This window comes from Lepeophtheirus salmonis, chromosome 4 (genome assembly GCF_016086655.4).
Source record: "Lepeophtheirus salmonis chromosome 4, UVic_Lsal_1.4, whole genome shotgun sequence".
NCBI lineage: Eukaryota > Metazoa > Arthropoda > Copepoda > Siphonostomatoida > Caligidae > Lepeophtheirus > Lepeophtheirus salmonis.
Genome location: NC_052134.2, coordinates 23,328,335 through 23,472,513, shown reverse-complemented (window position 1 = coordinate 23,472,513; position 144,179 = coordinate 23,328,335). Strand labels below are relative to the sequence as shown.

At 29.9% G+C, this 144,179-nt stretch overlaps 1 protein-coding gene across 1 annotated transcript; it reads right to left on the bottom strand.

Moving 5' to 3' along the window:
- Nucleotides 1–42,730: 42,730 nt before the first annotated feature.
- On the bottom strand, nucleotides 42,731–131,766 carry LOC121115642 (uncharacterized). The gene is made up of 4 exons (XM_040709735.2): nucleotides 130,416–131,766; nucleotides 63,430–64,184; nucleotides 61,976–62,120; nucleotides 42,731–43,063 (listed from the first exon to the last, which is right to left on the bottom strand). The coding sequence occupies exons 1-4, from the start codon at nucleotides 131,558–131,560 to the stop codon at nucleotides 42,889–42,891; spliced, it is 2,220 nt and encodes a 739-aa protein (XP_040565669.1). The 5' UTR covers nucleotides 131,561–131,766; the 3' UTR covers nucleotides 42,731–42,888.
- Between the last annotated feature and the right edge of the window lie 12,413 nt (nucleotides 131,767–144,179).

The following is a 144,179-nucleotide window of genomic DNA, read 5'->3' as shown; positions in this document are numbered from 1 at the left end:
CTCTGATCAAAACGAAACTGTTATTTTCTCGTTCCAAATTCAATTAACATACTATTCCCAATTTAATTTTATTATTAATTTGGTGTGCATGTTTACAACGTATATTGACAACATCAGCTCTTTTGCATTGTTATGTAGTTTTTGACAAATATAAATATGTGACGTCTTTGGTGTCCTCTGCAATTTCCTACTAGTGAAAAAAAAAATGGAAATAAAAAATCAAACAAGGGGAAAATTTTAAAAATATTTTGAAAGACTCCTTATTCTTTAAAAAAAAAAAAAATTTGAAAGCTTGGTAAATTTTCCATCAGCTGTATTTTTTTTCTATAAGCAACTGCAAATAGTTTTTGAAAAATCGACTTCATACTTTCCCTTTGCTTGAACTATCTGGTGAATCCTTCACTTCTAAGAAATTATATAGAAGGTCTTGGAGACCTGGAAGGATTGCATTACAATCTTAGGGGTACATTGAAATATAAAAAGCTTATGTGGCTTGTGAGGAAAAACAGTTTTAAACTACTTTGTTTAAATGATATCCAATTCAGGAGTCATGTGAAAAAAAAGTTTTGAAAAGAATTAAAGGTTATTGTCGCAATTGTTATTGGTTATGATAAAGTCGGTGATAATTAGCAGAAGCGTTGATTCTTCGGGTCTTTATGAGTTTCACATAATCTTTTTACTTCATCTACGAGCTGGTTCACGTATCAATTAGTGAAAGGAACACTGGAGGTATCAGGATATCTATCAAATAACCTAAATTGTTATTTCTGCAATTCAGATATAAAGACAGTTTCATACCTTCTGAGGGAATACCCGATTTTAAAACCTGTTTACGCTACTCGAGGAGAGGATGGTAAGGGAACACTTCGAGGACTCAGTAAGCAGAAAGGCTTTTTTTACACTAGCTTCCAATGACAAAATATACAATTACGCAGGTATCTTAGAATTCAATTCTACATCTACGCCATGAAGGTATCCACCTTCAAGCTTGACAGGGTCGTGAAAAATATTTAAAAAAACTAAATTGGCATTTTAAACACAATTAACCTAACGTTTGGAATATTTTGATAGATTTTATTGCCGTATTGTATCATTCTATAAAATGTTTCCGGTACAAAAATATTTGCCAAAAACTATGGTTACGAAATAAATAAAAAAAAACGTAATAAATTTTGAAAAATATACAATATTTCATTTTTTTTAAATCCGCTAAATTGATTCTTGCTTTATATATATTTTTAAATTAGAAAACTGCGGAGCACATACATCTAATCTCAATATCTTGTTTAAAAACAAACCAACAATAAAAACGTTATGAACATGTATGCCAACCAAATAAAATTAAAAAAATAAAATAGAATAAGGATTGAATTTGGAATTAAAAAATGGTACTATCTTTATTAAAAAACTTTATTTAGCATTTAAATAACAACGATATATTATAATTTCCTCTTAATTTGAATAAAAAAATACAATGCCAAATTGTCATTTGGAAAAATATCCCCCAATAGTTCGATCACGAGTGACAATATAGATATCAATATTTCTATGTAAATGCTAACATTCGATAAAGTGCTAATGCATTTATTTTCGTGAATATGTATGAACTTTCAAGGAAACAATGAAATATGAAATGCTATTGATTTAAAAGTTAGTCAAAAAGTTTTTTTGGCTAAATTTATCTTGAAATTATAAAAAATAATCAAAAAAATTTCCAACTACAACAACTTTAAAATAATTTAATTTGATGTATTATTTTCAAGGACTTGAAAATATAATATAATGTCATTGTTGAATATCAAACTAAAAAATAGAAAAAAATCAGTTGGTAAGTTTGCTAATTCTTCCTAAAAAAATTTCAATCATCTTCAAAATTGTTCAGAGTTTATAGCGATAATTGAAAGTGGGGAGAAACTAAATATTCTTGTTTTGCTCCTTGGAATATTGAAAATCTAACTGTATTGTCTAGAAATTATATTCTGATAAATAAAGAATTGCGTGCACAATTCCCACAAGCACACCGGAAATTCTGTGTCAGTAGAGTTGCTCGATGATAAACTTATGGTTTATCGAATGGAACAATGGTTCAAATCTATGAGGAGTATGGCAAACCCTTCGTCACAGAGTGTTTGAAGGCGTCCTAGATGGAACGTGGAATATCATCAAACAAGAGTAATTTCTGCCCCCAAAAAAAAAAAACTCACTCGAATTCAACCTATGTCTGTTGAGAATATTGACATATTACAACAAAATATAGCATAAATTTGTATGTTAGTGAAGTGCTTTATTTAAATCACATATGTTTCAACTCGAGGAAGAAATTCATTTCCATTAAGATTATATTATCATCATAATTCGGTAATTGATAAGTATTAGGGGGTGGTCCATTGAAATCTGAACACTTACTAATTCAATAATTTATAAAGGTTGAGAGAATGAAATTTAGTCATATTCCGATATATTAAAGTATAAACAATCAGTTAAAAAAAAAATCAACAGCTCTTAAGCATACGTACGAGTCGAGAAAATGACACCTGCCAATTTCCAATCAATTACTCCTAGAAGCTGTAAAAACCCCGACAGAAGTTTCCAAGCAGTTGGGTGTCTCCAGGACCACTGTCTACGCCGTCAGCAAGTGGAAAAAGTTGGAGAGGAAGAAGGGCTCTGTCAAAAAGGCATAACTGGATCCCAAGAAGTTAAAGAAAACAGGCCAGACCAATCAATGAGGACACTTAGTACCACATTCCACCCTACCTCTGCCATATCCTTGGGCTTTGTGGCTTCTGGTGGCAAGGCAGCCCCTCTGGTATTGTCCCCGATGGAGTACAGGCTCATACTGTGTGGTTTCCTTGCAGTAATTCACCCCACCCACGGGTTACGCAAGTGAATCGCTTGCCCACAACAGGGATCAAAACTTATCACCGCCACTACTCTGAATATCAATTACTCCTTCTAATATTTTATGATACACTCCAGCCCACGGATTGCTCAGGTGAACCACTGGTCCAAAAGGTGGCTCATTACCAATTTTTTTTGGTATTATTGGTGGTGATTTGTGACGGTCATGCGGCTTCTTGAAGTTAAAATGACCGATGTCCACTTTATTTGAAATTTTATAGATTACCTGGTGAATTTTGCAAATTGCAACGGCATTATCAAAATGCCCGATTTTCCTCATTGTCCATAACATATGTATTTACTGTTTGTCACCAAGTTTATGTTTCATTAATATGAGCCTCTTAGCCATATTGTGGAGCTCACTTCATGGAGTTAAATACCTGATGAGCTCTGTTGGTGCCATTTCTGCGTAAAAGTACCAAAGATGACGAGATAGAGCCGATATGGCATTCTTTGACACGGTTGGATTGATTACCATATATATTGCTGAGATTTCTTATACAGATAATAAAAATTCTAAAGAGTATCCACGACTGTGGTACTTGTATTCCACCATAAACTATAGATAAAACTTATTAAATTGACTACGACATGAAACTTCTTATTCTGATAATTGGTATAAATATTTTCAAGTCACAAAGATAAGATCTTGTGTTGTGAAATAAAAAAAATATAAAACATCCTATTGGGCGTGTGCACTGCACCAGGACGCTTGACCCAAAAGTCCTTGTTTCTGAGGGCATGTATATACAACATGCACAGTTCAGATTTTTTTTTGTAATCATAACGTTGATGATGTGCAGAGACTTTTGACAAAGTGAAGTGCTTCGTTTCTCCATTTTTGTACCATAGTCATAATTTAATCAATGAACTTAGATCAAAGAATTTCAACTTTTCTGTGGTAGCTCTCAATTTTAAAAATGTTTAGAAATAGTCTGAAAAGGGATAATTCTTGTGATTAAGATATTTCTATTTACAGACCTTGCAGTATCTGTGGCAAATACTCTCGATGCTACTCATTTTCACATTTCCATAGTTTTAGCATTTCCATGCCTTTCAAGGTTATAATTTTTCCTGAGCATCGGTCAATCCCTGTTTTGTAAGATGAAATCTCGTTCACATTGCTAAAGTCAGCCGCTCTTCATTAACATCATTTTTTGTCAAAGTACCAATACGTTAACAATAATAGTATTATACAAATGATTCGGGAAAAAAAAAAAAAAAATGAATGTTTAGCATAGCTTGTCATAGTAATATAAATATACACTATAATATTCTTATTTCAAAATGATTAATGTGGGCTCGGTAAAGTTTATTCAAATTGAAAAATATTTCATACGGCGTGTTTTTATTATAGTAAGACATTTTTTTCATACCGCCAAGGCAATATGTTTTATCTGATGTACCCCAATACTCAATTAATAAAACAATTCCCCTCCCTTCGCCATGCTTATTTTTTTATGGATGCTTCATTGATGAATTTAACCTTGATGATCTTCTTATTCATGACTTGTTAAACACACACCAATTATTTAACAATACATATATATCATTATTATATCCGCTTATTCTTCCATGTGGCTAAGCTTTTTTTAATAATTATATTCCTCCTTGGAGAGCGGGTGGGGCAGGGGGCTCAAAAAAGAAAAAAAATATATATATATGAAGATTATCTAAAATCATTATATGCCCTAGATTTAATTTGTACTAGCAAGTCCAAAACGTTAGAGATGAAGAAGGGGTTTGTCAAAAAGGCCTAACTGAGCCTGGAGGAGTTAAAGAAAACACCCAAGGCCAATCCCCTTAAGTCTATAATGGCACTAGTAAGAGATCTGGAGGTTTCTCATGAGACTGTCCAGAAAGCTATCAAAAAGTTGTTGGAAAGAGCCTTGGTGGGGCAGAAACACACTTTTGACACCAGTTGTGAAAGAATCCAACAGAGTAATTAATGAGTAATAGAGCTCCGACACAAATCAATTTATAGTTTATAATAATGTTAAAATTATATGGTAAAATAAAAAATTATTTTATGGTGAAGTTTAACATTTGAAGTGTTCAGATTTTAATGGACCACTCGATAGTTTTCGTTTCTTAAAATTTTTATAGTCTATTTTTGGTCACATACCGTTATGTTTCGCCTAGCCTTCGTATCTTCTAATCTTTTATATATCAATTTTATATAGTCCATTCTTGGTCAAATTTCGTCTCGTCTGCGTTTCGTCACATTTCTTCACTTATTATTTCGTCATATTTCTGTGAAGTTTTTATTTCTTCACATTTCGACTAGATACAAACTTATTTGTCAGATTTCGTCTAATCTTCGTTTCATCTCGTCATTTTTTCGTTTAGTCACAGTAATACTCATTTTCTCTTATCAAACTTTTTATCATCTTCGTTTCGTATCGTCTTTTCTGCTATTTTTTAGTCATACGTAACGAAAAACAACTGTTTTGTCTTGTGCTGGTGGAGTCTTTGGCATGGAAAAAAAAAATGTCGAAGAATACTTTTGTATAATATTGTAAGACAAACTTCAAGCTGTACTTTAATAACTAGCCCTCACCTTTTTATCTCTGAAAAAATAACAGTTTTAATAGTCTGAGTAAAGTAACGCGTGCAAGTAGAGTATTTATTACTTTCATTTTTAGTCCCAGTAGAGTATTCCATGTCCTTTTTCCTACGATTCAATAATTTTTTTAATGGAACTCAATATAAAACCTGTTCAAACAATTATGAATAAATTTGGATGAAGAAATCTCATTTCTTTATATAATGAAAGATAATGCATTTCTTTTCTGTATCGTTCAATATCAAGCTTATACTTTATGTATTCATTTTGAATATTCATCATGATTTAGAAGCTAGTATTTGAGCAGTTAACTTCTAAAAATAGTACATAATATTATGTTTCTGCCGTCCTTTTTACATAAACAAACTGAACTTATCATTTAGTCATTTCTTCTTCATGAGCAAGCAACAAGCGAAAAGGCAGCACATCTCAGATAATCTAGATGATGTAGTTAATGTGATGAAGATTACAGACATTGTTGAATGTTCTAAGAGCCTGATTTTTTTAAGCTGGACAAGATGAAAAAAAATGGAAACGACCTGTCCAGGATGTCCAGAAGTGAGGAAGATAATTTAAAGAGAATACAAAGTTCTTGTTAAGCTTTGAGAAGAATATAAAGGAGGATCCTACTAAGTCGATGTATTGGCTAGCCAACGACTTCTCTGTGCCTCCTAAGACCATCAGGAGGGCTTTAAAGCACGCACATTGTGGCATTAATTTATTCCACAAGAAACCACGCTACCTTCGAACAGAGGGCATGAAAGTCAGGAAGCTCGAAAGGTGAAAATTCTCACACGGATCTTGGCAAATGTTTCAATTGTGAAATTTTCTCGGACAAGAAGATTTTCATAGTTGATCAATTCCACAACCGCCGGAGCGACCGTTGGCATTATAAAACAAAAGAAGAGGTCCAAGAAATTTACCACACAAAATATGCATCCCAAACAATGGTCATTGGTGTTGTGGCCTCTGATGGAAAGAAGATGTTCCGTTCTTTTTGAAGGGGTGGCAAAAAATTGGAAAAGAGACCTACTATAAGGTTTTTAGGTACACTTTCTTGCCATGGCTAAAGACCAACTACCAGGAGGGTAACTATGTGTGGACTCAGAGAGGCACCCCCTCTCACACGTATGCCATGTGCCAAAAGTTATATGCAGATAAAATGGCTCAAATCTAGTCCTAATAAATATGTCCTCCTCAATCACCACATTTGAATCAACTGGACTTTTCTTTATGGGGGACTTTGGAGAAGGAAACCAACAGGACCTCACGCCCAAATATGGGCTCACTGAAGTCCTCCAAAGTGGCTACATGGGACAACTTGTCAGAGGAGTTTGTCATCAGCTCTTGTATGGCTTTCAGACGACTTATTAAGGCTGTGATTGAAGGTGGCCATATTGAGTAAAACAATGTTCTACAAAAAGCTTGTCTACATGTTTTGCTTACATTATTTCTTTACTATCATTGAAAAAATATTAATCTTGATGTAATTCTAAATTCATATCTCGAGTCCACGTTTTGCTGCCCAACCCGGTGTAGTGTCCCTAAAAGAACTCGACGTACAACTCAGAAACTCAAACTCTATCAAAATTTAAAATTTTGACTAATTTATGCAACATTAACTTGATTTTTTTTTTTTTTTTGCAATCATTTCAAATGTTTAAATTTTTATAAACTTAAAAACCAAACGAAAAAAAAAAAAAAAATCAGACATAACTACCTACAATGTAAGGAGTGTTCCAGAATGGAATCCCCTTAACTTTAACGTTATTAAGTTAAGGGTATTGGAGACGACTTCATTCAATACTGCAAATGAAGTGTATGAATGGTGCAAAGAAAATTTTGAGCACTTTTTGGCCTCTTTCTTTACCTGTTTTTAGACCTCTTGACTTAACAATTAAGAGTATGGTAGAGGTAGGAGTGTTGCGAGCTTTCATCATAGGGAAGAGGGGGAGGGAAATTAGCTCTATAAATTATTAGCCCAATATTTTATTACTCCCATATATAAGTTTACTATAGATAGGTATATATACTAGCAAAGTATGCTCGCATTGTAGGACTGAATAGAGAGGAATAGAAACAAAGAAGGAAGGTAGAAGAAAAGAGATAGAGAGAGGAATGTAGAAAGATACAGTGGGAGAAGAAAATAAGTAAAAGACAAAGGAAAATATATTTAATAAGAGAAATAAAGAAGGAAAAAGAGGTCGCATTTTGGTCAAAAACAGCCTTTTAATAACCTTGGAGGATTAAAATAATTATACATTTACTTGTTAAATTTCAGACTTATCTGTTCAATCAAGTTGGACTCCATATCGGAGTACATCAAAAACATTTTATAAATATTATTGTTTGGTTTCAGTCTGAAAGTTCTAAGCCTGTCTGAGACCGTATGACTTTTGTGGACTGAACAAATTCAGTCCCTTAAAGAAGTTCGTCCTGGACAGCTCTTAAAGAAATATTCTGTCTGGATTGGTCTTAGAAAAAATAGTATCATTTAAAACTCTGCCATGACCGATTCTATGTACGAGTTGTTGATGACATCAGGTGTGTGTCAAAATGTTCACATCGGCACAATTCATGTCATATGAAATTAAATGTATTACATAAATCAAATTTATAGAACAAATTTACTTTAATTGTATTACGCTACCTTTTATATGAAAATAAATAGAAAAAAAACCAAAATCAGTTGCAAGTTAGTAAATTCAGGGGCAATTATGGAAATATTATTCAATCATTATTGATCATTCACAGTTTAAAGGAAGGGAATTTTATTCAACCAATCAACGATTATAGTACTGATTAAGAGAAAAAACCTGAAAACATTGACTCACAAACACAAAATATACCATATATTTTGTGTTTGTGAGATATCATTGTAAACAAATTTATAAATCAGGAAAGGAGATAAAAAAGTTGTCTATTAGTATAACTTCCCCCCTCTCAATCTATTATAGTGCAATTATATATTTTGTTACCTATAAATATCCTGACAGGAACGTCATTTTTTTAGTAGGCGGTGATTTGTTATATATTTCACCTAGAGGGTGGAGTATCGTTGAATTAACTTTGTGAGGTTTTGATCGATGGATCAAATTGATAAAAAATAAACAAATACAGTATATATTTATAATATAAAAGGATGCCTATAGTATAAAATCTTACCTCACTATCTTAATCTATAAAAAAAATTAAAAAAAGATTCAATATTTGATTATGTATATATACATATATATACGTAGCGTACCAAATACAAAAACGTACTAAATCGTCAGGGTTGTTGTGAATCAAAATGCAGTACAACCCTGTACCTTCCTTGTCCTAATATTTATCAATGGTCCAACAATATTCAACCTGTAAAAAAGTATTAGCACATTTTCTATTTCAAAACATAAATATTTGTGAGTAATTAATTTTCTATGGATCTCTAATTTTGAACCAACCTGTAAGGCTTTGCATTTGGATATACTATATTTTTTTTCTTCTTAAAAATAATCCCACTCGATTGTTAGGATTTATGTTCAGTTTGAGTCTCACCACAGACCCTTATTTTTTATTATTACATCTATATGTAGTAGGGTTCTTAACACAAAATACCTGCTATATAATCTTAAAATAGAACAATAGACTCATGACGTAATATATGGGTCAATTTCGTGGTTAAGTGACGGGTATAAATCATATTCAGTATCTACCTACAATTATATATTTACTACCCTTTTATTTCGATTCGTGCCTCGTGCTATGAATATATGCTTGTATGTTAGATCCTCCTTCATTTATAAGGCCTCAGGGGAAAAAAAAAAAAAAAAAAAAAAACTATCTGAGGAAGTGTTTCATTATATTACATATTATGTATGGTTGACCAAGACCCTTTAAATCGATAGTTCAGAAAGGTATAGAAATGAAATATTTACGTTACATTTGTAATTTGTATAATACAATGGAGATTATTGTAGAAAAAAGTTACTATTTTTGTCAATTTGTCTTCAAGACATAAAATAACAAACTGATAAAAATCTTTTTTGAAAAGATTTTTTGATTGTTTTTCCCAAAAACTTAATGATTTAAACTTCATTTTTGAAATTTGATTCCCAGAAATTAAATTTTTTTGTGAACAGCTGCAAATTTATGAAAATTTCCCCAAAAACTAATTTTTTTGTCAATAGCTTTGGACTTTTGAATTTTTTTTCAAAAAATATAATTTTTGAAATTTTTATAAATTTAAATGGTTTTTAAAAAACTTTATTATATACAATACCTTCTTAACATTTGATCTTGTTTAATTAATCAACGACCCCATTGTCATTCATCGTTTTCAATCATTTGAAATATCTGTATATTTTGTCACGAGGGAAAACATATTGCAACAGAGAATCTTGCCATCTATACACATAAATATTATGCACGAAATAGATCAATAGTTAATTTAGATTATTAACCGGTTAATACCATTTCAAATGTTTTTTTTAAACTTTTAAATGTATACAACCAGATTAATGCAAAGAAAAAGTGGGTAATAAATTATTTTTAAAACGTTAATTGCACAGATGAGATGGTTCGTAATCTCATAACTTACCAAGTACCATGGACCCAATGGTTAAAATAACTTTTTGGATCATATATGAATATATCAAATTTATCATCCCAGGTAAATATAGGTACATAGGTTTATAGTGAAAAACAGAAAATTTGATAACCAAAAATTCATAATAAGTCATTATTTGAAGGTCTTTGGGGGAGAATGTTGTTTTCTTGAGTGCTTAGATCTTCCATTAGAAAAATAGAGCTAAAATTGAAAATGAGAGCAACACTTCTCCTCTCGAAATACTACTTTAGATTATAAATTGATAAATATATATATCTTTGTAAAAAAGGACACCATATTTTCAATTATACTTATAGTACCGTACAAAACAAATTGAATGGAAAAAATAGTTTTATCCAGCTAAAATATTCATTTAATGTTGGGTTTGAATGTTTTTATAAATACTTAAGATAATTATTCATGTTAGGATTCATAAGACTCGAACGGAGAGTTAATGGGGAGGTCAAAGTAGCAGAAAAAGTACTTCTATACACAGGTTATTTGTATTTCTAAAAGTGACCTGGCATAATCATTGTATAATCATAACATACTAATTGTATTTGAATTGTATTCAAATTCATATTTTTAAACTTGATAGAATTATATGAATAATTGAATAATTAACTGGTCAGTCATCAGGGAAACTTTGTAATGTGTATATTTATACTTAAGATTATATTTGATATATTTCTATTATTTTATTATGTTCACAATTATTGTCTTTTATTGTGAAGGTAATTTAAAGTATTGTTATATGTGTTTATTGCTCTCAATTTTCCCAGCATTTGGGAATTAAATGTGGTGTCTTTTTGTATTATTATTAAAAACGTGACATAAACCGTACGCACTTAAGTATTATCTATGAATGAATACTTTGAGTTATTGTTCTTTTTTTAAATACTTTAACGGCCAACATTCATATACATTGAACATCCGTATATCCACCTATGAATATGCAGACTCGAAATCAAGTTTGTTAATACTTATCGGTTCAAAAGTTATTACTTACCCATGTTTTAGACAATGTATCTGTCCTCAGAATTTATGGTGAGTTCCAAGCGGTAGAAGAAGCTTTATGTACTTGGTGTTCATACAAGACCATGCCTTCAGAATAAAGGTATCTTAAAGGGAACCACATGGGATTAATTGTATTTCCGTTAGATTCAACCAGGCCTACACATCACTGAAGCAGGTTGTATGTTGATGGAAACATATCGGTACTCCTCTGCAACATTCCCAATTGTCACTACTCGATCATTCTGCTTGTTGAAGACAGGGTCAAAATAACTCCACATGTTCCTTTGAGATGGTTCAGTATTTTTTTTTTCATTGTTATATTTTTATTTTGCCGATGGGGACTTAAACATATTCTAATATACCCCATGCCACAGGTTGTACAGGTGAAGTACAGGCCCAAAATACTATTTAAAATCTACCACCACCGTGTTTCTAGGCACCAAGGCACCCGTCTAATAATCAATTAGATTCAGTACACCCCGGCGCACGGTTTATGTAGGTGAAATGCTGGGCCGAGACAAGTTAAATTTCTCCATTGCCTCTTCTATAAGCATCAAGGAACCTTCTAATTTCTCATAATACACCCTTGGTCTCAGGTTGTACAAGCGAAGCACTGGGCCTCAATGCAGTTTAAATTACACATCCGCTACATTTCTAAGCGCAAGGAACCCTTCTCAAAGACTAGAATACACGCTTGCCATGGGCTGAGAATATGAACTGCTGGTACCTGAGACAGGTTAAATTCTTCAACTGCCCCTCCTCATAGAACTCTACCAATATACATTCAACCTCAGGTTGTACAGGTGAAGTACTAAAAATGCTATTTTAAGGCCGCCATGGCGTTGAAGTCCAAAAAAGTTGTTACCAGAACCGTTTTTAGAGCTTTAAAACCTGCATGAAAAATCCATTCATTGGTTTGGCCGTGATTGAAGGGCAAATACAGACATTCAAATTTGATATATAGATATTTGATTTTTAAGGACCCCAACATAGGGAACCTTCATAAGAATTACATCATGTGAATATCCTCAATACCTGATCAAACCCCTTTTAAAACTAAAACCTAAGCCTTTTTTGTATTTTTCTATAATTATTTTGTTAATGGGGACTTATACATCTTCCTGGCCATGTCAACAATTCAGAAATTTGGTTTTATAAGGCCGACTTCAAGAAGTTGACGGACACTGAGGATTTACTGCCTACTCCTGGAGAGTCTATGATGTCCTCCCTGACCTTCAACCACATGGAGATATTTTAAATCGTCTTCCTCGAGGCCAAAGACTGCTCCCAGATGTCCTTCTAGGACAATCCCGTGGGTAAGAGCGCTGTCAGTGTGCTTATGAATGACAGAGAGCAACGATGATGATATGATAGACATTTAAAAGTGTAGTCCTTGTTGTACTCAGAATAGAATTGAGGATCGAAAACAAAGTAAATTTTGATTGGTGTGAAATTTTCTTTCCTCTCATAGTGGTTTGGAGCTATTTTTATGTAACGTCCTGACGGGTATACTTTTTCCCTTTAAAACATTCTACAATTGCAAGGTGAGGACTTGCAAATTAGGATCCTCTTCGAGGGTGCCTAGCCTCAATTCTAAATGTACTTTTCGCCATTCGTAAGAGCTCACAAAAGGTTACAATTTTATGTTTGTTTTGTTTTTGTGGTATCAAAAATGTCCAAGAATTAAGCAAAACGACAATTGGTGAGCACACAAGTCAATCTCTGACAAGAAGATATTCACAGTGGATGCTGTTCTGAACAGTAGAAATTATCTCTTCATGGTTGAATTAATAGATTAAGGTCGAGGGAACCTTCAGGACCAAAAATCCAGGTCATGTCATGGTCCTTGTTGTCGTGGTGTTCGACAACAGCAAGATACCTCCCTACTTCTTGAAGGCCAACGATAAAGTCAACACGAACAAGACTTCTCAACCAAATGTCGATGCCTCTAAGGTCGTGATCACGGAAGAGTGAAATAACTTGTCCTTGGAATCCATCAAGGGCAGCTGTGCTATTGTTCGTCCCTGTATTGAAGCCATCATTCAGAAAGGATGGCGACAGATCGAATAAAAAGTGTAGAAAATTTATTAAATACCTACTTTCTGCTTCAAAAGTTTGCCATAAAAACGACACAAAATAAAAATATGTTGAAGTGGCTTTTTCAATTATCGACAATTATCAATTTATTAGTAAACAAATACAAATAATATTTGGAGATATTTTCATGTAACAAATCATTCTAGTTTGTTTTTATGTACCAGACCTCATATATCCATGTAGAAAACCAGTATATCTTTCTACAAATTAATATGCTATAGTAAAGTACTTCAGTTTACCAATTGAATTAGTACAATAAAACTTGAAGCATTTTGGTTAGACGAGATTACTCGGCTATTATTCTAAATTTAGGGCATAGAGAAGCATTTAAAGGGTTGACCTTATCTAGGGATAGACATTTTATTATTTTCAATCTGTAATGACATTGGTACAAACTTACGGAGGAGGACAACAAGACATCTCATCTCTGAACAGAGCAAGTTGAGATGGTTGGAAAGAGCAAAGAAGAATCTAAATTTTCTCTAGGTAAAAAAAAAAAAAAAATGGACAAAGTTTTGCTCTTTTCTATTGAAAATGTTTCACTGTTGATGCTACTGTTAATAAGCAGAACAGTCGTTTCATCGCAACCGAATATCCTGACAATGTCTTAGCATAAGTAAGAAATGTCTTCATAACAAAAAAATCATGGTCTTAGGAATTCTAACCAGCACAAGCGGAGTTTTTCCTCCCTTTTTTGTGGAAATACATACATTGAACTTCTGGATATGAAAGTGCTACCTTGGGCAAGAGAAAAAATCGGAGACAACTTTTTTTTTTCTCACTCAAAACGGAGCTCCGTGTCAAGGCACTGCTAAGACCCAGGCCTTTCTGAGAGACAACTTTCTGTACTTTTGGTACCCCAACGTGTGGCTGCCCTCCTCTCCAGACGCAATTCCCTTGCTAATCTATCTAAGTGCGTCTAAATGGAGAGGGCTTGTGCTATTCCTCACAGGAGTGTCCAGTCTCTAGATGCTTCCATCAAGAAGGAGTGCATCAAGCTCGAGCGTGACTACATAGTCAAGGTCAGCAAAGGATTTAGCCCTATATTGAGACAATTATTAGAGGCGAGGGCTCACATATTAAACAAAAGGTTTGATGGGCACATTTTCTGATGGTTTTGTAAAATAAAGGTCTGACAAATTCTCTCGTTTATATTTTACTCTTGAAAAATTGAAAAAAATGAAAATGAATACCACTAGAAACGATCAACCCTGTGGTATTCTTATAAACATTGGATCCTTGATGGTCGATATTGATTGATTATGACGTCATTAACTCATATCTATGAGGATGTTATTTTTTTAAAGTCAATTTCTATTTTACAGCTTTTGAGTCCCATTTGGGCACGTCCTTAAAGTTTCGGATAGGACAAACATAATTATTAATGCATAAATAATATTCAATAGCAATTCTTTTTTAGATATCTGAACACTTCTAAAAAAAAACAAAAAAACTGAGACAATATTAATAACCTAACTCATAGAATGAATTTAATGAACTAACAACAGCATACGGGCAAATAAATCTAGATATATATATAAGTAAATGCATTCCAGGGGTCAAATCCTGTATATGATATATTATAGTATTCTACATCACTTCATAAATGATTAAATATTTAACTTCCGTCTTTTTAAGTTATCATATAATGTTGGAATCTTCCTGCTTCAAACTAAAAGTACAAGTACCACTATGTAACGTTATTGGATAAAAAGTTTTTGGTGAAGACACTTGGTTTTTTGTACATTTGGTCGAAATCAAAATTTTATAAATTAATCATTTGGTATTAGAAAATATCTACTATAAATAACTAGTCCAAATTTCAAGAAAATGACATGTATCTTGAAGGTACTCCATTAACAACTTTATTTATGCATATTTTGTATGCATTTTCCCCCTTATTACCACTTATGGTCAGAAATAGTAAGAATTTTTATCCATAATCATAAATTTGACATATTTAAAATTAAAATTATTTAAACAAATGTTGTTCATACCGGGAAAAAAATATTTATAGGAACTTTATTTTTTGTGTTAAATAAATAGTTAATCATCATAATAATATCTAAGGTAGCCATAAAATGTTTTTTTTTATTTTTGGAAACAAATATTGAAATATAAAGTGTCAAACGTCATCAACATCCTCCATCGGTTTTTTGTCAAAGTTTGATAATTGGAAATTAACACTTAGTTGCTGCTTTACACAAACGACTTAACAGTATTCTGCTCGAGTACACTAGATAATATATGTTCATCAGCAACATCAACATTTGATAACTAAAGTTATTCACCAGGAATTTTGAAGTGATTTTTCATGAAAAAAATAAATCAAGTAATCACCTTCAAAGAATCAAAACCTAAATAACTCATATGCTAATTTAAAATTAATAGGTGGTGCTATACTACTTGGGATTAAAATTTGGAGAAAAATAACAATCATGGGAATTACTATAAATTCAAAGGGAATACTGAATTGGGTCTCAAATACTATTATTCAATATGACCATCCTTTTATGAAAAAACTGGGCAAAATAAGAAATTGGAAAAAATTATTAGTGTGGTTCATTTATTCAGATATATTCCATATATAAAGGAAGTATAATACAAACTAAACTATATTGATAAAAAGTTTATTTTGGACTCTAGAAGACGGTAAATATATAAATAATAATTAACTTTAACTTTGCTTGAAAATTGTCGAAGGAATATGGAAGTCTCTTAACTTTGACTGGATAGTGAGACTTAGAAATAAAAAGGATATTGGGCATTCTTATTCAAGGGATATGTTACCAAACACACTAAACATACATCTATTTAATATTCAATAATTTAAAACGTTATCAAAAATTCCTTAAGAACAAGATCATATATTTCAACTTATGAATTGTTTGTCACATGAGGAAACTGGACAAAAGAATGTACCGTCAAACCTGCTCTAACAGTTATTTGATTTAAGCTTGTCACAACAATAAGTAACCATTTCCTCTTGCCGGAAATTCATAGGAAAAAAGAACTTTATTAATCGTGTCCCTGCAATCTCAGGGCAATGGTAACACAAATTATTTCATCCCGCCTACATAGATTCATAAATGAGCCTGCTTTTGAAAGTCATTTTTTTGACCTTTTATAGACTATTGAGTACAAAAATAATGAGTGACCGCCTAAATCCTCTCTTGCACATAAATATTTTTTCTTTCCATAAAATATATGTTCTTCGTTATACTCAGAATCTCAGAATGAATGTTATCCAATTAATTGCCAGATGTAAATTGTATCCTTTATTGGAGGTACTCTTTTCAACTATTGAATTGTTCCAAAATATCAAAACTAGTTTAATCCTTCCTTAATGAACTGAGATATTATACACCCCAAAATTAATAAAATACATCTTATTCCTTTGAATCTACATTTAATTGCCAATACTTTTCAGTATACTTCTGAAACATAAAATTTGACCAAATGTAATTTCTTATTTATTGCCTTATTTATTAATTATTCGTATATGTATCATATTATTAAATTGAGGTTTTAAGAATTTCATCGACTGTTTTGCTAAAAAGTAACTCCTTCTGATTTTTTTGGATTCTTCTTTTTCTCATTTTAATATTTTTTCCTATAAAAATAATGAATAATATGTCATTAAAACCCCAAACTCATATTGTTAAGATTATTTTAAAATAGGGTTTTATTTACTCTCAATGTTTTACATTTATACAAGTATTAACGAGTGGAAAAATAGATTGGATAGTGTAAAAATGATACGAGTTTTAAATGACGTGATTATTATAGTTTTTCAAATGTTTATCATGTAATTAAATATATAGTACTTATGCCTTCCTTTTTTTACACAGTTCACTAACTGCATTATAAAAAGGATGTTCACTAGAAGATGCATGTACAGAGCGGTCACTTTTTTCAGTTTTCCTTATCTGACTGCTTAATAAAGGTTTAATTTTTTCATATATTGGAATTCTTGGAGCGATAAAATATATTATAATAGAAGTGAGTTATTAAACTAATAACTCACATACTTTTTGAAAATTTTGTCAACACTAAAGTTAATTAGAATGATTTTTTTTCTAATAATAAAGTCTAGATGACATTAGTATTCTTAAACAAAATATTGTTCCTTTCTATCAGGAAATTATTTTGATTAATTATATGGAGGAGAAGTCAATCACACATAAACTAGTAAAAAAAAATTGTTCTGATTAAATAATAACGAAAAAATTCTGGGATGTTGTTTCTGTAAATATTTCGTAATAGGTTGCTCTTCTGCGACAATCGAGAAATTTATCATTACAAACAGTTATGTTTATAAATTTTAATAAATTTTTGATTGTCAATCGTTTAAATACTGTTTAAAAATGTTCGAATAAGGCAGCATTTGCCAAAAATTAATGGAAATTTGATATAAGTATATAAAAGCTTCTGCAAAAGATATTTCGAAACAAAAATAATATCAAAATATTTTTTCAATAGCCTACCAATGTCCCGTGGATCACAACGAAAAGTTTATCAAAATAAAGATCTTACTGAAGGTCATGCTTTGGCTTTCGTTAGATAAACTTTAGAAGGATCTCAAGAATTAATGTTAAAAATCCAAATCAGTCTGGTGCTCAACTTAACATTACTCAATAAATATTATCTTACATCTATCCTTGAACTTTTAGCTCTCATTTGAACTTTAATTGTTGCTCTTAAAAGTAAATTTACTGCCATATTCACTACAGTGTAGACATAAATTACCTTTCATTCGATTAAACGATTGTAATAAATGTTGTGGAGGTGATATTTATAGTCAAAAGAGGGATCTATAATATGTTTTATATTGAAAAGTAATTTAACAAGAGGTTTGCAAATAGTGAATTCTTTATATTTTTAATTTTAATCGTAGCTATATTGTAACTTGCATTGCTCATTTGTTAGGTAGAAACAATAAAAAAGTATGCATTATCAATTCTGTTATTATTTTACATCTATATATACAAAATAAAATTTTATTTTGTTAACTGCATTTCTAAAGTTGTTGATGATGAAATGGATCTACATGCAACACTTCCTACTTAAATGAAAATCCAAACGTTACCTGGTGTTGAAAAAAAAAAAGTATTAACTTACAATAGGAATCTTTTTAAATATTTATTACTTTTCAATTTATAGACCGACATTGAATCTCTTTTTTCAATGAAAGCTACGACGTAATATATTAAACTTTTTATTCAATGTATCTTTCTTCGGGATCAAAAACAACTTATAATCGGCATCTTAAGTCACTGCATCCGTGTACTTCTTTCATTTGGATCTCAACTGACAATTAACGGCCTGCTTTATTGCGTTGATATTCTTGTGATGTCTAAATACATTTGACTGGATTTGCAGTTAAGACATATAATCAAGTGGGTTTTGGTCTGGACTAAAGGGATGCAATATTTTTTTTTTTCACAAAAAGGTACATTTCATTAAGACACCTCTAGACTGAAGCCTGTTCTCATATTGTATTTACGAGTATGAGTATATTTATACTTAGGCACTCTTTGTCTATGCGATCAGGAAGTATTTAATTTATTTTGGGTCTGATGCCACACTTGCAGTGTCACAGCCGCTTCACTGAGCATCAAGGAAACCTCTGTATATCTTAAGTGCATCTTGGCTCTCATTTGCACAGTTGAAGTACTTGGCCAATATACAGTTTTAATTCTACCAACGCTGTGTTTCTAGGTACCAAGGAACCTTTCTAATATACCCCATGCCCCAGGTTGTACAGATAAAATACAGGCCCAAAATACTGTTTAAAATCTACCACCACCGTGTTTCTAGGCACCAAGGCACCCCTCTAATATTCAATTACATTCAGTACACCCCAGCGCTCGGTTTATGTAGGTGAACTGCTGGACCCGAGACAAGTTAAATTTTTCCATTGCCTCTTCCATAAGCATCAAGAAACCTCCTAATTTATCATAATTGTCTCAGGTTGTACAGGCGAAGCACTGGGCCTCAGGGAAATCCATTCATTGGTTTGGCCGTTATTGAAGGACAAACACAGACATTCACAGTTAATATATAGATATTTTGTTTTTAAGGACTCCAACACGGGGAACATTCATGAAGATTACATCATGTAAATATCCTCAATACCTGATCAAATCCCTTTAAATCTCAAACCTAAAGTACCTACACAAAAATACATATGTCATATTGATGGTCATTTGTTCTTAATGCAAAAGAATAGACACATCTGATTGATCTTTTCACGAATAAGTATTACATCAAGCTTATCCTTCAAAAACTTTTCATTATCAATCTCATAGAGATTTAGATTTGTTATCGGTTGCCAATATGAAGAACAGATTAGATACATCATTTTTTATCATTGTTTAGATTATCTTAGAAAATAGATTTCATATTTGTATTGTTGATGTATAATTACAGAGAACTATTCCATGTCATTTGCAAAATGCCCATATATCATTACTAATGAGCCTTAATTGGTAAGTCTAAATATGGCTATTAATTGATATTAAATATATTTGTGTGTTAATCAACTTAAAAAAAATACCAACCATAATTTTTTTTAGTTAGTTAGGTCATTTTTTCTCATCATGAGAAAATTTCATCACATTAGAGTAAGAAATAATTAACTCTCCCTCATAAAAAACCTGTTAAAAGTTATATGTTTCATCAAAATGTATTTCGTTGAGGAAATAAATCATTTGACTATTTTACGAATTTTATAAAATACAATATCAATTTATCCGTCTTACAACAAGGAAGCAATTTTACTTAGCTGTTATCTCTTTGCAAAAGTGCCTCTACCCAAAATATTCGTGATACCTACAAAGCATGCATAAAATATTACAAAGTAGTAATTTCATAGTAAATGTTTATTTTAGTAAATGTCAAATGAATGGGTATTATTTGTATTTATTACATGATGACCCTTCTTTGTCTTTTAAACCGCAGGATCAAGGCTCAACTATATGGAAGCTCATAAAAGGATTACTTTATGATGTGGCAAAAAAAAAGTAATAATTGCTACATCATTGCCATTAAATATTTTGTTATTTTGAAATAACAAATTGTATTAAACTCATCTCCAACATGCGTCTTTAAGATATAATGGGCATTAGGCTGAAAAACTGTCTTCCAGACAGAATGAATTTCAACAAATTTCTGTAAAAACATTCAAACTTGGTATTTTGACTTGTGAGATTGAAATCTGTGCAGAGATATTCAATCACTTCATGAATTGCTGGGTTAATATAACAATTGTAACAGTATTGAAATGATTATCTCTGAAATAACAGCAGTATCTACTGGTCATTTAAAAGGTTGTTAAATCACCTTAATAACCAAGCGGTAAGCTAAAAGTCTGAACATTTAGAATTTTAAAATTCATTAAGATATCAATTATAAATTAACTTTAGAATTTCAACAAAATTAATATTAGAAATAGATGTGTGCTTGAGATATCTTAATCATTACTGTAGCCGCCGTGCTAGCGCAAATGATGGCTTCTAGGCGGTAGCGGAAGGTCTGGAAGCTATAACAGTTGTATTACTCTGCCATGGTGTCCAGTGCTGATTGACAATAGCTTTGAGTGTGCCTTGGTGCTTAAATGACAGACCCTGATCCCCCTCCCCACGACATTCACCCAATAGGTGTTGTCGAAATGTTGTTACAGGTTTGTCGGTGGACCAAAAGTTTCAAAAAGTAGTTCAAAAGAACTCAAAAAAGAGTCTTAAAACGGAGGGGATGGAGTTTTTTTCATTGCTTATGTCAAAAATGGTCTCTCCACCCCACAAAGATCTTTCCCCTTTTATATCTGTTTTAGCTTGCATGTGCCCTAATGGGCTTGCGGGGACTGGCCAAGGCTATTTCCCCTAACCCCAAAAGTGTCAAAAAGAACTTAAAAGACTAATCCAAAAGAGTCATGCAACGGAGGAGCTGGGGTTCTTTCATTGGTGGTGTCAAAAGTTGCCTCTCCACTCTCAAAACGCTCTTTCCCCACTTTTTCAATGACTCTCTGGACAGTCTGGTGTGAAATCCCGAGATCTCACCATGGGTCCTCATGGACTTGAGGGGATTGGCCTGGGCTGTTTTCTTTAACTCTTCCGGATACAGGTTGGCCTTTTTGAAAGAGCAATTCTTACTCTCCAATATTTAGGTCATCGATGGTGGTTGTGGAGACACTCAACTGCTTGGTGTGCGCAAATGGAAATTCTTCCATCACGTTTAAGTGTCATTTTTCAACTTTTACGTAAGCTAAAGAGCTCAGATCTGTTTTGTTTTATCATTATTTTTTTATTCTTCAATACATCGCTATATAAATTAATTTTTTATACACATTTTCATAAATTATTGAGTTAGTAAGTGTTCATATTTCAATGCACCTTCCAATATGTTGTCTTTTAATACCACATTATCCACCTTATTCAGCAAATGTATTCTACTTTAACTTTCATGCACAGTTGCAATCATTTAAAATAATCTATAACTTTTTTGAAGATATTTTAGAACTCTTTGCAAATGTATACAATGCCACAGAAGTGGTATCGGATTATGAAAATCTTGTCTGGAGATTCCTTTTTGATTTTTGTGAAGCATAGAAGTTTAAAAAGAAAATAGATGGAAAATGTCCCCCACATGATATGCAACAAACTGTCAACATTTCATAGTGCCAGTTGGAACTCATAAAGAATCATTGTTTTTTTCCTTATCGCAAATTGACAGGAACATCTGAGGAATACTCACATCTATGTATATTGTTAATACTTGTATGCAGGTCTGGTTTTCAAATCAACACTATTCAGCAACAGATTATGAATCTCATTTTCAGAATAATTAATTAGGAATTATATTTGAACACTTATAATAAATTATTAACCCATTTCGCTTCAGTCATTCTTGATTTTCTAAGCGAGAAGTTCGGTTTGAAAGACAAAAGAGAAATAAATCAAATTCAAATTCATGTTTCATCGTCTATTCTCAATGACTTATCACATAAGAAAGGGAGAAAGAAAATCCACTGCTGAATCACTCATTTAAATTGAGTGACTGAATTCAATTTTTAACAAGTATTTAATATGATGATCACTTAAATATCTAATTGCAAAGCTTTATATTTTTAAAACTCATAGAGTAGATACGTTATCAAAAAATTTTTACTAAATTATTATTTTACCGGAATAAAAATATATTTCATGCTAAAGTGTATTTTTTTATCCATATAAATTATCAAAGTAATTTATTATTAGGTAATAATAGCTAAAAAAGAAAAAATGAAGTTTTCTTCTTTTTCTCTTTAAACTCCAGGATCTTTTTATGCTACCTCTACACATATATACAAATGGATTTGATTTTGTATTTACCTCCATTGGAGATATTTCATCTTATTTCAAACAGGGCCTAACTACGAAATGATATAACTATTCCTGCCTAAGTACATCTAACATTATTTAAAAGAATCATTTTAATAACTAAACCTTGCATACATAAGTATATACAATATACATACCTCCACATATATCAATACTAATGCATTAACAAAAGATAGTATGTTTTAATGTGTCCTTATTAAAAGTATTCATATCATTTAATCTTAACTCAACAAGAACCAAGGTTAAAGTGTAGATTATACTCGTAGATAGATCGATAAATTATAATATATAATTGAAAGTAATGAATATTTCAGTGGTATAAAAATTAAATAATGAAAATATAAATTACCTTTTACTATATAGAGTTATAAAATAATAAAATGGTATTAATGGTAGATACCAGGGTGTAATTTTTTTTCGAATATATCTTTAATTGCATTTTGGGAGGTTTGGGTTAATTTTATGCAAAAGTTGCGTTAAAAAAAAGAACAACTGATTTTTTACCAGTTGAACACCTTATTTACAAGGTTTCTAGGATAAATATTAACGAAAATTGATCAAAAATTGCAAGAAATTACTCGTTTAGTCCGCACCAGATTTAGGAATTCTGATATAGTAAAGATACTGAATGTCTGCAGTACCACCGTCTGGAGGGTCAATTATAGAGTTAACAATAGTAAAGACATTAGTGATTGTCATACAAATGAAAGATCTATCAAATTAAAGCCTGAAATGGCAAAAAAAACTTTTTTTTACACATTTATTTATAGTATTAATTTTGTTGAAATTCTATTCTTAATAAACAAATTATATCTTGTTGAATTTAAAATTTTAAAGCGTTCAGATTTCAATGTAACACTCGGTACTGTATATTTTGAGTCCTCATTCAGTATATATTTTTTTCCTTTCTATTAGTGCTGTTTGATATACCAATTCTAAAATAATAAAGGAATACTGACTCATTTAAAATGGTACTACACTGAACAAGTATTAAAAAAGGTAATTATACCTACAAAATTTTAAAATGACTAAAAGTGAGACAAAAGCATATAATCTCAACTTCTAATCTTTTGAAATGACTTTTTTACTACCTAATAATTGTAATTAGAACCTTTTGTTTATCTGATCTAAAGAAACTATAAAGAAAGAAACGGCATGTAAATTAACGGACAAAAATACATCACTTTGAAATCTGTATATAATATAACAAAATTATTTTTTCAAAACATCAAATCCCTAACAATAATAAAATTAAAAAGATGAACATAGCCCAGTCAAGAATCTTCATATTTTTGTTTTGTTTTTTGTTTCATTGGTATTTCTCCTTTTTGGACGCCTCTTCCCTATCGAGCATCTTTATTTTGATCGAACAAGTATTTAATCAAATTAGACATATAATTCAAAGATATTTTATGTAGCTGAAGAATATTTAAAAAAAAACTACATATCTAGAGGAAGAAGATACCAAATACCACTGAGATTCATCCCCATATTTTCTTAGCCTCCATAATTTGATAAACTGTCTAAGGTGTACAGTTTTTAAAAGGAATTCTGAATGCAAATATATTCTCTTTTTTCTTCCAAACCACGTGATAACAAATAGAGGTTAATTAATTTTACGAGTTTTCTCTACAAATTTATATATTTTTGTGCTTCTTTTTTTCTGTACATTATTAAGGAGGACACTTGAAAGAACCTCCATGAAAACACTGTAAAATTTATAAAAACCCAATCTATTGCAGCAAAAAAAAAAAAAAGATGTATTTTTGTTATTAATGAGGGTTTACACGAGAGTCACCTTTGTGGCCATATTTGAATGGGACATAAAAAATTTGTAGTTTTTGTCAAAACTGAGACGTCAGGGGGTAATAGTTACTATTATAAGATTTGGCTTAGTTGAATTGGGGTTCAGGTATTTAATCTTTCACGTTTTCTTTATGGCTTTATTATTTTTGGTTGTAGGTTACTGAATTCATAGGTTTTTTGGTTATCAGGATGAGTATAAGACTCACTTAAGGGTGTCAATTGCATTTATTAAATAATAGAAGAGGGCTTAAAGAGGATATATATATGCAAAATGTTCGAGTAAACAAGGGGCAATACTAATTCAGATTCTGGTTAATATGTGAGTTGTATACAGAAGACACTATTAAAAAAATTATTCAAGAGTAATATCTCTCTTAGACTTATGGTAAATAAAAGACAGTTCCTTTGAATATTTGCAATATACACAGAATCATAAATATCAAAAAATACCTACTGATATGTTGTTCAGAGAATTTATATTGTATGTATAGGTATATGTAAAACAGAAGGTACCAGATGTTGTTGGTTGGAAGTAAGCACATTAATAGTTATATGGAATTTACATGAGAAAAAATGGTCAACCAATTTTCAAACAAATACTTATTATCATATTGTACGGTCGTAAATACATATTGCATACTACATGGATTGGCTTTAATCATGCGACAAATTCCTAAGAAAAAATGTATAATCAGGAATAATAAATTTATTAGTGGTGTGTTGACTCAGTTCAAACCCCCTCAAATAGTTTTTATTTATTTTTTTTCATATTGTTTTTCGAATAAACTCAAACATATAAATAAAAAATGCATGTGTCAATTTTATTTGTTTCACTTAATCTCATCTAATGTTTTGAGTTTCTGGTCGTTGCTCATCAGTAATTTCTAAGTGATATGACGATTAATTGGAAATCAGGTGTTTATTTTGAAATCGGCAAAAAAAATGTTTATTTTGCAATTCAAATTTTTTACTTGTGATTAACTATTTATTACTTTTTTAAGTTATGGAAAAAAAATTGGCCCCCCTCTCCCCCCCAAAAAATATATATATACGGTATTTTTTTTGTTTTTAATCTCTTTCTTTATAATATTAAATCATATCTACATATTTTTGCTTTTTATTAAGAAATTTTATCTTTATTGAACATCTTTGGATTTTTGTAATTATTTGATAATAGCTATGGGTTTTTGAAAAAAAAATTCAAAAAAAATTAATTTCTTTTGAACAGCTGTGAATTTTGAAAAAGTTTAAATATTAAATTGTATATTAGAAAAAAAATTTCAAAAAATTTAATATTTGATTTTTTTTTTCAAGAAATTAAATTTTTTTCTAAAAATAGTTACAAAAATGAAGCTTTCCCCCCCTCCCCTCTAAAAAAATAAAATACTGTGGCATACAGTTTATTATTTGGTGTCGTCCGATCACGAGTAATTCCTAACCAATCAAAATTTAATATCTTATTCATATTCAAATAATATTTTTTTAAATTTTTCTCATGGTAGTTATAAGACATTTAATTAGAGTTTTAATGAAAAAATTGTCGTTAATATTGTTCCTTACTCGTCATACAATGCAGATTCTAAGATATATGTAGGATGTTATTGTGATTCTGTCACTTTTCCCTATGACAAGACACTATCTCCATCCCCTTGAAGAGTCAAACATTCGATAAAGTAACAACAGAAAAGTTAAATTTGTGTTTCATAATGATATTACACATTTAAAATTTTGTTTTATATAGTTTTAAAAGTCATATCAGATAGGTGAAGTCTCCCTTTGTTGAATAGACCGAACTTTGGTATTTTAATATACGACGATTTTATTTTATTATTTAGTTATTTTTAAATTATTTTTCATTAATAGGTTTTTGAAGGTTATTTATTTTTATACAAAAAGATGCATAATTTAAATAAAAACATATTATATTAAAAATTTTTATGATGATTTATTGATTAAGTCATTAGTAATTGGTGATTTTGCAAAGGTCTTAAAAATGTGTGCTTCCCCAGAGTTAATCCCATCTCAATCCCCCAATTTCAAAAATTCCAATAATCTAAAATAGTTTTATCACATGTCACTTGAGTAAACAAAATTGACCTCTGTAGCATTGTTATTTGTACAGTATTTTGAATTTTAAAAAATTCCCAATTTCAAATTACGATTTTTTTTTAACTAGAAATTGAAGGAATTTATTGATTTGGATAAATTGCACTAATAAAAACTCCAGGGCCTCAATTGCAATTACTTTTGTTAAATAAAATATTTTGACAAATAACTTTTTGGTAATATTTATTTTTGCAAATGCACGTTCCTCACTACTCAAACACATGATAGTTACTGTCTGTATTTCCAAGAAAACTTTACAATCTTGGCTCTTGAATTAAACCTTTGCTACTTATTGCCAACCATTATAAAAATGAAGTTACGTTGTCGCATTTTGTAGTTGAAAATTGATACAACACTATAATTTATGTATATGTAAGGGATATTACTTTGTACGTAGATTGGTTGCTGGAAGGTAGGTAATTTAATAAGTTATACCTATATTAATAATTATCAAAATACAGAGGTACTTTACTCTTCCGTATGTAAGTAAATCAAAAATAAAACCAAACTCACAGGTCCTCCGATTATAATTATATAATTACCAAGATCATGAGATTTGTTTAATATTTTTGTTCCCCGAGTTCTTTTTTTATACAGGGTGTGTCAGAAAAATTGACAACAAAATGCAAAATGTCAGTTTATCAATATCCAGTACATTATGTAAAAAAAAATAGATATAAGGATCACGGTCCATAATCTTCGACATTTGTAATAGTTTATCTGTCTATCTTGATATTGTGGACATCGTTCCGGTTTTATTTCTTTTTAAAAGAAATAAAGTTCAATGATTGTAACCTTTTGATTTATACAAAAAAGAGCCTTATTATCTTACATTATGAGATATGATCATCTTCCGAGCTCATCCCTTAGTCAAGAAATTGAGTGTAACTCTAATTCTAAGTCTGATACTTGTCAATTCAGAACTTTTTTCCCATAATGAGACCTTTAATTTACTTTCAAAATCCTCTCAAGTTTGCCCAAAACACTAAAAAAGTTGATATACCACTCCTATAATAAGGCCAGATATCATATTTATACAAAATTACAATTTTCTTCTTTTTTTCTTATTCAAAAGGTTGCGATCATTGAATTTCAATTTTCCTTATGGAAACCTTACCTCTATCTACAATATTTAGTTAAAAAATAAATTATGAAGTATGGGCAATATTGTATAAAATACGCGATAATATAGTGTACAATTGTTTATTAATTATAACTAATACATAAATTGTTTTTGAAGGTAATCTTTATTTAAAATACAGTTATGACTTTTACCTACCAAATAATATATTTTCTACACAAAAATTGATTCAATCCCCTTGGAGCTATGTATTTATTTAAGCGAACCTCCTTTTCTTTTCAAACATTGATAAGTCAAATTATAAAGATAATAAGGGCATATCAAAAATATTTTTATTTTTAAACATATACCTCTGTTTTCAACCGAAAAAAGTTGCAGATTTTACAAAAAATTATATATATATATGTTATTTACTTGAAGAATCTGATAGCAAAAAACTATAGCCAAATTTCAAATCAAGGAATCAATTTTTACTCATTTCTATTTATTTAAATTTCATATCGTACTTAAATCGAAGTTTGTTTTAATTGAATAGTCCGTCACTTTGAATGAAAAAAAATTCTTGTACATTTAAAAAGTTTTCATTGGATGCTAAATATTTTTTTCTTAAAATATATGTTATAACTAGTTAATAGAAGATTTATTCGATAAAACTTGATAGTATTGTTAAAAGCCACACTGTTGAGGAATGTCCGCAGAATTATATATATTTATTTACTTGAGGGTTTGTATTTCTTGGAATGTTTTTGAAAATAAATTCAAAGACAATAGATCGGCAAGAAAGAAGACCACAAATCATTAAATTCAATCATCATATCGCTATACCCACAAGTTTCCCAGTCAGAAAGATCATTTTTCCTTATGTGAACATTCAAACAAAATTTCCAACTCATTCTACAAGGCAAGGCTACATTTCGCTCAGATTCCTAACTTTTTCCAATGCCAGACAATCTGACACATTAGTAGCAGTTCTAGCTCTATGCCAAACTTTCATATGGTGTGAGGTTGTATAAGTTATATTTCAAATCATTATTCCCTCCGATAAGCTTATATATATATCCTTGCAGTTTTTGAGCTGATATTATTTTTAAGTAAGAGTCAAAATAACAGATAATTAAAAAATATTCATATTATTATTTTGAAAATATAAATATTTTTTCATTAGTTATTATCCATCCCGATTTCCTATGAGAATGACCACACGCTGATTTATTACAAAACGGGTAAGATGTCGTTTTCGACACATTGAAGATTTTTTATTGATGATACACATCAATTTAAAAAATTAATGAAGGTCATTTGGAATGAAAATGGGATTATAAAAGTATACACAAAGCATATTTATATGTAATATACTAGATGTAGTAACAAGTTCTTGAGGGGGCTTTCACGTTATTTTATAAACATAATATAATTAGGGTTATCCGATTTAGATGGTTCCAAATGATTTTCTGGTTAATTTTCAGTTCTTTGGCAATGTAATAAGTTCTCACATGCCAATCCAACTCGATGATTTTCTTTATTTTATCAAAATTTTCGACATCCATATTACCAGAATGGAATTGTTGGAATATATGCCTTGCTGTTGAATTTGATACTATATTGGGCCAATAAACAGTACAATTTTTCCCCCGCCTGTTCGCCTTGGTCGTAGTGATACTGGAGAATGTATAAAATTTTCTCTTTTTTACTTACATTTGGGAACGCTGTAGCATCCACCTGGCTTCACCAACCCCAGGAAAGGGGAGTGAAGTGATCTCAGAAGTTTCCATTCTTTTAACACAAGAACAGCCGTTCATTGAGTTAATACTGAACAATAATAAGCCATATTTTTGATCATGTTATGATATTTATAATAACCAATCATAAAAAAATGATCGACACCTTTCCAATGAAAGATAAACTTTATTTCTCTATATATTAAATGCAATTGTCTGTGTGTGTGTTTCTCTGGGAATCACGCCCAAATCAACAAGTAAATTTTTTTAAATTTTTTTTATGTAGGTTCTCTAGGCTAAAAAAATGGTTCTTGTAACATTTTTTTTGGTCTTCAAGGCCAAGGTGGCCTTTAGATTGCATTTTTCTTCAAACAATTTTTTTACAAACAAACGACTATTTAATATTACACAAAAAAGAAAGACAGTAAAATTTTATAATGTATCATTGCATTCAATTTTTATAGGAGATTGTAAGATTTAGAGATGAAAAATTAAAGTAGAGGGAATAAAATTAAGAATTTTCGAGAATAATATGAAAGATGAACGAACGATAGTTCAACTTGAATATTTTTTTCTCTAAACCTTAGAATTATTTACAAATTTTGACATTTTTAATCAAAATTGGGTGAATTTAACTATTTTATTTGCTTTTAAGTCGTTCTTCTGTTTTGTTTATTTCCTTTTTTTTTTAATTTAAGGTATACAACATAAAATCAGTCGTTATTATATATATCACACTAGATCTTATCAAGACTAATTATTATATTTTATTACCAAAATTACGTTAAATATAATTAACATTAAAATTATAATTCCGTTATAATAATAAACTCAAATTATATCTTGTTGATGCTAAAATCTAATGTTATTAAGATTAATTAGCGATATTTTCAGTATCAAGTAATAAAATTTGCTGAATATTGCGGTAAAAGTTTATTCCAAGTTCATTAATTACGTTTAAGAAGATTATTCACCAACAGAGGGCTAGATAATACATTTTTTGAGGAAAAAATTCCAAGTTGTACAAATTTGCAACATACACTCTAGTTAAGGGTAAAAAATGACATTCAAAATTGTAAAGTCTCCTAAACTACACCTCAGCCAATTTGGTATTCAAATTTCATAGGAATGACATTCCAGAATCCCCCATTTTTTCAGGTCATAGCTTAATTTTTGTTGCTGTCTTAGAGAAGGTGAGGCAGTTTTCATGAATAAAAAAACAAGGTTATTGCCTTAAACATGATATGTCTGTCTTAATGAAACACATATACACAACAGTTCCAAAAATTAACGATGTTATAATTATAGTATTTTGATGTTCTCATTATAAGAAAAGTCTCATGATAGTATCTTTTGATCTACAAACCCATCTTTTTTTATTCTCAAAGATTCATTTTTTGCGGTTGTATTTTTGAATTAACCTTTTTGCCTATTAATACATTCATATTATATGTATGTAAACATTACACATTATAAGAAAGACAGCTCCTTGGAACATAACCTTGGAAAAATACTAATCCATCATGATTAGTATTTATGTACTCGTTTGAATTAAGTGATGATTAAAAAATAGATACAAAGAAAGAATATTTATAACTAACTATGTACCATATACATACTATCACAAAGTCGTTTAAGTTAAGTATTTGTTGATACAATAAAGAGTTTGCCCCGTTACAAATAGGTCTTTGATATATTTTACTGTTTAAGGAGGTATGTTCATCAAAGTAAATTATTATCGAATTGGATGTTTATTTAGATTATGTCCTACATTATCAGATCTTCTTTTTGGAACTTAACACTAAAAAAAAGGAATATGTTTTTTTTAAATTGCCATTTTAATAAAATAACTAATATACAGGATGTAAAGATAAAATTGACACAATTTTAACAAATTCTTTAAATTGTCACCAAGGTACCATTTTTCAGCTGATTTACTTGCAAATTAGCTTCAATTATACATATAAGTGTTTAAAAAGGGCTCATTTGATGTATATCTACCTCAATCACAAATCAATCATCAATCACAGTCTGAATCAAGTCCTGGAAGAAGGAGCAAGCATTGACCAAGTAGTTCCTTATCATTTTGGGCATTGTCTTCTTGATAGAAGCAATGATTGAGTCCTGTATGGGAGGATATATTCTATTTGTTTTAAATTCTACGAACCCCTAGACAAAATAATCCATCAGATTGAGATCCAGACTATTAGGGGGTAGATTTCCCGATAAAGGCATAACACTGCTTACTCCCCCACTTCAACGCCCTGTTTGAGACATGACAGTTTTTTTGCCTTATCCAAGGCACACATTTGAGACCTCCCAATTTGAAATCTCAATGTCGTGGAAAAAAATGACCTCACGGTGTTGCCGTTCCTCCTTTGTATTTTTTTTATCCGGACCAGTTGTTCCCATGATGCATAAAACTTCACTAGACATTTTATTAGATCAGCTGCAAGCAGTCGTGAGATAAAGAGAAATTATACAAACCCCACCGTATAAATAGCAAGGACTCTTCGGGTAACAAAATTATTCCAATGAAAATCCTCAATTCTACTCCTAATCCAAAATGAAATTACGAAATCCTCAACATCTTTCATAACCACAAGCGAAATATTTAGCATATTTGTTATACAATTTCATTACTAACACTTAGCAAATAAATAATTTTTCCCCCTTACTCGAAATATTTATATAATACGACGTATTATATACTGATCCTTAATGAACACAATTAAAATACATAGTCATTAGATAAATATTAGTTTTTATAAAGCAAAAACCTTTAACACTTATTCTTCTTCAACAGTTAAAAGCCTTACTTTTAGACCATTTTGAGACTAAACTACTATCACAAATCAAATGAAAGTTTGTAAGTATAAATAAAGTTCTAAAGTGGTTCAACTCATGAACAACTCATTCAACTCATGTTTATTTAAAAACAACCCGAAATATGTTAAAGAATTATTGAGATGTTTGAAGTAAAAAAATTAATTTGGAATTTTTTCTTTTTTTGTGTTAAATTACTACGTATATTGTAGTAACCAACTTGCTATCTTATTAGTTACTAATGGTGTTACCTGGCTGGCATGAGCCGGAGTTATGAGACAAATCATTGATTTAATAATATAGAATAGACCTACCAAACAAATTTTCGGTGTTACTCTCTGTATTTCATGAGTACACTCACATCCAGCTGCTCAATACTGAGATGTTATCTCCTTAAGAATAAAAAAAATAATAGTAACAGCTGGATAATTTTTTTATATACGATTTTATGACCCAGTAATTATTTATAATTTGCTCGTTGCAAAACCTGAGCTAAAGTTATATTCATTTTTTTACATTTTATATAAAGTACTCCCTGTTCTTTTCTTTTGTATTACGAGTTGAACTAAATGTCTGCAAGATTTTGTTCATTTTATACAACTTTCTCCTTGTATATTAAACTCCCTATGTTTTACTATATACCGCATTGGTATATGATATACAATGTTTAGCAGAAAAACGTGGACTCTCTAGCCTTTTTGCCTTCATGACATTTCCCAAAAGATGGCGTGGGGTCCTCGTATATGAAGACTATCCCTAGTCGTACTTCACGGTCCTCTTGATGGCTCTAGCAGCCACAGATAAGTAGTTGGCGAGGCGATTCATTTATTTGGCGGGTTTTTCCTTGATCTTCTTCTCTAATCTGTACAGGAACTCCGGATCACTCTTTAAATTGTGACCATCAATTCCTCCTTTCCTAGAGAGGTCTTCTTCAACATTCTTCACCATGGCCACCTTCACAACCAGGCTCCTGGAACACTTCACAATGGGCATAATCCTCGCCAGCTCAACTTCAGTATCTAAGGGATCTGAGATGTAGTACTGCCATTTGTCTTTTTGTTCACTCATGATTACGAGAAGACGTAATATTTGATTTGGTTTGTTGATGCATAAAGGATGAAAAAACTACTATGTCAAAAGATAATCAATCAAACTTCCAAAATAATGAGATAATTAACATTAAATTAACAGTCTACATTTTTCTGTCAAACCCTGTACATCCAGGAACACTAAATACGATGCACCTTGTATACACGCTCGATACTATATTCAAAGGGTCTACGAGACGTCATTAACATGGCTACATTATTATTTCTTGAAACACAATTTTATATTGTATGCTATATATATGACTACATTGTTTGTTTTTTTACATCAAAAATATGAATATGATATGAATCAGGGAGCAGTATTCACAATGCACACTGTATACACCTTTGGTGCTATATACAGAACACCTGCAAGACTTCCATAATATAACTACGTTAATATTTCTTAGATCAAAAATATCTTTTTTCAAACATCCATACATCCAAAAATGAAATTATGCATCAGATAAAAATAGCTTTATTATTTAGTTATTAAAAGAGCTTTTGCTTTGAAATTACCTGTGTTTCCCAATATTCTATTTTGCTGCATGAAATAAGTACTAAAGTTGATTAACTTTTCACATGTATTTTTGATATATAATTATTTTATATTTATTTTTTTACAAGAAATAAATGATATAAAAAATATTTATCATGAAGAAACTTATAAATAAACATAATATTTAATAGATGTTCTATAAATTTCTATTTTGTTATTTACTTTTATGACTTAGTTTAACAATATACGTAAAGACTATAAATTAATGACATTGAATTTATTCCTTGTTTATATTTACCTATGTAACAAGGATACTTAGGAAAATGAAGCCAATTTTTTGATGACGATGAATCGTATTTAAATATGTATATATGCTATTTTTACTCAAAACAAGTTCAAGGGAGGCTGAAAAAGAAGTAAACATTAAGAAATTTGACTTCTTAATAACAAAAATATTATTCTTTTTTGTACGTAAAAAAAATTTGGTGAAAACCAAATCAAAGAACATGCAAATCAATTACCGCTTCTTAAAAACGTAAAAGTTCCAACACTCTTGCATAAAAAATACACTTCCTAAATAGAAGTGAATATTTAAACAAAGGAGTTATAATACAAATACTTACAAGACTAAAATGCATTTAAATGCTTTAGTTAGAAGGAGCCCCGTTTCCTCAATTTATGGGTGAGATAATTCCTTTTCTTGTCTGGGTATTTTTGAAACATCTAATTATTACATTCCAAAAAACACGTCAATATAATAACTACACTTTTTATAACCGTGGATGCACGATAAATTTTTACTTTCTTATTACATTACCAGGTTCGATAAGACCCCACAATAATATATTGATTAGGAGTGAATATTTAACTTTCTGTAATTTCTATAGGGGTATAGCCCAGATATTGATAAATCCTTCAAACATCCAGTGAGTGTTATATTTTTACTCCTCCTTCTATGTTACTTCTAGAAGTGGATTCGGTCTAGGCCCAAGTCCGAAAGCCCAAAAACATTTGAATAGATGAAGAAACAAAATTTGAGTTTGGTTTTGTGTTTGGTTTACTTAAATTGATCTATACTCATTGAAAACAGAAATACTTCCCTGTTTTTCAATAATTAGCACAAAAAAAAAGAAAGAGATCCAAGATTTTTATCCTCAACAAAATATGGTGGATTTCTGATTAGTACGGGGATCCTTAAAAAAACAACAAAGCTAAGCTATATACAAGAGTAGAGTAGACTTCTTGCTTAGGTTAGAATCTACCCATCCAGATGAGAAAAAAAAGAACATATCCATGGGTTGAAACTATAAAGAATCCATTCTTTTCCAGATTCTTTTAAAAGGATTTTAAATATATAATAAAGCTATGTTAATTGCAATTAATTACAAGATCAATATGAAGTTATTACCATAAAATAAAAATATATAGGAAAAAATGCATTTAAACAATTAAATCATTCCAAGTGAGACGAATTCGATATTTAGATGTGCCTTAAATTTGAGAGTTGCTAAGGTCTTAGATCATTCTTCAATCATTAAGACAGGAAAAAGTTGATTTATAAGTTCTTCATGAGTTAAGACCAAAGTAAGATACTGGGAGTTGAAGAAAAATACTTCTAACTTGATCATCCATCGCAAGAGATGTTCGAATTCAGATTTCGGGTTCTACGATGGACGATGCTAAAGAAATTAATCTTAGAAAGACTAACAGGCCTCCTCCGGGAGTAAAATAAATTTGTTCCTTGGGAAAAATAATTTAGGATCGAACCAATCAAAAGATCATTTCAGATGAGTAGGCAATTTTAATATTTCAAATATAATAAATATTTATTTTATTTGAATTTGTACGAAGGCTGGTATTTTTTTAAATATGTATTAGTTATTATTATTTATTACGGGGTATGAAATTGACATTGCCATCGTAAACAATATTAAGATGATATTGTCGGTTTGCTATTACACCCTCTATAAAAAAAATCGATCACTTAGAAGATACAAAATTGAACAAAAGTCCTTGGAGATACATATTTTTTTAATTGGTCATTTTTTAAGTTAAACATTGATTATTTTTGTACCATTTAAACTATGATATTTTTTTCATTAGAAATGATGAATAAGTTATAATAACTAAAAGATGAATGTCGTTTTTATCATATTTCTGCCTAAAAAGGAATTATATGAAGTTCAAACTCAAAAATAGTATCAATAACCACTTTAACATCAGTTTAATTAACCGTACTATTAATTTGGTGATTATTTTAAGAGTCAAAAAGACTTTGACCGATATAGTCCCGAATTAATATAATTCAAGGTAATTCAGAATTAAGATGAGTAAGAGAAAAAATGCGATTCATTTGAATTTGGCGCTCAAAGATATTTTAAATCTTTGGCTTTAATTTATTTGAAAAAAATTCGTGTTCCCCAGTGCTATCATTCAATGTTAGATTATTTAAATATCTCATTTATACACAAATCACCAACTTCAATCAAAAGTTTATTTTGAAAGATTTCATATATCATAATATCTGTAAACATTAATTAAAAAACGATATCTTCACACAGTTACATATATTTAAAAGATATTTTCTCTATGAGTTTTTGTAATTACATATTTTTCTTACCTATGTCATTGGTACAAATGCAACTGTTAATGTGGTTACAATAGGAAATATCAATTGATATGCCGTTGCTTCCATGGTCAATATAGAAATAAATGCATTGAATCTATGTGATTTCTATATTTTGGATTTCTACTAACAGTAAAATTTGCAATAAATCTACGTAGTATAATAATTCTATACCTTTTTCTAAGATTGGCATTTGCTTCAAATTTAAATTTAATTAATATTGAAAACCTGTAGTTAATGACCCAAAAGTGTAACAAGTCCAAAATATATTTTTTTTGAGAAATTGACAGTTATATTTTTCATAATCAAGAAGTGTATTTAAAACTTATCTTACACTGTTTTTTTTAGTATAGAGAATTTTTAATAACATATTCAATATTTGAAAAAAGTGTTACACTTTTGCACTAGGTCCACCATATTATCCCCTCCTACAGTTTATAAGTCCTTTTATGGTGCATACTTGAATCATATAGATTAGCTTTTATAAAGTTTGATAATATTCAGTAGGCTTTTGCTCAAGTTTTGTCACGAGGTATTTTGCCTCAGGACATTTTGCATTGAATCTTTTTCCATTTTGCCTTAATATATAAATAAATGAAGTTTATACATCCTTATTATTTCTTTCTGGTTAAAATTGATGTTCACTTTGAATTTTCTAAATCAAAATAGGTAATGTTTATAATTATAAAATGCATTAAATGTTTGTTTTCTGTGGGGAAATGATGGACTCATATTATGCTTGTTTGTCAATCCATGAGTCTTTTCTAGTATGAATAATCCATCATGTCTATTGATAATGACTAACGGAGAAATGATTAGCAATTATTCTATTCAAATCGTTCCCGTGTTATAACGTAAATTTTATTCATTTTTTTTGTGTTTGGTTTGAATTAATTACATGGTGAAATTCTGTTGGTCTATGAATTGAAATTTTGGGGCATTATTTCATCATTTTCCAACATAAAAAATCATTTAAAGGGTTTTATAGTAATATACATTACATATTTTGATTTATAATTTCCAAAGAACCATCAACTTTTATCAAAACTATCAAAAACAACCTATAAATCTCGTTTATTTATATATTTTGGAAAAATATCTTTGAGGAAACAATATTAGGCACCCAAATTTAGACGAACGCCTTGAATGATTTAGACAAAAGAAAAATAAGTATATTATTTTTGTTTATTTATTTTAATTTAATTTTTTTCCCGTTCTGTTCTTGCTTTTAAAAACAAGGCTAATATTTTGACAAGTTAAAAATATGACCAATGGAGGATTGTTATGATGTTGTCAAGTGAGGCTATGTGTAACCTATGCTACAGATGTACAAAAGTGTTTTGTTTATTTTTTAATTAGTTATTTCGTAGGGGAATTTCAGATCTATTATTTCTTACAAAATCAATTTCCGATCTTCTTTTGATTTGGTGTGCCCTTTAAAATATTTTAAATCTCCCTTTAGGGACAGTTTTTAATTTAATTTAATTTATTGAAAATTTCACTCTTTGTATTTTTCAATTTTTTTTTGGTTCTATTGCTCGGAAGAGACCCTAGACCCTCTCCAGTGATCCAGATTATTCTAGATATATTATATACTTTGCAATGCACTAAAAAAATACATATACCGTAAATATATTCAAAGGCGGTTACGACACATTTATTGTGCATCTACCCGTTTTTGTGCATATATATATAGATATAAATATATTTATATACAATACATATATAAATGATATCGGGAAAAGAATTGCTCTAATAAAAAATATCATTTATATATATATATGTAAACCTACTTTTACACTTAGACGTGTAAACGCACGATAGATGTGATAACTTACCTTAATATAGTTTTAGCATTAAAGTTTTAATATAAACTACTTAGCCCATTCGAGTCACCATTCGGGGCCAGAACCAGACTGAACTGGACGAAAATACAGTCGTTAGTACTAAATAAGGATCGAAACAACATTAGGTACAAGTAATAAAAAACTCGAATCCTTGTTTTTTCTTTTGCTCTGGAAACATTCAGAGCTTGTGAAAATGACTCAAAAGATTTAATTTGTACATGCGTTATTGAGTGAAATCTATTGAAAGAAGATATAGTACCTCTGTTTTCTTTCCATTTAATGCATTTCTCAACAATATAATGATTAGTCAGGAAATATGAATTTTGATGTAAAAAGTTATATTGTTTTTCTATCAGCTACCTAAATTATGTATGTATAAATTCACCCCTGATAAGAGTGCCCATTATATGCACTATAAGTATTTGAAGTCATGCAATGAAGAAGACTTACAGAAAAATAAAGATTTTGACACGTTGTCACGTAATGTGAGGATGCTATCGTTTTCTTTAACTGATTATAAAATGTATGTATTTCATTATAGCAGCATGTATTTGAATTATTGTAGTATTCCCCATAAATTCACATCCTGTATGTCATTAAAATTGAGTAAATCCATTCATGCAGTATGTATATTATTTATACAATATATATAATAAGATACTTAAATATATGTAATATTGATTCAATTCTAATAAAGTTATATATTTTGTAGACTTACATCAATTCAACTATTGATTTATTTTTTAAAGGCTACAATCATATAGATTATGTGCGGAGGAAAATAAACAATGATTTGTGTGATGCTGGTTCATTTTTTTGGGGTCAGTCCATTGTTAGGATCAATTTTTACAACAGTCGGTACTATAATTTCTCTAGAAATGTCGATAGTTTTTTGTAAATATACACTGATTTCTTTAAATGTCTTTCACCCTCCACGTTTTTCTGTCTTTTTTTATCGGTCGGATTTTTTTATCGTACAATGGTCCCAAGAACCAATTAGTCGATCTTACGGTCCTAGCTATCTTTTTATTTTTTTCCTCCATATAATATTGAAAAATATAAAAAGGAAAAAAATATTTAATCATTGTTAAAACTTATAATACCACACACCTTCTACTTTAAACTTCTGGTATTTTTTCACATTAAAAGAGGTTACAATTAAACTTCAAAAACTGAAATTATGTAATTAGTAACTAAGTCATTTAAGCTGTTGTAGATACCTTAAAATACCTGTAAGAAACATTCCTAGGACCTACAAATTTTATTAAGAGTTGACTTCAGTGGTTTTTGTTTTTTAGATCGATCCAACACTAATTAAAAGTATTGCCTATATAAGTTTTCATTGAAATGATATGGGCACTTCTTATTTTGCCATTAATTAAGGAACAAGAGTACCTTGATTGGACTGCAGTCCTCAGTCCTAGATAATAACATTCAGTATTACCAAATAACGGATTTTTATTTGGTTCAATTAACCTTAAAAACCGCAGCTCCTAAGGACTTAACCACTTTTTTTGGATTAATACAAATTATAGTACTCATATCCACAGATACAATTATCATACTGTTGCAATATTGAGAAAAATTATCCCAACATGCTTTTATGATATCACCACACACATATTACAACAATAGTAAGAGTCAAATGATTAATTAAGAGTGATAGAAGAAAACAACTTCAAAGATTGTCGAAATATAAATATAATTTATAAATGATATTTTTATGATTAAAAAATGTACAAAAGCAAATAATAATGATTTTTCTTATTAAAATTCAATGTGCATTACGTGTGTATTCCTTAAACAAATAAAATTTTGGAAACGTCATAAACTGTACATAAAGGTTACAAAAATTGATTGTTTGTTATCCCAACCATCAAAACATCAGAGTGATATAAATAATGGGGCTAGATAGAACACAGCTAACTTTTAGCAAGACCTATGCTCAATTGTATTTAAAATACCATTATTATTTCAAAAATATTTATCACACTCTCGTCAAGCTAGGAGCTGGATGTCTTCATGGTGTAGATTAAGAAATAAATCTTAGAATCACTGCGTGATTATATATGAATTTTATATTTGGAAGTTAGTGTGAAAAATTCCTTTTTGCTCATTGAGTCTCTGAAGCGTTCCTTAACCAGCTCTACAAGATCTGGGCACTCTCACAGAAGGTGTGACGTTGTCTCTCTTTCTGAACTGCAGAAATAACAATTGGGGTTATTTGATAGGTATAGTGATACCTCCAGTGTTTTTCTAACAACTTGATACGCGAACTATTTTTCAGATGGTGTAATGAGATGATTTATGAAAAATTAAACTTATTCCTTTAAACTAAGTAACAAGCCAATATCTTTTAAGCCTAAGGCTATAGGTTTATTGCAACCTTTAATACAGCTTTAACTTTAATTGATCTTAGTAGTTGTTGGTTCTTAGTAGTATTAAAAAAGACATGTTCTATTTAGAATTAAACATATATTTAATCCCCCTAATTTCCATTTATAATAATAATAGTTGGGATAGATTAATAATCAGAATGCATAAACATAATCTTTGAAACATCGATAATTAACTCCAAACTTTGTTACTAACTTAGAAACTACAGAAGTACTCTTTCGAAAAAAATGGATACAGGAAGAATTTATGTAAATACAAATTTAAATTGTATCAAAAATATAACACAGTTTTTGTTTTTGTTTTTGGGAAGGGGGAGGGCTTAATTTTGTTGAAAACATTTTCAAATTAAAATTTTTGGGACAGGCCTTAATTTGATTAAATATTTTTTTAGAGAAAAAAACTTGAAAAATTTATCTTCCCCGTTGTCTCGCGTTAATTTTTTTTTACAAACCTATCACTTTTGTGTCATAACAGCAGAAGTTCTTTGACGTGGGAGGGGGTGGGGGTTTCAAGGCCCTTCATCATACTCCCTACGGACGCCCTTGATATTAGAACGATATTTAATTCTCTGAAGTGAATAGACACCCAAGGAAAGTAACGGAGATTTAATAGTGGACATAAACTCGGTCCCATCCCCTCAATATTCACAGCCCCCTAAAAACTTTTAAAATTGTCAAAACATTATCTACAATGGATTACATTAACTATATAGTTTATAAACTGAATTTGTCTAGTAAAAGTTTAAGTACCTTTTATGTAGGAGTATAGTTTGACATTATTCTTAACAAAAACTTTAGTAAGTATTTACCCCCAATATAAGCATTATAGTTCGACAATTACGTCAAACATCAATGAAAGATCCATAAGATGGATTTTACGTCCACTTCAGAAAAATACTATTGAACAAAATTAATTTTTAAACCGGTTTTATTTAGATAAATAAATGAAAGACTTTAATATTTTAATAAATAAGTATGGCACTCCTTAGAACTCATTTTATCCTCAAGCTTTGCATCTGACCATTTATTATATAAATAACTTATTTAGAGGTACTGTACGTGAAAAGTAACTCAATCAGTAAAATTACAGATCTCCAAAATTTATATTAAAATCTGCACTTTGCATTTCCTAGAGTCTCTACTAATGATTGGAATGAAAATATAACGTATATTTATGTCTAGTTACACCCATAAACACTGCGAATACATATATTTTGTTACATTTTTTTATCCCACTATACAGCAACAACAAAACTACAAAATATATGTTCAAAAATTATAGTTGGTGCCACAAATAATGTTCATTGGTTTGCTTCGATCCTTCCCATATAATTTTTTAATTTAAAGTTGTACAAAATACAGTTCATTTAAAATTTTAAATTGAGTTTCAGTTTGTCAAATTACTATTAGTAAAATTTAAATATTCTTCAAAATATTTAAGACCCGTGAGAAAAGGTTCAGCAAACTTGTAGCAAAAAAAAAATCAAAATCCCACTGTTAATGGGTCGTCCATTAATCTGAGCACTTAATAATTCAATTTAGTAAGAAGAAGGGCTCTGTCAAAAAGGCCCAACTTGACCCGTAGGATTTAAAAAAACCAGGCAAAGCCAATCCATAAAGTTTATGAGGGACATGCAAGAGATCTTGGGTTTCACACCAGACTGAGCTATCAAAAAAAATGAGTGGAAAGAGCCTTGTGAGGATGGAGAGACCACTTGTTACACCAGGAATGAAAGAAAACCATCACCTTCGTGGTAAGAACATTTTGAATGAGTTTCGAATAAGTTTTTTGAGTTCTTTTGAATTTTTTCTTGAGACTATTGGTCCTCCCAACTGCCCTGAAGTTATCCTGTGTATTTTTTTTGGGTGCATATTGAAAAGAAATCATAAAGTGTCCGTCATCTAAACACCTAGGCCCACAAAGCCACAGTCAGCCACCACTGGGACGCTATAACAGAGGACTGCAGCGGGTTCCAGGAAGCCATTATTCCCAGTATGGGCGGCTACATTAATGATTAAGAGAGCCCAGACACACATCTATTCATAGTTTTAATTTTGTTGAAATTCTATTTTTGTATAATAAATTATATCACCTTGAAGTTTAGAATTCAAAGTGTTCCGATTATAATGGACCACTGGGTAGGTGACCAAATATTCATGTATGCAAAAAATGAAAAAAGGCAAAGCGGTGTTCCTGATCAGTAACTATCATCTTTTTTTTATTGGATATTATGAACAAAACAATAAATACAATTTTGGATAAACAAAATACATAAACTGATTATTTTATATACGCATGTACTCGTAGATGAAGATAGGTATAGAGCAAAAGAGAGTTGCTTGTACTCCTTAGATTATTACTGGAAATATATTGACGTTACTCGTTACTTTGGACTTTTCATTGATTGCTAATGCTGAGGATGAGGAGCTAAGTTTATTGTTGTTATCGTTATTGCTGTTATTGTTGTTGATGCTATTTTTGAGTACAGTGGAGCTGGATCCATCAGTGGATCGAACTGTTGGTCTGAAAAGAAGAAAAAAAATAAAGGTATAAATTGATATTCAATATAATAAATTGTAATTAATTAAAATGTAACATGAGACACTTTCAACATGAACTAAAAATTAATTTATGACATCCTTGTGCCATCCCTTTGATTTCTCTTGCAATCTTTTATTCAAAAAGATTGCAAGAAAAATATATTTTTTCTCAGAGTTAGAATTGTTACATAAATAATGTATAATTTCTAACAAAAAGTGTATCCGTTTTTGGAGCTTATCCTGATTGTTTGACAATAACTATTGTACCCTTTTTTGGATATATTAATACTTCTATATGTAGACATGCACTAACTCAAGTGTAATAGCAGTTAGGAGTATCAATTTCTTTATAATGAATCAAATTTGAGAATGATGCATCTAAAAAGTAGAAATTATCTACTTTAAAAAAATCTCAAATTAATATGAAATAATATGTGGGACGTCAACATAAAATCAGGCTATAATGATTATTCTCAAATTTGAGTGTGGATTACATTCTTATTATTCGACAAATATTATTGTCAATTTATATTACTGGATTGTTATGAGTAACCATTAGGAGGTGTTGCATTTGAATAATCCAAAATTTATCGTCACAATGAAAGAATTGGAAATTGATAGATTGTATTTCAATGGTCATATCAAGTTTTAAACTATAGCTAACATTCTTGGGTATCTTAACTCATCTAGACTCAAATATTTTCATTATATATGGGCCAATTGTTAATATAAATTTGAAAAATTTATTGGGGTTTACTCCTTTTCTTGATTTTGTTCAAGATTTTTTTTATCTTGATGCATCATATATATTGAATTAACAAAGACATCTTTATTCAAAAATATTTTAAGAATATTATATTGCTCAATTGAATCACTTTATCAATATGTTTGATATTAATAAATAAATGAATTGAAATGGTCCGATTGAATTTGCAACATTTTCATATTATATGTTTATTTTTTACATAAATGTACAATGCAATTTATAAAATAGACCATATTATCATTGAAGCACATCGAATTTCATAAGTTTTGCCCTATAAAACTTGATAACGGATTTAATTAATATGCCAAAATTTACTATTTATTTTCTTTCAGATATTTATCGGATTCTGATATTTAGAATTTCTAATATCAATTGACCTTATTTTATGTGGGTTTCATATTTTAAAAGTAATTTGAGGAAAGATTCATAAAGAAATAATAATTAATTAATTAAATTATATTCTCGCGTGTAAAATAAAATACAAATCTACATAATTACATACATGACCTATTTTAAATCTTTATATACTGTATCACATGAATTCTATAACTCATATTCTATGCATATATTATGTACAAGGTGGGATTTAATGCATGGAGAATGTACAACATTTTATATTTCACTATTAGTAGAATTATTGTAAATATATTAACTACTCTTTTGCTTCATAGTGTTTTAAATGTTGATTGTTTTAACTTGAACTTGGTGAAGCTGTGAATATATCGTTATGAATTGTTGTAACCACAAAATTAGAGCAAATATATAAATTAACGTATTAACTTGACTTGTGATGAGGATTGCACAAAGATTTGCATTCAAATCAATGTGTTAGTGGTGTAATTTTTGGTTTTTCAAAAATCAAAAATTACAATTTCATATGTATTTTATGGCACAATAGATTATCCAAGGGACCACAGTTACATCATTTTGACTCTAAATGGTACTTGAAACCCCATTATATCATGAAAATATGGCCTGCCAATGACGTACCCCCCTCTAATTTTGACCTTGAAAATTGTCCTTATAGAATATAGAAAGAATGAAATTGTATAATGTCATCAAATTTCTTTGTTAACCCCTTCCACCACATCCAATACAAAAATCACACGAACACTTCTGTAATTGTGTTATATATTTTTACTATAAACAGTATCGAATTATTAAAACATTTTATGGTACCGCAACTGGCATAGAAATATTACTCATATGGCAACACTAATTCATGCATAAAACACACAGAGATGGCTTAGCAAAATTAGCAATTATAAAGTACTAGGAGGAGCATAAACAATTAGCTCTTTAGCTTACATACAAGTCAAGATAATGACACTTGAACTTGATCAACGAATTTACATTCGCACACTCCTAGCAGTTGGGGCCTCCAGGACTACTGTCTACACCGTAAGCAAGTCCAAACATTAGACTCTTTCAAAAAGGCCAAACTGGATCCAGAGGAGTTAAATAAAACAGACCAAACCAATCCCATCAAGTCCGTGAGTGGCTTCTAAGAGATCTTGGGGCATCAGACCAGACTTTATCGAGAACTATCACAAAAGTAGGTGGAAATAGCCTTGTAAAAATGGAGAGGCCACTTTTAACACCAGCAATCAACCCATAGAAAGACTCTTTTGAATGAGTCTTTTGAGTTCTTTTGAACTCTTTTTTGACATTATTCAAATTATTCCTTGGACAACACCTTTTGAATGCATATCAAGGGGAAGGCCTGCAATTTCCGTCATCCAAACACCAAATCCATCAAAGCCACTCTCAGCCAACATTGACAACATGCAACTTGCAAGAAACAGGACACCCAACTTCATTTTGCCAATGCCTGAAAGCCATCATCGCCACTAAATGCGCCTGCATTAATGATTGAGAGAGCTCACCCACACATCTGTTTATATTATTAATTTAGTTGAAATTTTATTGCTAATTAATAAATTATATCGTGTTGGAGTTTAAAATTCAAAGTGTTCAGATTTTTATGAACCTGATACTTGAAGGAGTAACTCTGAGCATTTCTCAGAGTTATTAGTCGTGGATGTGTGTTTGTGTGTTTGTCTATGCATAACTCATTTTGGAGTGTGCATTTAATATATTAAAGCTCCCATATCGAAGAAATTACAATTTAGCAACGAGTATGTGTAGCTAAAGTTTAGCACGTAATATTAAAAAAAGAGATTACATATCTATATTATTAATATAGATTGTCCGTCCAGTTCTTTACCGGAGCTCTTGTGCTCTGCGAGAGATAATATAAATAATAAATAAATAAGACATTCGGTTGTGCATATTTCTAAAAAATCTATGGACATAAATAATACCATATGACTAGGGAGACTGTGGAGTAATATTCAAGAAAAAAAGTAAAGTCCAAAATATTCGTGCAATATAACTTACCAAGGGGTTACAGAGTGAAGATAAGTTTGGGAATCACTACTGTACATAATCATCAAGGCTACAATATTTGTATCGTATCGGTAATTAAAAAGTTATTTTCAATTATTCCTAAGAGTTATATAAATTTATTACTTAAATTCGTATGTACATACATTAATCAAAAGCGTTGAACTATGTACGTTTCTTTCTAACTACTTATCATATCAATGACATGATACTTGCCTCCAATTAAAATCATTCGTTAATATCTTTGTCACGAGTTAATTTGAAAGACATTCAGGTTTCGTATCTTTACAAATAGCCCAACATGTATTATGCACAATATACATACACCTTATTCCATAGTAATTATGAAAGGAACATAGATCTAGTTAGTTAGTTAAAATAAAATGGAAGCGGAAGAGTTATGACTATGTATCCAAATATGTTTGCACAATGCGTGTCAGCCCCATAGTGAGCAAATGCATAAATCATTTTTTTAAAGGTAACAACAAATGTAAAAGTGTCTTGTATTTATTGCGAATTTAATTTTGTACAGGAACTGAAGGTGACCACCAGTTAATCTAAATCTCTGTTTTATAAATACTTATAGCTACTTATTATTGACTGGTAGTATCTACTCGTTGTTAATGAAATTATTTTCATTAATTAGGAATGAAAACTTACAAATAGTTAATTTATGTATCTATATACAGAGTTGATCTTATCTAGTGGTATACATTCTATTATTTTCAACCTGGAATGACATTAGTGCAAAATCACGTTAAAGGACAACAAGAAATGTTAACTCTGAACAAAGCAAGTTGAAACGGTTGGAAGGAGCAAAGAAGATTTTAAATTTTTCAAGGCCAAACAGAATTTTGTAATTTTGTAAAGAAAATATTTTCATCGCTGATGCCACTATGAATAACAGAACAGCTGCTACATCAGAACGGAACATCCAAAAAATGTATCAGCTTCAGTGATATATGTCTTAAGAACAAAAAATCCAGCCAAAACCATGTTAAATGGCGAAGTCGTGACAATGGCTTCGTTATATTGGTGTTTCCCTGTACTATTTATATTCCTTTTTTTTTTAATATGTCTCCTTTTGATATTATTGTCGTTATTTTCTTATTATGTACACGAATGATCGTATGATTTGTGCCATTCTTTCTTCTTATTTTGGATGAAAAGGTTGAGCGATACTATAACGTAAACGACGTGAGAAATATCGAACTTTTTCAAATGGGGTAGGTTCATTTATTTTTTTTATTGTTTGGGTATAAAAATATGCAATACTATATGTATGTGACATTGTACACCCTTAGTTAACGTGTCACTTAACAATTTGTTTTTAGATTTAAGGGCGTAAGGGGGATGTACATATTTTATATGAGATAATATTCCTCAACAATATAATATAACGCCTAACGCTTGTCAGGCGTCGTGATGTTTTGGAACTTTTTAAAAAAATCATTTGATATGATTTTAAGAAGTATTTATACATATATTTAGATTATATGAGACCTAATAATTTATTCCTTTCATAAAAAATAAGATAATTATAGAGATAAAAGTTAATTGTTTATGCAGAAAAAAATTGCTCACACAAATTAATTTTGATAACACACTAGTGACTAAAGTGTTTCCCGTAATGTGTTCTCACTAAACCTCCTATTTTGTAAGGAAGAAATGTAATATATAGTTTGTAAGTATATCTAAATAAGAGATTATATTTATATTTAGTTATATCCCTAGGATCCGTATTTTCACAACTGTATAACACAATACTAAAGTTAATTAAAACAAGTTATATAATTTTTCAAACTTCCTGTCTAATTCAATATGTACGTTGATAATACTCAAATATCTGGTTTGTCAACACAAATGCAAACTAAAACGGTTTTTCTTTAAAATTATGTTTAGATTATATTTGTACTTTTCGGTAAATAGTCGTCAATAACATTAAAAAAATATTTTTCGATGAATCCATTGAAAGCACTGCAAATTGTTCTGAATGCCACAAAAATTCATCGTCACAATTAAATAATTATAAATTGACATATTATATTTAATACACAATATTGTGCCAAATTATGTTTGATATATCAAATGAAGGTTTTAAACTTCATTTAATATTTTCAAATGTTTCAAATCATCCCATAAGTAGGTATACTAACCCTATAGTTGACCAAAATTGTATATAAAATATCTGTATCGGTTCTAATAAAATATATAATAAATTTTGACAAATTTTTATTGATGATTGTTTTTTTTACTAATTCAACGCACATCACAAAAGACCACTCAAAAGGGGTAACATTAAGTAGTTTACTGTACCAAAAGTATTTGTTTAATTAAGTAAAAAAGATTACATTAGACTTGCATTTATTAAAGAATATATGCAAGTCTAATGTAAGTTTACAATATACTTTTCTGCTAGTAATATTAGTTATAATTAACCAATGTCTACATTGAAATTCTGCAGTACCATGCTGATTTCTATTTTCAATTTCTTAAAAAAAAATCTTCTCTAAAAATCCAATATTATAATTTCTTTTCCACGTCTTAATTTATACTTTAAGTAATATAATAATAGATAATCAGTTCTCAAGTCTCTATCTTCTCTTTTATAAGTATATAATTTATTACCAAACATGCAGATTCATGCTCAAACAATAGTTGTTGTTTTTTTTCTTTTTTTAATTTCATAATATTGGAAACGATATAAGATTCAATAAAAATACATAGTGCAAAAATATGAATCGTGAGATGATTGAAGGATTGTTAAATGATTGGAAATATTAGTGAATAGAAATAAAGTAGAAGTTGCATATTTTGTATATGTAGATTTTTCACAGTTGATATTCCATTACTTATTTGAATTGAACACAAACCATAGGACAAATTCTGAGCCAATGTACACAGGTATGGTTATAAATACGAGGGTACAACGTTGCAAGGGTATGGAATATAAACGAATATGATCTAGTGGGATATAATGACGGATCAAGAAAAACTAGTTACAATGATGCAGGATAGGCCTTAACACAACATCATGTCGTTATTGAGGGAGGTTCATGATGACTTGATGATACAAAACACAGTATTCCAAGCTAAAGTTGAAGGCATAAGACATCTAGTAAGTAATCTGCCATTTGACATATCGAATGACATGATGATATTATCTGATATCCTGTCCGCTATAGCTAATTTAATTATAACATCAGGGAGCATGTTAAGAGAAGAAATCTCTTGCTTTAAAAATACTCTCAAGAATTCCAAGTGTAATATCACAGTTGGATGGATCAAGGGTCATAATAATTTCACAGGAATAGACTTTGCTGATGCAATGGCTCAGGAGGGGCAGAAGAAGGTTCACCTGTCTCTGTCCCCGATTCCGAGTGTCTGGCTAAGACAGTTCTATGAAAAGACACTTTGAATGAGAGGCAACTATCTAGCAACAGTTAGATATCAACTGTCATTCTCAGCAGATTATCGTCGAGTCTTACAAAGGAATAAAAGTTTACAAATACAAGGGACATCAGCTGTCAAATATAGTGACTAATGTTAATGACCACAAACAACTCAATAGACATCTTTAAAAAGAGGTAAACCCCTGAGCCTGATCTGTCGACTCTGTAAAGAGGATGAGGAAACTCCATTTCAGCTTATTTATGGCTGTGGTTGTACAATGCTGGAAATGACTGAACTTACTTTGGAGTCTGTGAAAAAAAAAAAAAAAAAAAGATCAATGGAAGAGCTACCTACCATTGGGTATTTTTAATATTTTGTGTAATTATGGTTAACTTTACAATAATAAAGTTAAAAACACATAAATGAACCTCTACCGGTTGCTACCGAATTGATTTCCGGTGTAGCAGGGTGTATCTTGGAGCTAAATAAACAAACAAAGCATTGTAATTGTAATAGTATCTAACTGAAAATTTATGATTGCTACTGTTCAGCTATAATATTGATTCCTCAGTAGTAATAGGACATTCTAAAAAAGCAATCTTCATGGTATTTCTAAGCCCTTCCTTTTCTAAAAAAATAAAGTAAATCAAAATTAACAGTTAGTTAGCCAATTACATCATTTTTCAAATTGTTGTACTATTCCTCGTTCAATTGAAGGGATATTCATAGATTAACAAGATATTATTTGATCTAAATAAGTCAACGTTCAGAACCTTTACTGTCTGAAGCGAGTTAAAAGAGATCAAAAGATGACGAAAAATACTTTGAAGTGCTAAATATCATATATACATATATGAATATAATACCTTTAATGTTAATCAACATGTCCATTAGACGTGGGATGACGTATCAGATCGAAATCTGAAAACCAACATATCGTGCAGAATGTATAATATCGCCATTCTATTAATATCAGGGAAAAATTAAAGGTATACTAATTTATTTGTAAAATATCAACTTGGATCGTCAAATAATTTTGTAATTATATCGGATCATAATTTATCTTGATATTTCCAAACACATTTCCAAATATTTATAAATTTTTTGTAGAAGTTGCAACTTGTATCAGCATATTGTACTAGTAAAAAATTCTTCATCTTAAAATGCATGATTAAGTTACAACATTTGGCATTCTAATTACCAGCTACTTATTGATAACATCATTTCATTATAATCTATTAAAGTTACATGGTAATTTTGTATTGTATATATAACTCTGGGCATTTGAACTTTCTAGTGATTTTATTAAAATTGTGAAATAGTATATAGTCGATCATTCATGAAATATACGCACAAATGTTACATTTAGCAAGGACTTCTGCAGGTGTTGGCCTGAAAGGGATGTAGCCTCCCTAAATTAAAGATTTTTTTAATTTTGAAGTGTCAGGATTAAAAAAAATTACGCAATAATAGTTGTAAGTGTTTTTTCTCAAAAAATTAAATTTTGGAATGTTTTTGTGAATGGCTATGGATTATTAAAATTAATAATTGACATTTCATTTTTTAATTTTTTTCCCCATCTATGAATTTTTTGAAATGTTTTTCCCAAAAATTTTATCTTTTGGAATTTTTTTAATTCCAAAAACCAAGTTTTTCTCAAATATAATCCTACAGACGGCCCGGCCCTATTTAGTGCCTTGATCAGTTCAGTCTTAATCCAGTCCAGTTCAGTACTAAAAATTATAAATTTCATTCCTTGATGACGTCAATTAACTTTATCTTTTTTAATCAGATTTAGTACTAACAATCCAAAAGACCAGTTCTAAGAACGGATAGGACTGGTCCTAAAAATGGACTAGACTGGACCAAATAAATAAGAATAAATTACATTATCGTTATATCAGGTACTGTAAATCTTTCATATAAAATTCATCAGATCATGTTTTTGTTTGCAACTTGTATAATTTGCTTTACGATCCCAAAATTGATAAATCCATTAATTAAATTTTAATAGAATGAATCCTTGTTCCAAAGTACAAACATTATACACAAGTACGATTTTAATTTATTAGTTTGTATAGGACCAGGATGTTCAAAGATGTGATATATAGGTACATGTATTTACTAAATATACTTATCTATATTGAAAAATATGTAAATATGACGTAGAAAATACTTATAAGCCTGATTTTAAAGAATAGTACTTTCAAGGCAATAACATTACAGACATGTGTAGACCAAAACGTATCGTTTAATGTATCTTCCTAATTTTGCTAATCAGGGAACTCCTTAAAGTCTCCTTTTTAGGTCATTTTACAACAATTAGACGGCGTGGGATATTTAGTATATACTTACATACTCATAAATGGGTACTTAATTATATGCTTGTATAGTCAACCATACATAAATAAACCAGAGACAGTTTTCTAGGAACATCAAGGAAGTAAAGAATCTTAATTAAATTGAGGACATAATCCGATTAAATGTAGCCATAATAGTTAACTATATTTGTAAACGTTACTGAATTTCATACATGGATATAATTAATGATGAAATCATTTAACTTATTTCCCATCTAATTTTGCAACTGCCTTTATGTGTTTATGCATGAATTATTTATATAGGTCCTAGAGGCTTTATGAATAGAGCTATATATACAGATACATATTTATGTATATTTAAACATCCAGTATTATATGAAATCAAGAGTTGATTGTTTGAGTTTTTCTTCCTTCTATGAGTTGAAGGTTTGAATAAATAAAGAAGCATGACTGTTATTTGATCAAGTTTTATTCAAAAGTTCAATTTAGAGGGTTGTTCCTTCAACTAATGAGGTTGATGGGATAGAGTCAATTTTATTGTAATCCCATTCCTTTTAAAATATTTTCATACAATGATAAGAAGGTGTGCATACAAGAATATAGATATACTTTTATAATATATGAAGAAATCACACAGTTAATGTATGTGGAAGATTTTATTGGGAGTTTTCCTTCCATCCCTCAACCTTCCATCGAAAAGAAAAAGAGTCTTAGTATTCTCAAAAAATCTTAACTGCTATTTTATATTTGCGGAATTTTCTACTATTTAAATTTTCTACATGCTGATTTGGAACTCAAATTATTATTAGTTAAGATGTGAATATCACATTTATTGAATATAAAATAGTTAAGAACACTTTTCTTCTTGAATTTTTGATGTACTTGATCGGATTGACTTAGGCTGTTTTCTTTAGCTCCTACGGGTACAGTTTGGCCTTTTTGACAGATCCTTTCTTCCTCTCCAACGTGTCGGAGTTTCTGACGGCGTAGAAGGTGCTTGAGTTCGTCAATGGAAATTTGTCGATCACGTTATAATGTCATTTTCTCGAAATTTACATAGGCTAGAGAGCTTAGGTTTTTTGTGTTTTGTAACTAATTGCTTATTCATTAATATATCGAAATAGGAATAAATTTCAATCACTTAACCTTAATTAATTTTTGAACTAATAAGTGTTCAAATTTCAATAGAACACTCCGTAGTAATGTGTTTCTCAAGATCAATATTTGGAAGTCCTAGTCACTCGATCGTAACTTCTCAAATATTGGCATCCCAAAACTCATAATGAAGACTTACACAATAAGATAAGTGGTTTAATAGTGTATATTGAAAAACAAGACATTACCATTTTTGATAGTTGTGATCTCAACAAATCTGACAATCAGTGTGATGGTTTTAGCCACAGTAGTAAGATTAAGGATATTCACAGATCAACGAAAGTCAATTCGAGATCAATACAAACAATTTTCAAAACACTAGCAAAGGAAATAAATATAAATATCGACTCCTGACAAAGAAGCTATTGATTTTTTTGTACTATTTGTTATATAGGAGTCAAATTCTAATTTATAGCAACTAGTTAGTATGAATGTTAATTACAGATAAGTAGATAAATTGTAAATATTTGTAGGCCATATAGAGAAATGACTGTAGAAAAAAAATTGATTTAACTCGTAAGGAATCCATATAACTTGACAGCATTGAAATGCATACAATAGTTGAACAATTATAGAGAAATAATCATGTTGTAGTAATGAGTAAAATATGCAAATAATTTCCTTGCATATTAATATCTTTTACGTACATAAAGTTTAAAGTATATTTATTTTTTTCTTCTTGTTTGGAAATGATATTTTGCCAAGTAATTATACAAAAATTCTGTTCACAAAAAGATGATTTAAATAAGTATTGTAACTTAATACTTGGTGTATACTATGTATGTAAATAATATTATTTATTTGATTTTTTGGCAAGGGAATAATTATTAATATATATATTGAACATGTATTTTACCTATTTAACTTCAATGCCACGACATTTTTTGAAATTAAGATGTCAGTGAGTTTTGAATCAGTTTTTTTTATGCGACTTGCAAAAAAAAATCATAAGCTTTCATGGAGGTACTCTTCAGGTTTTGCTAGCTCGAAATTAAATGAGCAGGCCCATTTTTTTATGTTTATGTTTTGATAAAAGTAGATTTTACCTAATGAATATATTTTTAACACGGAAAAAGATCATGAAAATGAATTAGTCTGACAAATAAGAAAATGACAGTTTTTGCTGAGGGAACATTAAACTGATCTTCAGACATTTCTTCTAGTGCCACAATCTTATCTGAGCAAACATAAGGAAAAGTCCTTATTCTTTCCTCATACTCACCCAGAGATATCTGGTATACTTTTAACCCAAGTGAAAGATTACCCCGAGAAATTGGACTATTGGTTTTGTGCTCCATGAATTTTTTACATATGTAGAATTAAAAAAATGACAATCAATCGGGCATGTGCAAAATAAAAAATATATATTATCTGCATTATCAAGGCATTATTAGTTTTCGAGATATATAGAAAACTTTATTATCCAAGATAACACCCTAAGTGAAGAAAACTGTTGCATCGTCAAGGCATGAAATTTTCATTGAAAACTGTAAAATCTTTATTAAATAAAAGAAACGTCTATATTTCTGCTTCTCAGACATGTATGAGCTATGCAAATCATCTTCATACACTACCTGAGAAATACTTGTTGTTCATGTATGTATTATGTTCGTGTATCAGAACACTGGAGGTATCCGAATAACTATCATATATTCTAAATTATTATTTTTGAAGTTCAGAAATAGATACAGTTTCACATCTTGTAAAACCGGTGAAGAAACCCTTCGAAGAATCAGTGAAGAGAAAATAATTTTTCAGAATAACTTCCAATGACAAAATATATATTATCAAGCTGTGGTCGTGAAAATTCAATTTTGGAATTTACACCATGAAGACCTCCTGCTCCAAGCTGAGAGGTCCGTGATAAAATATTATAAACAACTACATTAGTATTTTAAATACAGTTTGGTTTAGGTTTTGAGTATTTTATTCATATTTTTGTGTTTGTATGTTTTTTGATTATCCTGTTGTAATATGTTTTCAGTATTTCAAAATGTTTCAATAGATTTTGATTCAGAAGGAAAAATAATCTACGGAAGGTGGCGTGCCAGTATGTAGTTTGGTAGCGCAACATAATTTTTCTAGTACCCTAAATCAAATTTTGAATTTACGAAAAGAAAATTTATATATTAAAAATGTTATCATGATTGAGGGAATTGCATTTTTGTCCGGAAGGTGACTCTCAATCATTTTGTCAACATAGTAATTTAAGTAAACAACACTCAATCCCCATTTCCTATTAATAGTAAATACAATGTCCATTTTATGAGCAAAACTTGAAAAAACTATAAAGTGCAATAAATATAATAAATTACTGTGCAATCTTCCTTCAGCACATAGAGTTAATTGGAGTCTTTTTATGAGACACGCTTGTATAGATGGTAAAGTAATTTAACATAACTTTACTATATAAATCTCAATTATTTTAAGAGAGTTTTGTATCTTTTAAGGAGTTAAAAATGACAGTTTAAAAATAATTGTTTTTTAAAGATTTATTAAAGCAGTAATGTATAACATACGTCAATTGTTGTATATAATCAACTTTTAAAATATCAATAGGAGACATGAGTAAGTAGTAAAAAAAAGAGCTAACAAAAAACTAAAAAGTAAATTTTTGTTGACAACGCCGTGAATTCATAAATTGAATTCAATTGGATCTTCGAAATATTCCTGGAGTAATATTTTTTTATGACAATATTACTAATTGATATTTAATCTGTGGCACATAACAAAGCTCAAGTTTCTACCACAGCTGCGAACTTGAACTTGAGACTTGCATTTCCACTGGATTTACCAATCAAACACTTGCAACATTATTATAGCTCAATAGTTAAGACTTGCTACTCGACTTGGACTCAAAAGGTAGTTTATTCTTTAATCAAGAAAGACATGACACTATGGACTTTATATTATAATTATAGCCTTGAAATTACCTAAAAAAATATGAGGAATAAAAAACTTTTTCTAAAACTGAACTCCAGAAAAATATTGAAAAACTAAGTTTTGCATTGGACTTGTAAACAGAAACTCAAGACTCGACTTGGAGTTGAAGTAAAATGATTTTTATTTCATTTCTGGTGGTCCCGTTCCATCGCTTGTATATTATATATAGTACACTACCTTTTAATCAATATTAATATAATGAAATGAAATGATTATCTTATTTAATCATTAGTTGTTTATGAAAAGGTTCTTTTTATTTTATTTGACGTTATTCGACGAATAAATTGCAGCTTGTACAAGTTTTAACACGACATATATAATGACAAGTGTTGGATCGGTATAAAAAACTGCAAAAACCTAGAGTCCTGTCAGTCCGGTCCTAATACAATTTTCCAGTCATAGAACCCGTCTTTCATGGTAACACCATTAGCTAAAATAACGTAGTTGCTAACTACGTCATTTCAGTTTTTTCATCATAAGATCTTTCTAAGAGATGAGATGCATAAAGTGTTTAAAATAGGAGGTTTGTGGTCATAGCTTATTATTATACGTTCTAGGTATCATTCATTATTTTCTTCGTATATATATTCTCCAATCCTTGATTGGAAATGACGAGAGTAAAAAGATAGATAGGATTGAAGGACCCACTCATCGTTTAAAGGATGTCCAGCCTTTTAATGAAATGGGCTGCATTGTCACTTGAAATATTTGAATGAGCCACAGACCCTATTAAATTAAATTTCATGAAAAATGGCATCATAAAAAAACAATTAAATACATATTTATTTAAAATTTAGTTCAAATATATATAAAGACTAGTTCTAACTTTTCAAGGCTAAACTGTTTTAAAAAATGACAATCTGGAAAACCTGTTCAGTAATTTCCCCAAGATTATATTTTATTTTGTTTTTTGGGGTTAGGGGGCTTGACTTTTTTAATTTTCCGAAAAATTTAAATTTTTGCGATGCTGCATAATTTGACCAAATGACCCTTTTCTTTTTAGAAAAGAAATCGTTAGAAAAAATATGTATTCTCTGGTTTTTGATAAAAAATTACCCCAGAGGGATAATTTTTCAAATATTACAAAACGTATTTTGCGCGTTCTATGCGTTTGGATAATATAATGACAATTTTGTAAATAACTACTACTTGAAATGAGAATGAGTAGTGGGCCGCACTTAAACATAAGGCAAACTACTAATGCTGAGTGTGGGGCATGGGTTGAACATCACTTCTTTAGACCGTTGAGTGGTAAGCTAGATAGGACTCAAGAAAAAACTAAATGGGGAGGGGGTGAGTCTGATTAGAAAATGAGTCCTAGGACCGATCTAACAATATTAATGACTAACCAATTTGAGATTAGAAATTATTAGTAAATTCCTTTTCGTGTTTTTTACCTATTTACATAAAGAACATTCGTTTTTAAAACAGATATATTTTTCTACGTACAGTACGTTATCAAATCTGTAGCCATTAAAGATCCAGACAGACAATAAGTACTAAACCAAATAGGCATTATGCAATCAATTTACTTTGTATACATACAAGTTTTTTTAAGTATCATCCAAAATATGTAAGATAAAAATTCATTAATTTATCAAATGGAACCCATAAACATAAGATTGCACATGATTGACGTCCTATAATAAGAGAGAAACTTTTTGTAATTCAATTAATATGATTGGATCTTATGAGAGTCATGCAAAAATCATTATAATTAATCTTCCTTAAGTTACTTCTATTTGAAATTGTTTTAAGCTTTAATTAAAAAAACGAACATGCATTGAGAAATTTGTTTACGTGAGTTACATCTTGTACTAATCCTTCAATTCGGAAAGGATTTTATATTTCTAAGAAAGTATACAAATAAATTACCTTTTTTTTTGGCAAATGAACCAACTTGTTCGAATGGGGCTCATGATTTGCTCAATCACTATTGGTTTTGAAAATCAAGAGTTCGAAACAAAAGAGTTTACTCAATTGTCTAAAAATCCGTCTTAAAACTCAAAATATATGTTGAGCGATAGGAATAGGCTTATGGCAGGTCCTTATTTAGGACTAAAAATTGTAGTACCGTCCTATTCAGACTTAGTTCGGTCCAGTAAGTCCTGCTTATCAGTTTAAAACATTCAACTTATAAAGTTCGCTCCTTAATGACGCCACTCAACTATATTTCTTCTTCTTTAATCAATTTTAGTACTGATAGTCCGAAGGACCAATAGTCTTAAGGAGCGGTCCCGAGTATTGATAGGACTGGTCCTATGACTAGGCTTACTCTATAAATAAGGACCGATATATCACTAGATAGTTATATGACTTGGAGTGAAATCAATAAGAATTTCTTCATTGAATTGTCCCATCATAAAAGCTTTTAAAAAGCCTCAAAATCACCGGGAGTGCAAATTTTTAATTGTCAACCTTGAATATATTAGTAGTCATATTATTTATTATTGGGGCTGCAAGCTTTGCTGAAATGAGTGAGCAAATCCAACATTATTACTATTTGGCTCCTCTGTGTTATGGTATTATTATTAATCAAAAACAATACTGATAAAAGTGTTCAAAGTAATAGTATTTAATATTTCTTCATTGCTTAAACTTAATTCCACTTCAACAAAAACAACTATTCCTCTATATTTTGAACTTTCAAAAGTATTAGCCAGCTAGAGGCATTATGGTGATATCTGTCAAAAGAAATGTTATCTCTTAAAGTTACCATATTTCTTATGGTGTTCTCTAAGGCTGCATTTTTACCTTCATCAAGATTTTGATACTTTTTATATCTCTAATGAGTATTGTTTACTTATACTAGGTATGCACCTATTAAATGATACTTTCGGCTATTGGTCCCAAGGTGTCGCCAGTTAGAAATTATAAACCGGTCCAAGAATCTAAATGCTTATTTTGACATGTGTCAACGCTATTTAATTTATTGTTTGTATAGTTCCATTCAACAACACACTTTTTTCGCTCGTAAGAATGTCTAATTTTGTCCCTACAATCACTGATGTGCGGACATCAGTGATTTTTTGTTACCAATTGAAGAAAAACGCTTCTCAAGCCTTTCAAATGCTTGAGGAAGCTGTAATGTATTCGTGTCTCCTTCCCTCTGATTCTCTTATTCCTTGTATTTTCTTGTATGTATATATATTTCTAAAGTACTGTCATTACCTCGTTTTAAGTATAAATACTTATGTATTCTATGTATATACGAGAGTAGGGTTTTGTATTAATAAGAATTTAATTGTTCCTATTAAACCATCTTTGTATTCCTCCACGTCCTTTCCTTCTCCTCATTTCTTCCGTTCGTCATGGATCCCTCCTTTTATTAAATAATTGGTACCTCGTTACCTTCGTCCAGACACAACAGAAGCTTACGATGGACATGCTCTAACCAGATCACAGTGCGTCAGGTGGTATGAAAAATTCCAAAGTGGTGATTTTCACGTGAGAAAGGAAGTTGAAATAAAAATATCTCTCAAATTGAAAAAAAAACACGATATGCTACGGGCAGGATTTAGAAAGAGGACATGTCCGGGGAAAATGAAGACAGTCGGTCACCCTACGTATATCAGCAAAAAATAGTCCTCTTTTGTTTCATCAACTGTTATTGGTCCCTCCCTTTTCAAAACAGTTCGTGGAGCGTGTTATAAAAAGTATGAATAGTAAGGTGCATGAACAAACTATAAAAACAACATCATTATTCCCAAAATGGCACAGTTGCACTTAGCTGTAGTAATAAAGAAAAAAAAAGTAAACAATGTAGAAATAAACAATAACAAATTATGCTATGTATTTCCTTATAATATCTTAGTTGCAAGACGGCGCCACTATCATTGGCAAACGCTCCTGCTCTATTTTAGTAATGACAACTTCATTCTAGCCGAGGTCAAGAAACCATGAAAGATCTGTGCCTGGATTTCAGGAAAGTTTTGTAAAAGAAGAGTTCGTTTATTGAGCATTTTATTATGCAAAATAGATCAAAGCCTCTTTTACATTTATGTATGTGCACTGCAGTTTGAACATGAGTTGATTGTTGTTACCTATATATTGTTTTGTTTTTACAAAAAAAAATGAGACTCATATATTATGGGTGTGTGTGTGTATTGAGCTTTGTGTTATATTTGAGGATTAACATTGAAGCATCAGAAAACGGAAATGAACAACACATTGTAAAAATGAACTTCCTCTGAGCAGTACATATGTATATCTAAGTCAATACATGCAAGTCTTGTCACGATGCCAATACTTTTGTACCAGCTCCGATATCAATAGAGATATCGGTACTTTTCGATATTTTTTTTACCAAAAAGATAGCTTAAAAATTGTATGATATTAAAAAAATGAGAAGTTTTGGTCTTGTTTTGTTTTTTTATAAAATCCAATTTTGTTTTGGGTGTTGGGGTAGGGCATCCATGAGGTTAGATCTGTATATAGGTTTTTTTAATGACTTAGCGGAGCTGAATGTACCGGTTTCAATGCCAATTTAATATACAGTATGTCCTTTGAATCGTGTAAAGAAGGGTTTCACTAGCTTACTAAATATTTAAAACATATTTTTTGTGTAATATAAACTGGTAGAGTAGACAAACACTACTCGTGAAACTTCATCAGACGAAAGACAACTGAGATGGAGGTCAAAAGAAATCCTGTGTAATGGTTTTTTGACACTTGAATGAGTTAGGACAAGATCTCCTGCATTGTTCCCTGCTCAATAGGTATCATTACCTAGATTAAAAGACCGAAGGATGACAACAAGAGCCTTGACAGAAGCCTGGAAGTGGTGGGTAAGCTGAAAGAGTACTGTTTGGTTTACAAAGTGTTTCAAGATCGGAGTTGTACCTGGAGGTCTTGGAAATAGTTTCCTTTCCCTCTTTGAAAGCCAACTACCCCAAGTAAAATTATATTTTCTTGCAAGACTCTGCCCCCGGCTACAAGTCCAAAAGGAAAAAAAAACTTTGCGTATTTCTGTCTCTTGTCAATGAGTTCTCCGACTGCAAGTATCTTGACTGTGGAATCTGAGGCAACATCAAGAGGAAGGCCTGTGCCACCTCCCATATGAATATGGGTGTTCTAAAGACTTTCGTGGAGAAGAAACGGACTGATATGTCTGAGGTATACGAGTAGAAGCCCAGCTAGGCATTTAGCCTTAAGATCGAGATTGTTTATATAAAGGATAATTAAAATACATAGTCTTATTGGTTTAATAATTGTATTTTTTGAGAATATTGATTAAGTTGAGCTAGGGAAAACTCATTCACCCTATTCAGGAGCCCACTATCGTACTGTTTTAAATACCCTGGGTAAATCTATAGCACATAAATACATGTTACGTATTTACTGTTTCTACAATAAATACTTTTTGCACCATTTTGCACTTAAAATAATCTAGGTGGATTATTTTAGAGGTTGGAAATAATGAGAGCATCACATACCTTTAGTACCCTTCATAAATAATATAAAGTTCACATTCCCTTAAAATACATTATATATTATTTAACACACCAGGGAATACAAATTGCAATAAGTAAGAAACGTATAATAACTTCATTTGCAATTTACTGCCTTGTTTGTCTCTCTCTTTCTAACAGATTGTTATCCATTTCCTTAGTCGTACATAATGTATTTTAACTCACTTTACACATATATTATTTTTTGTATGTAGTAACAATGTTTTGTTTTTTTTAAGTCACTTTTCTTAATAACAATCTGTATTTGCAAATTGAAGCATTCAAAGATGTAATATCGTATTTCTGTGCAATTTGAATTTATTTCTATGAATCATCAAAATTAGTCGTTATTTTTTTTAATTTTTTTTTTGGTAAAATTGAAATTGGATGTTTCATTTATAAATACATTATAAATCCTATCAAAAAAAGAAATAAATAAAAAACGAAGAGTCCATTCTTACCTCTTGTTAACATGTATGGCAGAGGATTCTCTTCTGGAAATTTGAATGATAACTTTTCCTTTCTTTATTCCCTTAAAGATGGAGATTGCTTCAGAGTGAGAAAGACCTTGGATTCGATGACCATTCACTGAGAGTATTTCATCGCCTAATCCATTCAAAAAGAGTAATTATATTATATTATTTATATTATAATAGTATGTTATGTTGATAATGCAAGAAATACTCTAAACATGGAACATAAGATCTTTTTTCCATCTTTTTATGCCTCTAGTTGGTCAGTGTAGCTGAGATGGCAGTAAAGGTTTGATAATTTGATTGGCCCTTTGTCCTTACGGATAAAACTCCCCAGGTCTGCTCCGGGGATGATCTGGTTGAAATAATGAGGGAAGCCCGGGTGGTTCAAAGAAATCTGAACACTTATGGATTCCATAATTATTATTTATTTTGATATATTAAAGCATAAACAATTAGTAACAAAAAATAACCTGAGCTCTGTAAATTACTTTTGACACCAGAAATAAAAGAAATCTATCTCCCTCGTTGCAAGACTATTTTGAATAAATCTTTTCAAGTCTTTTTTCGGCAATTTTGGTCAATTAGCCCTGATGCCAATCCCCTCAACTACACCTTTTGAGTGCATATTGAAGGGAAGGGCTCCAGTGTATGCCATCCAAACACCAAGGCCCTCAAAGCCACTGTCAGCTTGCATCGGGACACCATAACAGAAGACTACATCCGCAGAGGGCATCAGTCATTTCACAGTAGACTGTCCGGAGAGCTATTAAAAAAGTGGGTTGAAAGAACCTTATGAGGGTGGAGAGGCCAATCTTTTAAATGAGTGTTTTGAACTCTATTTTTGACAATTTTGTCCTCCCTACAGCCCTGATGCCAATCCCATTGATTCCACTTTTTGAGTGTAAATCGAAGGGAAGGCCTGAAGTGTCCGTCATCCAACCATCGAAGCCCTCAAAGCCACTTTCAGCCAGTACTAAGACTACATCCGAAGCGTGTTCCATGGCTTCGTCCATTGTCGCTAAGGGTGGCTACATTAATGATTAAGAGAGCACAGACACACATCTATTAATATTATTATTTTTGAAATTATGTTGTTAATAAATAAATTATATCTTGTTGAAGTTTAAAATTCAAAGTGCTCAGATATAAATGACAGCTCTGTATTTAAGTATATTGCTCATGCGAAAATATGTTATGAGACACATTTCGAAAACCAATTTTGAGAGTAGTTAAGAAATGAAAGAGGAAATTGAATTGAAACAATCCTCAAGTTATTTTAATTACTTACGATATTCATAAAGAGATTGCTTTAATTTAATTTGCTCTTTCAATTCATAACTATCGTACAACACGAAATAAAGTCTTTGGTTGCTCAAAAAAATTAAGGGAAAAAAGTGCATGTTCTATGTATATAGTATTGCTTGGGTAATGTAATTTACCTTCTTTGAGGGTTCCTTGATCAGCAGCCTGTCCATGTGCAAATATGGTTTTGACAAATATTCCGAGATGTCCTTTTGGTGAGTCCCTGCCCCCTACGACACTGAATCCCAGTCCTTTCCTCCCTTGACCCTTTTCAAAGACAACATTATAGGTGTTCAACATGATCCCTTTCGACTTTTTAATGGGAACATTGTTGCTACTGCTATGATTGACATTATTGGATAAGTTGAGTAACTCTTTTGGATGATTGAATCCTCCATCTGAGACATAGCCCCCATTAATCAATCTTCCTCCATGCTTTCGTCTCCAGGTAATGAGAGAACAACTTGACTTAATCTCATCTGTATCAGAATTTAAGCTCGTTTCGTGAAGAGACGACAAACTAGGTGCGTTCTCATTCAGTCTATGTCGACGGTAGCGATAGCCCGAACTACTGCCTAAGTAAGTACGAGACACATAATTTGGCCTGTCTTCCGTTTTTTGAGGAAAGTTGTGGGGTACTTGAGATGTGAGAGGCAGAGAGTGAGTTGAAGGAGCCTCGTTCTCGATTTCGTCACAAAGGTCTCCCTCCTCATCTTCGGAGGGGACATCACGTGCTATGACAATGTCCATTATGTCCAAGTCAGCGTTGGAGGAGGGCCCTTGTTCAAGTCGATTGTTGCGGAGAATCTTTATGGCCTCCTCGATAGAGCAGCCACGCAGTCTTAGTCCATTTACGTTAATGATTTCATCCCCTACTTGTATTCTTCCATCCCTATATTTAAATAAATATAAAAATTAATAATGGTTTGTTTTATTTTTGTAATGAAAGTTCTTATTAAAATCTGCTGAGTCATAAAACAATAATTAAACAACGTCTAGACGAAATACATTTGTTCGCGTCCTTAATGAGAAAATTTTCTTATAGAAGATCGATTATAATCCAAGCAATTCGTCATCTAAATTATAAAGATATTAAAACATTTTCTGTCAAAAAGTAGCACGAAGTCGCATTACATTTTTCGTATACATTCACTAATTATGTATAATAAAAATGATACATAAAATGAGAGCTAAGGTCTGTTATACGTTCCTATAATTCCTTCTCAGATGACACATGAGGTGTTCAAAAAAGAAAAAGGATATTTGAGTCTTTTTTTTTTTTTCATTTTAATGACTATGAAAATTTATGACCCATCCCAGAAGAGAGTAATGTTTTTTGTTTCAGCCATGATTTTTAGTATATGTAAGTAATGACTTGAAGGGTAATGATGAACAGATGTTAATATTTTATGCAAATGTATAACGTGTATACGTATAAATGCAATAATAAAAATGATGATTTTTTTTTAAACCAATGTTAATAAATATCCAAATTGTTCTCTTCAAACATAATACATAAATACATATTTAAAGGGTGTTAAGATCAGATCGGCGCTTACGTGCACAGACGGTTTTTTTTTTTTTTGACAGGAGAAACGTTGTTGTATCAAAAAAACTTCGGGTGACATCTGTTCCAGATATGGAAAATTGAATTTACAAAGAAGAACGGCGAAGTGCCTTGTATATGGCAACATGGTGATTTCAAATCGTGAGGTTTTCAATGTGAGTTGCATGATAGGCCTTGTTTATGGTAACAAGACTCCACACATTGTCATGTTTCAGACAGGTAACTGAAGTGGCTGAGTGAGCACTTCAATTACTTGATTGGGAAATAAATATGGACCCAGCAGTCTGGATCTTAATCCAATGGATTAATTTTGTCTGGGGCTACGCTGTATCTAAAACAAACGTCGTACATTTTATTTCATCTAGGACTTTCTGTATGCATACATCAAGGAAACAATTAACAAATTATTCATTATTAAATGAGCTCTTTTTCAGCATTCATATGTACAATTCAAACCAATTTTCAAGTAATCTGCCGAAAAATATGGCCTCACGGACAAATTTAAAGATTTCTGACAAATCCCCCAATTTGATCGTAACACCCATTATTGATATATAAAAGAATGCTGAAACGTATTTCTTTGAAAATTTATTGGGACAAAAAATATGCTATGTCAACACAAAAACAATATTGAACATCAAAAAATGATAAAATCCAGAAATATTTTCTTTTTTATCGATAATATCGTCTCAATAATTCACAAACATTTTTTGATGAATTAAAAGCTTTATATTCTAATTTGTGGAATAGATTGGGATATTTAAGATTACCAACAATTACATAGAACAAGAGCGACCAAAATTTTTATTGAAAAGCCAACATTAAACCTACGTTAGTGAACATACTTATTTTGATACATTTAGTGAACTGGTGGAAAACGCTACCCCAAAATAAAACAAATTTAATTTCACTATACGCAATCCTAATTTGCTTAAAGTTACAATAATTAATTTTTGTAACATTTCATGAAAAAAATTCAAAATTTTGAGCTTGTAAAATTAATGAAAGGATTTAAAATACTTTTAGTAGCTTAAAGCATATACCTATGATTGTATTAGTATGGGATCTCAATATGATGTTATTTGATATCATCATAGTTAAAACATTAAAAATTTCTATAATATTTATAATTTTTAACGAATTTTGAGTACAAAATAAGTACTTATCAATTTTGATGAGGAGTTAAATATATTTAAAAGAAATTTGGGTTATGGAAAATCACATTTTATTTACAAAAAATATTGTAATTTTAAAAGAACTGCACTAAAAATGCAGAATCTTTATATTTATATTTATTAAAATATTTAAAAACGTAGGAAATTCAAAATAGAAATTTAATACGAAAAAAAAAAAGATTTGATACTCAAGTTTTTTTGGTCAGCTGTTGGTATTTAGAATGTTGGTTTGTTAGACTCAAATAAATGTTTTTAAAACTTAATACATTATCTTACGATTAAAAAGTCCCACAATTTGGAATAATTATCTTATTATAAGTTAATTTCAGTACTTAATTGTCTTCATTTACGAGGATGGTTCAGAGATACAAATCATGTGTTTTCTGAAGGCATATTTCAGGATATTTACATGTAGAAATTTTCCCTCTATCATATTTATAACATTTTATATAAGTTTTTTGGCGAGCCAGAAAATAGTGATTACCTGGCCACATGCGACGAACCAGCTCTAGTCTATCCAGTCCTGGATTAAAGTTTTAATTTGCTTTATGACAATTTATTTGTCGTATATAGCGATAAATATGTTTGACACCTTAAAAGTGGGTTACCACATATATCATACGTTTACACACAACTCATTTCCAGGAACTTTTGTATTATACAGGGTGAGAACGCCAAAATTAGAAAATTTTGAAGTCCGAGGATAAGTTGTTGCACGCGTCCGTGATCATATTCTTCAGGGTATTAATATTTGGGTGAGATGTCTTGTTCTTCTTACCCTGCAAGACACACCAAACACCCAAGTCCAGGGAGTTTACGTTGGGTGAGGACAAAGGCCAGAATCTGCCAGCCAGAAGGCAGCCATGTTCTTCTGGAGAAATGCTGATCCTTTTTGGACATGTGTGCCAGGGTGCCGTCTTGGGTAAGCACATAGCTGTCCCTGGGGTGCTCTTCGACAATGGTAAGCCATGGAGCCTGAAGAACTTATATTCGACGTCTGTGTTGACTTTCTTGTTGGCCTTAAAGAATTAGGGAGACATCTTGCTGCCGTTGGACGCCACGACGTCGAGGACAATTTCCTGAGATGGATGTTTGGTTCTGAAGTTTCCTCGACTTGAGCTCTTCATTCAGCCAAGAATAGATCATTTCTCCTGTCCAGAACAGAGTTCACTGTAAAGCCCTTCGTATCTGAGATTGACCTATGTGCAGAGGAGATAACACACCCTCTACCGTTTTACTTGTTGTTCGGATATTGTTGACCGCAAAAAAAACAAAAAAAAACATCAAATGGTAGTTTTTTGCTAGATCTTTCCAAACACGCCAAGACAAAATTGTAAGACTTTTATTACTGAGGCTAGACGGCCTCGAAGATAATTATAATTAGTGTCTTCACCCTTTAATATCCAACCCTAAAATATTATCCCTTTCAAATGAATAAGTTTTTAATTTTTGTAAAATATTTTTGTTTTTTTCAGGAAATTGTAAGTTAGTAATTTCGTACTTACAAAATTTAATTTATCCTTGTATTTCCACTTCTACAAACAAGACACATTTTAGATATGAAAACTTGTCATTTTGAAGGGAAAATTGCTAAGGTTTGAAAATTATCATATGCAAAGTTTCACATAATATATTTTCTATATATGTATGATCGATTCGTTAAACAGCCTTAAGATATAATTTTCAGGTTGTTTGAATAGTTAAATATGATTATATAATTATATATGGATAGAAATGGAAGATAAACACCTGAAAAATACAAATAAAATCTATACTCATTTTTGAGAAAAATTATACAGTCGTGTTGGCGGGCCACTTATATAAAAATTAATTAACAAAACATTCCTTTCGCTAAATATTTTATCGATTTTCATAAGTCACAATGACTCGACACTTACATTAAAATAAAAAGCTAATTGGAATGATATGTTGATATTTTATTGAAAGAAGCATTTATAGTCTTAAAATTTTTGTTCCATGGTACTGATTGTGCAGATTAATTTGTGAATTTAGCAATTTTTTTATTATTATCTTAATGAAAAACCGTTTGATTTCTAGGAAACATTGAACAGCATATACAACAGAGCGTATGAAAAGATTATGAATAATTTAAGAAATTAACAAATATCATTCTACCACAAATCATCAATTAAAAGAAGAATCTCACGGTTTATTCAATTTAAGTTATTTTACATGGAGAGTCTATGCGTTAAATCCAGTCTCTTACATTGTTTATTTCAATAATTTTTTGTCTCTGAATAATTTTTCCCATCCTTTATGTATTTATATCTATAAATTGTATATTTACCAGCTGTTTATTTCTTTCTAGAGTGTCGCTCACATAGCAATCTGTATCAGTGTCTCTCAATTTTTCCTTCAATACAAAAAATGGTTCAAAATGAGGTAATGGTTGTTAGAAAAATATGTATTTACCCCAAAACTTTTGTACTTTTTTCTATTTAATAATATGGGTATTCAATGCTCCACCAAAAATATATAAAGCGTAAAACAAAACAATTAGTCCCAAAATTTTGAGATATTGTCTAGTTCCGTTCCATATCTCAAGTTTAACATATTGTAAGGCTCAGTATGACATCATAATCGAATTGCATGCAAAAGCAATACGATTGAACAATCTTTACTAATTGTTAGGGGTAAAATTAGTGTCAATTGTGGTAAACGTAAAAAACCCGCCAGAGACAATGTCATAAAAAACATTTTAAAATATTTGTTGGCAGAAATCACCATTGATGCTATGTGTAAGCATTTTGGGCATGTTAAAAAAACCAAAATCAATATGGTAACCCTTAAAATTAGAAAAAGGTTTTTGAGGAGCGTAGCTTTACTTTTATGACATTTCATTAGATCAGCTACAAACATCAACACTCAACACTGAATCCATCAAGGACATAGAATTATAACTTGGCAACAAATCATTAGGGTTACTATCCCGTTTTTATGAGCTCACACAAATGTTACATCCGGTTGAGCACATATCAATGATATGTTGTATGTACAAAATGTTCCAGATTAATTGGGAAAATCCTTAAAGACTTATAACAAACGAACTAGATGGGAAAGAAGCATAATTTTTTGATTAATTATTAAACTAAACTTAACGACTTTCAATTATTCATGATGAGTTCCACCTTTCATGATAACCTCAGTCAAACGGCGCCGGAATCCTTGCTAGGCCTAGGCGACCTCGTGCAGGTCCAGCATTGCCATTGCACTGGTTCTGGTTTTGCACTTTTAATTTGCATTACATTGATGAACAAGGTAGTCCAAGGAAGAATTTACACCTTACAACATGACAGCAAATCAACCCAAAAGCCCAAAAAAGTGCAGGATGTCTTGCCCACAAAATGATTTCATTTTTGGGACTACAAACGGGGTGCACCTCAACTAAAAAAAAATTTATGTATGTGGGGGAGGGTTGCCCATGAGATCTCTGCCAAGTATAATTCGTCTGTGGAAAACCTGAAGAAGTATATTAACCTTACAATGGAAAAGCTGGTTCTACACAAGTTCGTCCGGCCCATCCAAAGCTTTGGTCGCCGAGTGGCTGAGGTTATCTAGAGAGATGTATCTCATTATAAATAATTGAATGTCATTAAATGTAACTTTAAAATAATAATAAAACATATGGTTCTATTCCCATCTAGTTTCTTCGTTATAAGCCTTAAAATATTTTTTCAATTTATCTGGACCACTCTGTAGTAAAAAATGAGGTCCATTCCCTAAAAAAAGATAATAATTACAACAATTTCTTGCTTGGTGATACCTTAGAATTTTCAAAATAGCGAGAAATAATAAAAAAGAGCATTCATATCTTGCTCTAACCTGGATATACTTTTTTTTTAAGTTAAACTTATTCCAATTGAGATATTATTTATATTCATAGTCATCATATATATCAGACGGTGACGTCAATGAATCTTTACCAATTTAAAAAGATAAATAATTACTATAATATGGTTAAAAATGTCGTCTTTTATATAGTATTCTAAAATTTTAGATTACCGTTGTTTTTTAAAGAAAATAAATTACTCATATATCATATAGCTAGGGCATACAACAGTTGACGTGATCTTACGCAACTTTAGCGCCCTTAATCAATTTATAGTCATCTATGACCTCAGTTCTCACATCGAAAAGAAAAATCCACGAAATCAATAGGATAAGCAAAAGAACGAATTTAAAGAACAAAAGTTAATTTAATTCACTAAGCCTCGACTAAAAATGGAAAATATACTAACAAATCATAAGCAAGGTATTATCAAGATACATATAGAATTGCATATAATCTGATTGAATGTTTCAGGGTCATACTAGAAAGTATGGGTGATGATAAAATGTAGATTCAAAGGAGTAAGAAGCATTTTTATCAATCTCGGTGTGTATAAAATGTATATTATATCAGAAATAGTCAACTGACAAATACAGGTGAAGACAGATAAATATTTTGGTTTTATCCCAACAAACAAATCTTGCAAAAAATACTCAAGAGATGAGAGATCAACAGCTACCCTAAAAAATAATTATAAGTTATGGGAGTTGTAGAAATCATGAACTTGTGAACCATTGAGTTGTACGTACTCGTATATAAAACAATTATAATATTGAAAGTGAAAAAGTGCACGTAGAACATAGAGAAAACTAGGTAGGGGGTTACAAACATGGAATATAGATGTAATTACTTCTGTCTATTTAGAAGGAGGAGAGATAATACAATAAATGAAGATGTAAAAGTTATAATGAGTGTAAAATGGTGTTTTTTTCTACCTACCTACCCAAATATACACATCTGTACATACTCTGAGAGAAGGAATACGGAAATGTATAATTATAATCAAGGAGAAAAGACAATTTGGAAAGGAACCTGAAGTTTTACATAATGGAACAATTATAATTGTAGGTGAGGGTTAAAAGTAAATGAATCACTGATTAATTGTAATTATTTGGGAGCGAGCGTGGATTCAATCCATTCATTATAAAGCAATTTTACTCACGTGACTAACATAACAAGATAATATTCTAAATGTGTGCCTATCTACATTAGGTACATTTTGATTAATTGTATGCATCATATCTAAATTTTTCAATATGATAATAATAAATCAAAAGCTTTTTTGACAAATTTATTCATCGAGAAATTTTTTTTTTTAAATGCATGTCATTAAAAATACTAATGACTGTATTTATTTTTTTTAAGACTCAAGAGCTTTGCTTTAAAAACATTTAGCATAAGATATGTAGGTTGTTAAAACAAAAGTAAGCGGAATTTTTGTCTCAAATTAAATATGGATTATATTTGATTTAATTAACGAATTATAACAACTTAAAAAGAAATATGTTTATCTAATTAATTGAATTTAGGTCCCATACTACCCTACAACTTAATTGGGAGAGCATAAAATCAGCCATTTATGATGTTTGGTCCAGCTTTCTAAAAACAAAATATCTGGGGCATGACAAGGGTTCTGAGCTTCTATCTAGGCAGCTGTAGATGCTAATAGCCTTAATATATAATGAAGAGGATGTATTATAGTCTAACAATTTTCGTAAAAAAAATTGATTTTGCGATTTTTGATGTCAAATATATTCCAAACTTTAAAAAAGGTAAAATTTTGATTTTTTTTCCACGCCCACTTTGTAGAATGGCCTTGAAAAAACAACAACTGTGATATAGCAATCAATTCCGGATCAAAAATGAAACCAAGACTGAGTGAGTATACATATGTTTAGTGGATATTCCCTTGTGAAGCGTGCAAAAAAACATATAAAAATTAGTAGTTCACTTATCATTAGGTTACAAGAGTGTATAACTACTTTAGCTGCGTATATACATACGTAAATGAGGTTATAAAACTACTACACACCCAGAAATATCAAATTTCCTGAGTATGACCATACGTGTATCCGAAATAATTACACAAAATACCTTTTTTGGCTCTATTGCTTCACATTTATCGTAAAAGCCAAGGTTAATAGAAATACAAGGTTATACCATAACGCATTTACCACTGATGTTTGATGTTCCACCACGCTTTTAATATTGACGTCACAGTAGATGAGTGGTTGCGTTTTTTGTGAAAATCTGTTTTTGTTTTTTTTGCCAAGCAGTCGGTACGATACATTAAATTGAAAATTCTAGTAATAGTGAAGTCAAACTATGAGTGATTGTGTCTTTTGGGAAAATCTGTCTGTCTTGCCCAGCAGTCGGTACAATACATCAGATTGAAAATTCTAGCCAGCCCGATTACATTATGGTCTAACCTTGTATTTTTATTAAGCCTGCATAAAAGCTTAATGCTTCGAACTTGAGAAGAACAATCCATTTTGTTAAAGATAATACAAACAATTACAGTAATAAAAACAAATAAGCCCTCAATAATATTATTGTTCCATATATTTTGCTTGAATTAAGCATTTAAAGGGCATATGCAAACTAAAAAGAATAATTATCCTCAAGGCGATGTGATAGTCTGTTTGTTTAGAAGTTCAAAATACATTCTTCACAGCGCCGTCTATGTGAAGAACAAATCTATATTTTATAAATTAATAATATTATATTATACAGTTTTATAAAACGGCGCACCACTCTTGACCAATTTGTTTACAAACTAATAATAGTTAAAATCCATAAAAATGTTCTTTCAACAATTATTAATTTGTAATTTACTGATTTTATTATTTGTTGAATTGTATTCTAATAACTGTTTTTAAATTATTAGCGTATTCAATCATATTGTACTTTCATACAATGAATCTGAAATAAAACATTTGATTTTTTAAATTGGTTTCAATATCTATAACCCTATGGCAAATTATTTTCAACATTTATATTCCTGAAATTCTGTATAACTAATGGTTAGCGATATTAACTTCAAAAAATAAAGAAGAATCCATTGATTATACGATAATACAACTGCCTCACATGTCAAAACGAACTTCATTTGCATGAATTGGTACCACCTGTCCATTCAAACAACATAAAATCTGTATTAATCTCTGCAAACAAAACAATTGCCCATTACCCCGGATGGTCAGACAAATGTAAGTGTAAAGCCTTGTTATGTAAGTAAACAACGCACATGAATTAAATTAATTTTGATATTTTCGCAAAATATTAGTAATATTGAATTTATTTTTAGGATAATTTATCTACTTTTCTTTATTAGCTTGATATCTTTAGGTCATTTTATATGGTCTTGAAATATGTATTGTTTGTTTTTTTCAACAGAAGAATAGGAAATTAAAAAACCTAGATGGAAGTTTAAGATAAAATTGATATGTAGCTTGTAATTAGCTTTAATGAAGGAACCAATACATCATTTTATTTTGACTTTTGTTCGAGTTATGATAAACATCGACAAGTAAAGGTATTTTACTCCATGCGAAAATGAAGCATTTTTTAGTTTTCCTTTAACTTGTCAGATGGAGTTGCGCTGATTAAGTATAAGTAAATATATAAGTAAAACCGAGACGTCAATTTATGCACATTGAGTTTAAGAGAATAATTTCTCCCAATTGCGTTGTTTATTGAACTACATCATTCCATTTTTTGTTTACTATTTAAATTTGTTTAAGAAAACCTCAAGTATATTTCAATGCATCATAATAATTTGCCACTATTTTAACATAATTAGAGTTTAATGTTTTTTTAGTTACAATATCCTAATTCGAATTATCTAACTTTTATTGTTGTGTATTTGCTACTATACTGTAAGTAAATAAATATCCGGGAATGAAATTTGACTCATGTTCAAGAATTACTTCTTGAATACCCTAGATTGTCTACACGTTAACATTCACATACACATTTGTGAGATCTATATTTTTCAATGATTATGTATGTGTCTATAATTACACACTGAAGGTTAGCTACGTGAACGATGTTTTTCTTTTTTCTATAGGGACGAAATTACTCGTAATTACTCCTTAAAATAGTTTTAAGTGTAAAAATATACGAACTCATATTACATGTAAATTGCATTTAGTTGTCTAAAGAGAACTTCTTTTTTTGTGCAATGACCTCTAGTTTCTTTTAAATGCACAAAAATAACTTATTTATAAGCTTTGTGTTCAAGATCAAGGCATTGATGAATTGTTTACAATACGTGACTAGGACATTAAGGGAAATCAAATATAATAAATTATTCAGGGTTCGAAATCAAAACGTTAAGTGATTGAGAGTAACCGAGAAGTCCTTTTAAATCTGAACACTTTGAATTTTATACACCAACAAGATATAATTTACCTATTAAAAATAGAATTTAACAAAATTAATTCTATAGATAGTATCTGAGCTTTATTAATGTAGCCTTACTTAGCGTAAATGATGACTTTCAGGCGGTGTAAATAACCTGGCACCCACTACAGATGTAGCCCTCTGTAATGGGGTCCCAGTGCTGGCTGACAGTGGCTTTGAAGGCATCAGTATTTGGATAACGGACACTGCAGGCCTTCCCCTTGACATGAATCTAAATTGGGTAGTTGAGGGGTTTGGATGTAGGGGGCCAAAAGTGCCAAAAAGATATCAAGAGTCTTTTAAGGAAGGAGAAGGATTTCTTTCTATGCAGAATTCAAAAGTGGCCTCTCCACCCTCAAAAGGCTCTTTTCGTCCCCTTTATATAGCTCTATGGACAGTCTGGGGTAAAACACTGAGATCTCCTGCATGGGCCCTCATGGATTTGAGGGGATTCACATGGGCTGTTTATTTAGACTCCTCTGTTCTAGACTTGCATACGCTGTAGACAGTGGTCCTAGAGACGCCCAACTGCTTGGATTGCACGAATAAAAATTCGTCGATCACGTTCAAGTGTCATTTTTTCGTTTTGTACAAAAGGTGGAGGGCTTAGGTTTGTACTTTTTTGTAATTAATTTCTTATACATAAATGTATCAAAATATGAATTAATTTCAATCACTCAACCGTAATTAATTATTGAATTAGTATGTGTTCAGATTTCCATGCCCCACCCAGTACTAAGAAACCATATCTAAAAATTGATCTTGAGACCCAAACCGATCTCAAGAACTACGTTTATAGTAGGTTTCAATTTTTTGATAGCATTAGGATAGTGCTTCTCAAACTGTAGAGAGTAACCCATAAGAGGGGCGCGAAGCAACTCTCGGGGAGACAGAGGCAAAAAGTATTTCAACTACCTATAATCTTCATTAATTTTTAATATTAAAAATTCCCTTTTTTATAAAGAAATAGTTCAAATATTTCCTTTAATAGGAAAAGACAGAATTCATCACTTTTAGATGCACTAAAATATATGAATCCAAATAAAAAACTGTATTTTAAAAATATATATAAAAAAATCGATTTATTTTTATTTCAAAAATATATACAGCCAAATATTTTATGCACATTTTTTGGTCAATCACCGGATTTATTTATTAATATCTGGGAAAATTGAAACACCCCCTAATGTTTAAAATAGTTTAACATCATATTTGGTTTATTAGACTTTATTTGGCACCAATATGGATTTTCCTATAAAGTCTCTCATATTATTTAGATGTAATTAAAACAGGAAATTTTAACGACCTTTAAGTGTGATTTGCGGTGAATCCAAACGTTATATCATAATATTTTATTAATAGGAATAAAATATTTACATTTCAAAATACACATCTAATCCAATATTAATTTTGGCAGAAATCATTATAGCTTATTTTATTGTTGATGAGCAACATATCCTATGTTTCAGGCATGTCTGAGTTTATATGTTAATTCATTTTGAAAATACAAATTCGTATTACTTTGTTTTAAATTTATGTATTCCAGTGTTCTTAAAAACAGTTAACAAAAAAATTTCCTCTAAATTCTAGAAAACGAAAATGGTTTAATGGTCATTAAACGTATCAATAACAAGATTATATAACTACGCTTAATCTTTATATATCTATGCCACATAACCTATGGATATATGTTTATTGTACCTCATTGATCTTATATAGTTATACACATTTTATCATTATCAATTCGGAAAGAATCACGTTAGAGGACAACAAGACATCTTAACTCTGAATAGACAAAGCTAAAATGGTTTGGAAAGAGCAAAGAAGATTTTAAATTTTTGAAGTCCAACCAAAATTTGGGCAAATTTTTAATTTTTTTTCATGCAACAAATTTCACTGTGGATAAGCCGAACAGCCGCTACATCACAACCGAAAATCCAGACAATGTTTCAGCTTCAGCCTAACATGTATTTGGAATAAAAAATGAAGTGGCCAACACAGACGAAGTCTGTTCTCCTATTTTTCTGGAGAGGAAGGAGCGGGTCAATACTTATATGGAACTCTTGTATAAAAGACTGCTACACTAAAGCAGAGAACCGTTAAGTGTAACTTTGTTTACACTTAAGATGGAACACTGTGTCATCGTACCGCTAAGATCAACTCCTTCCTGAAAGACAACTATCTGTACTTTTAAGACTTCAACCAAACCAGACGCGAACCCTTTGGATTACTCTTTTTAGGCGTGTCTAGAGGATAAATTACTCTACTTACGCCCAAGTTCAAGTCTAACTACGTAATCAAGGTATGTAAGGGATTTAGATCTCGTATTGAGGCAATTATTAGATTTGATGTCTCAAATTTGAATAAAAGTTTTGCCAAGTACTTTTATGAGAACATTTTGAAAAATAAATGTCGTCAGAAAACTCTTACTCAAATTTTAATTTTGAAAAATTAAAAAAACTAAAATGTGTACCACTAGATAAGATCAGTCCCGTCCCTGTATGTACAATGGCAACCTTGCTCACCTTTTACAAAGGGAGCCATGGATAAATATTGCCACTCCATGATATTACTCTTTTTTATAGTGATTTTTTAAAGAATAATTTTGTTTGTTTTTTTATCTTATTTTTTTTTTTAAATGATAAATTTTTTGTTTTGAACAAAGTAAAAATTTTTGTCTTGATTTTTATTTAGCTTTTATAAAATTTCAATTTATCACCTTCTAAAATATGCCACTTATTAAAATATTAGTATCAAGGGCAATATTCCCTTTACTCCTGCTCTGCCAGGCTGCCACTTTATAAATATCTCCATTGTATCAAACAATTTGAATAAGATCAGAGCAAAGTCACAATACCATATAAATATATCCCTTTGTTCAATTGTGCTTCTAAAATACATCTAAGTCATAATTAAACTTGACCCATTGAGAATAGTTTATTTAATACTAGCAACTATTTTTTATGAATATAAAATTTTCCCATCAACTATACTTGTTTAAAAAAAACTTATAACATTGTGGTTTCCTTCAGGGTTATTTAATTTTTTTTTCCTTTGTACTATAAGAAACGTTCTATCTAATTTATGTTCTGGATCACAAATAAGTAGATTCTTAATAAATAGTTTCTTCGGAGTTATAACCAAATGGATTTTGTGTCTTTCTTATAATGACAGCTCGTAAATATTATATGAGTCTATTCACCACACCTAGAGGGTTTCTACTACCTATATGTATTTCTTAAATCAAGATATACATAAGTATAATAGAAAAATGAAATATCTTCACACCGTGTTTTAGATACTCTAAATATTTGATGACTTCATAATTTATTTTTCATTTTTACTATCTTTATCTGTTAAAAGCACAACTTTATAGCTCAGTAATTTGGTTAGTTACGTCATCGATAAGCAATTTTTATGACGTCATAGGACTGTAAAAAATGGTTTCTATTTCCATTTAATATAGTATTGTTTGAATGTATAAATACCCCAATACCACTACAGTAACCGTATACCAAACAACATTTTTAGGATTATACTGTGCCATAACTAATCACTCTAAATATTCTGAATTAATAACTTTCAACAGAGTCTGTAATGTAAATGAAAACTATATATATAATATTTTTCATAGCCACATTTGTATTTAAGAAGAATATCACGAGTCAAACCCGGTTTGCGAACCGCCAAAATATGAAGAAAAAAATAGTCTGCTACGAGTATTTTTTTAGTTACAGACAAAATCAATATTTTAGTGACTGCCTGAGTCTTTCAATTTATATGAAGTGCCTTAATGCTAACACAATTCAAATTGAATTTATATATCCTATAAGGCTTTGATGTCTAAAATACATAAATAAGACATTGTTTTAACGGTCAGCTACTAATAGTACCTCAGTATAACACGTACCAAATCCAAACCTTAACTCATAACGGAAGTAGGTCCCAGATAAAACACATCAAATCTATTTATAAGAACATCAATATCAAAGGAGGAAAGATGAATATAGTTGTATAAAAAGTAACTGCCGTTATGGTAAAAAAAAAAAACCGAAAATTACTGTGGTCACCCTGATAATTTGAATAATGTTTCAGAGAAGTGCAGATTAGCTGTCATGAGATTTATTAGACTAGCTGCAAACAGCTATAAGAGGGTGAGAGAGGAAATAAATACAAATCACACTACTTATCTAGTATATGTATTGACAAGAATGACTCCGATCTGAATCCTCAACTGTACTCTGAGTCCAACAAGGAATTGAAGTTATAACCCTCAACAAATCATCATTATTACTCTCCACTTTCCATGAGCTCAAGTACTTAATACTTAAATGTTCCCTTATACATAATTAAATAATAATGGTAACAGCTTCGGAAAATAAAAAATCCTGTTAAGGTTTTGCAAATACAAAATACAGTCTCATATATCAAATAAAGGTACTAAACTATAATGAAGACTCAACGAACACTTTTACATCCTAGTGTTTAATGAAATAAACCAATAATCATTCTACCACTACAAGGGCGTCTGCAAGGGGTGGACTGACGGGGCTGTATCACCCTAAAATTAAGGAATTTTGGCTTTCAATTAGAATAGTTAATATATATTTTTTTTTTCAAAAAAGTTAATAATTGAAATATAATTTAATTTTTCAATTTTTCATTCGAAATATTTAACTTTCTGTAAATAGTCATTAGTTTTTGAAAAGTTTCTTCAAAAATTGTATATTTTAAATTTAATTTCAATTTTTTTTTTGCAAAAAAATTAATATTTAAAATGTTTTTTACCAAGAAATTATATTTTTTTTTGTAAACAACTGTGGATTTTGGAAATTTTTTCAAAAAAATGAATATTTGAAATTTTTCCGAAAAGGTTAAATTTATTTTGAACAGTTGTAAATTTTTCAATTGTTTTCAAAAAAATGTTTCATTCGAAATTTTGTCAACAAAATTTATTGTTTTGTGAACAGTTGTTGATTGTTAAAATATATTAAAATAGAATTAATATCCTAATTTATTTTTTTGGGAATAGCTGTTGATTTTTCAATTTTTTGAGAATAGCTATAGAGTTTTGAAAATTTTCTCGAAAAAAAAATATTTCAAATCTAATTTTTGGAATTGTTCTCCTAAAAATTGTATTCTCGAACTCGTCTAAGATCATATTTTTACAAGAGTAATGATGAAGATATAAGTTTATTCTTTTGATATCTCTGTACAGGGTTTTTTATCATAAAGAAAATGTTTTTATATAAGTTTGGAAGTGAGTAATTACTACACTTTTTCTTAAGATCTTTAATATATTTTTGTTAGTTATATAGTAAATAACAAATAAATTCAAGAACAATTTATGATAACTTTAGTAACTAGGGTATAATTAGAGGTACACATAGGTAAATATTAACACGAACTTGCAAAAAAATAACCATAAAATCAACAACTTCTACAAGTTGTAACTAAAAATTAGAAATTTGCAATACTTGGGATTTATATCATTAGATTATCAGAACTAAACTGGGTCGTATATAATACAATTAAATACGACATTATTAAACGTAGGGTTGTGATTCGTAAGCATTTTGGGTATATAAAAAAAGAAAAAGAAAAATTAAATTGGTAACCTTGACAATTTGAAGAATTTCATTAAGGAGAGCAGCTGAGCTGACATTATCTTTAAATAGATTAACTGTGAGCATCTATAAGAGCAAGGTAATAAACACGAATCCCACTCCTTTTTGAGCAATGTCATAAGGAGGAATTAGTTCGTTGTCTATCCTTAATCATGTTCCGAGGCAAACATTAATTTACACTAATAACCAGTGGTGCTAATTGGGAGAATTTTTGGTGTATGAAAAATAACGAAAATCAAAATGGTAACCCTGATTTGAAGAATATTTGGAGTAAAACAGCTTAGCTATCATGCCTTATCACTAGATTAGCTAGATGGAGAATGAAATACACAAGCACATATGCAAAAATTACTCCGATGTTAATCTTCAATTCTACCCTAAGTCCAACAAGGACTTACAAGTATAACTCTACAACAAATCCTCAGGGTTACTCTCCGTCTTTTATGACCACACATAAATGTTTAATGAGGTTTTGAATGTAGAAGAAAAGGAGGTTTACTGCTTAGGAATTAAATAATTTTCAATGCAGCATAGGATATATTCTTCAAAGATTTTCATCACTACTAATAACCCCGCAACAGCTCTTCTACGAATGAACATTTACACTTTATACTTAAAAGTTCATCCCTCAATAATGAATGAACATTCATAGTAGCTTTAGAAAGTTTAAAACTGCTGGTCAGGTTGCAAATAACAAAATAAACAAAACTTATACACTAAAAATGCTTAGAATTTAGTACCGCAGTGATACATAACCAAAATATAAGTGAGCGGCACTCAATTGAGCATCGCACCGAGCGTCACTCAAAATTCTTGTGTGTGAGCGGATTGCGCTCATTGTTTTGAACAACAACAAGCGTTCGCCATCTTTAATCTTTAGAACGATTAAATCACTCGAATTTTCATTCATTTATATAAATTTGTATTACTTTTTCCGCAATTTGAACATAAAAAATTGTCTGGTAAAGAATAACTTTAAAGATTGGAAGAAAAGACGGTTTAACTTATATGTCAAGATAAGATATAATATTTTTTTCTATTCTGTATTTGTGGCTCTCTGGTGTCTTCAGTTGACGAGTTTGTAGCTCATGTAGCTGGCCACTCTAAGGAGACTCAGAAATAACCAATAAGCTTCCCCAGAGACAATGCCAGCTCCTTCATGTGTGAAGATTACAATCTTTCTTGTTGTAAACGAATTTTCAGAAATGAAAAACAATTTTCTTATATTTTTAGGCAGTAAATTGTCATAAGATCTCAAAATCTCACGCAACCATAAGTTCAAAAACTTGTGAACCCTGTCTTCAAGCTCAAACTAATTATCAGGCTTCACTGGATGATAGTACATGAAACCTTGTTATTACTTGTCCCATAAAACAGTGTTTCCCAAACTTTTTGAGCACAAGTCACACCAAAAGACAAATAAAGATATATTGACTTGCATACTTCTCTTAATTAAATCAATTATTTGGATCCTTATAAGCAATTACAAATAATGCATGGTTGCCACAAATCATATGGTACACGTGAAACTTGTCTCAAAACCCAATGTTTGGGAATAACTTCCCATTAGTACTTAAAATTATATGATTTGCAAGTGGAAATGTAAATAGTATCAATTTAATAATTGTCATTTAAAGTAATTTGAATATTTGGCAGAGTTGTTGTTAGTTCTAATATAGAACAATTGTTACTTTCTAATTTATAAATTGCTCTCCTCAGCTTATTTTAAGAGAAAAAAAATTACTTGTGTCAATGAATCAAATATTTAATAGTTAAAACAATGGATTAATAATATTATTATTTTAAATATAATTTTTTATCTTTAAGTTCTTATTTTTTCTTGTAACTTATTTCTCTTCATTTTTTGGAATAAATAATATATATCAATTTTAGGGATTTCATTGCAATCATAACAAGTTTTGAAATTCAAATACCCATATATGAGCGAAAAAATGAGCGCTGCTCATTTTCTATTGAATGGGATTGAGACTGCGCTCACAAATTTATTAACTGAGGGGGAGTGCGCTCTAGATTTCTTGAGAGGACTAATTCTCTGCACATCCTACTTGCAACTTACACAATCTACTTGTACAAAGTTCATACTTGTATATAACCTAGTAAATTATTTGTGTAAATGTATAATTATAAAAAAAAAAAAAAAGATTTTATGGGACTAAAATTAACAAATTTTTGAGTGGCTTTAAAAAACAATTTTCTTGCAAATGAAGAAAAACTACATTCAAAAAATATATTTTTAATAAAATAAAATAGAAAATTAGTTAATTTTTTTTGTTATGTTGGAGGTTAATTATTTATAAAAAAGTATTTTACTTTGTACTCACTCATTTTTGTATATTTTTTATGATAAAAGTATGTCTAGGTTTTTGCATCTACCTGAAAAGTAATTTTTTTACTGTTTTGCTAAATGTTTGTTCTTCCATTGTAAAAATAAATAAAAATATTTATAGGGTAATTTTATAGAATAATAAATTATTGTTTTTTTTTTTTGGATATATATTTTTTTTTTTTTTATCTGAAGGATTTGAATAATGAAGATTTACAATTTGGGAAAATATAAGACCAAAAAAAAATAACCATTATTTTATTTATAGCACGTCTTAGGAAAAAAAAAAAAAAAAAATTCAATTTTTGCACAAAAGGTACAAAATATTAAGGCAACTAATAATTATGTGGCGGATTTGAATAGTTTTCAATTTGAACAAGAAGATGGCCGGACTCATTGTCAACTTAAATTATAGAATACATAATTTTTATGTTCATTTATGGGATTCTTTCTGGATTTTTCAACAAGGCATCATGTCAACTGGCATTGAGTAAATATCCCTCAATTGTGAGAAAATCCTATATCTGCTTAATAGAAGGAGTTTTTTTTAAAGTACAGGGAGGTCCAGACAATTTCGGAACATCCTTAAAGGCTTATATGAACAAACTATAGTTTGTTTATTTTTGAAAGCTACATTAAATGACATTCAATGATTCATAATGAGATCTGCCTCCCTTGATAACCTCAACCTCACGGCACCAAAAGCTTTGGCAGGGTCAAGCAATCACGTGCAGATACAGCTTTGTCATTGTACAGATAATGGACATCTTCAGGGCCTCAACAGAAGAACTATATTTAACAAAAACAGTATGCTCGACCATCCCCAAGAGATAAAAATCGCATGAGCTCAGGTGCCGCCTATTTGCAGGTCAAAAATCTGGGCTCCAAAAGTGAGGAAATTTATGACAAGGACAGTCTGCTTCTTTTTTTTTTTTGGCATTGTGGGTTCGGTGAACTGTCTTGTTGGAAGGTATACTTTCTTCCTTTGGTACTCTATCCATCCAGGGAATGTAAATTAAAAGTGCAAAACCAGTACAATGGCATAGTTAGATCTGCACGAGATCTCCCGGGCATGTCATTATAAATAATTGAATGTAGCTTTCAAATAATGATAAAAATATGGGTCTACCCCATCTTGTTGGTTCATTATAACCCTAAAAATATTTTCTCCATTTATCTGGACCACCCTGTATAAGAAGTGTAGATTTGAGTTCTGTCAACTAACGTTCAAAACACAAATAAGAGATAGAGCTGTTGAAAACTAAGAATTGTCGAGGAATAACATTTATTTATCTTCGTTTGTGGAATAAGGCTATATTGATTTGCTATTTGGGTCACGTAATTTTTTAATGATTGTTTGATTGTATGCATATAAACTCGATTGGTTTTTTTTGCAATTATGATAAACATCTTTTGCTATATTTTGAAACAATCAATCAGAGGTTTGAAATTTTCAAAACTATGAGACATTGCAAGACATTAATGTAGGTTTTAAAAAAATAAGGAAGCCACTTTTACTATACAATAGACTTATGATTGCTGGATAGAAAAATAAATATTCCCAAAAACTAAACACAATAAATTTTTATATTTACTTACTCCGACGGTTGTCACATAATAACTAGAAGGTTAAAATGCTGTTATTTTAGATAGTAAGTACATGTTTAGGACTTTAAAAAATGGACAATTCATGTTAGCGTATATACTCATAATTATGGTGATAAAAATAACAGTTTCAATATTAAAAAGTGAAAAAAATTTGGTGTTGTCGTTCTTTTTTGTTATTTCTATTGTAGATTTTTCTGAATAATGAGTTCACGTCTACTATTACTGTAATTATTTTAACATGCAAAAGAAAATGATAATATTTATATGTTTCAATATAATTTTATAATATTTCCCCTGCAATAATACTATTTGAAATGTTAAAGATATGCTCTAAATTGTTGTAATACATTTATTCCAGCCAAAATCATTTAACATACAACTGATGTTAACAAGGCTAGACCATTATTAATACCATAAATCACAATGCAGTATAATCCTCGTTCTCTAAAAAAATGTTCTACAAAATGTAATTTTGAACCTAGAAGCTGGGTCAGGCTTGAGTTCAAATCTCCTTTGTTTAAAACAATACATGAATAGAGGCGATCACGTCCTTTAGAGAGTGAAAGATATTGCAAAATATTTGCATTCACTTCAAGGATATCTCTATTTTTCATAAGAGAATTAATTTTTCTTTAGAAAAATTAATCTAGAATGTATATACTATGTAAGAACTTCACTGAAAAAATAAAAAATATTTTGCCAAAAGACGGTGTTACTCTCTGCCACTTTGTTTACATACAAATAAAAGTAAAAAAACTCTCAAGTCTCAATGGTACACGGTCAATACATTAACAATTTCTAATAATAATACATAAAAAATACGAATATATATTTTTTTTAATTAAAAGAGTTGAGAATTAATTTTAATTTATGAATGTACCGGGCAACGCCCGGCAAATCTCATTTAGTCCTTATGAATTCCAATTTGTGAGCACGAAGTGACTAGTTTTTAATATTTAAGAAGTAGAGTCACGAAATAATAGCAACTTGTACACAACAAATATATAATTAAAATCTCTGTATTAAAATTATTCTTAAGTAAATTTCTTCTAGATATGTTTGGGCGTTTCTTACTTGTCTATTGAACGAGAAGGTTGTAATTGTAAAACCTTAAAAATAATATTATATCTGTATTAAAGATTAATAATAATTACAAATTAATACGTGTCTAAGATATAAAATATATTTTAAAGGGATATTCCTATATGTAAGTATTTTGAACAAGCCTCTTTTATGCTATAGCGCTAATGGTGTCTTGTCTCTAACAACTTAAAGCATACCTAAAAAAATCAATTATTGATTTTTTTTTTTACATTAAGATTGCACCTTCCCTTTATAAATAGTCATATTATTAATAAGAATTTCATTAAAGTTCTACTATTTCCGACAAAAGATTTTTTTAGAACATTAACATATTTATTAATTTCTTAAGTTTAAGTAAATAGAACCAAAACTGCATTTTAATTATAGGAGGGATATAGGAGTGTGTTTTTTATCACTCCAGAATTTTTAGGATCTTCTCTTATAGACGTTAAAGACTTTGGATATCGAAGCATCTTCTTGATGTACGCTGGGCGGTGTCTTGCACAAGCAAATTCAATTATAGTGTTCCCCCGGCTCTCCTACATCATAAATACTTGTTTTGAATTAAAATTTGAATGACTAACTTAAAGCCAAGGCTCAACCTCTCACTTTAAAATTAAAACAATAGAGGTAAATGCTTTCCTTATTGTTCAGAATGTAGTTAAAGATTCCGGATTTACTTGAACGACACAGTATATCAGAACCCAAAAAGATATGTTTGTACATTGTTACACAATCTTGTTTTATATTCTAAATAAAAATTAATTATAACAATTGAAGGCATAAGATATCGATGTCTAATTATACTACTTTGATCGTTGCTAATCGATAAAAAAAATAGCTTTGTTATAAGGATACTCAGAAGATTTACTTTCATTTAATTCAAATATTACTGCTCATCATTGGTATCAAGTAGAAATCTATATGGGAATTTTTTTTTTTTAATTTTTAAAGCCATGTGATGAAATTTCATTAAGTTTTTATGGAAATTTGCATATTTTATGAAGTAAAGTAATCAACATTGAGCTCTCAAAATGGAATCACATTCAATTATGATGCAATTAATGAAGTCAGTGCGAATGTTCTATACATATATAGTATTGTATGGGGGGATTCATTCTAGAGATGAGATTCTAAAAGTTTTCTTGGAAATACAGTCAGTTGCTATCATGCGTTTGGAGTATTACGGCAAGTACATTTGCCTTCGAAAAAATGTTGTTCGCAAAAAATGGTTTTTCATACTATTGGACAAAAATTAAACTAATTACAATTTAGGTCCGGAGTTTTTATTCGTGTAATTAATGAAAGTTAGTTCATTTATTCAATTCCTAATTTACAATAATCCACTTTTTCAATTTATTTTCTTAGTTTAAAATTTACAAAATTCCTAAAACTTGAATAACTCAATGCATAATCACACTAAAAATCAGAAATTAGTACCGTCAGAACAGGATCATACAATTGCGGGTATTTGAAATTGGATTTATTACGGAAAAACTAACATTTTTAAGAACTTTGAGGAATAGCCTATTTCAAATTAAAGGCATCCTCAAAATTGTCAATTCTGATTTATATAATCAATTTAATCTCCACTTTTATAAAAATAGATTAATTGTGGATTAAAATTTGTAATAAAATACTAAACATATAAATTCTTGTGAAATTTTTTTTAAACAAAAAACAAAAAAAATGAAACATTCATCGGGTATCAAAATACAGAAGTTTGGTGTATGGAACAAAACGAGGGAACATCGTTGGAAAGTGTTAGGCTCATATTATGATATTTCATTTCTGAATTGTAAAAAAATAAATTTAAGATGTGTGCTATAAGTATATCTTCAAAATTTCCTTAGGCTAAAGAGAACATCTGGCAAAATAACGAATAATGCTTATTTTTAATAAATAAATAAGATATGCGACCTAAAAATGACATTGTAGAACTATAAAATTTTGCATTTGTTATTTTCTTCTCAGTTGATATCTTTTTCGTTCCAACAATGATCGAAATACGAAAAAAGTTGAAACCCCAACCACACTAATATTAACATATCAACAAACGAATCAATACGTAATTTTGTTTTATTATTTTAGTGATATCAATTCAATATTAGATATTATTTATTTTTGAATAATGAATCGCTATGCAATCAAGGATAATGGCATTGTTCTTGTTTTGTTTTTACAAGCTCAAAGATGATTGTTACGTATATATCACAATGGATATTACAAATGTTATGACATTGATATGTTTATAAAGTAGTTGTTTAAACTACTTGGCAGATAAATAACAAAAATAGAACAAAGCAGCTCATTGTGAACCTATTCACGTAGGAACTGCAATCTTGTGTTATTAACTCAATCATATGTATAAAAGAATTGAATAAATCTATTATAGGATATATCAAGGAATTTTCTATACATTCTTTGTAAGAATGGAAAGACTTATCAATTAATTTCATATAATTAGAACTATAATCAAAATCATTCAATTATTTAGGACAGGGATGTTCAACCTTTTTTTAGGGATGTAACACCTGTAAAATATTTATTTAACCGTACCTCTTACGAATACAAAGCATTTTTAGCTTCAGTGATTTATAAAATATTATTTCAAAATCTCAAGTGCCCCTTGAGTTCCTCCGGGAATCTAAAGGGTATGCAAACCCCCTTTCGAGGCCCACTGATTTAAGACATTTATTACATGATTATTTTAACTCAATTATGCATTCACTAAAAATAAATGTAAGAAAAAGTAATGCACGTAACAATACAAAGTTTTTCTGGTATAATTTTACCAACAATTTTGGCTTTAAATGAATAAAAAAATTTAGAATAATTAGAGAAAACCAAAGCGACTAAACATTTAAGAACTATCAATATGTAATTATGTATGTCCTTAACTTAAAAGAGGCTAAAATGATTTTTTTCAACATTGAGTATGAATCATATATATATTTTTTTTTTTTGATGAATTATATTCAGTTTATTTTTTAACAAATTATTCTATTTAATCCTTTAGAGACACCAAAATTACACTTAAAGGACCCAAAGTTATTCGTCATAATAAAAGAATTACAAATTAATAGATTTTATTTGAAAGGTCATATCGGTGTCAATATAACTATTTTGAATAAAATGAAGGTTATAAACTGCAGTTAACATTCTTGAATATCTCAAGTTGTCCCATAAATTTAGATAATAACAAAAATATCAAGAAATATTGGGCATGTAAGTATATATAAAGTACGAGAAAATATTTTGGATTTTTTCCTATTTTGATTTAGTTTAGGGTTTTTTGTGTTACAGGGTGAGGACTCAAAAATTATTACTCAGTTTTAAAGTCTGACAATTTAGTTGGCACCATTTGAAAGAGCTGACAAAAAGCTACAATATGACATATGTTTTGTTTTTGTTCGATAAAAAATGTCCGAGGAACTAATAAAAGGGCAGAGTGTGTGATCTCTTCCGCGCAGAAGTCGATCCTTATAGGAAGATCTTCAGAGTGGACACTACTCTAAACAGGAAAAATGATCTCTTTTTGGCTGAATCAAGAGCTCAGATCGAGGGAACCTTCAGGACCAAACATAAAGCTCAGGTTATGGTATATGGTGCCGAGGCGTCTGACGGCCGCAAGATGCCTTCCTACTTCTTCAAGGGTAACGAGAAAGTCAAATCAGGCGTCTACTACAAGGTCCGGTCAGGTACCATGTCTTGCATGGTTGAAGAGCACGTTCCTCAGGGACAACTATGTGATTACCCAAGACGGCTCCCGGCACACACGTCCAAGAAGGGCCAGCATTTCTGCAGGGAGAACATGGCTGCCTTCTGGTCAGTAGACTTCTGGCCTTTGTCCTCACCCGACGTAAACTAGATCAGCTGCAAGCAGCCGTGAAAGGAATGAAATGAACACAAATCTTATTCTTTATATAGCATAAACATACAGGATGGAATTCATAAGGATAACACCTTTGGAAAATCAAACAGCCTGTTCAGATTGTCAACTAGAAAGGGTCTCAATTGAGTTTTCAATAAATATTAAACTTTTCTTTTGACGAAATCAATAAAAGAAATATATATATATATATATATAATCATAAGTAAAGTAAAAAGTTATGACCGTTTTTTTGCTTTATTTTGACAATAAAATTAAAATAATTATGATTATCCGATTTAGATGGTTCCGAACGGTTTTCTAGCTAATCTTCAGTTCTTGGGTAATAGAGTAAATGCCGGTCCAACTTGACAATTTCCGTTATTTTATCAACATTTTCGACTTCCATATTATCAGAACAGAGTCGTTCGAACCATCGCTTGGATGTTGCATTCGATACTGTATTAGGTCCATAAACAGCACCATTTTTTGTGACTACTTATTTTGCCTTTACACCATTATCTTAGTAATATATTGAATTGTCTCTTATTAAACTTCCTTTTTGGAACACTAAGTTGTACACTATTGTGTACAAAGTCCCTGAACAAGGTTCAATGGTCAACAATTTAATAGGTAACCAATGTTAAACATCCCAAAATTTTATTTGATCCTTGACTGATCCGGGCTTTTATCGTTTTCACAAAAATACTACAATATAGGAAGAGCTCTTTTATAAATGAATACAATTTAAAAAAGTATATTTTAATTGAAGGAACACTTTGAAAAAGTATACTTATATTATTAAAAATTGTACATAAGGAAATATCAGTAGGTTGGGTCTCTTGTCCGACACTTACTTAATTTATCTTCTACAAAAAGAAGTAAAACAATCTTAATAATATCTACAGCGATTGTCGACCAACCTACGTTAAAAACCTACGCTCATTTATGTCTGTCACTCAAAACATGTGTTTTGACACATTTTTTTTTTTTTTCAAATATCTTAATATATTGTGTCTTAGTTTGATATTATAGTTGTAATAAATCTCTTTTTTGATGTGGGGGTACCTCCACCAACGATTCAACAGCTACATAATTAAAGAACACAAAAGTATTATTCATGAATTTGACCATCATGTTCGGAATTGCCAAGTCATTGCGTAGTTTTATAACGAGTGTTTTATGTTGTACCTATTTGTGATGAGGAGAAATGTATGTGTTTTGTTTAATAAAATAACAAAAAACAACAACCAAGAAATGCTTAAACATTTTATGCCACTATGAGTAAGTGACAAAAAAAAGTAATCCCCCAACCTCAATTTAATGATTTTTTTGGAAATGTGTCACTAATAATTATCAAATTTATTTAATGACAAATAAGACCTCCTTGGGGCATGAAGTAATTCAACCAATAGTTAAAGAAAAGAAAAATTAAACAAATTTATTAATCTCATAAACAAACCTTAATTAAAGTTTTTTTAAATTACTTAGGTTTGGTAATGAATATAACCGCTTTTGTTGTAATGATGGAAACAGTTTCTTAGAGTCTTTGATTTAAACTTTCTTTTTCGAGAGAAAACAAAACAAAACTATGAAAATGTTTAATAGAAATATCTCAAAATTTTTGTGGACAATAACAGAATATATTAGTATTTCAAATTACAAGATGACTTGGTTGAATAAAACAGTCAAGAAGATATCTCCATCATTTTTGGAAGTGAAAGTCTGTTATGTTAATTTTTTTTTTTACTCTAGCATGATCATCATTATCATATTTAAAATATCAATTACCACTATTTTACTCTTTAATAATGGAAAAAACTATGATTTGCAATTATTTTAGAGTTTAGTTGTGTGAGTATTCATAGGGTTTAATTCAATTAATATCATAAAAGAGTCTGGGTGGTCTCATTATATGAACGTACACTCTTTCATTTGTGACATGAAAAATAATGGGTTAATAAAAAAAAATTAGATCTCCCTTACATCTATATCCCTCAACATTACCCCTAAAAAAGGACCCCATTTTTTCAAAAATCGCTAAGAGTAAAAAAAACTATAAGGAAAAGATATGTTTAAATATGTCTACTACGTTATGTTCATCTTTTAAATTGCAGGATTGTGAAGGAAAATATTTTTCTAGAGGATCATTGGGTTTTTATTATCCTTGCTCTCTACAAAAGTCCCACTCCCAGTAATTTTTTGATCGAGATGTGTGAATGAGTGAACATATTTTAGATAGATTTAATGGTAAGGAATATGATCTTCGATAAGTACGATACTTTTTGTAATTGTAATCTCTAAACCGTTTGCAACTAAGCTGGTTTCCTCTCCGACATTCTTTTAAATTTTCAGAGTTACCGCATAAATTTTCAATTTCTGTTTCTTACATAACGACAGGTCATATTTTTTATAATTCTAAAGTTATATGTTTTTCGTTTCATTGTTGTTGTTTTTTTTTATATAGTTTTGTCTCTTCTTCCCTTAGAGTCTTTTTATTTGAGAGATGCATTAACGCAGATTCCATTAATACACTGCATAATTCGTGTCCCAGTTGTGTTTGTAATATTCAATACAATAATTACAATGCTTCCTTAGTAACAGTTGTTATTAGCTGTCTAATAAGGTGAGTGCTATTATAATTAATTGACATACATAGAACAAATAAAGTTACTATCATTCCAATATCGGTATACTTGATATTTGAATTATAACCCAATTGTGTCTTACATAGCTTGTGATTGTTAATTAGTTAGTGATATTTAATAATGAAGCAATACTCATATTCAATGTAGTATCAGGAAAAAGGACAATGATCTAAAACATTTGATTACTTATGATACTATAAATAATTTATGATGCTAATTACCCAAATTAAAAATGGGTAATCGTAAACCAAGTTACCTTTTTAATCAAGGAACTTCGAATTCGAGCTGAATCCATGTTAGTATCAATGATATTATTGAAAAAATTAAAACAGTAAACAGAAGATGAAAGGACGTAACTCAATAGACAATTATCTCAGGGGAAGTTATTCTCTTGAATTCAATGTGCGTAGGGTTAATCCCAGGTCGTTCTTAGAGAAGGAAATATAATTGATGTAAATGGACTATAAACAAGATTCCTAGGTCATATGGAATAAATATAATACTTTATATTAACTTGTACTGAATCAGTGCAACTCCATCTGGCCAATTAAAGAAACATTTTTTTAAAATAGTAAAGAGACATATCTTTACAACTTAATTCTATTCCTTTTTAGTGATAATAATGACATATGGAAGGCATTTTAAAATAAAGAACATTATTTAAGGATCGACTAAAGGGATGTTCAGATTTTAAGTCCAATATTAACCAAGGGATGGGCGATAGAAAAAAACAACAAGTAAATTTAATACCGTCACTGGGGTTTGAAGTTGGAAATATATTTCAAATAAAATTGTACTGAACTATGATAAAGAATGGATTAAACAAAATCCGTGAAAATCTTTAAACATATCTTCCCAACTTTATGGTCCAGTGACATTATTACATAATCGAACGGCTAGAAATAATGTTTTCTTTTCTATTTCACATACTGCATTAGATAATCCGATATAGAAAAGTTTAATAAAAAGTCATCTTTTATATTTTAAGAGTTGCAGTTTGTACATAAACATTAGCAATAATAATGATTATAATCAAACATTGCCTATTCAAAGGCATAACCTTGCATTTTCCCCACTTGCAATAGATAGTTTAAATTGATGAACATCATTTATCAATGAACTGTGGCAGATAGTGGAATGTAAAATGTATTTATGTTACAAACATTATTTATTATCCAACTTCCGCATGCTACAATGTTGATTATAGGTGTATATAATCCTATAACATTAAAAAAATAGTATAAATCACTTAGGATATGAACCTCAAAATAATATTACATATAAATGCATATATGTATATGTGTACCATATATTGTATACCCATGAAGTACCTATAAATGTATAAAATAATCAATTTGTTACACACAAAATTTTTTACTTCATCTACAGTATTTTCCTTAAAAAATAATTCACTTTAACTATAAATCTTGTCTGGGTAGAAAGTTTCTATATAAAGTGAAAGGGATCCTGTGTCAGATAATTAGGCACATACTTACAAACATGTGCTGTATCTTCTCCCTCATAATTTCAATGACTTTGGAGCTTATTTATTAACCTTATTAGTTTTACTCTGTATATGATTGTACGCTTTGATTTTTTTTATTTCCGTTACCCATGTCAGTGTCCTGAAGGTTGATTGGTTGAGTTCGAATTGTCTACATTTAAGTTGCCTACAATTTACTACAACTGTTGAATAATAATTCTATATTCTGGAAGAATAGACAATCTATAAGTATTGAGAGAGACTCAGACCCTCACAAAAAAAAGTTCGTTTTGGTCTTAAACTGAATATTTTGAGAAGAAGTTCCTTTTCAGTGTAAAAATATTTTTTTTTATTACATTTCTTGTCATTTTTTGTGTCAAATGAGTTTTTCTATAAAACCGGTTCGGACCAATTTGCAGAGATTTAGTTATCTTTAACAAGAACAGATTTTGGACCTTTTATTTCTTCTTGTTTCTTATTACGTAGAAACGTTGCAATATGAGGTTCGACCCCCCTAAAAAAGGAATAATAAGAATAATGCTTAATGGAACTAAGAACTAAGATTTCATTACAAATGTACATACTTAAAAAAAATTTTTTTTTCATAAAGACGAGAAACAATAACGCGGATATGATTAAAGAAAAAAACAAAAAAAATAAAGCCTGAGTCATAATTTTTATCATCATTAAAGAAATGCGTTCATAATTTACAATTACAGAGTATAAACTATTTATGCTGTTATTTTCATTTTTTCTTGTGTGTGTTTTTTTTCATTTGTATTGTAATGAAGTTGTACGATCTCTAATTATGATTGTTTACATATTCTACAATAACTTACATATAAGTGGCCCGTCATCACAAATGCAAGTATGAATGATTTTTCTCTAAATTGAGTGTCAACTACATTTGTATCCTTCAAAGAAATTGTTAATCAATTTATATGAACAAATGACTCTTATTATCCCTTTGAAAGTGCCGCAAAAAACTTAAATGATACATTGATGATTTTTTTTTGAAAGGCCATATTGGTCCCAAAATAAGTTTTTTAAATTAAAGAAGAATTTAAATTATAGTTTAAATTCTTTGGCATCTTTACTTATACCATAAAATTGATTAGAATTATTATTTTTCACTCAAAACTGTTTATGAGATATTGCGGTGTAAATATATGAAGTCAAAGAAATAAATTGCAATTTTCTTACTAATTACAATCTATCTTTCTTTATTGCTATTCAAGAATGTTTTTATGGTTACGCAACTCAAATGTGGTTTCGTCAACACAAAAGTAAGCTTAAAATATTATCTCAATCTTGCCTTTATATTCTTTCTATTCCTCGATGATATTGTTAATTTCTATCAATAAATTATTCTGATTGAAGACGTTGCAAATTTCAGATAAAGTAACAAGTCATAAGTTACACCAAACTTCCAAGCTATATTTTTATTTTTTGGTATACTAAGTCATCCTGGAAATTTAAATACAAATCATATGATTGATCGAAATATATCTATGAAATATAGGACTCTAAATATATCATCCATATATTTGGTTAAGTAAAAAGTTCTGAGCGTTTTTGTTAAATGTATTTTGTGAGCTATATCTCACAATTAATACATATCATTCAAAAAGTTTAAATTATGCCTTAAGGTCTCTGGCTTACACTTAAATAGAGTTCGTTTACAGCTATGTGTTTGGTTAAACCAATTGTGTGCTAAAGCCTTCTAAAATGTATGTAAAAAAGGGAAAATTCGATACATTCTTCAGCATCACTATGACCAAAGGGAAGAAGCAGAGCAGGCCGCAAAAAAAAAAAAGAGTTGTGCTGCTTATAGACCCAATACAGTATCGAATGCAACAGCAAAGCAGTGGTTCCATCGATTCCGTTCTGGTAATATGGATGTCGAAAATGTCGATAAAATCATAGATATCGTCGAGTTGGACCAGATTTGAACACTTATTCCATTGCCCAGGAACTGAAGATTAGCCGAGAACCCGTCTGGAGCCATATAAGTTGGATAATCATAACCATGCTGATTTGATTGTTAAAATCAAGCCAAAACAAACACAAAACTTTTTATTCAACCTATAGTGTAATTCAAATAAATTGGACTACATATTTTTGATTTTTTTTTTAATAGTAGTCTTCATAATTTGCAGCAATTCATTTTTTTTTTTCCTTAAGAAAATAAAAGAAATGTTGTAGCGCACTATACACTTCTTTAAAAAGTAGAACATATTTTTTTCCCCTTTTAGAGATTAATTAGACCGCAATTCTCTTCATTCACTCCCAAATGTCTATAAACATACATATATATAATGAATGCCTGACTTTATTTAAGGATTATAACCTTTTTTCAAATTCATGATCCATCCTTCCACTCTCCCTCCTTGTCCCTCATTAACTTTTAATGAGAATGATTTGACTGAATGTTACAATTATGTATGCACATAAACAAACTCTACATAAAATTAGGTAAACTACATATAAACCTGCATAAAATATCAAAAAGAATCCGAAAAAGAAATCCACTAACTCCGTACGGAAACACTTTGCCAAATTAACATTCTCATTCATATTTGTCCTATTTTAAGTTCAAATGCTTCTTTATTTGATGTTAAATTGTAATTCTTAAGTGTTCGTCCATGACTCTATCATTCCCAATATTTGTTTGTCATTGAAAGAGAAACTTAACCAATACCTCGTATGGGATTTGTTTAAAAAGACTGCAGTTCCTCTAGTCCGGTCGTAATAAAATTTGTCAGTCTTAGGATCGGTATGGAAACTACAACAGCTGAAATTACGTAGTTACTACTATTTGAGTCATTAAAGTTTCATCATAAGTTATAACATCTTTTAAAGAGAAAATATAACGGAAAAGTTGAAGATATCACAAGAACTTATCATTTAGTTCTAACTGTCATGCATTACTTTCTTAGTTCTCCTATTCTTGAATCCTAGCTTGGAGTGAAGAAAATAAAAGGATGCTAGTACCGTAGGACTGAAAGATCGATGTATTGGTCTCCAGACACGAAGTGCTTGGACTACTCTATCTACGTACCTCTGGAGGAGATGGTGTGTGCTACTCCTCACAGAAGCTTCTGTCAAGAAGGAGTGGATGAAGCTCGAAATGTACTCACAAAAGCTCTTGCTTAAATTTCACTCTTAAAAAAATAAAATGTGTACCGCTAAATAAGATCAACCCTTTATAAATTTACATTTTTGTTTCTTTTTAATTCTACTACTTTGAAGGACAAACATATTTTTTTACATTTGGGTTCTCAAGGCATTGTGATAATTGTGCATTACAAGTTCCGTGAATCACTGAGTTAAAACTTCTAAATTACTCTGAGGATTGTTAGGAACTTTTATTTTTCGATGAATTAATTTTCTAATCAATGAAGCTGGGTTCATTTAACACAAAAAAAGACGATGGTTTCATTTTTGATACAATTTTGACTATGCCTTAAAATGGTATTTCATTTTCAAACACTATTTCTCAAAAAAAATCAAAATAAAAAATAATTGTAGTTTACTAAGTACAGGAAGACTACGTAGTTTCGAAACCATAGTCTTTTTAATGATACTTTTTAACAGACTGTCCCACATTATTGGACAGTGAAATAATTTTTTCACCCACCGATTTTTATTGGTTCAAAAATGTACTAAGTTATATTGGAGATATTTTTTTTTAAAATTTTCTACCTTAAAATAATAGCTGTATTGTCACTATATTGGTCAAAACAGACTTAAACATCTTGCCTTGGCTAGCCAGCACAGTTTTGAAACTTCTGTAGGATCAACTTTGATAATAGCAGTCAGCTAAGGAAACTGCCTAATGATGAAAATCCTTTCAACAATGGGCATGTTTAAAAAATAAAACGACAATCAACATCATAATCCTCACAATTTTGAACAATGTTTTGGAGGAGAGTAAGAATCATACTAATGACGTTACATTAGATAAGCTGTGACAATGGAGGAAGGAGAAAAGGAAATAAACAAATGAATTTACTAAAATTACTCCAATGTCGATCCAGAATTCTCCTCAGAGTCCTACAAGACTTATCATTATAACTCCGTAACAAATCCTCAGGGTTACTCAAGTATTGTCTTTTATGAGCACACACGAATGTTCAATCAGTTTTTTAATATAACTGAGTCTACTGAGGAAAGGATATATCACTACTGAGGAATTAAATAGCAATGACAGATGCTAAAGATAAGAAACTTCATTTTTCAGATTAGCACGTCAAAAAAACAAACAAAAAAAAACACAGGTCAGCTAAAAAATTAACAGGATTTACATCAATGGCTATAAAATTGTCGCTATAGCGTGTGTATTTATTGTTATTTGTTAAAATGAAGTTTAGAATAATCCTTAAACCCTTTTTCTAATTTCAAAATTATTTTGAAGGAAAATGTATTAATTTGAATTGATTAAAAAAAGGTGGAATTTTTTTAAGTCTGCAAGTAGAGGTACTTTACTACTGTCATTTTAGACATAAAAGAAAAAAGATCAGATGTTTAAAGTGGAACTTCCATGGTCTATAAATTAAACAACTCCAGATTTTAACTCCATAAACTTGTGGCTAAGACATTTTATTGTACTTATTTTAACTCTTTGTTTCATTAATCATTTTATTCTTATTATCTTTCCTACAATTTAATCTTTTCTTTTACACCTTCGTAAATGTACCTTTAATGAAGAAAAAAAATAGCTGTTCATTTGTCTATGTCTGTCTTTTTATATTACTATTTATGGACTCATTTTGATACTTCGCTTTTAGGTACCTAAATAGACAGTAGCTGTCTGTGATTAATTGATTGACTCATTTTTCAAGTGTCTTTACTTGCTTAAAATTGAACATGTCAATAAATATATGTAGAGAACCAAAGTCTCAATAGGGGATGAAGGATCCACAAGACGTATTTATTCTTTTATTTACATCTTTATAACTCGACAAGATTAATTGAAAATTTTATTAAATATGTTTGACCCATTATAAAGTTTTCCGATCATTGAAATAAAACTTTGTCATATATCATAATAAAGTAAACATTTTTTCCATCTATTGTGTATGCTTACTGCATAAATATTACTTTTTTTATCATTGATTTTTCTAAAAATCACAAACACAAACGTCGTTTAAAAGTTAATAACATCTCTTGGAAGAACTCACAATAACTTTCAGCCAGATCAGTCAATTTCTTTCTGTTTGGCGTTCGTTTGAATCGAGAAATCGGGCAGAAAGATTATGGTGAGTGTTTTATGTATTTGTAAGGAATAATCCCCATCGACTATCTGGTAAGGGGTAAAACTATTACAAGTTTATATTATTCATCATTATTAGACCGTTTTTAAACCAAGCTCTAAGAAAAACACCCACGATTGGCCCACAAAAAAAGTCATTTTCCGTCACGACAATACACCAGCTCACATCTCAGCAGTTGTGGTAGCAAAATTAATGAAAACAGTGTTCCAACTTGAGATGCCCACAGCACAAACAATATCAAGCACCTTCACCTTTCTGTCATCCATTACTGTATCCACCATGGAGTAGTAACTCAACAGAACGTTCAGCGTCATTTATACCCACCCATGAATATTTTGAAACCGCTTATATAACTGCACGAAGGTGCAGAGATCCCATAATGCCCTGCATTAAGTAATGTTTAATCAAACAAATTAAATTATTTTTTGTATATTTTTTGAAAATCAATCCACACCATCGTTTCAAACGAACGTCAAGCAGAAAAAAATATACCGATCTGACCGAAAGTTGGTGTGTCTTCTTCCAAGAGATGCTACTAAATAAACATAACTTCAATACAGTGTTGCCATCTTTTAGACTTTAACCAACTTTTCAGACGACCCTAATCGTATAACAAATCATGTCTTATCATTCTTTTTTCGAAGGACCACTAATAGAGGGACGAGGAAGCAATGGCTACCCAACTTTTTGAGAATATAAAATTATCATAAAGCTTGGGTTTCCGTATTTTGATTTCCAAAAAAGGACACATGTCCCAAATTGTATCGATTATAGGTGGGAGAGGGAAAATATTTTGACACTTATTTCTTATCTTAGATTTTTTTAAATATATTCCTTTATTTTTTTCTTTTTAGATTGTATTATTACAAACAATCAATATTGTTTGTTAAAATGAGAAGACCAATTGTCCTTTTTTTATTTCCTAAAAATGGACTGAATCCATAAGAAAACCGAGCATTTCATGAATTTATTAAAAAAATGCCCCTGGACGCTCTGGTCAAGATATAAAAAAGGAAATATTATCAGGTTGTTCATCCAACATTACGCATAACTTATCTTTTGAATTACAATTATTTCAAAAGATAACCAAGTTCATAAATGGCCTCATACCCTTCAACTTTAATTATACTTCAAAAGTAATTAATATAATTCAATTTTTTAATTATTTTTATAATTTTTTAAAATGGATAAACGTAATTTAAGTAAAACATATTTTTGATTAAAAATCATAAAAATTGTCTGAGTTTCAACAGATTCTTATTTGCTACATCGACTGCAAAAATTTAATCCATCCAAATAATATTCATTTTTAGACAGATTCCAGACACTTTTCACTTATAACGTTATTGACAAATAAACAATAATGTATTTGGATAAAAAAATATTAACGATTACTGAATAATGAAATGCACCGTAGATATTTTAACTTACATCAACAAATATCTAATACATGAAACTTGATTTTAAGATATATATTTTTTTTTAATTTAGAGTAGAAAAATTATAAAATGAAACAATGGAATTTTACTACAAAAATCGTGCAATCAATGTCTTAAGGAATTTAAAAAAGTATGTAATTATTTTTTATTATCAAAATAATAATTAACAAATAAAGTTATTTTTATTGATTAAGACATTCATTATACTATTGTTTTAATTATACGGTTGGTCCATTGAAATTTCAAAACTTACCGATTCAATAATTAATTAAGTATGAGTGATTGAAATTCATTCAAAGCTACTGTCAGTCAGCACTGGGACGCCTGGAAGCCATCATTGCTGCTGAAGAGCGGCTGCATTAATGATTAAATATTTATATTATTGATTGAGTTAAAATTATATTGTTAATTAATAAATTATATCCGGTTGAAGTTTGAAATTCAAAGTGTTCAGATTTTAATGGAGATATTGATTTTAATTGTTTCAAATACTTTGAGTTTTTATCACGATACAATAATACGACTGTGCATTAACTGAAAAGGCACATACGTGTAACGGTCCTTATATGCAATTATATTTAACATATTTGAATATCCTTCACTAGCGAGTGTAAAAACCCTATTAGAAAATTAATTCCAAATTGTGTCAATCTCTTACTATAAAGATTTCAAATAATTTATTGTAGAGTTAAAAATATCAATTCGACTTTGGAGAGTTGTTGTTTAAAACAAGTAAATCTTACCTAAAAATAGAAATAAAGATGATGTTAGAACAAATCATGAATAATAATTTGATAAAATCAAGCAGCTGTTTTCTTACATAAGTACTTATGCTACATAAAAACGCTCCTTTTTTAAGTGCACAGATTTGAAATAGTTTAATCTGTATTGTTTGATCTTTTTTTTTTTTTTTTTTGCATGAGCAAATTAAATTAGTGTATTATGCTAGATTAGGTTAAATTTCCGTGTTATTACAGGGAATTTAACTATCCTAGTAGATAATACTTATAAAAAGAATATTTGTAAATATTTAGTGATTCACGATTCATTGCAAAGGGCTATTATTTATGGATGTACAGAGTTTAAATATCAATGATTACTTTGTGGACAATCTATGCACACAAATAATAAATGCATTAAATTATAATTATGTGCATACAAAACTTAGCTTATACCTTTAAGGACAGGAAATCCTTCATTCATCCCTTTTTGCAGTTCAGTTGGTTTTTAAATAGGTAATATTTTTATAAAATTGACTTCCACTCTAATTACGAAGGGATAATTAAGTAGTTTAAAATGTATGTAAGTTATGTCATGTAATTCTTTACTATATGTAAGCAGTGTGATTTTTATTTATGATGTTTTCATATATTATATGTTTAAGTTATAAATGCAACAAAATACGTTATGATTATTCTTATATAACGTGGACATTTTAATTATAAGTAATGTGTTGAACATTTAAAAATCTGATTTCGCTTAAATCCACCTTTTAAATTAATAAATTATACATATTTTTTTAATAAAACGTAGATAATGCAGAATTGGAGCATTCATTATTCTTCCATAAACATACCTACATCCCAAGGTTGATAGAAATACAAGATTATACCATAAGGCGAGTACAACTTATGTTCGACTTCCACCAAGCTTTAAATATTGACGTCATAGTAGATAAGGGGTTGTGTGTTTTATCAAAATCTATTTCTCTTCCCAACAGTCGGTACGATACATCAAATTGATAATTAGGGCAATAGTGACGTCATGAACTATGAACGGTTGCTTGTTTTATCAAAATCTGCCTGTCTTGCCCAGAATTTAGTACAACACATCAGATTGAAAATTCTAGCAAGCCCGATTACATGATGGTCTAACCTTGTATCTCTATTAACCTTGCCTACATCCAAGGAGGGTCATTTTACATTCTGGGAGGGGACAGGGCCGTCGCTATGATTTGTATTTGTGTGTAGACTAGCCTGAGATGACATAAATATTTATTTGTTCTAACACACTTTTTTTAAAGCACAAAATTTCTACATAAACTTTTTTTTAAATTAGACAATTTATATAACATGATCTCCAAATGTGCAATTTTTTCGAGTGGAGATCTGAAAAACACAGTGAAATTAAGTTATGATTTTACTAACGTTTTTATTTTATACTAGGCCTTTAAGTGTGAAAATATATCAACAACAAAAAAAAGGCAATATATGTGTAATCTCCTCCACCCTTGTGCCGAAAAGACCGAAAGAATCTTCATTCATACTACCTACAATTTCAAGAAGCCAATTAAGGATGTGAATGGAGCCATGCAGCTAAGATGAACAACAAAATGTGTAAAAACAATATGGCTGACTTCTGGTATGCCTCTATGTGCCTTTCCTCCAGTCCTGACACCATTTTCCTGGACTTTGCAGTTTGTATAGTCTTGCAGAAAAATGTCTGCCTTACCTATCCTCCAAATTTGAATTCCATCCGATCTGCCATCTTGACAGTAGGCCATAGACACGGCCTTCAACATTAGGAGCTAAAAATGTATTTGACTGCGTGTCGAGGATGTTATTTCTGGTGAATTAGGACGTAATTAGTAAGAAATATAGGTTTATATAGAATTTAAATATATTGTAAATTAGTTATGAGTTGTATTTTTGTTCTTAATTCTATAGAAATCCCGTTGTTCGTAATTTTCTCATGGTTTTGTGTGTCCACTCTGTAGAATAATAATACTCTACTTTTATATGATTTCAATTTGGGTCGGTAACAAGCATCATTTGCCCCTAGTTGTTATAGTACTGATTCAATACATTACTGTTCAGGTTGCACTTGATGGGGGGTATAGGTCTTCACCATGTTCATGTCTAACTATTTGGCCTCCTATAGTGCCTTAGTAGTTCAATACAGAATCCAATGGAATAAAGAAGATATCTTTTTTTACTGTATATACCATTTTAGGTATTATTTTTTACACAAATATAGACAATTAATGAAGGAAAAATCAAATATGCGATATATCAGTTATGTGAAATGTACACTTAATGTATACCAAATTATTAAATTCTGTGTTTAATTTCATATTTTTTATCATGTATATTATGTGCAAACATTTCATTGTACATAGTGCGACAGGGAAATCAATAAGCAAAACTAAAACCTTAATAACTTTTTACTAAAAAAGTAGAATGAAAAATGTTACAAAAAAACTTTTAACAATCAATCTTGACAAGTTCAATATGGGCACCTCCAGGCTCTATCACAGCCTAAACTTGAGGTCAGAACTTGGTGAAGGTTGCCACAATATAATCGGTGAACACATTGGTACATTGCTTCTTAATGCTGGCCTTGAGCTCCTACAAATTTCTGTGTGATGCTTCCCAACCTTGCTCTCTAAGACACTCCACATACTGAATTCAAGTGGATTTGAAATCAGTACTGGAAGAGGGCCAGGACTTGTCCTATTTGTCGGCAAAGTGATCCTTACTAAAGTTCTGTGTCCTTAAGGTCGTATGGCTGGGGGTACCGTCTTGGGTCCACACGTAGTTGTTCCCTTGATGGTTAGCCTTCAGACAGGGCAAGATTTTCCACCTTAGGTCCTTATAGTAGGCCTCAGCCCCGATTTTATTATTGGGATTGAAGAAGAAGAAATCCATTTTCTTACCATCAGATGCCATAACTCCCAAGCACATTGATTGGGCCGGATGTTTTGTCCTGGATGTACCTTGGACTTCCATAGTTGATGTTGTTATACATCTGTCATTTCTGTGGCTCAAAACCTGATCGACTATGAAGATCTTCATGTCTGAGAAGATCTTCACAGTCAACAGATGACTTTTCAAATAATTAAGGACTTTCTTGCATCACTCATGCCTTCATCCTATTGGTGAGGAGATGTTTTGGAGTCCTATCTAAGCTCTTGAGGACGAGGTCATCATTAACTGCTCTCCTGATGGTGATCTTGTCCACGTTGAACTCGTCATCCATGTGGTACATTGATGCTGTTGGATCTTCTTTGATCTTGACCTCCTGGGACTGATAAATGTTTTATCTATATCCAAACCATTTTCTCCGCTTCCTTTCTTTCTATGACTCCTTTCCCATTCTCCTTGGCTACCCTGCTGTTCCGGACTGTCTTCACGGTCATGCCGACAATATCTGAACTTCTTTTTAGATCTATATCTGCGTTGATAAGATTGGAAACCCTTCGCCACTTTTTATTCCAGTTCACTCAATTTTTGTCCGATTCAGATCAAATGAAAACAATATTTCAAAAAAACAACATATGGATCGTAACATTTTTTTTGAGATGGCACCTGCAACCTTGATTATTGCAGGAAAGTTTATTTGAATGCCACAAAAAAATTCCCTGTTGCACTCTGTAATTGCCATCAAATATGATCGTAACGCAAGAGGAAAACTCCTTTATTTATCTTATAAATGTTGAGAATTCTGTGCAATCAAATCAAATAGAAAATTCAATATTAAACATTGAGAATAAAAAAACTTATTGTTTTTTTATGGAGGACAATAAGGAATTAACCCCCTGGAAGGTGGGAGAAAATCTTACCCTTCCTCCTTCAAATAGGAATATAAAAAAAGTTTCAATATCAATATATTTTCTTTTTTAAATCAACCTTTGATTTTCTATTTATTTATATTTTACCGGGTGGTCCAATGAAATTTAAATACTTTACTAATTCAAAATTTAATTACTGTTGATTTATTGAAATTAATTAATATTTCGATAAATTAAAACATACACAATTAGTTACAAAACAAAACAAACCTGAGCTGTGTAGCTTCTGTATAAGTCGAATAGATGACAATTGAACGTGATCCACGAATTCCATTTGCGCACTCCAAGTAGTTGGGCTTCTCCAAGACCACCGTCTATGCCTTTAGCAACTTCGAAAACATTGGAGAGGAAGAAAACTCTGTTAAAAAGACACAACTGGACCTTGAGGACTTAAAGAAAACAGCATAGGCCAATCTCCTAAAGTCAATGAGGGCTCATAAAAGAGATCTCAGAGGGTGGAGAGGCCACTTTTGAAATTGGTAAAGAAAAAGCCCATCGGCCACCCCCTCCCGCTCCCTGCCCGTTGCAAGTCTCTTTTGTATGAATGTTTTGAGTTCTTTCAAACTCTTTTTTGACACTTTTGGCTCCCCTACAGCTCTGATGCTAACCCCCTCGACCACACTTTTTGGGTTCATGTCAAGGGGAAGGCCTATAGTGTCTGTCATCCAAACATCGAAGCCATCAAAGCCAGGACTGAGACACCATGACAGAGTGTACACCTGCAGTGGGTACCAGGACTTCCGCCGCTCCTTTGGCCATCATTGCTACTAAGGTCTGCTACATTAATTATTAATTTAGTTGAAACTATATTGTTATTTAATAAACTATATCTTGTTCAAGCTTAAAATTCAAAGTGTTTAGACTCTAAAGATTTGTTTTGATAGATTTTAACCCCTCGGTATCGTTTTTTCCAGAGAAGAATTAAAATGGACCCATAAAAACACATAGAGTTTAATCAATGAGTTTAATCGAAGTACTGTATGTACAAAGTCAATGATTCACCACATGCTCTAATACCTATACATATGTAATAGGTAGAGGAAGTCAAACATTAAATACAGAAAGAGAAATCTGTACGTTACGTTTTATTTAAGAGGCTAAAAACCTATTCGTTTCAACCCCTAATTAAAAACAAACCATGATTTTAGTATTATTGTAGTTCTATCCATTTAAAAAAAAATGTTATAAATGATGGAATTTGTTTCTTTTCTAAATAGGCAAAAAATATGCTCAAAGTGACTGACATGTAGACTTTCAAGTGAGAAAAAATACTAAATTTTTTACTTATAACACACACAATAAAAAAACATATACACCATGAACTAATGGGTATTTGTAAATTAAATATGTACATATTTTCAATTGTGCTAGTTTTGAGTGTTAATTCGTTTCGAATGGCTTACATAATTCAAACACATATTTATATGTCAGTTGTAGAAGCTCATTTAAATTCATAAGTACAAAAATAACTCAAACAGTCCAGATAATTGGTTCTGTAGATATATAGAGGACTGTTCGTGAGACAAGACGTATGTCAGTCCTACAAATTAAAGGTAGGTAAGCACAACTATTATGCAAGTTGACGAAATTTCTTTCTAAGAACTTAGCATATTATAATCTTCAAACCTGAACAATTGTCATTTTTCAAAAAATCGATATTTAACCAAACGGTGTCAACCATTTTAATTTGTATAATGAGTGTGTATATAGTCAAAATATATAAACTAATAAGTCTTTTAAAAAATAAAACTGTACCTACTTTTACTACGATAATCATCTCATTTTTTAGTTACTTAATTAAAAGACAGTTAAAGTACTTTGAAATGACTCATTCAACAATTATCCTAGACATGTGTATATTAAAGCAAACCCGGTACTGATCTTTGCCAATGATAGTAAATTTAATTAACCATATGCAGGTATACCAAGATAGATTGATAGACAGATATGGTCTCTTTATCTTTCCGTTATTACATTAGGTATTTAAATGTGACATTTGAGTAATACTCCACATAATATTTTCTACACATATTAAATTAATTAATATAATATATACATAACTTTCTCAACTCTGGGGCATGAATCACTTCAAAATACTGATAGGAAAGATAAAGCAAAAATATCGAAAGTTGTCAAAAAAATACAGTGTAATATTTTTTGTTAGTGAAGAAACACAGTGACAAGACACATTTATAAGAATAACATATACTTTGATTAGGGGAGAACTAATAAAAATGTAGGGGCGTGCACAGGATTATATATATAAATTTTGTGGAAACAAATTCACCAAATAAAATTCATATATGAATTTATTTGGAAAAAAAAAATTCAATAATCCACAGCTATTTAAAAAAATTTCAAAAACGAAAATTCAAATATTAAATTTTTTGAAAAAAAAAATCAAAAATCTATAGATATTTACAAAAATTAAAATTTTTTGTGAAAAATTTAAAATAAAATTTCAAATATTAAAATTTAAAAATGAAATTTCAAATATTAAATTTTTTTGGAAATGTATTTCAAAAAATCCTAACTATTCCCAATAAATTATTTTTATTAGTTTAATAATGAAATATTAAATTCTAAACTTTAAAAAAAAAAAACAGATTGTTATTCACAGAATTTTTTTTGGAAAAATAATTGATTTTATTTCCTAATATAAAAAAATCCAAAGTTATTCCAAGAATTTTTAAAAATTCAGAGCTATTCACAATTCAATTTTTTTTTTGAAAAAAACTTCAAAATCCAGAGCCATTTCCTAGAGAGATAATAGAGACTGAATCGAACGTTAGATGTGACCTATACAACTCTAATATCAACAATCAAAATCCTTGAAAATCATCAAGAAAATAGAAAGAGCCTTGCAATTCAACACTCACCAAGTGGTTTCAATTACAGCCAGAAACTTAAAAGAAAAAAACAATCCATTTCCGCATTGACTTAACATTTTTTCTAATATGAAAAACAGAAACGTTTAAAAAATAAGATATATATTATTAATTAATAAAAATATATTACCATACATTGTATGATAATTATTAAGAATAATACATATACCTTTTAAACATTAATTACCTTCAAGGCCTGAATAACCTTTTTCTTCATGTATGTATAAGTTTGCTTATAAATATCTTAAATACTCCTTTATTATAACATTTCATTGAAACACTTATAACCAAACAAAACAAAAAACGACCACGACCTGATTGTTGTTTCAGTCTCATTATTGACCGTGAGGTTTTCTTTTATACACACACACCAAAACAACTCTCACACACATGCATATTTCCTTTTTCAGCCTTCAAGAATGGGCGTGAGAGGGATAAATTCTGAATAATATATATTGCTTTATTTTTACGAAGGTTTTTCCTTAACATATAATTTTGTCAAGTGATAGTATTCGAATAGAATTATGCAGAGAGAGACTGTACTAGAGGTGGATCAGGCTAAGGAATATCGGGCCTTGGGCTAAGTCGGGATACGCCACACTAACAAATTTCATAAAAAGACATAAAATTTTGAATCTTTATATCTAGAGAAACATATTTAAATGTGTTTACAACTTTTTGATCCTACAAAAATGCATATTTTCCCCATTTCTAGTAATGAAGGTTGCTTAATTTTTCATTTTTGGTGTCAAACGTATTTTTTTACGAAACAAATCATAAAATACGATCCAGAAAAGAATATATTCCTAATAAGTGATATATTGAAATAAATGTCACCAACAATATTGTAATTAATTAATCGATATTGTATTACAATAGAATTACTATTAGATATGAATTCTTTATAGTTTGTGTAGTTCAAGAAAGAATAAGAGTCCGATAAATCCTTTGTATTGTAATTTAAATATGAAAATTCCATTTTACCGTTATATTTCTTCATAATTTTTCCTCATTTCTGGAGGGTAGTAATTAATCAATGTTATCAATTACCATTTATATTTGTGAGTGTAACACAAAAAATCAATAACGTCATCATCAGTTTATTTTTCATTAGGTATGAAATCGAGGATGATGTCATTGATTAGCTTTTAGCTTATGAATAAATTTCAGACTGGAAGGTTCGGGATTTATAATTTTTGAGATTGTCAAAATGAGTTTCGTACCACTGGCTTTGAGGCTCAGGCTTAGACCGAATCTACCCTCTAGACTGTATATTCTGTAGGTCCAGTCTAGAGACTTCTAGACATCATTTACTCAAAAGTTGTTCACTTACTGTACATTATTTTTTAGTTTCCTAGGGAATATTACGAATCATCAATAACGATATGGTATTGGCTTTTAATTTCACATTCTATGAACACACAGATTACACTTTAAAATTGAGAAATTTAATTACTGAAGTCCTATTTATTCTTTACATTCTTGCATAATCATTGGCCAGGACATACTTTTTATAAGATTCCACAGATTGTTCAAGATGATCAATGGGAATAGAAGGTTAATCCTTTGAATAACTGGGCAAATGGAAAACGACGTATCTAATATGAAACCTTTTTTACGTGTTTATATCTAATTTAAAAATATGTGGCTACTCGTTTTTTTTTCTTTTTTTGTGTAATTAATTATAATTTTTCCCATAAAATATCCTTTGTTACATCTTCTAAAATGTACAAAATTGCAAATTACCCATTGATCTATTAAGACAAATTTATTTGAGTGACCCCCCAAAAAAAAAAAAAAAAAAACAGGATCCCGTATTTAATTATGTATCAATGTATGTGTAATGTATAGTAGATAAATAAAATAAGTAATTTATAAATTTATCATCAATGAGTTGTCTTTTGTAGTCAAATAATAATAATAGTGAATATATACATTAAAAAAATTACTAGACACAGTTATATTTAAATATTTTATGGAGAGTTATCCTTCAAGAAATTTTAAAGTAATTATATTTTCCTTATGTAAAAGCTGCATAAATGTTTAACTATTGTTTTGTTTTTTTCTAGAAAGTTGTAGTTCAATATCAATTACACTTATATTATATGTAATAAACAAAATAGATGGGAAATTATAATCTATCTAAATTTCCGACCTTAAAGGAACATATGAGCAAAAGTATAAGCAAATAATTTAAAAAGTGGTTTTTGATTCTCTCAGATATTTTTCTCTACTTTTCATTTCTTCTAGATAACTTACTTTTGTTCTATACCTAATTAAAGGAAATGCTCTTTAATGTACTTTTGATTACAATTTGAAGATAACCTAATATTTGTCTTAGAGTTAAATTTCGAATGTTAAAACTGAATGAGATGAAGTATATTTTTCTTATTCTTAGCATTGATGGGTAAGTGCCCGAATCTCAACCCGCTGGACTACAAAACCTAGTGGTAAGTGGAGTCCAAATCCAGCCATGTCTGCTATAGCATGCCCTCCTTGAATAAGGAGTGGAAGAAGATGAGTCGCAGCTACATCTCAAATGTGTGCACAATCTTCTTGCACTGATTGGAGTTTGTCATTGCCCCAAAATTCACAAATAATGTTTTTGTATATATATTGAATAAATCTTTCCTTGATGACTACCATGTTCGAATTCATTTGATTTTGTTCAGATTAAACTGAAGTACAGAACACCAGACGTTTCAACATTTATTCACTATCAGCTTCATGGGTACTATATCTTTAAGTTTATTTATCAAATATATATTAAATTTTAAATAAAAATATCAAAATTTGAATTATTTATGTTGCCAAAAGTGGCCCCTCCACCCTCACAGAAATTCGTTGATCACGTTTAAATGTAATTTTCTAAACTTAATTCTTAATTTATCTCAATCTGAACTGATACAATTTGCACTTAAGGAAGTATTTCTGCAAACTTTTGGAAATAAGTAACAAATGAATTACAATATATACATTATAATGATTAAACGTATACAAAATGTACAAAAAATGCTCATACTCCTGATAAATTATATATTACTTCAACAAAAAAACCAACTTGACATACAAGCCATAAGTCTGACTTGTGTTCTTGTGTATATTGATCTCTAAAGTAAAATATTTTTTTTTATTCAATTAATGTCAAAGCTTTTAATACCTTTTATCATATTAAATAGTATATTTATAGCACAGTTAGGATGATGCCAAGATGCATCAACTCTCAAAATGTAAGTAATAATCAAAGATTCATTTATAAGTCTAAAACCATTTTAAACTGATAAAAGAAACATATATATATGAGAATAAGAATAATAAGAATGCCTGTGGTTATTTTGAAAAGATTATAATCTTTAAGCTTAATAAAAAAGGCCCTTTGAAGATGACCAAAAATCCATTTTTGACAGAAAAAAATAATTAATAACCATTTATTTTAAAAACATTGTTTCCTCTCTTTTCCCTCCCTATTCACAAAACTAGGATTTGGTATATACAAAAACAGAGACTGAGGAATACCTACTTTTAAACAAATAGGATCACGTTTAAGTCAATTTATAATAAATATTCCATCTTCCTACAGTAGATGAAATCATGACATAATAATATTATTATTTTATGAATAATACATTTGTATGTTGCTGTATATTATATTTTTTGGGATATCTTTATGTGTTTATTTATATCTGTGTAAAGTATTCCACGTGAGAGATAGATGACATTGTCTGATAGAATAGTTCAAAATAGTATGTACCTCTTTTATTAATCCTAACAACTTCAAGGACACCTTTTCAAAGAAATGAAGCAACCTATTTTCAATAAATATATATCGTCATTACGACATGTCAGTCAATAATACAAATCTTGATCGAAAATGAAGATTTTAATTCATCAATACAAACGATTTATAGACATCCCCCGAACAGAGTGGGGAACCAAAACGTGCAATAGCATTATATTACGATTATATTCCAGTTATTTTTAATTACAATGGTGCATTACGCAACCAAACGACAGATGTAAACAAAATAAACAAGTTGTCCTCTTCACTACTTATATAGTATAGCCTATATCAACGAAATGTTTGCTGGGATATTTTGAGCAGGTATTGGCTTTATATTCCAGTTTCTGAAGTGGGTCTAAGATTTTTTAAGAAAAAGCTTTACACATTAAAAGTAACAGATGTAATATGAAACAAATTGTTTTGAGAAGGAGAAAAAAATTATTTGTTGAGCTTAAAAAAAAATTTAAAATTTGACAATATTTTTACGCATTAATCCTCCGTAAACTGTATTGTTATTTTCTATAGATTTAAAGTATATGTATATGTTGAATGAGTCACACCCTTTGATTCATTTACTAAATGAAATATGTGTTTTCAATCAAAATTATGTATATTTATTATTTACATATTATGAATATATTTAAATAATACTCATGGGATTAAAATTCAAATCAAACAACATTTTAGAAATAAGCTAAAATGAACAGTTTGTCAAACTCAACTTAAAATGAAATAACGTAGAAACATACATTTCTAGAAATATTATTTCTCACTTGCAAAAAAGTATATATATTTAGATAAAAGATTATTTTAGAAATATACATTTTTCAAATTGTGGAATTTCATGGATATAAATTAGAACAATTTACAAGATGTATTTTTTAAAAGAAAGTCGGAAATATGAGAAAACGTCAAAGGATATATTTTAAAAAAAAGTCTTTGTGAAAATTGAATAATAAAAATATTTTCTAATAATATACTATTGCTTTTCTACGTGAAAGATATTCAATTATAACTGCATATAATTTCCCGCATAGTTGGATAATTTATGAATTATTGGTTTTATAAGCGAAATTGTTTCAGAGGTTTTCTATATTTGCGTCCGTAAAAAAGGGAAGATGATTTTTTTACTGTTAGATATTTTGTATATTTGTCTTCTAAATGATTTCATCTAAAATAATGCATTCTTTTCATTGTCCTAAGTTGGCTTCACCTTATAAAAGTCTGAAACTAAAAAATGAAATAAAATGACCTTGACCAACTAAAAGCAAACAAAACAAAAAAAAAATTATGTTCCACATGCGGAGTATTCCTTCTTTCTCTAGTACTAAGACATGAGTGGATCAAGTTAAATATAATTTACTAATCTATAATAAAATTTGGCGTATCAGATCTGGGTTGGGAACATCTTTTAATGGTAGTTTTACACCTTTTTTAGGTTATAAATAAACGAATTTTAACTGTTGGTAACCTTATGTGCGTCATATCTATAAGTACATATAATAGACAGTTCATCCGTTTGGTCACTGCAGTTCTGTAATAATTTTTCAAATGTTCTTTTGATTGGTCAAATGGAGCTGCAAGTCTAAGTAAAACATTATAATATAACATTTACTCTGTCTGACCTAGGAATATTTTTTAAAGGCTATAAACCTCATGTATGTTTCAATTTCTAGGAACTACATGCCACAAAAATACGCACATAGAGTTTAAGAGAATAATTTCTCCGGAGCCCGATATCCATTGATCTAAGTCATTCCGTTTGGGATATTTTAAGCTACCTTTTAAAAAATAGGAAATTTTACTCTAGTTTTTTTTTTTTTTTAAACAAAACTTTGATACAATAACATAATCATCCTAAGGTCCATATAAAAAACATTATGCACATATAGAAGTATCAACTGATGATCCATTTACTATAATTAGAAGGTACAACAACAGAATCGGGCGCTTTTTATTAACCTACTTTAAATTGGACGTAAAATGGTCCTTTATTTTAAAATCAAAAACTGAGCAGTAGATACAATCATTGGTCCAATTATCACCCTTGAGCTGCTTCTTGAAGCGCATGCTATTAAATTCCAGACAAAATTCTTATATTCTACGACAATAGTGTCCATCAGGGACTTCTTGGTGGTTTGTGGACCTTTTTTGACCTTTCACTCATGGTTGCTTCCGACAAATATATAGCGATATAGGTCGGGGAGGAGGCAAAACATCCTTGGACACCCAGTCGTAGAACTGATCTTTGAGCTACTCTTGAGTCGTTTCAGAGGTGTGGCAGCAACTCGAATTCGCTACCCAACTTCAGTTGATCCCTATCATCTTTGGAGCCTGTGCATTATTAAAATACATCAAAATCATCAAAATAGTGCATCCACTACATTATCAGAGGCAAAACGCCTCTGATAACAGAGTAGGCGTAAAATCGTATGATGTTGACTTCATAGAGATGTTTTGCCAACTAAGTAAATTTCTATATTTAACAAAAAAAAAAAAAAAAAAAAAACACTATGCAATTTGTTATTATATATCATGGAAAAATCTGAAAATATAAAGCACTGGATTTCGTTGTTATACTCTGTATAGTCTATATAGATAAATATAAAAACTAAACTACCCTCAAAATATATGATAAATTCGTTGTTATTTTTTGTCAAAATTTTCAAGTTTGAGTTTTGAAGATCTACGTCTAGTCGAATTTGTGTTAGGACAATATTCCCATTTTTTGAGCTTTTGACAATTTACACATGTTATATACTGTGGTTTATCCTTTTTTAGGAATCAAATGTTTTGCTTTGTCCAGATAATTTGAGTTCAAGTAAAGTCAAATTTTCAACGAAATGTACAAATTCGAGCAGATTCTATTAAATTGTCGGCTAAAGTAAAGTTCAGTTTTATTAAAATTTAAATATAACCCCTTTTTTATAAGTCAAGAATTATCAAACGCTCGAACATTTCATTTAAAATATATATTACCCCAAAATAATCACATTTATATTACTAAAATGATTGTTGATCCATGTCTCTATATATGTGTTGAAAACTTAATATCCTCATATAGCCACAAGCTCTAATATAATCTTATTAATATCTCATAAATTATCACAGTCTTTTTAGAAAAATGAAGTGTGTACATAGAGCATATCTGTCACAGAAGTTTCTTAAATGACACGATCACTGTGTCATTTATATATTATTTAAACTGGAGTTGATGGAGAGTTGAAACAAAGGGAATTAAGTAACTTGTTACAAATTATAGTTATGTAGTTGTAGTAGAGATGTGGATTGTTTTATTTTAAGAAACTAGTAATTGTATATATTTTCTTTACACTTATAAATAATTTATCCACATTTCATATATTATGTATAACACATCATATATAAAACACAAAGAAACAACCTTCAATTTCTTGTATGTTTTATGATTTATGGCTATTTTTGAATATATGTATGCATGAATAAGGTACATACAAGTACATTTAAGAAATATTTCACTTTTCAAACATTGTAAATGCAAAATTGTGAAAATGTTTCAATTTTCTTTAATACATTATTATATTTAATATACAACTACAAATATATCAATGAGAGTTTTCATTGTGGGATCTCGTTTTCCCGGTATGTTTCGGGGTTTTAGCCTCATCAAAAAATCCTCCCTTTGCCGCTATAACTGGTTTATAGACTTTTGGCCTTCTTGTTCTTGGTTTTTCAAGAGAGGGAGGTGCAATATGATTCCAAGCTTTCTTCGATATGATCCACTTAATTGTGGGGCAGCACTTTTTCCCAACTTTTCTGTCCAAGTGCTCCCACAATAGCTTTATGGGATTCAAATTAGGAGATTGAGACGGCCATTGCATAATAGATCAGATGTGAAAGGCTTCTCTTTTTTTAGTAAGTTTTTGCAGAGCTTGGATGTATCTTTTGGATCGTTGTCTTGTTGAAAAGCAAATTTCCTTCCAATTAATCTCTGATCAGAAGGAATGGCTTGCGTCTTCAGGACAGAATTATAACCATTCTGAATGAATTAACTACCAATCTTTCATCCTTTAGAGAAACATTACAAATAAAAATCCGCCGGCCAAAAAAGCTGGATTTTTACTAACAAATGATAAAAAAATATTTTATGGATCAACTTTTTTCATAATAATTTTCATCTGGTTAAAGTAAAAGATATTTATATTTTATATTTATGATGAAAATGGTATTATCGTTATTATTGAGGAGAGAACATTAAAGTATAAAGTAATCACTAGAGTGTGTACTCATGAAAGAAGGCAAGTAAAATTGATGATTGGTTGGGGAATATGAGTTGAAGTTTTTGTTGGACTCGAGTAAGTAGAATAGAGGATCGTCATTGGAGTAATTTATGTCATAGCCAAGTACAGAGTGTGATATGAGTATATTTCATTCCTCTCATTGCTGTTTGTTGCTAATCTAATAAAATCTTTTAAAAAATGGAAGCCACGGGCTCTAAAAAACAACCATCTGCCTATTAGTGATCATTATATTATAAGAATTAAGAATTTTAAACTTACCAAAAATTTATCAATTCCTCAAAAAAGATTATTAAATTTCAACAAACCTTAAATGAAGGATAAAAGTCCTTCTGATTACATTGTGTATTTTTTAACATAAATAATTAGCAATATTGTTGTTTAATTAAAAAAAAAAAATATGAACTTTAAGTCCTGGTTTAAAAAGTTTGTTTAACTCCTGTTCTGCTTAAAATTAAAGAAAATAATTTGAAAATATAATTTACTATAAAGAAAAAGTTTAAAAAACATTAATTTATATTTGCTTACTAATGAAAAATAATAAAAGAGGGAGACCAAATTTTCAAAACTTTAAATTTTGCAAAATCGTTCAAAATTTGTCAGTCATCGTTTTTTACCCTGATGCATATTTTAGGTCAGTGAGAGCTCAATGTTTAAAAAAAAATAGTTTTAATGGGCCAGTTTAATATACATAAGAAAATTTGATATACATAAAATATCATCGTCAAATAAAAACCGACTTCTACAAAAGTTTTTGAGTCTTAATTATTAATTACTTAATAGAGCAACAGTATGATAAATTGTATATGGTATAATATAATGAATGACAATTAAAAAGAACATTAAAGTTACTATGATGAAAGATGCTTATACTTATGTGGCTATCCTTGAGAAGTAATACGAAATAAAACATAAAAATACATTATTTTTGCAAAGTTTTAACATAACCAAGTCTAATTCTCATCATGGATCGTTTCATTAACGATATTTTTAGAACCGGTGAGGAACTCTCATGACTTTGTAAAATAATGATTATAACAAAATAAATGAATCTTTCATTTAAGTCGGGTACCGGAAGTTCGATTCGAATCGTGATCAAATTAATATATTATAACCTTATGAATACTGAAAATTTCTGTTATAATATGTTCTAAGGAACTTTCTCTTCATTAAGAGTGAAGGGTTTGTGTGAAATGGATTCAGTAGTAGCAAGGAAGTATAGTAATTTCACACGATTAAAGGGGCATGATATTTAATAGGGCCTTTATTTGGTTACTGCATAGTTGTTTTAGTAGTGGATGATATAAATATTATTATATATTTCGTTAAAAATGAAATTATGATTTGACTTCAATTACTTGAAAATTCTTGCGAAAAAACACCTGTCAAATTTTTTTGCACGTCTTAGACCAAACTGATTGACACTACGCATAAAAACGTAGCATGCTATGTATATCTTTATTTCCTACATTAAACGACCAACAATATAAAAAAATGGTTCATATATGTAATCAGAATCAATAATGAAAGAAATTATTTTATTTTGTGTTTTGACAATTAACACTATTACTGTTAAAAAGTGGGGGATGTAAATGATGAATGACTGCAAAAAAATATCCCATTCCTTATCATAATGAGTTTTCATTTATTATAAAAACTACGTAAAACAGGTTGCATTCGTACTAGGTCTTTGAAAGAATAATGAAGAAATATATATTCAAAAAAATAAAAACCTAAGAATAAATGCACGCTTTGGCTAATGTATAGATGTAATTTAATAGGTAAGAACTAGTTCATATTTTTTTTTTCTAAATCAAGGTTCATGAGAAGATGGAAATCCGTACGAGGTTACGATATTCTAAAATGGGGAGAGAGGACTTCTTTGATGACCGAGTGTTATATAGTGTAGTTATTTACAAAATATATAGGAGTATACAATAAAAGTTAGGCGTCTCCAAGACCAACTAATACGTTGTGAGCAAGTCCAAAACGTTGAAGAGGAAGAAGGGCTCGATCAAAAAGGCCAAACTGACCCGGAGAAGTTAAATAATTAGCCCAAACCAACTCCCTCAAGGCCAAGGGGGCCTTGTAAGATATCTCATGATTTCACACCAGACTATCCGGGGAGCTATCAAATGTGTGTTGGCCATTTATAACACCAACAATCTCTTTCGTTGCATGACTATTTTGAATTCTTATTTGACACTTTTGGGTCCCCTACAGTCCCGATGCAAACCCCTTTTACTATACCTTTTGGATACATGTCGAGGGGAAGACCTGTAGTGTCTGTCATTCAAAAACTGAGGCTCTTAAAGCCACTTTCAGATAGCACTGGGAAGCCATGACAGAGGAATACATCTGCAGTGGGCGTCAGACCTTCCACCGCCTTCTGGAAGCCATCCTTGCCACTAAAGGCAACTACATTAATTATTAAGAGAGCTCTGACAAACATCTATTTATAGTATTGATTTTGCTAAAATTATATAGTTTATTAATAAATTATATCGTTTTGAAGTTTAAAATTCAAATTTTTCAGATTCTAACTCAATCGGAGAAACTATATCTATTAATACATTATAAAATAGCAAAACTATCTGAATATAGAATAGAAAAATGATTTTTTTTAGCTTCTTCAACGATAGTTGACTTCAATTTAATTGAGGGCGTCAAGTTTAAAATCTCTATGAATTACAAGTGACATCATTGCATAGTTTGTTGATTTAGTTACAAATAAAAAAAATGAATCGATTTCTTAAAAAATCTTAAGGATACTTGATCCAATAGTTAAAAAAATGAATAAAATCAAAATCAATGCATAGGAGCAAAGATATATAATGATTACAAAAATTTGTTGTTTATGTTTCAAAAATGCCCCACAATCAGATAACTGAGGTCACGTTTGAATGCTCTGTAACGCTAGTTCTTAAGCTAACCTTCTATTAGTAGTACTACCGGTTGAAAATAGACTCGTACTTATAACTTACTGCCCGTTTTTCATGAGCACATTCAAACGTATTCACTTTATATGCTGTTAAAAGTTTGAAAACTACTTCCCGATATTACTTAAAATAATTAATTGTCTAATGAATGTTTTTGACTTTTACTAAATATAATTCATTTGCATGAATGATTGACCAAATACAAGATAATATGTATAATTAAAAAAATTACTATGTTTATTAGTTTAGACTTTGTTTTAAATTTATCATTTTATTACGCAAAAACAAGAAAAACAATCCCTAGAATGAATATAATTGTTTTATTAAAAGTACATGCCATCAACGAAGGCTTCTATGAATACAGGATGAAAGATTATAGGATCTTATTTTTCATAACAAATAAACTTTCAATCTTTTAGAGATCGAATTATGTAGATGGATCTCATACCAATAAGTCTAAATAAGGAATTACTCATCATGAACAGATAATGATGAAACAACTCACTCATAATTGTCATACATGGGTAGCCCACATTTGTCGTAGATTAAATAGATATTATATTTGAAGGAGGAACATTATTTTAAGTGCCAACGACAGTCATGTATATAGTTGTAAAGTCTAAGCATTTTCTCAAGTGTGTATTTTTAATTTATTTTTCAAAAACTGTTATCCGCACTCTTTAATTATTAAGGTAATAATATGTAGATATATAGTCTGAGTATGTTCATGAAAGACAGAGAGTAGCAATGATAATTTGTTAAAGTTATCAAAGTAATTTTTTGTTGGAATCTGTGTTGAATTCATTATTAACAACAAATTAATTCCTGCCATTCTCCTTGCTAGATACGAAGTGTAATTCGAGTTTATTTTGTTAATTTTATTGCTATTTTTATCCTAAATAATAAAACGTAATGACAGCAATGTACTATCCTCTTTAAATCCTCAGGGTTAACATGTCATTATTATATGTAACATTTCTAGCATACCTACAGATCATATTTTTTACAATAATACGTAATGATGAGCAAGGATTACTACAGTTTATATAGAAATATTTGTTTGTAGATATATCATCCCTCAAAGTTACTAATATATATTTTTCAATATTTACCCTTACGACGATTTTGGAAACTTTCATATCTCTAATAATGACGAAGGAACAAAATAAACATATAAGTCAGTTTAATCCTTGTGATTTTTTCCAACTTTTAGTGGGAGTGTATAAGTAATTTCTCCACATTTCTGTAATTTTTTGGTTAACATTTATAATATATTACATACAGAAATACATCAGATTAAGAGATGTGCTTTTTTTATCTATTCCTGTTTTTAAATTGGATAGAAGGTGCTATAATTGGTAAATACCTTTCTTGCTATATAGTATTTCTTCAAAATAAGGCAAAATCCATCACAACTCCTTAAAAGACTCTGATATGATAACTACACAACTGTTTAATACTATTTACAAGTATGAGTCCAGTTTCAAGTCTTTCAATATCATGCCCAACTCAAGTAAATATATGGTTTAATTAAACCAAAATCTGACTCGAATTCAAATTCCTACGAGTATCATCAATACTACACTTCAGAGATATTATGATTGTATGTCTCGAATTTTCACAAGTTTAAATCTTTTAAGTAAGAGTACAAATAGAGTCACTTCAAAAACGACTCGAGTCTGAAATTGCTTTCAAACTAAACATAATTGCAATTCCCGAGTAAAAGGTCCATCTCTGGATTCTAGTAGTGATAAATGTAAATTTGGTCAACATAGATTATTTGAGGAATAAATAAACCAAATACTGATTATTTTCTTTTTAAATTACTTATTGAAAAGTCAGTAGAAATAATTTTGTAAAAGCAAATACATCTTTATACAAGCCACAACATAATTTTCCTTATTACTTAAAAATTTAATTTTTTCCCCAATATTTTGAAAAATTATTCACTAAGAATTTAAAATTGTGGACAAATTATTATATTCACTGTTTGTGTTACCAAACATAAAATATATGCAATTTTAATATTTGATAATAAATTAAACTACTCAAAAGAAATTAAAATTAGTTTAATTAACAGGTTTATTACAAATTTATTATTGGTTTTATAGGATCAAATCTGATTTACGTAATTTTTTGAGTACTTTCAATTTTTTCGTAGATTTGAATCCAATTTCGAGTAAGAAAAAACAAACATGTCAATTCTAAAATTTAAAAACAATGTCTCATTATACGCTTATAGCATTAAAAAAGTTAACATAACTTCCAAAAAGGTTTAGATTTTTCTGTTGTTGAATGACTTAAAACTTAAAATCAAAGTTTTTGGAAAAAATTTATATGTGGATGTATATTATATTGGGTCTTAATTAATATTTTTCGTTAGAGAATAAAATATTATTAATAATCAGTCAATTGAAATTATTACTGACAATTATAAAATAGCCAATAATATCAAAACTAAAGCTTAATTGATTAATTACTATCAATTCTCTTACACACATTTTGGTCGCTATATAAGGTATGTCTGTAAATAGATAAGTAAATACGAGTTATACTCAATGATTATCATTCAGGAAAAACAATGAGAAAATTGTTTTCAATGGCGGAGAAATAACTTTAAATGTCATTTCGTTTCTTTGCCATTATGCTTTTATATATATATATATATAGTAAAAAATTAATCTATTTTCATGTAAGAAGCATTCAATATATTATATTTTAGGATGTCTTATGATAGTTTACTTTCTTGTCTTAAAGCCAGAAAAAAAAACAAGATAAAAACACGTTTTGTATGTATATAACATTATAAAAAATTATGAGATAACATAATCAAACTAACTTCCAAAAAAAAAATAAGAGTCTTAAATTAATAAGGAAATAAAGGATGGATACCTACATAATTAAAAAAATACATTTTTTAAATTACGTTTTAAAATTCTATTAGAATTTGGTGCAATAATTACGAATTTGTATTTATTTTTTTGTATCATATCTGGTTTTTGAGAATTTATATATAAATTTTTTGACTATTTTTATAGTTTTTATAAGTTTGAGTCAATTTTAGAATATAAAAAATTAAATCAATTATGAAGATAAAAATTAAATTGTTTTTACCCAATTTTATTTTGATTTCGATGATAAATCCTCAGAAAATGTAATTCAAAACTTCAAAATCATCATGCACTAAGGGCTTTGTTTAAAAAGTTTGACTGCTATCAATTGTTTTTTTCGCTATATCTGAAACAGATATACAATTTTGCAAGTAATAATTTATTTTTCTTATTCAAAAAATTAAGTCAAACTTGTAAAAAAAATGTAAAAATACTCAGTAATTTCAAATTGAATATTCTACAGAATTAAAATTAATATGTAAAAACTGATTAAAAATTTGTTATTAGTATATTAAAAAGAATACCATCTACCAAAAAAAAATAACGTTTTGCTTTTTCCAGGGAAGTGAGGCTGATCTCAAGCGATTTTTAGTAAATTCTTTTTTTGTGTGTGTGACATTTGTTTATTTTTTTACTCCGCACTGTCACGTTTTTTTATATTTTAATATTTGTATTAAGAACAATAATTTTTATAAAATAAGTCGACCTTTATAGGCATTGTTAATCGCCGCTGGTTGAAATAAATACATATTAATTATATGTGAATGGATTAGAATTTAAAAGATTTCGAAAAAGTAAAATTTGGTTGAATTGTGTAAATACTCCTTATAACTCTTTTTAAATGTGAAGAAAAGTAAATGTAAAAAAAAAAAACTATTCCATTTGGACGGCCCTGACACAAATGCAGTTGATTCAAAAGAGGACATCTTCTTTAACATGAAAACATATTAAAGTTTCTTAAAACATAAGATGTGGTTCTGCACAGACACACACAGAGAAAGAACCATCACAATAAGCCATCATGAAGAATAATAACTATTACTTTAGAGATTACAAAATGATTTCCTAATTTCAATTTACATAAGGATCTCGTATTTAATCTTTACTACACATTTAAATTTTGAACTTTTCTACGGCTCACTTGAGTGCATTTTTATATATTTTGATGAAAGAAGATAAAATGAAGTCTACAAAAATGTAATTATTTACAAGATACTTAATTTAAAAGGTATAGAGGTCAGTGAAAAAAAGGCATACAAAGAAATTGAATGCATCATTATAGTATTTATTAATTTTTTTGCAAAGGATTGTTTGGACTTTTTTTTCCTCAAAAAATATCTTAATTAAGTAATTGAACTCATATTATGGGATACGTAAACACAAAAACAATCTTAAACAAAAATCAAGAATTTAAAAAAAAAATCATTTATACTTGTATTGTCAAATACGAGGAATTATATATTTAAATTTTCTATGATAAAAGATACCCAAGAACTTTAAGTATTGTTTAATTTGTTGAATTAATATATAAAACTTTGTTTAGCTCCAATATAACCTTTCGAATGAAATATATAATAATAATTTTTATAACTGCTCAGCGAACATTCACAACCTTGATATAAAATTTATAGAGGGCTCCGAAAGGTTTATTATAAAACTGTAAGAAAATGTTGATTGATACAAATTTAATCAATAATCCCTTTTGGGTAAAATAATATGGAATTGTTACAAAAATATCTGAAATATTTCTTAAAAAGTTGATCAATTTTTGACTTTGTTTTATAAAATAGACATATTAAGGGATGTGGGTAATTAAATAAAAAAATTTTAACCTCTAAAATTAGATTTTTGTTTTTTCCAAAATATGGATTTTGGCAATGACATTTACAAAACTCAAATGTCAATGATGAGTAAAAAGATAGCATTTTTTTAAATACTTAAAGATTCATTGATTACATATTTCTAATTACATCTATGAGATTTTTTTAAGAAACCGATGACCCAGCACTAAAACATGCTATCTGGACAAAAAGGTTGAACTGAGATATTTAACTTTCAATATTTAGGTGAGTATATTTGTTAATATTGAAGTTATGAAATTCACAATTTGCTATATTCATAACCATCACCTAGCCACTAGGTTTTTTTCCTTCTTTTTTTTTATTATTTATGCTTGTTACAAATGCCGAATTTATCAAATATATTTACCTGAATGTGCATTCTGCAGGCAAAATATCTTCAATTCAGCGATAAACTGTGCTATCTGGTTTGAATTGTATGATAAAGTTTACATTTGAAGGGTATATATCATTATTTATTATACTAAAAGAGGATACAGTTTACTAATTTTTTTGTTGTATACTAGTGCTAAGTACATGTAGACATACCTATAAGTAAAATATTGTTAACCTAATTATATTTGTTAAAAGCTAATAGTATGGATTGTTCACCACATTAGCTAATAGTCACTTGAATATAGTCACTTTATATACTTGGAAATGAGATCTTCCATATAGTTCCCTGTTATCTTCACAGCAGAGTTTTTAAGCTTGGTACTGACAAGTTTCCACTCACTGTATCCTAAAGCCTAATATCATGGTTTTGCACTGAACAATATTTTAAGCATATTTCAATTAGATTTATTTTTGCTTCTGAAAAATTTATGGTTATCCTCGTTATTATAAGTTATTAGACAATTTTTTTATAATGTACTGGGTCAATAAAATACTCCCAATTGCTCAAATTGTAAATTCAAAACCTCACGTACCTTTTAAATATGATATTTTTTGAGTGGGGAAGATTAAAATGTAAAACATTTTAAAAATAAGAAAATACCCGAAATTTCTAATAAATTTACTTTATGTATTGAACCACAAAACCAATTTTGATACATATGTATATTTACTAAGCCATATGTTCGTTTATCTGAGCCTTTTGTTTTTATTTCCTTCTCCATTGATTGATTTCTAAATTCTTGGAATGTACATACATAGAACTGTTTAATATCACGAACAAATGATTATAAATTCCAGCTTTTTTGTAATGGTTAGAGATAAATAACAAATGGTCTGATTGAATGAGTTAATGTGAGAAATTTATTCAAACATACAATAAATACAGACCAAAAGGTTTGGTAATTAAACATGGTGAACATACGTTTATTTTACTTTATTACAAGTCAGTAAAATACAAACATATATATTAGTGTATGTTATTAATATCGTTGAAAATTACTTAATTCCTCTATGAGAAAATTATATATTAGTTCATCAATTATTTCACTTTTATTTTGAAATTAAAAAACAATTACTTTTAATTAAACGATTAAGCAACAGTTTTAGAATGTTGAATACTTATTTTAACTTGTACAAGCAGTCGTACAAGTTATCCGAACCCTTAATTTAAACTCAACTATTCAATACACTTATCAGTAGAAAAGAAGTAAAGAAATCGATACTTGACATTAAAACACAGTCTACAATTTTATGTTGGTGAGGTGACACCGTGGCAAGGACGTATTTTATAAGAAGACCAAAGCTAAAACCAAGTGTTCAAACAGCGTCGACTTGATAATTTTTTGTTCAAATTTAGTGAAATACTTTTTTGTCTACTAAGAGGCCTGAAAGTATAATCATTTACTCTATAGCTAACTACACAATCTTCATGAATTCACCTTGTTAAATGAAACTACAAGGTTAATACTGTGAAAGAACAATTACAGAGGTCAAATGATTAAATGATGACATCTACCGTATCTACAAGTTGAAATCTCCTGCAGAAAATGTTATTTCGTAGCCTACTACATTTTAACAAAAAATTATCACTTGTTATACCTACATTTTTTCTTTCAATGACCAAATGAACGGAAATAAATCAACGAATGAGTATCAGAACGAAAAAAAAAAAAAAACCTGAGCAAATATCATCATGATCATCAAATTTCATTTATCATTTGCAGAGAGTAAATAAAAATTATGTAAGAGAATTAAGGCATTTTTTTATTGTCTTCCAAATAAAAAAATGTGCACGTTTCAAGGAGAGGAGAGGAAATTTAATAGCTCTAAATATGAAATATTTTTGATAAAGTAAGTGACTTTAATTTCAGGTAATTTAAACAATTTTTTTTAATGCTTTAGACATTGCATTTTATTGCAAAAAAAAATTAAATCTTTTTTTTCTAATTACCCCCCCCCCAAAAAAAAAAAAAAAAAAAAAACATATTAAGATTTTACCGTATTTTGAGTGTGTGTGTCTTATCCGTCAAGATCTTAAAACTCCTTCCTCTCATTTAAACAAATCACAATTGTCTTTACTAAAAATTTTTTTATCAAAAATGGTATCAATTTGATATTCCCTTCCACACTATGATGTAGAAAAAAATGTACATGATTTGGCTAGATCGGGAATCACTTTTCATGAGTCTTTTTAGCCAACTAAGGTAAATCAATATTTTTCCAAAATACTTCTGTGTTGACTGTACCTAGTCCCCAGCTATTAAGAAAGGTAATAAGACGGTCGTTGGAGATAAAATGTTGTTTATCTCCCCCGGCAAGCTATTTTTTGAGTTAGTTTATTTACATGCATGTGTTTTAATAATTCTAAATTTTATGAAAGCAATATATTTGCTCAGTGGATTGAAGCACTTAAAATAGGTGGTCTTAAGACCAGCTTTGATTGTAGTTAGCAATTCTGCACTGAGCATTTGAACAATAGCAGAAAGTTTGTAGCTTCTATAGAGTGTTTAAATGTGTGTAGAATGTACATAGATATCAATAAATTACCCTTCAAAAGTTGAGCATTATTCAACTAACTGTTTGCTAACTTTGAATATTCAAATATTTGCTGGGTAGTATATTATTTTTTCAATAAACCTTTATTACACGCCGTTATTTCACAAACATAAAAATGTATAGTTTTATTGTCAGCTATAAATGTTTCGGCTTCTTTTACCCTAATCAGTGTTCTGAAAGTTGATTAGTTGAATTATAATTCGCTCTTGATGAGTTTTGAACACTTCTCAAGAATTGTTAAATGATTGTGCGTGGAAAACTGCCTTGGGGAAAATTGCCCGTATTTTGTTCAAGCCTCATGATGAATAATAACATTATAAATTACTTTCAAGTGTGAGTAATATTATTGGAATATAGAAGGAGGAGGCGTGGGGAATAAATAGCTTGAGGCCTCTTAAAATATGCTTGAATACTATGCACCCTCAGATTGGCCTTTTTCCTGCGGAATTACTGAAAAAACCTCCAATTTAATTTAGTTTCAAGCCTTCTCGTTGGGTAGTGTTAAAAGCCAAGTGTCACGGGCCGAATCAATAAGAATCAAATTCGCTAAAGATTTAAAATCTTTTAGGCTATGTTTGTTAAATGTATACTTCTGTAATATTAGTTCAGCAAGTTGATATTGCTGACTTTTTTTAACACTCCTACATGGCATATGCAATATAATCATTATGCATTTTTTTTAAAGATTAAAAGCGTGAGAGGACGGTATTCTATACTTTGTACAATCCATTAGATGGCTCTGGCATTATCTCAGTACCTGTACTTTTATGATCTCCGTGACTCTCGTGGTATCTCCAGATAATCCGAGAACCTGCGTCTAGTTTCGTTATCATAAATTTATGAACAAAATTCTATATAACATACACATAAAATATATCTTCAATGTACTTTTTTGTACGATCTACCATAATTTTTTCTTTTGGTATTCAACTATATTTCAAGAGTAAGTAAGCTATTTATCTCCCCTCCCCCTCTCCTTACCAATCTTTTCGATCAATTTCTAAAAAATTGGTTTGATTTTTTTGAAATTGCAGGAAAATTGTATTCCAATAATATTACACCACACTTAAATTTACTCCATTGCGGATGGAACAAACAAATATATTTAGATGTCATAAATAACATTGAGCGAATTTATAATGTGTTATTATTCATTATAAAGTTTGAACAAAATAAGGGCAATTTTCCTAACTAGCAATTTTCTCCAGGCAATCTTTCACGGGCAATTCTCCCCAGGGTATTTTTTCTAGTACCTTAAATAATAATTCCATAGTTGGGAAGAATTGCTTAATTACCAACTGATTTTGGTTCTTTTTTTGTATGTGTTTCTCTTTGTATGAAAGGTTGTGTTATACAATAAAGGTAACAATGTGCACTAAGTGTATACTAGTTTGACACTTAGTAATCTTGATTCCATTGCTTTAATTATGTATGTACTTAAATGTTATTTGAATATTTGTCCCACAATCTCTCAGCATGGGGACATTTAAAAATAAATCATATTTTGTATAATATAAATATCAACTTTTATATGGGTGATAAATTGTTGAACTTTCTTATAACTTTTAAGTACAGAAGTAGTCAACATATGTGTGAAATATAAAGTACAACATTAAATATTAAACATAGGTACAATACAACTTGAGAAGTTGTAGAATTAATTAAAATATACATTAAGTTGATATATCTTTTATTTTCTGTGAAAAAACTCTATTGGGAAAAAATTACATTCTTGCATGGAACAACATACCTGGGACTTCATCAACATGTTACATGTATGTACCTACAATAGACGAGTAGGGGGAGGGTGTAATTCAATACGGATCAAGAAATTTAGTGCTTTATAGTGTTATTATAAGAGGACTGCTGTAACAATCCATTAAAAAAGTTGTCGAATGACACCTACAAAAGAAGCATTTAACAAATTTTGAAATAAGTTTCATAGGAGCATGACTCATCACCGTCTACTCATTAGGTATACCGACATAATATGTAACAGCCTACTTACAATGAAGCAATAAGTGAGAAGGAACAATTAAAGAAGCATTAGAGATATCTACAGTACGGAAAAAAGAGGAAAAATATCTTATCAATACGACATCACGTATCAATGAATGTGTGAGACATGATGAGATACGATAGTCCATAGGTTGGAGGAAGGGGATCGATTTGGGTATATTTGTTTTCATTTTTTGTGTTAATTACACATGTTTCATATTTTCGTTTTGATAACTTATTTAGTCTACGTATATATATAATGTATCTCGCAAACTTTCCTCTAAAGAATAGGGAGTGAAAATACTCGAAATTACACTCTTTAGTCCACATCTAACGGACTATCATTAATTTTATAAAATATAGGTTTATTGTTTAAAAAGAAATAATTTGAGTTGAACATATCCCACGGTCTTAGCTAAATACATAAAAATACACAGTCTGTTTTGTTATCAGCTGACTTTTTTTCTCTTTTCCTTTACCCTAATTATTCCTCTAAACGTGGATTGATTAAATTCTAAGAAACTCATATTAATTGGTCAACAATTTTCAACAACTATTGTATGATAAATACATTCTTCGAAAGAGTTAGGTACCTATTAACTGATTTTAAGTTCTCTTTAAAGAAGAGTATGTAGTATACAAAAAAGGTAACGATATACCTAGTCTTCTCATCCATTGGATCAAAGGGATATTCATAGATTGATAACAATTTTTTTTTAGTTTCAGAAACTTTCAGAACAATATTATTAGTACGATGTAAAAGGCTCAAAATCCCTTCGCAGCAGTATTGTTCGCTATAAAGGTATAACAGCAGAATATTGACGTATTTATAACAGTACTTTACGTCAGAAAATCCACTTGCAGTACCATTAGGTCTTCCAAAATATACCCACCGATGAGGCTGTGTGTTTTCTCATTTTTTTGGTCCAGTACAGTCCAGTCTTTGGACTAGTCCTATCAGTCCATGGGACTGGCCTTTTGGACTGTCAGTACTAGATTTGATTAAAAAAGGAGAAATAATACTATGTGACATCATCAAAGGCCGGACTTTTTAGGCTGACATGCATGACTGAACTGAATTGGACCGATAATGAACTGAACAAGACTTCAGTCTTCAGTCCTAAATATGGACTGAAACACCAATATGTTAAACTATTCTTTATCTATTACATAGTAGATAATTGTTAACGGCTTAACCAAAGATCATTCCAGTTCAACCAATCAATGTTCAGAACATAAATTAGTAACAGGAGAGTCCTAAATCAATCAACAGCTTAGCCCAAAAATACAGTGTAAGCTTAGTTTACTAAATATTATCTATTTTAATAATTAGCAAATAATATTTTTCCTTTTCAAAATTTAAATTCGTTATATATGGAATTTTTTTCACTACTTGTCATAAATTTGGAAAAACATTTTTTTTGTTGATTTCTACACAGATACTGTTTAGTTCCTCATCAGTTAAGTGCATACATCCACATACTTACCTTACCTTGTCATTATGATTTGTATACAATTAGTGTTAAGTTTTTTTTTTGTTTTTTTTTTTTCGAATTTACAAAATACGTGAAGTTTTTTATATAGAATATTGATGTTATTCGGAGATGAAAAAAACACTTTTGAAATTGTACATGGGCAAAAGTAATATTTGACTACTATGCTATTTTTTGTCCAATTGTTAGGTTGTCTGTAAATTTAATTTTATAACAATTTCTTCCATATTTTTGTTACCAAAATATTGGTCATACAACCTTAGATTATTGCCATAACTTTGATGTATATAGTCTGAAAAATGATGTCTGGAGACCTTAATAACCAATTAATAAAATAGTCTTTCTATCCATTAAACTTTTTTATTGTTGGAATTCCCGACAAAACGGATAAAAAAAGAGGTGTTCCATCATAAAAGAAAAATTGTCCAAATATAGTCTTATATAGTGTACATGTAACATTTGACAAGTTAAGCCGGTGGATTTATCCTTTGTATTATTTAAGGAGATTTTAATTGCTATAAATATCAAATGTATATTAATATATTACGGTGTACTCATAACTATTGTTGATAAGAATTTTACTATATAATTTACGAGAGGAGTTTTAAATTGACAAATTAAATATACATATATGAAGATTGTACAACAAACACTACTACTAATAAAAGACTCAGTGACGTTGAAAGTGTATTTCTTTAAATATGTAATGCAGATATTCTTGAATGGATAAGTCTAAAGATGAAAGTCATGGGTAAGTCATGTTTAATATGAGTTGTGTGTATGTATAATTGTTGATTATAGAGCTGCTTAATCATGAACTTTCAAGTATGTGTTCTACTTCAATGAAAATTCATTTATAATATACTTCCCTCTCATATTAAGCACCTAATGTGCTGCTCCATTCCTATAGTGTTACAACAGTTTTTTTTGTAAATGTTTTTATTGATAAGGCTATATTTTTCATAGGTGCATAAAGCTTCATACGCAATTTCTATGCCTCTGAAACTCCTACATAAATAGAGGACTTATAAAAGCAATATACTACCCAACATCAATTCCCATAGAGAGTAAAAAATGATCGAGCAACAATTAATATTCCATTATTTTCTAATATGACTTACCTATCAGTCAATCCCTTGGGCTCGATGTGCACTACATGGAATCCATTCGTATTAATTTCCTTGAGTTTTTTCTTCGCAATAATGATGCCCAGTTCCGTTTCAGGGCTCTTTTTGAGTCGAATAAGTTTGTAGTCCTTTTTTCCAGCGATGTTTCTTGCATTGAGAACAGAGCTACTTGAGTTACTAGAGTTTGAACTCGTCTTTTTAAGAATGGATTTTGACTTTTTCTTTTTAGTCACCTCTGCTTCTTCATCTCCCTTGGGACTGTCTCGGAGAGAAGAAGTGGAGGAAGTAGAGTCTAGAGAGTTAGATCCATAGCCACTTTCTTTACAACGATCATCAATGAGTCCATAGCTCTTGAACTCCATAGATGAGTCCACATGAAATCGAAGGGAATAGTCTCCAGAATGTCGAAAGTTGATGGCTCTATTTTCAGGAAGAATACCCAGATTTTTAGAAGGAATCGTTCCATTACTAGTACTCATACATCGCCTCGAGATTCTCGAGGATGAGTCATTACTCAGAATGGATCCTCTGTCATCATTTCCCGCCATCGTCGGTAAATCTGTCTCACTCTTACAACAGCTTTCATCCAGAGTGAGGATGGAATCATAGACACTGTCTTCAAGAGTTGATGTTCCGACATCCGACGTAGACTTGGACATTTCCTGATTATGTTTCTGCGATCGAGCACTATTGCGACTTCGACGTTTGACTGCTCTAGGAGTACGAAGAGTAGCAGCAAATCCGTTGGAGGAGCTTGACACTGTTCCAAGGATGAAATTTTTGAATGAGTCAACACGAGACACTGACTTTTTAGAGGGAAGAGCCTCATCCTTTCGCTGATCATTTCCATTAATGGACCATTTCTTACGCGATGGTGATGCGATACGACATAGTCGAAATTGACGAGAGCTTTCTTCATTGGTTGAAGTAAATCGGCGAGAAAATTTGCGACCAAGTGTGGAAACAACTGCGGATGGTGTAAAGCTATTTGGGTTATGAAGGGACGGAAGGGAGCGGGAGTTACTGTTCATCATAGGGGAATTCGTTAGGAGAGCTTCTTCCGTGAGGACAAGGGAGTGTCGCACTAATTCGGGGCTCGATTTGGGTGTGTGGCTGGAATTAGATGTAAATAATCGCATTTTTACATTTAAAAAATGCAATCCAAAAGAAATCACTAAATTATTTAGTCCCCCCGAAAAACACTTTAAGAATAACACATTGTTAATAATAACATATTATTATTTTTCAATACGCCATTCCTCACATCAAGTATACCAAACACAGACTGACTTTTCTTAGAAGAACTACAAACTATATCCTCAACTCGCGCACTCTTTACATAAGCAAGCGTCCCTTTAAATATTACATACTTCAAAATTGCTGGCGCGTAGAAACAGATCTTATACTGTTTACTGCATACAAAAATATTTCAACTACTTGTTACATATTATAAATTTTTTAGCTCTTTAATTTTAATGATAAATAATATAATAAAATATTTTACTTCTTATGTGTATTTCAGTTTATAATAGAGTATTAATTATTTATATTAATTCCTGTATTTGATAACTTGATGTTTGCGGTAATTAAAATATATTTTATCCTATAGTAGACAAGTAAATTTATTTTAAACAGAATGTCCTTGGGACAATATACCTAGATGTAATTTGTACTAATATTTCTTCTCAATCAATTGAATGACATCTTTCATTCATTTATTCATATATTATCACAAGATCTAAATGATCCTACTATAGGGTAATGGTGATGAAACTCACTTTTAGGCAGTACTGATGGGATATTCACTTTTGTTATTTGATTAGAATTGAGAGAGTCATTGGAAAATCAATTTAATGGACTATTTTCTAAGTATCCCTGAATTTTGTAAACCTTTATGTAGACAATTTTAATTTTTATAAATTATTTGTCATCTAAAAATTTGTGGTGAAGATACATTTACATAAATATAATTCAATATTATAGTTTAAAATTTATTCACCAGATTAAGGCATACAAATATAAAATATTCATACATCTAATCTAAAACATCTAAAATAAATAAACTACAAATATATACCATTTCGAGGAAATTTGCTTTTTTTTGTTCTTTCTTAAAGTTTGAGTAGTTTATGCAAAGTCAAAAAATGTGTAGATGCATTGTATGTATCATATGTACTAATATCAGAGGTCCAGTCTCAAGCAACCTCGATAGTGATCTTTAATTCGAACGCTCTGTATCTTGCAACCGTCGAAATTAAAGTAACACGAATATCTTACGCAACAACGGATTCCCTTAGGATTATATTCTTTGCTGCATAACTCTTGGACTCAAAGCAAAGTCTTGCAACTCGAAAGGGATTTTTTTCAATAGAGATAAAGTACTTTTTTAGAGTATATGTTTATATTCTGAAGACTTGAACTATGTATACTCAATGAAAATATTCAAATGTCGTGACTCGGCTTAGACTTGTGAGCTAAGAATTTATACTAACTTGTAGTATTAGGACTATTTTTCACTTCAGTCTGGATTACATTTGTATTTTATAACTAATTATCTCTTAGAAGAGGTCCCCGCATAATGCAGTTTCTAACACTTGTAGCTTTTGAATAGCGTGGTATTTGGAACTATTCTGACTCCCCACCAGTGTGGCATAGTCTCCTCATATCAGAATTTGTATATTATGATAAGAAATTATAAAAAAACCTATTTATTAAGTTAAACAAGAATGTATGTAGTTGTTGAAGAGTTTGTTCATATTATGCCTGTATAGTCATATAATATAAGTATATATTTTTTCATAAAGAGGGAGGGGGAATTATTACTATTCGATTACTTTCAGCTAGACTTAAAACTTTTTGTTATAATACAAACTGGCGAATAAAAAAGTTTCTGAATTGAATTGGTAAGGTTCCAATTTATTTAAATTATATAGTATTTAAATGACCGGATTAAAAATTTAAGAAAACAAAACGACTAAGATTTAATTTTACAAATTCTTTCACAAGTATCTTATTAATTTTTTAAGAATGAATAAAATAGTTTTATTGTTCTAACCATACTAAAATCAAAATAAAAGTAGTAAAAAGTAGACATTAAAAAATAATATCTCCCACTTAACGGGATTTAAGTACTAAAAAAATTCGTGTACAACGCGTACTTTTCTTGTTCCCAACATATCATGATAAGTAAGGATCCCCCTGTATTTATGTTTATAAAATTCAGTTTATCACATGCAGGTACTGCAAATTTCACTTAAAGGTTGCAGAAATTCGTTGTTGTATTTAAAAGAAAATAATAATGGTTTAGAGAAAAAGTAATTTTGTATATCTTAGATTATTTTAATACTTGATACGAAGCGTTGCAATCATCCAAAGTAAAGTCAGGTATGTCCCGTTCTGTTCGATACCTTCTTGCCCGCGAGAATCCAACTTCATAATTAACTAACCAGGAAGCCCTTGTGCCTATTCGTAAAAAACTCGGAAAATCAATTTTGCACAGAAATCAATTGAGGTCCAATTTGTGTCCCGAGGCGCGTTGACCATAGACAAGAACAGGTAATAGTGACTTGGTGAAAGGTTTGGATTGTAGGGTGGATGCTTAAGACATTTCCATCAGAGATCCGGAGCTTCTTGTGCTTCATCAAAGACGTATGCGGCCTGGTGTTGTCTTGGATAAAATTGAGCGGGGAAAAATTGCTTGAACCAAATTTGTGAAAGAGTATCAACCTTGTATAGATTGCAAATTTTCTTGGTCGCTTTCGACGTATTAAAAATGTAAAATATGGGGAGTTTTTCCTTTCGAGACCTTCATACTTGACGTAAAAATTCACAACTTAACCGAGCAAGCGCAATTCTGGTTTAAAAGCATTTGTAATATATACTTACACCTTTACAATTATTTAATATATGATCTGATGAGACCCATAGCGAACAAGATATACTTTGTTAAAAATAAGGGGAAAGACAAAATGACCCTTTCCCCATCTAATATTTATTTGAACTTTATTTATTAACTTCATTGACTTTATTTGAACTATTGAATATTTTAGCTCATCCCAGAAATTTTGATATAAGTCCATAATACAAAAGTATGTTTATATATCATTTGGCTGTGTGCATATGTTAATTAAGAAATAAATTAGAATTTTCTTCCTTTCTTCATATTTATTCAAAAAAAAATTGTGTTGATACATTGCATTTATGAAGATAAAATGAGTTAAGGAAGATCAAATATTTTATCAAATCTTCATTTTTACTTCTCTACTTTGGAAATGATTTATCAGTCAAAAACTAAAAAAAAATAGATTTTTTTTGTGCCAAAAGATTTTTTTTTTTCTTATTCTTAAAATTTATTATAATACTTTTAATTTATATTACCAATTGCATGTTCAAGAAAAATAGTTCCGCCGTAACTTATTCCGAGGTAAAGTTAATTGCGAGACTTTGAGCTCGAGTTCATGTCTGGTCACTATTTTTTTACTTTGGGCTTGATTGAAACCCACAGTTTAAGGAGACATAGGTAGGACCCGAGGAGTTCTAATTGTGAGTAAGATACTCCAAATTTTGAATAAGTAAATCGTTGCTCATCATTAATATTAAAGTTCGATCTTATAATAAGTGTCATTTTATTGACTTGTACTTAAGCTCAGGTTTTCTTTGTTTTGTAATTAATTGTTTATGCTTTAATATATCGAAATATCTATCAATTTCAGCCACTAAACCTTCATTAATTATTGATTTAATAAGTGTTCAGTTTTCAATGGACGACCAGATAATATATATTATATTTCGAGACCGGACTGTGTAATATTATCCATTAATTTATTTATTAATAATTATTGTATAAATTTTTATTTTTAATGATTGATAGGATGCAAAATTATAAGCGTTAAATATCCACTAGCAGAGACTAATTATTATCCAATTATTTAAAAGTCTTATTACACATGTAATTAAAGTAAAAACTCTGTAAATATATAGTTTAATTTGTATGTGCTTATCAACAAAGGCATTAATGCAATTCAATTACTTCCATTAAGAGTATATTATGTAGATGACTTTTACAATTAAAAAAATGTGCAACCATAAAGCAATATGGCTGCCGCCACGGGGGATAATTTTCCGATCCGCCTTGGATGATTTGTGGCAGAAAAAAAAATGAACGTCATTTAGAAAAATTGTATTATTGAAGTAGTGACTGTCAAAAAAATGAGATTTCTATCCTAAAAAAGATCTTATTATGATGGAGTTGGAAAAAACTAAAGATAATTTTTCTTTAAAAAGAAAGAAGATGTTAGTTGGAAAATTTCAAAAAATAACTTCCCCCCTAGAAAAAAATCCGAACTACAACATTTGCTAGATATAGTATTTTTACTACTTTTTAAACAAATAAAAACTGTTTTTATTAGTACTTATATAATTGGAGAACCTTTGTAAATCTATTTTAGCAGACCAGAACCATGCTATATCAATTTGTCTTTTTTATATAATACATGTAGTATGTTTAAGTTTAAACATGCTAAGTTTAGCTTAACAGACACTACACGATATATCTCGTTTTCAATTTCTACTTTTTTTTTTCGACTGATGCAATAACTCATCTTAGAAAGAAAAATCAGAAAATATAAAATAAGGATCCTTTCAGCGAGCTCATGCTACAATTAGAATCCTCAGAAATATAAGCCCTTAGAATAGATTGAATTGAAAATAATTAGTCATTTTGTTGTCAAGTTGATAAAGTAGTATCGACCAGGACTACGAAGTGGAAAGGATCTCATTAACTTCAGGGACTATTTGACCGATGTGAATCCATGATCGGTTTGACTTCAACGGGGTAGACAGAAAAGGATCAATAGATTTAACCTTCTCAGAGGATCAATACATTCATTGATCATCCAAGATCAATGAGTCTTCAATTTCGTCAGGATTTTTATATGACAGAAGCTTGATAATAATTAGTGACACCCTTTCAAAAAAAATCAAATATTGTAAGCTGATATGCTGTCTCTCAGGAATCAGGACTACCATATTTCTTTCATATACTCTCAGGTGTGGCTATTTTACTAAATATAATTGTCATTATTTAGAATTGGATTCCCCAAGAAAATTATATTGATTTGAAATTTAAACCAATTTGTCAAGAAGTTAACACGTTAATATGATAAATAATACGCGTTTTGTTATTATGTATTTGATGTATTCAATAGTTGACTTTATAATTTTTATTTTGTTATGTAATCCCCTGTAAAGTATAATTTTTTTTAAAGAAAGTTCTTTTGATTTTACAAATTTATTTTTGTCGTCAATTTAAATATACAAATACTAATTAATAAAGTTTTTTTTGTACTATTTCATCATGAAATTATCAATTGATCATGATAATATTTTCCATGTTTTTATCAACATTTTTGACAACACTCCTGCCCGTTCGCGGAGTATCCTTCACCTCCACTAACCAAGAACTAAATCACTCGAACCACTGTTGTGCAACACTAACCAAAAGAGTTTAAGCACCGTTTCAGTGGCAATTTTTTTTTTTCTCATTCGACGCGTTTTTTCCTTTCAAGTAATAAAAAAGTAAAATATATCAAATTTATTCAATTCAAATCTCGATACTTAACGCATGATAATTCACAATTGAACCATTAAAGTGCAATAGTGTCAAAAATTTTGTACTATACACTTAAACCTTTAAAACAATTTATCTTATGATCTGTTTTGACCAATAATGAACAAGATATAATTAGTTAAAAAAAAGATCAGGAAATACAAAATTACTTTTTCTCCGAACTATTATATATAAACATTTCTTTAATAAAATTGAACCTGTATTCATGTTACTGAATATAACATCTATTATATGCAAAGCACACTATCATAGTTGATTTCCTATTTACATTATATGGGCTAAATAAATATATATCATTTTAATATATCTTAAAGATCCTAAAGTTATAACAAAATCACGAATGTCACATACAACATACATGCACATTTCTAAATAATGCTTTATCATATTATGATTATATATTATTGTAATTTTGGCATGTCAACACAATTTCAATTTTGAAGAAAAAATCACAAGTGTTTTAAACTATTTTTAACTTCAACAATGTAAACGGGCAAATATTTCATCAACGTATTTGGATCAATTAAAGCATTTTATACAAAAACTTTTATACTATAGTTAGCCCTCCACATATCATCAAAACAGATTTTGTTATGGTTTGAGATTTACTAATCTATTATATTCTTCTTTTTTTTTAGCGAACCTGGCCAAATTTGTAGTGCCTCCGATTGATTAATTATAATAGTGAAATAATATAATTGAATTGATAGTATATTCATAAACACAATTATAAAAGGTTTAAAAAAAGGTTTTTTTATTTCAATAGAGGGTTTTTATAATTTGTATCTTGCGGAGTATAAGACCAAATCCTGATATTATTAAAGAGCTTTATGATTTTTTGACTCAGTATTGTTTGAGTGTGCATCAAAAATGGGCATATGCAAAAGGAAAATATACCATATTTTGTATTATTACTTTGATAAAGGCGAAAATGCAAGCCAGACGGCTGAAAATGTAAATAATGTTATTGTAACAGAAGATCACGTTCAATTTTTGTTATGTCTATTTTGTTCCGATAATTCTGATGTCAAAGATGCATCCCACTCTGGTCGAAAATGGGGGTAAAATAATGGAAACCGTCGAGTGCGATATTTATGTAAGGACTGTTTTAATTGTCTAGGAGATATAAATTCATGAAAAAAGTTTTTAAAAAATCAATTCAAATAAGATTTATTTTTACTAAATCATTATTTCACTATAAAAAAACATTTTTTGCTTATTTTTGTACACTGACTTAATAAGGGATTTTTTTATTTTTTGAAATGTAGCATTTAACAGTAAAGAACGTATGTATAAATAATTTGATTATTGATAATTAGTTTTGTCCAATCAAAGTAAACAATCCACTTACAAATGTTGCGAAGAAATTTATAATATTTGGCTGATGATCTCATCAAAATCATTGTTCAAGTCTTATTATTGTTTACAAATACACTTCCATGATAATGATGATAAAAGAAGCGAGAGATACATGCAAAACTTTTTTTTTTTTTTTTTTGATTCACTTACACGTACATGGCTTGACTCAGACACGTCAAAATTTAATTCAATATACTGTCATAATTCAGTTATTTTTGATTATATTAAAACATTATATCAATCTTTACCCTTTCTACAATTTGCATTTAAACACAATCTGTCAAATGTTGCAACCTTTCTTAGTTAAATCAAACTTAAAATTGAATGTTAACTTTCAATCTACTATTGTAAAAAGATTGGTTTTCAAAATCCCTTATCATTATAAAAGATCGGATCAATACTCTTTCACAATCCCCCTCAAGGATATAAAGAGGGAATTTAAAAAATTATAGTAAATTTATATGGAAAATTGCAACACTTCTTAAATTTATCCTCAAAAAGAGAGTTTTGAAATTCAATGGAATTATAGAAACTGATAGAAAAATAATCAATGACTCAAATGGTTGCTATGATACAGAAAAACAATGTAAAAGTAATTATATTATTACAAAAATATATGTATTTCCTTAAAAAAATTACTTCTAATCCTAAAATGAAATTTATTCAATATATAGAAGAAAAATTGGGATTTAAAATTTTAATAAAGGTTATTATATTAAAAAGTAGTTATGTAAATTTTGTACCTGCAGCCTATTGATGGGTAAAAAAAAGATTTGAGGCTAATCCCCCAAGAATTCTACAAGAAAAAATTTATTAGTAAGAATAAAATTTCAACATAATTATTATTATATGTAGATGCGTGTCCGAGCGCATTTAATCATTAATGTAGCTGCTCTTAGCATAACTAGGGCTTCCAGACGGCGGCTGAAGCCTTGCACCTCCTGTTGTTAATGGTGTCCCAATCTGGTTGACAGTGACTTTGAGTGTTTGAATAACGCACACTTCAGGCCTTCGCCTCAACATGCATCTAGAAGATGTACATAGTTGATGGGGTAGGCATCAGTGCTCTAGGGTGGGTGGGGGGTAAAAAGTGTCAAAAAATAATTCAAAAAATCTCAAAAATCTCATCACATTAGTCTTCCAATGAAAGAGAATTGTATTTTTCATTGCTGGTGTCAAAAGGGGCCTCTCAACTCCTCACAAGGATCTTTCAATACCCTTTTTGTATGGTTCTCTGTACAATCTGGTTTGAAACCCCGAAATCTCTTATATGGACCCTCATAGACTTGAAAAGATGGCACTGGGCTGTTTTCTATATCTCGTTCGAGTCCAGTTTGGCCTATTTGACATGGCCTTCCTTCCTCTCCAAAATTTCCGAATTGCTGACGGTGTAGACGGTAGTCTTGCAGATGTCCAACTGCTTAGATTGCACAAATGGAAATTCATTGATCGCATTCCTGTGTTCTTTTCTCAACTTGAACGTGAGTTAGAGTGCTCAAGTTAGTTTTGTTTTGTAATTTGTGTTTTGTTAATGCTTTAATACATCGAAATATGGATTAATTTCAATCACTCAACCTGAATTAATTATGGCATTATTAAATGTTCAGATTTCAATGGACCACTTCGTATATATTTATATTTATTTTCTAAACTTATAAAATATTAATAGCACATTATTGAAATAAAATATTGAAAACAAATATAATAAGTTTCAATTAAAGTTGTAAAACTTTATCATTACTATTGAATTTTCCTTTCATTGCAGTTTTTTTACCAATAATTGGTTGATATATAGATTTGTATAAAATATGAACTGAGTACGGGATAAATTGTTTTGTATTTGCCAATCTAAAGAGTGGTTTTTTTTTTTAATTATTTAAAGTTGTTATTATTATATTTTATTTTTTTAAGACAAAATGTATAAGTAAATTATTGTATATGCTCATAAAAGACTGAGAACAACATTTTTTTCTTCGGGAGTTGTAAGGTCCTAGTTGGACTTGAAGTAGAATTTAGGATCGACATCGGAGTATTGCCAACCTATACATCCAAGCTAAGGAGTGGGATTTGTGTTTATTTCCTTCCTCCATTACTGCTCACAGCTAATGAAATAATATGTCATTATAACTCATTTGTTCTCTTTTAAAATATTATTAAAATTGTTAAAGTAACCATATCATTTTTAAAAGTTTTTTTATAAACCTTCAGGTTGTACTTTACATAACTCTATTAATAAGTACATTCTAGCGATTTTTTTTCGAAACCATAAATAGATATGTCAAATATCACTAGAATTACAAGCCCTAAGTATTTATTAACGTTTCAGTATTTTTATTGTTAGTACCATGAACAGCTATTTTTATTTAATTTCTGAAGCTTATATTAGTTAATTCTTGAGGAGATAAAATCTATGTATGAGTATACCAGGGCGTCGGAAAGTCTTGGAACATAATGAACGTTGATTAATAAATTACACACGGTGGCTTTAAATGTAATTCTAGGGAAGTTTTTTTTAATTGGAACTTGTTTACTATTCATGAGAGAGCAATATTTGTGAATTTGATTACCCTCAGCCTCAATCCCACTTTTGTTTGTAAAATCATCAAGTAATCCTTGCTAGTCAATCTGTGTCCAATGGGGAACCAAATTGTCTTCATTTTGTATCCTTCAGATTTAACAATGCTGAACATCATTAATGAGGTCGGATGTTTAGTGGTAGGTACTTCTCCAAAACATACGACCCGATCATTTTGCCTACTGTACACGCGATCCACTGTAAATGTCTTCTTGTCTGAGAAGAACAAAAATTGTTTCCGTGATACCTCAGGTCATTGTAAAGCTTTTCGCGGAATCAAAACGTACTTTTTATTGTTATTGTGTGAGCAAGAGTTATTCAATATGTCGCAGAGGCTTGCCACCAGCTTTTTTTTTTTTTTCGGCATTGAACACCGTGGAACGACTCACCGATCACTTATTTGCCAAGTCATCGTCATCTTCGGATAATTCAAAATAGCTATTTTTACCGTCTCAGGCTTTAATTTGATCGGCCTTCCGCTTCTATGACGATCACTGATGTCTTCACTATTATTGATCCTAACCCTCACCCTCCTGATGGTGGTTCTACACATATTAAGGTCCCTTACAATATCATAATCGGTAGATCCGGTGCAGACTAAACGAGCCACTTCTGACCTTTTTTTGCTGCATTTCCGTTAATATTTATTCTAGAGACTTGGTAAATAAAACGTTTATAAAGTAAACAATCAGCTGGTTTTCTTGTTGTTGTTGTTGATGCAACTTTTGTATAAAATGAACTACAATTTCTCTAAACACTATTAAAGTCATTTTCCAAAAACTTTTTGACGGCCCAGTAAAGTGTACGTGTGTTCATTAATGGGAGAGAGTAATACTGATAAATTTTTTTGGTGTTACAAATACAATATGTTCCTGTTGGACTCAGAGTAGAATTAAGGATTATCAACATAGTAATTCCTGCCTATGTCATATCTTGATTCTGTGAGGGCCTTGCGTTGATTTACTTGTTTTCATAGCTGCTTGTACATAACGTCATGACAGCTAAGCTGCTCTCTTCTCAAATATTCTTCAAACTGTCTGGACAAACACATTTTTAAAGGTTTTCCATTTTAAATCGATCGACAGGGACCTAGATTTAAACCTCTAACTACCACTATCAGACTTCAACAAACTACCTGGTAGTTAGAAAGGAAAATTTTTAATAGTTATGTAAATTAATGCTAAAATTCTGATTATAAGTTAATATTTTGTTTTGTTTTTTTGCAAAAAAATTGAAGCTAAAATACGTATTTTGTGAGATTTGTGTTTATTTCATAACTACTTGTGAACAATCGAGTAACAGCTTAACTGCTTTTCTCTCAAACAATCTTCAATCTAAATACTCATTTTCTTATTTGAATTGTTAAAACGTTTTCATTTATGAAAATATATAATTAATATATATTTTTTTAATTGGACTCCAAATATATTGTAGAGATTTGAACATATTAAAGTAACTTAGTTATTCATGATACCATTGGATTTTTTCTCCATTAGTACTTATAAATTTCAAAAATAAATCTCCAAAAGTCTTATTCAAACATTTTTCTAAAATATTTATAAATAAATATTGGGTTTTAGGCATCAATATATAAAGATGTAGCTTATAATATTTCTACTCTAAAATAATGGCATTTTCAAATCAACTACACACACAAGAAAATTAAATAGTTATTAATTTTATTTTCACGAGTATATACAATATAAATACTTTAAAAATAAATAATTTATATATATTTAGTCAAATTTACAAATAGGCAATTTTGTTTAATGTGCAAATTTTGTTATATTGTTGATATGCACGGGTATATTATAGTAAATATAAATATTTTATATCAAAATCAAGCCATAGATAAATAACAAAAAAAAAAAAGATCAGATTTGAATTAGTTCAAAGCATGAAAACGTCGATGTATCTTGGGGTGATCGCTCTGTCCCAACCTCTTTCGATCTTGCTGGCTGTTTACATAGTCTTGAGGTTCAATATATTGAGGATAATTCTAGAATTTCAAAAAAGTTGGCGAATATCTAGCGTTAGAACATTCTTCTTTTCGATCAGTATTATTTTGCAAAAAATCATTTGTTCTTTGTTATATTTTTTTACCCCTAAACTATTTTCCAAGGTCGAAAACATCGTCGAATTGTTAAATCTGCAGCTACAAGTTTCTGCCCATATGATGTGCTTAAAAATCTCGACTTTGTGCAGTCTGCCGTCAGAAATATTTTGATCACGTTCGGATATCATTCTCCCGCTTGTACTTAAACAAAAGCGCTCAGGAATTTTTTGGTTTTGTAACTAATGTTTCATGCTTTTAATAAATAAAGATATATATTATTTAAATCACTCAACCTTCATTAGTTATTGGACTAGTATGAGCTCAGATTTCAATGGACCACTTGCTAAAACGGATATTTCTGGAATATAAAACTTTATTTCCCTCTGTAGTTGTTACATTTGTAAGAATGAGATTTTTTTAAGAACAGGAGGAGAAGGCGTGAACACCCATGACGTATTAAATAATGAACAAAAAGAAGATAAACCACAAGCATTAAGTTTTTATAATTATTATTTAACTCCAGAGGAGTAAACTTCCCTCTCTTCTACATACATTTATATTCAAAACATGATTAAACATTTGCATGTGCTGATTAAAGGTAGATAGTAACTTTAAGGCTTTGTCGCGGAGTTATAATTGTAAGTCTTGGATGGACTCCTAGTAGAATTGAGGATAATGACCACAAATCTTATTAGGGGTTGCTATGTTGATTTTTGGATTCTTTTTACATGCCCAAGATGCACACTTGATCATGCACAATTTGAATTATTTTTCACTATATTTTATACCTGTGATTTCATAGTCTAAAATATTAGTTGAATAAATAATATAAAATTTTGTTGACATCTGATGATAGATTATTTCTAAAAATATCAATTATTATAGATCATGTATAGTTTGATTGTAATTATAATAGAGATTATTTTTTTTAAATCCTCTTTGAAACCTCAATAATTATTTTCATAATTTGTTAATGACAAAGAAATTAATAAAATTCCATCTCTACTAAATTGAATATATAAAGTGGGTGACAAAAATATGTAGTAAATGAAAATTATATATGAGTCTCTGGGGTGGATAACCAAGACAGGGAAGTGACTGAGGATTTGAAAATGTACATATCAAACCTAAACCTTCAAA

Excerpts from the sequence above, each read along its gene's own strand:
- LOC121115642 (XM_040709735.2), bottom strand. The coding sequence starts at position 131,560 with ATGCGATTATTTACATCTAATTCCAGCCACACACCCAAATCGAGCCCC. Across the intron at positions 64,185-130,415 it reads CCCAAGGGATTGACTGATAG|GGATGGAAGAATACAAGTAG; the intron begins GTAAGTCATATT and ends ATTTAAATATAG. Across the intron at positions 62,121-63,429 it reads TCAAGGAACCCTCAAAGAAG|GCGATGAAATACTCTCAGTG; the intron begins GTAAATTACATT and ends TGAATGGATTAG.